At 44.8% G+C, this 143,544-nt stretch overlaps 1 protein-coding gene across 1 annotated transcript; it reads left to right on the top strand.

Annotated features, from left to right (window-relative positions):
- Positions 1-55,877: 55,877 nt before the first annotated feature.
- MAML3 (mastermind like transcriptional coactivator 3) lies at positions 55,878-139,396 on the top strand. The gene is made up of 4 exons (XM_066317965.1): positions 55,878-57,592; positions 133,099-133,341; positions 135,439-135,523; positions 138,185-139,396. The coding sequence occupies exons 1-4, from the start codon at positions 56,309-56,311 to the stop codon at positions 139,174-139,176; spliced, it is 2,604 nt and encodes an 867-aa protein (XP_066174062.1). The 5' UTR covers positions 55,878-56,308; the 3' UTR covers positions 139,177-139,396.
- Positions 139,397-143,544: the final 4,148 nt, after the last annotated feature.

Raw genomic sequence — 143,544 nt, 5'->3', positions numbered from 1 at the left:
ATGCGCAGTCTGGTTACACCCCACATTAACACTCTCCTGTAACCCAGGAGTGTCTAGAATCCCTTTGAACTGTTCCAGGCATCTGTTACAAGTTTTGGCATCTGACTGGCAAGATTTGGATGGATAGATGCCCTGACCTATCTAGTTTAAAGCCCCTTTACCAGTGTGGCAAGTTCCTCAGCCGGGATGGTTTTCTCCTTCTTTGTCAGATGGACCAGTAACATCCCTGATCCAGGCTCCTGGAAGGCAGCACTCTTCTGTTTAGCAGAGCTCGGGCTGACAGACAAGAGCCTCTGGACCTCTTAATCACTCGCTGCTATCACCCACTGCCTTTTCTTGGTTAAACTAGTTGTTAGTTTCTCTATTTGTGAAGCAGGTTGAGCTGTTCTGTTTAGCTCTGGCTGTTCTTCTAGTGTGTGGGTGTTGCCTCATTAGCCTGCAGAGCTATGAAGTTGTACTGAGTGGGCATGTCCAGCTGGGCCAGAATGTCTGGCTGTGAAGGAAGTCCCTTCCTTTTGTTAGTTCCTTTGCTCTTCCTTTTGTTGTTGTAGGCCTTTTATTCCTCACTACTTCCCAAGCTCTGGTGTTAATACCCTCCCTCCCTTCTATGTGTGCCAGGATGTGAATTTTTGGCCTGTCCTCAGCAGGCTGTGGTTCCCCCACCAAAGGGGCTTAGAACCAGCTGTCCAGTTCCTTCTCAGCTTCCACGATATCTCTCAGTCTTTTGACTGTCTCCTGCAGCTTGACACTCTGTTTCTGAAGGTCTTTCACCAGGGCACGCCAGCTACAGTTCAGTGAGCCACCTCTCTTGTATTCCCTGATATTCCTTGGCCTCTCCACTAATTCCTTCAGCTGTGCCACCGGGCTGAGCAGATCTGTCTGTTCACACCTCCAACAGATGTTGTCTCCACTGCCCTCCAGCTTTGGTGACAAGCTCAGACATTCACTGCAGCCAGAGAGTTGATATGTGAGGTGTCTGGGTCATCACATTCCTTCTGATAGGAACTTTTGACCGTATTGAAACCATGGTTAGTCCTCTTCCAGACTGCCAGGGGATGGCTCTCAATTCTGAGCCCTAGCTCTCTGACCTGTCATGCCTCACTCCCTGGAGACACTTTTATCTCCTTTGGATGCTCCTGGTGGTGCCTCCTCACCTGGTTAGCACCCAAGGGCTGCCAGGTCCTGATGGAACTGACTGTGTGTGCCCCTGAGCTCAGGAACCTTCATTTCAGTTAAAAATCAGCTGGCTTTAGTTAATGTAGTTAAATGTTCTGTATTTCCTAAAGATTGGTGGTTTTAACAAAAAAAGGTTAGGGAGCTGGCAAACAAGGGGTAAATTGTGGATGTGATGGTGCCAGGGGAGATGCCAGACAGCTGGTACCTCCCTGAGCCCAGCCATGCTGGGATGCAGTTTTCCAGAACTGAGTGGTGAAGAGTTTCTGTGACACCAGTCTGGAAGCTAAGCATCGTGCTTAAGTCTGCGTCTTTTTATCTGCCTCATGTCCTCACTACTAGCTGTGATTGTGCTATCCAGACTATCTTGTTTTCTCTTGTTAAAAATAAGAACAAAATCCTCCTGCTCTCTGTTGCTGCTGTGTTAAATATCAATGTAAAACCAAGAGAGCTTTTGAGAACAGAAGAAAGTGCCTATTGCAAAGCACTGTCTGATCCTTTTCACCATAAAGACACAAAACAGGCTGGCCACTTGGGATGTCACCTCAGAACAGGGTGGTTAAGCAGATTCAGGTCATGTAAAACATATATGAGTCCCTTATAATCACTTTAGGAATACAGGAGTTTGTTTATTTTTGGAGCAATGCTATTAGCTACAGGTCCCATTGTATCCTAGCAATTTAGCTGTGTCAAAGATGTGATTAAGCCTCAGCTATGGGGCTCAAGTAAAACTGGCAGACCACATTAGTAATATAATTTGTGACTGTTCAGCAGCCATTTCCAGTTTTTTTTTCTATGCAACGCTTTGCTGCAGATTTGGTTTTCATTCCTCACTCCTATTCATTGGAAGGACATGTGGGATTATAAATCAGTAGTAAAAATTCATATTAGTTGGAATTTAGAAATTAAGAAGTTTGACTTCTTAATGAAGAACTTCGACTCTTTACATTAACATTTGAATTATGGTTGATGGCAAAGCTGATGTGGGACCAGATGTGTTCTGATTTCCTGAGAGTCTTGGTTTCTCAGGCCTTTGGCATATATAGAGTTTGCCCTCCATGTAAACCAGCCCCATGCATGAAAAACTGACCTTAAGATTTGGCCTCCACTGAATTTATATGTGATTCAAGGGAAGGTTTTTCAGAATCACATAAGGCAGGAAGGACCTTCTTCCCTCTTTTTTCTTTTCAGTGGAAATGAGGTCCTAACCAGTGTACATTGCCAGATCTCTCAAAAGAATCCTAGTCCTGTCTGGGACCAAAATGTTCTAATGTTTAAATAGCTTTTTAATTTTTACTATTTTTGTTTAAAATATTTCTGTGGATTCTAGCTGGTTTAAATACACCAGTCCTGATCCACTAATCATGGCAAACACCAGGTGCATGCATGAAATCAGTCCATTCAGGTAATTTCTCTAGAACAAGTAATATTTTCTATTTAGCCATGAATATCCCTTTAAGAGTTCTAGTTTGTGCTCGCTGTCTTAGCGAGAAGCTGGGTTTGTGATTTGCATTCTTGATCATGAAGAATTGTGTGATTTTTATTTAGCAGATTGAGAAGTGCCATAAAGAAAAAAAGTGAGCAGGCATTACTTACCCCCATATTTCTTTTCCTTCAGTCCCACAAGTGCTAAATTCTGGTTTTAATTTCATTATTGAAATTACAGGACCGTCTAAAGATCTGGCTGTATCCCAAAACAGCCTGTTGAAAAATGCCTCTAAAGTTGATGCTATGCCAAATAACCTCCTGCAGGCAAAGGTCTTGAGGTATCAGGAATTGCTTGTTTGCAAAGACAGCTTAGTATCTCTCTCTGACAGATCCTTTGGGAAATGCAGACAGGATATGTGTGTCCCCTGCTCTCTCTCTACACTGACTGCAGTGAGGTAGATGAAGCACCCAGTCAGACCTGTGACTTGGGCAGCACTCCAGAGGAACTGAGCCTAGAACTGGCTTGGATCCTGGCTGGTTCCATCTGGAAAATGATACATGCAGATGATGCTTGATGAACTGACAGTTTTGACCACCTGCAAAGGCCCATGAAGCACAGGAATACCCCAGTGTGTGCTGTAGCTGCTGTGGGGCTCCTGAGTCTGGGAGCAGCTATAGACCAGCCTGAGCAAGTCCTTTGTGTTGCAGGAATGCTGGCTTGCTCTAAAACATACTTCCAAAAGCACTCCTGGCAATGCAGGAATAGAAACAGCCTCTCAGTTTCTGGTTTTGATTGCTTTGGTGTTTGTTTGTTGGGAATGAGAGGCTGTGTATTCTGGCTGGGTGACATCATCACTGCAGGTGACATAATGCTCCATTGGAGATGAACCTCAGCAAAGGCTGTAAACTGTAAATGGAGGAAGTTTTCATCTTCAGTTCAGAAGTGCCACCCAGTAATGCCAAAATTACAGGCACACTGCAAGCACCAGCTCACAAGTGTGCACACAAACACTTCTACTGCTTGTACAAGCCTAAGAGCAGGCAATTTGAATAATTTTGCTTAAATTTTTATTTTATTTAATAATTTATTTGCTTAAATTTTTCTTCTTTTTAATAAGAGTTATTTAGGTAGTGTCTTGTAAGAACACACAAAATTAATGTACTGGTGTCAGTCAGTGTGCACACAACAGTGCAGGTTTGATATGAGCATTGTATTTCTCTCTGCTAGAAAGGATACTCTGGATAATTTTCAAGTGCCACAGCCGCTTGATCTTCTCACTCATGAAGACTAAGTGTGGTAGCAAGGCTTAGCCATGCTGCATTGTATGTGTGTGCACGAGCCTACACACAGGGTTTGGTGGCTGGTGAACATTCCAGAGTCAGAGTTTAATGCCAGCATAAACTTCAGTCTCTACAGAAGCCCCAAACCATTAAAAGATTCCAGTTAAATTTTAAATAATTAACTTCTTTTAGTTTGCTTCCTTGATGTTTCAAAAAGTTTCTAGACATGAGTACTGGCAGAATCTGAAAAGGAAAAGCAATCTCGTTTGCAGAAATATTGAAGTCATATCACTGCTACTTTCTAATTTGTTTTTCAAATTAATAATTCCCATGGCGACCAGGAGAAAGAAACAGGCAGGAAGGGATTGTGTGCTGGTGGTGAAGTGGACCTACGCAAAGCTGCTCTGTATCAGCTGTGTTTTCAAAACTATCAATTGTGATTTTCAGATCCCTCAGACCATGTGAGTTATATTTGACAGATTCTGCCAACTGCATCCTGTGATGTCTGGGAGTGAGGGCAGTCTGGCAGTAGCTTTTGGAAAAACATTTATCCTCATCAGTAAGATAAAGCTGTCAGAGGAACCCAGAGACATCCATGGAAACAAGTAATGATTCAATATGCAAAACTAGTTTTCTAGTTGCAGGGAAGGATAAGAGAGGCACGTTTTTGAGGGCTGCGTTTGAGCATCCAGATGACTGAGGGAAGAGAGAATTGCAATGACCAGGTGAACGGAATATTCTGGAGGATTTCAAATGATAGGAATCACTTCTGAAATGTTTGCTCAAAATACCAATTTATCAAAGATAGTATTTGTGGCATATCAGGCCCTGACATATGCATCTCTATCCTCTACACCTAATGCTGTGGAGAAAATGCTGATGTTTCTCATATTGTATATTAGCTGGGTATGTGGAGTAACGAGGAGAATGAGTAGACTGAATCTATTACAGGAAAGGATTCATTTATTGCATTTTTTTCTTTTTGGAGAGGTGAATTGTTTAATGGAATGCAATAGCAGGTTACTAGTAATTGGCTCAAAGGAGCCCTGAGATGGAGCAGGCAGTAAGAACAAGAATCATTTAATGCGTGGCATTAGCAAGTTGCATTAAAGGAGCTGCTTCTCTGGTGTGTTCTCAGAATTTTGTGGCAAACAGCCTCACTGGGAAATCATTCCTCATTGCTTTAATGTCTTCTCACAAGGATAGGATTTGTTTCCCTGATTTTTGCCTTTTAATATACTTTAATTGAGCACAGAGTTGTTGTTTATTTGCTGTTTCAGTTTTTGTTTTCCTTGAATGCGTGTGACAGCATATGTTGGAGTAAGTGCATTCTGTGTTAGTAAAAAGCACCTAACATCCTTCAAGCTGGCAACAAGCTCACGCTTGTTTAGGGAGTGCCTGTAAGCCCTAACCACATATCAGGATCCACTGTAACAACTGGAGCTATCCACACCTGTGCAACCCAGATACAGCAGAAAAAAAAAAAAGATACACTTGTGCCTTCATTATTCACAACTGAAATAATTAATTGAAGTAATGAGAGTGCTTGTTTCTCTGTTCTCACCTTCCAGTACTGTGCTATCCTGCAGTATTCCAGGGCTAAAAAAGCGAGAAGAAATCCCCAGAGCTATGTAGGTTCTTCCCTTAAAACTTGTATTGTGGAGTAAGGATCTGGTAGCTGCAGCTCTTGAAGGTCATCCAGCCCAGGCACTGTTTAAAGCTGTGACAGCTGCTTCAGGTTGTTGGGGGTTGTATTCACTTGGGCTTTGAGTATCCCCAAGGATGGAAACACTCCACATTTTCTCTGGGGAGCCTGCACCAGTATTTGGCTCTGCTCACACTGGAAGCCTTTTTGCTGGTATGTAATTGCAATTTCCTGTGTTGAAATTAATGTCTTGCCCTTCTATCTACCACTGAGTGACTGACACCTTCCCATTCCTTGAGGGCAGCAAGAAAACTTCCCTTTTGCCTGCGATTTCTGAGGCAAGCCCCAGTTTGCTGTCATTATTGTAGGCAGTAGTGGGGAGGGAGGGATGTGACTGTTTGAGTTGTAGGTACCCTGCGCTGAACCTGCTGCTGCACAAGGTCATTTTCTGCAGACCAAGTTTGATTTTCCCCAGCAGCCTGGCTTTATGTCTTGAACTTGTTGGCCTCAGGCAGCACTTACTGGATGGCTGGAACATTTGGAGATAGGAGAAGCTTTTTTCCTTCTGGAAAAAGGATACTCCTTCTGGGGTATCTTGAGCCCTACAACTGACCTTTTAAAACTGGCAGTTGTGAAGGATTCTTGTGCCACTTTCTGCAGGAAGAAGGGAGGGAAAGAAGGGATTAACCGTCATTGCTGGCATACTTTGCTTTTTCAGTAATGAATAATTACTACCTAAGCAGGGCTCTTAGTACAAGCTTCTTTCAAGAGTTTAATGAATCCTCACTGTGCATTGTGGTGAGGATTCTTCTTTTCATTCCATGCACAATGAGCAAATTTTAGCTAAAAATCCCAATACCTCCTGCATTCTGCCTGTTGAATCTTCCCCCTGCTGTTCAAGCAGGTGTGGAATACACTGCCTTATGTCCCAGGCTGCTGCTCACTGAGGAGGTAGCCCCAGAATAGATGAGGAGGAGTCTTGGCACCCGGTTTGCAAAAACAACGTGGTGGTACAGATCTGCACTATATTAATTTGCTGGTTTGTTATTATTATTTAAAAAGTAAGGCATTTTCTGCAGTTAACTTTCTGCATTCAGGGAAAGAGTTGCTAGGGAATACACAGTTACCTGCAGAACTAGCTGCTACAAATTCTCCTCAGGCTGTTCTGTTTGGTCATCTTTTCAAAATTTATTTTTATTACTGTACTTGTAAAGACATTTTTGAGTATGTTCCATCTTGCTAACAGATCCACACGGTCAGTCAGTATTGCTGTGGGACTGTCTGCCCTACAACAGAAGGAAGGCTGCTTCCCGAGGGATGACAGTTTGGTTTCAAATGCCCAGAATTCGGTTCTGAGGGCAAAGGACCATCCAGGACATGAGATCTGGTCTAACTTACTGCTTTTATTGCCAGTTAGGGAACTGATTTCATCTGCCAGAGCAATACTTTTGGTTTAGCCCCTTAAACGGAGGGTATAGTCCCCTAAGATTAAGGGTATAATTTTAGTTATTCCTAACATAGCATTAAATCTCTGTGCAATTCATCCTTTGTCTGTATAGGAATAGGCAACAAATAACCTCTACAGTTGAAGCAGCAGCAGATGGTCTTAGTTATTTAGAAATCAAAATGCAAACCCCAAACCTTCAGCCCTATCCTAATGCTTAAAAGGAGGAGTTGTGGTTTAGGATCCCTGAGACAAATTAATAAATGCTTGCCCCAATTTTACACTCTCTGAAACCTGTGGCAAAATTTTTACTTTTTCTAGCTGTAAAAGCTGGGAAGAGATCAGTATCTTGAGCTGATGATGATGAGGCCGAATCACCTCGGATCATAAGTCACGCCTGGGAAGTAATGTCAGGAGACAGGTGGGCTGTTACACAGGCGCCTGGAAGCAAGCTGTACCGTGGTAATACACTTAGTTTCCTGTGACAGATCATTCTTGAAACAGTGTAGGGCCCCTCCACAATGACTGCTGGCCCTGTGGATGGCCATAGCATTTCCAAGTTGTATTGTTTAATGGGAAAGAACACGCTTACTCCTAAGCAAATATTTATTTTAGCTTTTTAAGCAGGGTGGCAGAGAAGGAACAAGCTGGTTTGCTTGTTGACTTTCAGGATTTTTCTGATACCAGTCTCTTCTCCCCTGTTGTCTGTGGGTAGCCTGTGGTATCAGGGTGGTATCCCTGGAGCTGCTGAGTGCTAAGTGCATTTGATCAGTATCATTAGCAGCCCTAAGTAATTGATTATCATCCATAGCTGAGTGTTCAGAGCAAGCACACAGCCAATGGCAGTCACTTAATCTGTCATGCCTGCATGTTCTTGTCCTCCTGAGATCTATCAGCTGTGTAGCCTCTGACCCCATCAGCAAAATCACTGATGGCTGCCTCGTATTTACTGTGTACCCATTATGTCACCTGTATTAACCAGCTGCACTGGCTGCAGTGAACATGGAAGAAGGATTTACAGCAGCAATGGCAATTTGTAGGTCTTATTTTAGTCTTCCTTGTCATGCATATCTAAGCCTGGATTTTTGTGGGAAGGGGGGTGTCTTTAAATGTACACTGTTAAATTATTTTTCTGGTGTTAGTATTAATTGCAAGACTCAAAATAGGTTGATTAGGATAAGACCTCACAGGGATGTTTATAATTCAGATTTTGGAGATGTGACTAATGAATAACAACCACAGCTAATCAGTTCTCAAAACTGATGGTAATGAGCAGAAAAGGGGGAGGAAGCCAACCTGGATCTCTGCTAATGCACTACAGTGGGAGATGGCAAGGTCTCTTAACATGTGTTTGGTTTGGATGGAATTCTTGCTTTTTCACAGGAAAAGCCATTTTTAAAAGCAGAGTTTGAAGATAAATTTTAAGTAACCAGTAGTCAATTACAGCCTTTAAAGTTAGGGCAGTATTTAATTGTTTGAACTCTTCAGAGACTTGAGGATTCTTGTTACATCTCTGGGCTTTTTATTTATAAGTTGAGTTTTTTCTGCATTCATAACTGCTACAGAAATGACAGCACTGAACACTGGAGTCCTTTATTCACAGAACTGGCATCTCAGGGGCACCGACAGTGTGTTTTTTCTCCGTGTTTCCAAGATTTTTGACCTTGGTCAAGGTCATTTCTTAAAGATGAGGTGATGCAGTAAGTCTCTTGCTATAATCTGGTCAGTCCTCTGCCTCTGTGCATGTGTTTGTTTAACCATGTAGTGAATTTGCTGTCCTGAATAAGAAAGACCTTGAAATGTATCAGAGGCTCCTGAACTGGAACTTCAGTCAGGAATGATCCTGATCCTCTCAGGAATTGGTATAGTGTTAGTCTTGGGAAATGCCTTTTGAACCATAGGCAGACATTTTCATGTCAGGTCTCCCTTAGACTGCTGTGCACCACATCCTTTAAGGAGGGAATTTCCTACCAGCTCTTCAGGTTGTACATTTTAGTTTTGGGATTTTTTGACGCTGAAGGACACATTCGTTGTCGAAGAGCATTCTCTGCAGTTGAACAAATAATTCTGCTTACACCAGTGAGACTGCTTGTGGAAGGAGGGCAAGAGAAGAAACTGTCCTTGGCTGGTGAGGCAGTTTTACACAGTTCGGTGCACTCAGGGAGGTTCTGCAGATGCCCACTGCCTTTAAGAAAAAAACAATGACCAAACACAATTTCAGGAACTCAGTTTTGTCATTTGACCCAGATCTGAGCTGCTGGTTTGTAACATTTATCTTGAAATGATACCATAGAACCCAACTCAGTGTGACCATGATGATGAGGTTCTTCTCTTGGCAATGAGGTTTCTAAATGAATCTAATGGTAGAAATTGGTTGAGTTTAATGCTTCAAGTCCTGGGGCAAAGAGTACGCTAAGGTCAAGGTTATTGCAGTTGCTCGTCCAGCATGAGGCTTTGGGAAAGTGAGACAGGCACTTCTGTGCATCTCCTGTCCTTTGCTTTCTGTTCCTGGTGTTTATCATTCACAAGATCTGACTCAGGAGCAATTCAGATGGAATCTTTCCTCGTTTGGGGGGACAGTGAGTTCAAATCGGGGAGCACTCTGGTGCATTCTGTGGTGCAGCTCCATGAACATTACTGCTGGTACAGGACAAGGAAGTGGAGAGCCAAGAACCTGAGAAACAGGCCTGGTATGTTGATACATGGCTGCATAGGTGTTTATGATTGTCTCAGTTTGAGAGACAGGTGTCTGCCAAGGAAGGCAGGAACCTCGCTTGGAATGGAAAATATAGCCCCTTTCCCTCTGCATTATTATAACTTTGAAACTAAGGGGCTCTCAGGCACAGGTATAGGGATAGGAATGCTCTATTCACTAGTCTGTGTATGAATAACAAGGCAAACAAACGACGACCACGGCAGCAAGAACAAACAAGAAGAGAAAACCCAAGGCCGTCTCTTCCCGCTCTTAAAGCGCTTCCCCTCGCTGCAGTGCCGGGCACAGCCGGCAGGGGGCGCTGTTGGCTCCGGGCGGGGCGGGGGCCATGATTCCTCCGCGCCGCCAGGGGGCGCTGTGGCCGCCGCTCCCTCACGGGGACAATGGCGGGCAGGCGGGATGGCGACAGCGGGCTGCAGCAGGAGCCTCGCAGCAGCGGCTGGAAATGCAGGGCAGGCTCACCTGGAGTAGCAAACACGAGGTAGCCGAAACTCGGCAGCTGTGGCAGGAGCTGCGGTGTGTCCCAGTAGGCAGGGGATGCGGCACTACAGTGTAGCAAACAGCCCGGAGCAGGGGCAGAGAAGCGGTGGGGCTTGGGCGGTGGCAGCCCGGCTCCCAGACACAGCCGGGAGCAGCTCCCTCGGAGGGGCTTGGGGCTCAAGGTCCCGAGGTTTCCCCTGAGGCACCCAAGCGGAGGGGGAGGGTCTTTTGTTTAGTAACGTTGGGTGTTAATAAGGTCCCAATGCAGCGTCTACTCCAACGAGCAGAGCTCCGCTCGCGGCAGAAGACGACAGCAGGACACGGAACCACACAGCGGTGGTGGATTCTCCCCACAGCTACCACAGCCTCGAGAGAGACCGAGAGAGTGCCCAGCCCCTTCTCCTATCCCAAATCTCGAGGTATTTCTGCCCCTCCATGACAAAATCCCCCAGGTAAAGAGAGTAGCCAGTTTCACCCTTCTGAGCCTCGCAGCTTCTTTTGTCCCTCTTAAGTAACCAGGCGTTATTGTTTCTTAGCAACATATGGGAGAAAATTCCTTGAGACAAAAACAAAAAGAAAAGTCCGAAACGTCAACAATGTTCTAGAAAGACAGAAGAGTCAGTTTACAAAATTTTCTATCAGCTATGACATTTTCTGCTTTAGAAGCATTTTAATGAATAATTCTGTTTCCTGCAGAAAGGTGAGCCTTTTGCTGATCAAACAACTCTAAGCAACTTTGTCTCTTAACGGTTTCACGTGCACAAGTATATGTTTATCATCAGTCAATATATAATAGAGATGTAGAATATCTTCAAGTCATGATGGGTTTTCCAAAAGCCCCTAGCTTTTTATGGTTCCCTGAATTCAATAGTTACACTCCTTTGGATGACAGCAGCCACTGCAACATCTCTGGTTTTGCCCAGTGTCGATGACATGATGTGGCCATTGACTCCTGCAGGAGGGTTCACAGCACCTGATCAAAGTTGTACGAGTCTTATAAGACTTCTGGGTAACCTTTTCACAGTTCTGTCGATCTTCTGCATTATTACACTCCACTAGGGTTCAGAGGCCCTAGCATCAACCCGTTGGTTGGCATTGGTGCCAGTTGCAGTGTAACTTGCTTTGGGTGGGACTGCATGTCCCTAACTACCATAGCCTCAGCTTTAGGGTTTGCAGAAGCAGCAGCATGACGTGGAGACAGCTTCAGCACAGCTGGGCTCCTCACTGGCTGAAGTTTTTAATGAGAAAAACACTCATCAGTCACAAGGCTTTTGGGGATATACCTCACTTAAGTCCACATCATTTCCAGGCCCAGTGCTTGCAATGAGGATGTGTGTGTTACAGTCTGGTTTTTTTTTAAGTTGTTAGAAATGCCTATGCCTGAATTAAGGTGCAAACAAGACCATATGCCAAAGTCAATAGTATAGGTTTTATTTAATAGTAAATGTGAGAGACAGCAGAAAGAAGAAAAAAAAATTAAAAAGAGGTGGTGGGACCAAAAGAGAGTGACAGAGGCAGAATAAAGGAAGTATCACCACTCCATGGGTCTCACTGGCATCCCAGTGACTCTCTCCAGCTGGTCTTCATGGTGGTGAGGGTCTCTCTTGAAGCATAGAATGAATTCATATGCACTCAGGCCAGGTGGGAATGCCCAGGTACCTCCCCGGGGAGGGAGAAAGCATTTTAACAGAGTCTCTTGCAGCAGACTCTGGATCTGCTGCATCACTGTGCATTGTGTGCAGTGCTGTGGTGCAAAGCCTCAGGAATGAGTCTGGGGAGCCCTTCGGGGCTCTTTGATGGATTGTAGCATCTCCTCAGCTGCGGCGTGGATGTGGCCTGTGGGGTTTCACAGCTGGGCTGGGTTGTGTAAGGGAGGAGGGGTGTTCACTGCCTCTGACCAGAGCTTCTGCCGCACACCCGGAGCCTCCTCCCCCCACCCTTGGTTGAAGAGGGGTGGATCTGTGTAAACCTGGCCTCTGTGGGCTGTGGTCTCCTCCACCCCAAACCCAGGCATGATTCTCTGCTCTGTTTGGCTCTCTCGTGGATGCATTCCTTTCCCCCAGCCGGGTTTGTTTCTCCCTGCACCTGAGATGACTGAACAATAGTGTTGCCTTTATCCTATCTAGGTGGCTTAACTCGCAGTCCCGAGTTCCAGTCTGGAATCTTCAAGGAGAGGTGGGCTTCTGTGGTTGTAACTTCTTTATACAGTTTTTGCTATAACGGGCAGAACTCCTTTGTAACAATGTTTAAGGCATGAACCATTTCAGTCCCTGACAGTGTATGGTCTTCATTACTGGCGCGTGAAGATCACGTCCTAGGAACTGTAGAGACAGGGATGTTGGGAATATATGGGGGGAAGAAGGAGCAGTCTTTCTTCTTTTGCTTCAGCTGCAGGCTGTAAGGAAGAGAAGCCTTTTCTTCATTCTTTCAACCCCTCCTTTAATTTGTTTGTGACCAGCCCTGGCAGAATAATCCTGCTGAACAGTTAAAAATCATATATTTTATATTGCAGCTGATCTTCACAAGGACAGAAGTGTGAGGGACAGAGCGAACTCATGCAGGAAGGACCTTTATAAAAGCACAGGGTTTTAATTTCTTACAGCGCTTTGAATGTGTGAACATTGCCTAAAAGATCAGTGCAGCCAGCATTACAGTGTATGCAGGAGGGAAGGGGAGGAGGGATGGAGATGCATTAGTCATTTATCTGCTCAGCCAGCTTCTTCCTCTGTCAGGGCAGGCAGCTCGTACTGGCAGGGGTGAACTCCCAGGGCCCTGTCATTCATGGAATCATAGAGTGGTTTGGATTAGCATGGACCTTAAAGACCATCTCTTTCCAATACTCCTGTCACTGGCAGGAGCACTTCCCAATAGACCAGGTTGCTTGAAAGCCCATCTAACCTGGCCTTGAACACTTCCAGGGATGGAGCATCTACAACTTATCTGGGCAAACTCTTCCAGTGCCTCATCACCTTCCTACCTTCTAGGATTTCTTCCTAACTTCTAATCTAAACCCACGCTCTTTCAATTGAAAGTATTTGTGTGAAAATTGCCTTGCAATTTAGGGACTGAGAACATCCAAAAAAATTAAGTCATTAGTGGTTGTAGCCCCATCAGGCTCACTCTCAGCAATGAGTCTGTGATATAAACCAGGAGTCTTCCAGGAACAAGACATCTTAATACAGGCAGAAAAGATATTGATTGACTTTGTCTAAAGCAGTTACACTTAAAACTGTAGGGAATTAAAGGAATGCAGAGTTTTGCACTGAGCATCTTGGCATGTAACTCAAATTAATATAATTAATGAATCTTTGCAGTTACCACCTTCTTTTAAACCAAGAGTCGATGGAACAAGAAAGAGAAGGGCATTTTTAACATGCTTTTCACACGCCTGCAGTTAAGCACAGAAATTTGTGTCTTTGCACCCACATAAGAGGCTGGTTTTTTATACAATACATGTAAATGAGCAATAAATGGTGACATTAAAGACAGTATTGGTCCCTACAAATAACTCTCGGCTCAAGTCTAGTAATAAAAAAGAGATTCTTCTGTCTTGGGCTCATTTAAGGCCAGACTAGTAAAGCCATGTTTGCAACGGTGTTTCACTCTGTAACATTTACTGGGCCTGATAGTATTTAGAGAGGACCTAAATGCTTCTATATTGGCAGTAAAGGGTGCTAATCAATTGAATTAAGGCAGTTCACTGGAGACAGCTTGTTTTCCCTAGTCTGAACAGTCCCAGGAGAGTTTTTCTAAACTTCAGTGTCTGATACCATGCTCTCGAAATGGAGGCAGCACAATCCTGTCCTTTTTTTTCTAATTTCTCCTTTTCCGAGCATGCAGTGAAAGCAGGTTAAATTTGGCCACGCAGGCTGGCCAGGGGAACTGGCTGCAGAGAAAGCCAGAGTGTGGAGTGGCTTCCTGGTGACCAGGCAGCACTGAAGTGGAAGGTGGCAGCAGGGCACCCAGCAGGGACACCGGGAGGGTTGTGTCCGGCCAAAAGGGTGGCCATGGGATGACACAGGCCACATTCCCGCTGGCACATCACCTCAGCCTGGGATGTCACACTCGGCCCTGCTGCTGGAGCCAGAGTATACGTGTAGATGTGCCAGCCAGAGCCCTTTTCCACGGTTTTCAGCTTGGTTTGAGGAAATGCTCCACAAGCTGCACTTTTAAAATAGCCCTTGGCTGCTGCAAGCTCTAGCTCTGCTGGCAGATGCCTTTGTCTGAGTGCACAGATCTGGTTAGAGGGAATCTATTCCGCACTGTATTTAGGCAGTACCTTTGCTGTCTGTGTTTTCTTTTCCTTGCCACTAGCAACAGAGAGACTATGCTTGTTTTGTGTTAAATCCTCTTTATACTCTTTATTTTCTGAAGGAGCTGGATAAAAAAATAATCCTTGGAGGTAGTTAACCACTGGAGCAGAGTTTTATTTTGACTAATTCTGTTTAGGTAGCAAAATAGGTACTTGGATGACAGGAGTAGAGGATCTCTAAATTGAATAGATAGATTTTTATTTTTAAGTGAAAAAAACCTGCATTTCAGGTTCTAAAAGGATGCAGGCCTTTGGAATCTGACTACACCTGGGTTACAGCTGATATTAATGTGCATAACTGGGAGCAGAGGAAAGTCACAGTATCTGAAGCAGTAATTTACTGTGCTTCAGCTCTGAAAGAGTTTTATCTGTCTATAAATAGGAAGGCACAGAAAGCTGAGGAACCTTTCAGAAATATTTTTGTTCTACGGCATGACCAAGAAAGAATTTCAGTCATTAGGACGTATTTTGCTGGAAATGACAAATTCATTTATGTAAATTGTGGGCTCGCCTTTTAAAGTTTCTTGCGAACAGTGTTGTATAGTGATCTGTGTGAATTCCAAATGCACACTGGAGATAGAGAAGTGAGAACACAGCCTCTTGTTTTTCTTTGATAGTGGTTCCCCTTTTAGTTTTTTTTTAAATTTCTAGCAGAAGAGCAGATGGATTCAGGGTGTTCTAAGAAATGTTAGTGGTTTGACTGATACTGTCCCATTATATGCCTTTGGAATAAGCTTGCTCTTCCCAAGTAGGAAACATCAGTAGGTGAAGTACGGCTGAGGTAAAAACTGGGACTTTCATCGGTGTGCAAAAAGGCAATTCAATATGAACACAAACAAAAGCATTTAAATACCTGTTAAATATTCCTGACACTGAGCAGCAAAACTACTATAGAAAATAACTGCAGGAAGATTTATTTGTCAGCCTATTAGAGGGACACCTAACAAGAAATCTACTTATTTCACTTGTCCATCAAAATATGACTTGCCTTGAGTGGATGAGTAGAATTTTGCAGCTCTGCATTAGGACAGGAACAGACTGATGCTGGGGCTGCCTTGGGAATTGCATTACTTTAATGTACCTCATGCTGGGGGAGGTGTCTTGTTTATGCTTTGGTTTATTGCTTTTAGCTGGTGTGAGTAGAAATAGACACCCGCAAGAGGATGATTTACACAGTTCTGCTGATGTTAATCCCATTACTTTGCCAGATATTTTTCATCTCTTCACCTCCCACCCCTCGAACTGAAACTTTCTTTGCCGTGAGTCGGAGCAGAGCCTGCTGTGATGAGCAGGTGTGGCTTACAGTGCAGATGTGCTCCCCAGCTTCCTGCAGGCGCTCAGGATAAATGGGAAGGAGGGAGGGGGATGGCTGTTCTGTGTGTGTAAATGAGAGGGAGGGAGGAAGAGAGAGAAAAAGAGAGGACATGTAATTTTATGGAGTGTAAATCCTGGAGAACAGTGAACAATATGGGCTGCTCTCACTCCCAGCGCAAGGGGAAGAAAAACACAGTGACTGCAGTCAACATAGGACAGAATATTGTCACAGTAGAAGAGTGGCTCTTGTGCTTCTTGCCACCACCTGTGCCCAGAGGAATAGAAGCCTCTGTCCCCACAACACAGTCTTGGGCTTCAAGGAGAATTTAGTATGTGCTGGTTGGCAGCATCACCTCAGGCAACCTGCACAAGTCCTTTCAGACTCCCCTGTGGACTGTGTACATTGCTCCTGCATGCTCCTGAAATGCCCTCAGTGTGCCTGGGGAGGGCTGTGTTCTGGGTAGCATGGGCACTCCTGATGGGGCAAATGTCACACAAAAGGGACAGGAGGTGAGTCTCTCTCCCTTGTAGCATGGGCACTCCTGATGGGGCAAATGTCACACAAAAGGGACAGGAGGTGAGTCTCTCTCCCTTGTAGCATGGGCACTCCTGATGGGGCAAATGTCACACAAAAGGGACAGGAGGTGAGTCTCTCTCCCTTGTAGCATGGGCACTCCTGATGGGGCAAATGTCACACAAAAGGGACAGAAGGTGAGTCTCTCTCCCTTGTAGCATGGGCACTCCTGATGGGGCAAATGTCACACAAAAGGGACAGAAGGTGAGTCTCTCTCCCTTGTAGCATGGGCACTCCTGATGGGGCAAATGTCACACAAAGGGACAGGAGGTGAGTCTCTCTCCCTTGTAGCATGGGCACTCCTGATGGGGCAAATGTCACACAAAGGGACAGGAGGTGAGTCTCTCTCCCTTGTAGCATGGGCACTCCTGATGGGGCAAATGTCACACAAAGGGACAGGAGGTGAGTCTCCCTCCCTTGTACGTGCTCAGCCGCTGCCCCAGGCAGCCCAAGTCTGCTAACCTGCTTTCTGTCCACTGGGAGGGTAAATTGGCTTCTTTCCTCAGAGATTTGAGCTTAGACTTCCACCTTTCTGGAATCCTTTATGAAAGGAAGGGAAGGTTTTGGTTGACTGTAAAACCCGATCTAGAGGGGCAGGCCTGCAAAATGTTCAGCTTGGCAGGAGCAGCCTTGACTGATGGGGAAGGGTCACTGACTGCAGAATGAGAGTCTCGTGCATGTGTTACTGTGGTCAGCTCAGGCCTGAAAGCGCTGAAGTGGAGCTCAGAGGGGACCTGGGCGACTCTGTCAACGAGTAATTGGGCAAAAGAGGGAAAAGATTTGTGCGGGGAAGCCATCAGTAGCATTGAAAGCAAACAAACAAGCAAGTATCAGTGTTTTGAATTTCTTTGTGTTAGGAGAAATTCCCTAGGCCAAGCAGCTCCTTTTATATGTTCTTGTTGTAATTGCACAAACCATGAGACTGGTTTATGCAATTTGAAAAACAAAAACAAAGACAGAAAGCCTTGGGGGAGGTGGGGGATGAGGGGGAGGTACAGAGGGCTGTCCTTTACTTCTCTGGAAAGAGTAGTCAATTCTAAACTTTTGTTCATTTGCAACAATACATTAGGGCAATGACTGCCCGAATGTTAAATTATAGCACTTGTTTTACTCTTTATGTCTGTGTCTTGTATGACGCAGTTTGTACTAGCAACATCTGAATGTTTTGGCGTACTTTGAAAGACTAGGAGAGTTAAGGGTCTTTCATGAAATAAAAGAAAATCCTGAAAATAGCCTTCTGTGATTTCTCAATTGTGTTCTTGGTGCTATTAGCATATAGCTGGAGTTAATTCATTTGCATTAGTGAAAAGTTCAAGTGAGAGCAGAATTAGGCCTTTTTGAAAACCAAGTCAGAGTCATATCTGATGCAACACCATCTTGGCTTTGAATGGGGAGCCTGTCAATATTGCTTGTGAACCTGGAGATGTAGATGTGTCACATTCATCCCAAACAGAAGCTGTGTGACATACCAAGAACAGGGTTGTCCTCAGAATTGGGCAGGAGATTTCCAGTCATTCCAGTAGTGGGCAGAGCCCCGGCACAGGATTTGCTGAGGCGATCTAGCCAACTTTATTCTGCACAGTGGCTTGAGGCAGAGAACTTGTCCCTCCTGTCTTCCATTCACAATCCACAGAGCCTGTGCTGAGCTGGACTGTTCTGCTTTCGGAGCTGTCTGGTTCCCCAAGTTCTATTGCTCCTTGTCTCTGGCCCTATATAGGCAGGGCTTTAGATGTTTGAGGATCTGGGTTTGTGTTCTGGGGGTCATGAGGGGGTGGTCAACAGAACTGTGGGATCTCAGCACATACTTGCCATGGCCTTCAGAAGGAACTGGGTGCTCAGCTTGCATGGGCACTTTGGAAGTCCCAAGAGATGCTGTAGTGAGGCCTTCTGTTGTGGTTTGACACTGGCAAAACACCAGGCACCCACAAAAGCCCTTTGCTCACCCTGTCTTGCTCTCAACCGGGCAGAGAAAAGGGAAAAAAATTGACAAAGGGTTCATGAGTTGACATGAGGGCTGGGAGAAAACACTCTAAGGGCAAAACATGTTAAAATTTAAAGGTACGAAATAAATTTATTATTAACAGAGTCAGAAGATGACAATGAGAAGTAAAACAGGCCTTCAAAATGCTGTTTTCCCCCAGCCCTTCTCTCCTTCCTGCTGACAGCTCAGGGAGACAGGATGTGGAGGTTCTGGTCAGTTCATTGCTCAAAATCTTCTCATGTTCATTCAGGGGAAAGAGTCTTTTCTCTGCACCTTCTCACAGAAGCCACCCCTGTGCTCCCCTACTGCCAAAAACCGGGCTGTGCTAAATCAACACACCTTCAAGGAGGAGTTCTTTCCTCTCCTTCATTATCCCAATTCTCCTGTGGCTGATGCAGAAGGGTAGACAACCCATACAAACTTGTAACAAAATTATAAATCTCCCTAGCTGTAAACATGTAATATTTTTTGAAATCTCTGAGACTGTGTCTCAACACGACATTGGACATTATTTTTAATCGTACTGCACTTTAGATGTATTTTCATTAAATGTCAAGGTCTTCATTTATTTCTGTTTAGGAAAAGAATAAGAAAACGGGAGCTAGACCTTCCCTAAAGCATGTATTATTGGACATAGTTTTTATCATGTCAGTCCTGACCTGAATTCTCTCTAAACTGAATAGCTGGAATCTCTAAAATCCTTCCTCAGATGGAAACTTCTCCATGCCTGTAATAATGTGTATCCTTTTTGAAATGAGGCAGCACGTATTTGAGTGGGGGGTGTTCATGGAAGCTTTACTTACCCCTTTACTTTTTTTTTTTAATTTCCTTGTGTTAACACGTTCTTTCACCCTGTTGTTTTGTTTCTTTGCCGCTTCTTTGTCCTTCTGTGTAGAGCAGGTGTTTTCACTCAGCTGCCTACAGCGATGCTGAAGAATTTTTCGGGGCAGTTGGAGTTAAGATAACATCCATCAGCAGGCATGAGGAAACCACAGCTCTTTATGTTCATTACCTTGCAATTGTCTATACAGAATTTCAGCTGATCAGAGAATATTTCCTCAGCATCTATGGAAATTATATAGTTATTGACTGAGGGGAAGAGAGAGGATAGAAATTAAATGGTCACAACATTTGCTGAATATTTACTAGCAGAGATGGAGGGCTCTCTAGAAATGAGACCAGTTCCTCACCATCTCATTTCTCACTGTTCTCTCTCTCTCTCTCCATATCAAACAACAGGTTTAGGGAAGGTATGCAAGAAATTTCCTTTAGTTGTCTTCATTTTCTGAAGACAGGGCAGTGTGAAGTTGGTGTTGCAGGAGTTGGGTGCGGGGATTGTTTCAGGGCTTCCATTTACTCAGGAGAGGGAAGGTGGATTCCTGGGCCTGGATGGGGTGGGGAGGGTTGGAGGAAGCTGCTGGCAAACACTTATCCCTAAAACTGAGAGCTGTAGGGGCAGAGCTCACAGCAGGCTTTCCAGCATGTAATAAAGGTTGCCCTTCTGTTCCCTATGCTTGTTGGTGGATGCCTCACCAAGACAAGATTTTGGGACAATCTTTTCGTCCTTAAAAGAAAAACAGCTAAAAATAATACACAAGTTCATAGTTCCAGTGCAGAACAAAGTTATTGTTACCTCCTGCAGACTTGTGTTAGGAGGGGCACTGCTCTATCCCCTGAGGTAAAACTGGCTAGTGCTGGGGCACCCATCTGGGGCAAGGACTGTGTTTGCTACCACTGACCATTCTGGACCACATTAAATAAAGACAAAGTCAATTGTAACCCACATTGGGTTCAGCTGCCTGCAGTTGAGAACACACAGTTTGGGAAGTCTTAACCTGATTTTTACAAATAGAAAAGCACTACTCAGAAAGTTAATTCCGTTTTCAGTTGTTCAAGCCAAAATTCTTATCTGTTTTCCATCCCCAGCACCAGGAGCTTCATTGTTGTCACTACTGTTTCTTCCCTATGCCATGGTACATTTATTGTCCAGGAAGCTCTAGGACACATGAAAGTTCATTTTCTAAACAGATTCACACATGGTCTTGTTGAAACTTCATTGATATGGTGGAGTGATGCAAGTACATATGTATTTAGGATATGTGTCTGTAAACTTTCGAGGCAGCCTGTGGCAAATGAAAACAGAATGTTTCAAATGTGTTTTTGTCTTCAAAGATCAAACACACCAGCTGAGCCATCCACAGCTCCTGTTGCCATCCAAGCCCCAAACTCTGCATGCTAAAGCAGCCAGGGTGAACCAGTTTTGAGCACCACCTCTAGCTGAAGATTTGGCACATGAATTGTCATTTCTATGAATGACTTTGAAACAAAAATCTGATCATTCTTTAAAGAAAATTTCTCTTATTTCATGCTGTCTGTTCATGTGTTTGATATGACACCAGAAGGTGATAAAGCACGGTTTTAAGAGCATCTTTCTTGAATGTGAGTTTTTGTTCCTCCTCATGCTTCTCCCCGAGCACCCATCTGCTCTGGGCTTGTAAATGGCACACGTCACTTTGCAGGCAAGTTCAACCATGGAAAAGTGCCCACGACTGCTGCTGAGATCAGGGTCACGTGTGCAGAAAGGAAGGCTGGTCTTGGCCTCTCTCCATGGAAAGGACCATCTTGTCAGAGGCCCATGGATTTCATCTGTGGCCTCAACTCTGACACTGAGCTACCAAGGCTTTGGGGAAAACTAAAACATGGTTAATGTCTTTGTGTTATTTTGCCAGAGCACCTGCTGCTGCATCATTTCACTATGGTGTGTACTGGGCTGAGTGAGTTTTGGAAAGCAGGACAGTGATGAAAATGGTGCAGTGCAATGCTTTCATTACTTACCTGGCCTGCTTTTCCTTTATCCCTACTGATTTAACATTTGTCATAGAATCACTAGGGTTTGAAAAGGTCTGTAAGATCATTGACTCTAACTGTTAACAGAGCACTGCTGTGTTCATTGTTAGACTGTGTCCCCAAGTGCACCTCCCCTCTCTCACAAAGTACTGCTGTGTAGTCTTGTTATGTTTATAAAATGCTCTTTGAGCATATACGTCCTGGGACTTTTTTACATGGCATCAAAGTTGTTCTCTGCTTGTAAAATTACACCTGCCTATGGCCTGTTGAGAATGGGTGTTGAGAACAGAGTGTCTCTTCACCAGGGAAAGATGAAGCATGTTCACTGCAAGATTGCTATTAAAAGAGAAAATCACTCAGGTGTTGTAATTGGAATACCCAAATCGTGGGCTGAGTTTCTCCTCCTGGAGTCCTGTTGCAACTTTGATATATAGACTTTGCTAAAGGTTTTGAAGGCAGAAAGCCTGCCAGGAGGAATAGTAGTAGAAAGCAGGGAAGATCAAGATATCAAAGGGAGTGGGACTGACAGAGGAGAAGTCTGCAGTGATGAGGCTCCTATGGTTCTTTTCCTTTCTCTTCCCAGGTTTCAAGAGCTCTCTCCCCCCAGTAGAAATTTAAATGGGAAGCAGTGGGCATTAATACTTTGCACTCATCAAGAATGGCCCACCAGAGCCTAGGGAAGGAGGGAAGAGAGAGAGAGCTGTAATCTACTTCTTTTCTTGCTGGCTTCAGTGAACTTGGCTCACCATGGGTCCCTCTCTTGCTCTTGTAGAATACATCTGAGTTCAGTGCGGCGTAAATGTGATTAATTTCAGATCTGTGTTGAAGAGCACAGAGTGGTGCTGTCTTGCTCTTGGGCTTGCTCAGATATACACTTCATGTATCACTTACCTACCATGCAGGGTGGTTATGAGGATTAATTAGTTAATGTTTGTACAGCACTTTGAAAATGTAATGCGCTATTAGGCTTTAGTCTCTGCTTGATGCATGAGTAGAACACCCATTAATCTAATAGAAGTTGCATGCATTCCTCAAGCAGGGAATACATAAATGCTGAATAGAATTATAATTATTATTGTATTTTGCAATATTCCTTGATCATGGTTTTGCAATTTAGCTTAACTTTTTTTTAATATGTAGCTTGCAGAAATGCAAAAATATTCTTAATTTTTAATCTTGCTTTCAAGAACTCCTTCAGCCTGAAATAATTAACCATCCTTTGTTCCTCTTGTTTCATTGTTTTCTTCCCCTTTTTCTATCTTGTGCATGGTCTGACCAAAGGTAGGTTTCTGTGTTCTGCAGAGGGATCTTGCTAGCTAAGGAAGCAGACTCATAACACCTCACACAAATAGTATTTGATTACTGCTAATTACAGTGCTGTCACATAGACAGGGGGAAAGAACGTCGGCTGGCTTTGTCAAATAGCAGTGAAATAACCTGCTGTCTGTCTACTGACTTAATGGCTTTAATTGCCAGTGCATAATCAAGATCTGGTGAATTTGTTTGAACATATCAGCAGGCACCAAATATTTCAATTAAGATCAAGTTGTATAACTAGTGTTGCTTTAGCTAGAGCAGGATTCTGGTAGATTCAGGTTTTTGAGGCTCACGAAAGGGTACTTGGTAAGAAGCAGTGAGCGAACAGACAGATGGGTTGTTTCTTCCTTTTGTCAGACTTTGAGTAACCTTCCTCTCTGATGCTACTGGAGCCTTGTAGGTGGTTCCCTTTCAGTCTGTTTTCTTTCTCAGGATGATGTCTCCCAGAAGAGTTCATGCACTATTGGGCTTTCTACTGTGAGTGAGGTCTGGGTTGTGGTGGGCCACTGAGACCACTGCTTGGGCCTGGAGTAGAGTCTGTCCCAAACTCTTGAAGGAGGCTTGCTGCAGCACTGTGAACAGTGGTTTAATAGTCCCTGAAGAAAATCATGGAATTGTACAATATCCTGAATTGGAACAGTGCCACAAGGATCAAGTCTAACTCCATCCTTGGACAGGGCAACCAAAAGAGTCTTGTGCCTGAGAGCATTGTCAAAAAAAAAAAAAAAAAAAAAAAAAAAAAAAGCTGTGGCTTAGCACACCGAAGGTGATTAATTTTGATTAATTTCTTACATGTAAATGTTGATAGAGCTTTTATTCCCTTTTGCCGTTCATCCTCTTGCCATAACAGTTTTTTTCAAGAAATCAAGAAATCAATCCCTTTCCTATGGCCAGTGGATGATACAAGAGTTTTAAATAACTGCTTGAATTATGTTCAGCTTTCAGAGATGGTTTTGTCCCAGACTGTCAGAAGGCACTTCATTTTCGTCAAAGCCTCAATCAAAGATTTTTATTCCATCTTTGAAGGATCCTTCCTTCAGGGATTCACGCCCATTCAGCCAGATCATTAGCAGCTTCTAAAGTACAGAGGAACAGGTCCTTGTGATAAAATCTGCGAGGCAATGAGCTGGACTTGCCTTTGCTCTTTCATTGAAAGGCTGAAACAGGAACCTTGCACTTCTCCGAATCGGCTTCGAGCACTGGATGCTGTAGATTACCCTTACCTGTCCTGTTCATGTTTAATCATGACGTTTGAAAAGACCCACCTGGTCCAAGTTATGCCTGTTTACCTCATCAGTTTTCATTTTGCTACATAGTTGAACTTTCTGGGGGTTTTGTGTGGTTCCTATGGCTTGCTGCCTGGTAGGTATTAGTCTGGATTCATGGGTGGATTTTCTTGACATGGAGAACTGTCACATACATGATCTTCTTTGTTTTGGTGGTTAAAATTGGTGCCTTGACACCAGGAGAAATGACCTTTGCTTGTCTATGTGTTGTTATCTATGATGCTCTTCTACCTTCATCCACATCCCACTCAGTGCAGCTTTGTAGCTGTGACCTGTCTTCTCCCTGCCTTCATAAGCCATGTAATTTTAGGGATCATGCTCAGCAGGCATGCACTCAGCAGCTGGCATGCAGAAAATCACAAGTTCTTTCTGTTTGTTCTGAAGGACCTTTAAAAAGTTGTGCCCACCCCCTGCTTAGTTCTGGCAAAGCTGGAGTCATTATTGTGTGTGTTTAGTTGGAGCTGTCAGTGCTCCACAGTTGTCTAGACCAGACCTGGAGCTTGAGCTCTAAAAACAATCCCAAAATGCAGAGGTATGACAGACAGATTTACCCTTGCAGAAAGGCAGAAAATTAAACTGGAGTTTCCTTACTTTGTTTTTTTTTACATTGAAGAGAAGAAACCTAGACCACTTAATGCTGCTACCAGTTTTGCTTCTTTTGGATATGAGTGTGTTTGTGCTTCAGTAAGTTTACAGTATTGTAATGGGTTCTATAAACGGGTATTTTAAAGGTGATATCGCAGTAATAATGGGGTAGGGCAGAGATGCTGAGCAAGGTCAGTGGGCTTGCACCCTGATGAACTCAAAGAGTAGGAGGAATGAGGAGGGCTTGTGAGAGTACATACTTTGTGCTTGCTATCCCTGAATTTAATTTTAGCTGAATTGGGGAAACTTGAAACACAAAGAAACCTGCATTTAAAAAGAAAATCAGATGATCTTTAAATTTATATTTTTTTGCCTTTTTTTTTTCCCTTTCCCAGATACTCAATTCCATTGTCCAGCTTAAATAACTTAAGTATCAGTTACGCAGTTGCACTGTTCTCAATGATATCACACAGAACTAAATTACATAATGTGACAATGGACTTTCCATCTCTACCAGTGCAGATGCTGGGATAGCAGCTGCCTAAACATTGCACATAAGAGCCACCACTGTGATGGACAAGGAAGAGTCAGTGATCCTTATTTTGGAAGCAGGAAAATAACAAAAGAAAGCAGAGGTTTCGCACTTTGTTCTTTTGCTAGTGTGCTTTCCATTTTCTGTGTTTACTAATAAGGTTCCATATAGGTAGCCCAATAAGAATTTCCGTGTTATGAAGTTCATCTCAATTTTCTGCTAGATAAATATCTACCCTTTGGAGGATGCTGTTTCTGTTGGTTTTCTGTTTCTCTGTTGGTTTTCCATTTCACTGGTTGACTGTAAGCATCAGTGTTCTTAAAAGTGCAGGCCAGGTGCTTGGAAAGAGTAAAGCAGCACAGCAAAGCAGCTGCTTCTGCTTTTTCCACCTGAGACCCCCTTGTTATCTTTTTTTTGTCTACTCTTTATGCATTTTGTAGCTCTGAGCAAACTTTGTTAATATTATTATTGGCAGTTATATCTTCATTAGTTTCTGTCTTGCCTGTAAATGCTATCAACTTTCCTGCCTTGTTTATTTCTGTTCAAGAGCTGTAAGCTTTGGTAATTTTTCAAGTTGTCATCTCACACTTCCAAAATCACCAGATTTCTTTCACTTGTGAAAGTGCAGTCTTTGAAGTGTCTTTTACTTCCTGCAAAGAGGTTACATACTGCTTTTAAAAAACTTAGAAGTCCTGTTTCCTTCTAATTATTCTCCCCAGTAAGAATTAGTCTGCACTGGTGCAAGATGTGTGTCTTTGGGTGCTCTGCTAGGCAGTGATGGAGTTAGAAGCTCTGCTCTCAGTCTGTGTCCTCTTTAATCTTAATGAGGTGTAGGGATTGTGGATAGCAGATGTGTGAAATCCTGAAGGTTTTTACATTGCCTTTTAAATTCAGCCAGAAATAGTACTGCTGAAATGCTCCTACCATGAAGAATTGTTGGGGATGCATGTGCTTGGGTGGTGAGAGAGGTAGCAGAGAGCTTGCAACAAGTGAGGTGGAACAGAGCAGGGATAGGCACTACCAAGGTCAGATTCTTCAGTGTTCACTCCACTCTTTTGATTATTTTTGTAATTCTCATTTTATTTTCGCTGATGAAATTTCTTGTTGGATGCCCTTCCATGGAAAACTTAGTAATTTTCCTACATAGTTAATATTCAGATATAAAAAAAACCTATTACAGTCTAAATGATGAATAGATGCTAATTTATACATATATACATATACTCAGAATGCCTAATTAATGATCTTCTCTGTCAGTCACGGATATGCAAATGATTATATTTTGCGAGTTCTATCATAATTGTGTTGCCCTGCTGGCTTCAGTTTGGGGGAATGTTTTTGCTGCAGTTTAGGAAGGGATGAGAAAGAGACTGAGCAACAAAGCAGTAGAGAGCACAACTGCCATGCTGATCAGTCAAAGCCAGGTAGATCCTGGCTGTTTTCATGGGTGCCAGAGGCATTTCTGCAGCAGGAAATAAGTTAGAGGATCCGAGTGGCTCTCTGGAGAGCTCACCTACCCCTGTCCACTACAAAGTGGGCTATATTCACTATACCTTACTGGACAAAATGCCAGAAGTAGTGTTGGGAGGTCTTCATGACCCCAGCATTTCTCATTTTTCTTTCTCTTTGCCGTTGATGCAGATGTTCGTCAAAGTGGAAGACTCACAGTTTATTTTAGTAGAGTTTGTGAGTATGTTTCGCTACATAAATAATTCTACTCTCCATAATTAGGGAGGACATGAATGAAAATAATTATTTGCTCCTCTGGTGCATATGTGCACAGAAGTTGCTCCAAATCTGCAAGTCCTGGGACTGGGACAAAGGAAAATGGACAATGTTAGTCATTGTTATGTCTGTCTTCTTGATACCTTGGACTGAAAACAGCTGTGAGGGTGGAAAAATCTAATCTTGAAAAAGTCCTTACAATTACTGGCCTTGGAAAACATTTATTTGTAAAAAATGAATGAATTCAAGCTTGTTTGTAACCCTCTAGAACTTGTATCAGGGTGCTGTGTGGGCTGAGTGTGTGCTAGGGGCAGCTGTTTTATCAGGTCCCAGGCACTTTTTAGGGTGAGTCCCTTTGTCCCCTTAATTCCTTGATGGAATTAGTTTGTATTGTGTCGCCTGAAGCTGTATCAGTAAGCAGAAGGTGCTGGTTGTGCCACAGCCCAGAGAAAGATGAGCTGAATGTTACTTTGAGGAGACTCAGATCTTCCCTCCAGTAAGGAGAGTTCATGGCTCTGCTCTCAGGACAGCTCTTAAACCGCTGCTGAGATTTGCAAGGAGTTTGCAGCAGAGTGACTATGAAATCACGGCTCTGAATTGATCCTGTGGGCTGGGATGTCAGACCCTGCCTGGGGAAGCTATGGGTTCTCCACACACAGCCTCAGAGGACGGGCAGGTGGTGTGACCTGTTCTGCTGTGCTCTTTTCTCTCTCATACAGGCTGTGACCCTTGTGACACAGGGATCCAATTCTTCTCCGTGATAGCCGGGTTAGCTTGGTCCTTACTGCTGCAGGATTGCCAAGTTGGAGTCTGTGCCTCCTGGCATTTCTACTTCTGCTTCTCCTCTCTGCCTGCTTGCATTGGCTTTGTGGTCACTTTTAGCCATGTCAGCACATTAAAAATTGCTGACAGTAAACACCAAAGGCATGCATGCATGCTACTGAAAAAAAGAAACAACCACAAGGAAAACAGCCTTGGGTAAACAGTGGATTTGCTCACTGTTAAATGTTCACAGCTTTCACACACAGCCTGGAGCCTCTTACTAAATAGAGGGCTTGGAATTTTGTTTTTAAAGGACATTGATACAGGCTGTGACACTGCTCACTTTGCCATGTGACTTTTGGTATATGCAGTAGGAGAGAGGTTTATCCTGCATAAGCTGTACAGGGCAGCAGAAGTGTTAAGACTTCCAAAACCATCAGCCACAGGCATGTGGGATCTTGGGTTTGGTGTCAGGAAATTTGGCCATCCGTGCACAAGACAGGCTGGGATGTCCCAGGGACACACAAGTCTGGTGCTCTGTGCTGTCACTGTCGTGCCCACCTTCAGGAAGGTGAATGATGCAGTGTGCAGATCAGCATTGAATGCCATGCACTGAATTTTGCACAGATTAAATGCTGGGAAAGGGAGAGCAGAAAAAGGTACATCCTTGGGCTCATCCAGGGCAGCATAGACTGGGGAAACATGCTTCTCTTGTAAGTACCTGAGCACATCCCAATATTTGCTATTATGTCCAGAGTATCTCCGTGTTCCTGCAGTTCTCCTGTAATTCCAGCATGGTTAGCCATCAGGGATAGAGCTGAGGAGCTGGATTCTGCTGCTGCCCAGCTTGCTTAGGTGCTGCTCAGGTCCATGGAATTGGCCACAATGCCCAGAGCCCAGCTTTGAGCTGTGTGCTGCCAGCAGCTGGGCTCAGCTTACAGAGTGCAGGGAGAGGCAGGCTGGACTCAATCAAAAATGGATTTCTGCTGGGAGCACATTGCTGTTTTTGTAGTTTACCCAGCTGCTTTGGAGCCACTGCAGCTGTCCAAAGCAGTTGTAGTGCACAACTTCTTGGAAACATTCATCCTGCCTGGTGTTGTCAAACCTCAGAGCTGTGTCCACCTCCTCAGAGGCTCTCACCAGTAGCTTTACCCACCCACAAGGTGTTCCAGCAACATGGGCACTGCCATGGAGGGTGACCCCAGAGCTTCCTTCCTCCTTCCTTTGCACCAGAAATGGTACAGGATGCAGATGAGAAAAACTGCAAGCTAGACCAGAAACATATAGATAAAACACAGGTTAGAGTCCCATTTTTCTAGAGTTAAAAGACAGTTTCTTTGTGGAAATTATTAATTATTCTGCCATCAGATGATGCAGTTAGGATTTGGAGCTGATCTATATTAATGAAAGGAGTGAGAAAGAGGCATCTTTACAAACAAACTCTGGGCCTGCTGGTAGATAAACCCAGATACTGATAGGTGAAAAAAGCAATAGGAGGAACCATAAATTCCGTAGGAATTCCACTAATTGACACAGACTGTTGCTCACCCAAGGCCGTGCTAAATTCCTGGACTTGGAGAAAAAGAACAGAGACACAAAGAAAAAGAAGGGAAGGAGGAATGCACATTAGAAGGGCATCTGTATTAGGCAATTCAGGAAGTCTGTACCTCTAAAGTACTTCAGCCAGTGGGGAAAGAGAGAGGGAAATGTGGCTGAGAAATTAGGATAAAAAGGAGGCTGCATCCTCTAGCAATTTGAGACACCCCAGGGCGATGCCCCATGGCCTCTTCTTTTATTAGAATAAAGTTACAGGACTCCGCTGTCTCCTTTCTGCACATAAATTTCTGACATCATGGATTAATTTTCCTGACATCAAGAGTACCTAATTAAGAAGACAGTTTCCAAACCCAGTTTACATTTGGTGTGGTCTCATTCATGCCTATCAGCCATGCTGAATTTTAATATGAGCTGGTCTGAGCTGGCTTAAATCTCTGCTTTAGACTGAATTAAAGAAAGGCAATCCAAAGCTGATGGAGTCCTTTACTGCCTTCCCAGCTCAGGGTAAAAAGCCACGAGAAGCAGTTGCTGGAAGCTGGATAAAGAGATCAATATTAGGGGGAGAGTCAAGGGTTTGGGGGATTTGTCTTTGTGTTGTGTGTGTGCTGCCGCCTGCTTGAGCCAAGAGGCCTGGCAGAGGCTGCTCCTCCTGCCTGGGAGTGGGGGATGCCCTGCTCTGAGCACTGTGTAGGCAAGGAGGAAACCAACCAGAGTTACTGACACCAAAGACTACATTAAATCCTTGCTCTAAAGTTCCCTGCACTGGAACCCCAAATACTTCTTCAAGAATTCCTGGGAGGAGGCTGGCATATAGTGGCTAATTTTGTAAATCTTGCATTAGAAAAGGGGTTGTACTTCAGAGAGCTTTCTGCTATATTTAGAATGAGACTCCATGCTCCCGCTGTCAGGATGGGAGCTTAATTACAGTGTGCTGCAAACTTTGCTTTTGTGAAGGATATTTTTCTGCACTGCTTGCTTCAGAAAGCACAGTTTTGCTGCTATTTTTATAATGCTTTTGCAACAGCAGCAGGAGTTTAAATGGGTTAGGTGAAACGAGAAGGAATCTCTGACAAAACCAGCAATAGTATCTGTGTGGTTCCCAGCGTGGAACTTCTCACCAGCTGAAATTAATCAATGTCAGGAGGAAGTTGTCGTCGGTTGCTGTTGCTTTTTTTCCTTCTTTTTTACTTTTTCCCCCCTTCCTGCAACTTGCAATTTGGGTTTTTTTTTTATTACTCTGCATATTCTCTGCTCAGATTTTTTAACATAGATCATCCATATTTGCTGCTTATGAGTGAGTAGCTGCTAGAGGATTGCAATAGAAAAATAGAACTGGTAAGTTTAGCAAGTTTTACATCCAAAAACAATTAAAAAGTGCACATGATTTAGCCTCCTTGCCTTAAGAGGTAGCTGCCATTTGCTTACAGGAATTGCCAAGCTCTGAGTCTTTCATCCTCATGGAAATGGGATGTGTTTCAAAGGCCAGCATGCTTTGCTGCAGGGAGTAGTGGTGTGTGCTGTGGTGGTGATCGAGAGCTTTCGGGGTGAGTGGTGGACATGAACAGCAAAGGATCTTAAGGCTGCAGAGAAAAATGTCTAGAAAAAGAAAACAAGGAAGGTTCAGGGGAAATAGGGACTGAGTGGTCTGTGGTGTTTTTTTCTAAAGGACTCTTTCCCTCATTCAGAGGAGTTGTTATCTGTCTCCTTGAGCTGTGTGTGCATACAGGGTAACTTGTGGAGGGAAAGAGTTTTAGTTTAAGCAGCATCAAAACCTTGACCTCTCCCCAAACAGTGCTGTGTCCAGGCACACATGTTTCTTACTGGGACAGCACAACTTGCATAATCCTGCTGAGAGGGAGGATTACAGCCTAAATTATGTTGGCACCTTTCAGAAAGTTCTCAAATGTGCTGCAGGACTGAGTTCCCATTGGAGTCACTCCACGAAATGTGCCTTGCTGCTGTTACCCTTCTACTGAAGGAGAAAGTTCTGGTGTTTTGCACCAATCAGATGCTGGGGGGAGTAAAGCAGGGCCAAGGTATGCTGACCTCTCTGGTCAAACAAAGGAATTTGAAACTCCGAATTCAGTCTGCACTTAGGAAAAAAAATCCCCAAAGAAACAAATTCAAAGTAGCAGCATCTGCCCACCTTTAAAAAAAATATTTTAACCTTGATTAAAGCTGTCATAAAGTGGAAGAATCCCCATTTTCTAATGGTAGCAGGGAAGTTTTCTAGAAAATATTTAATTTGTCAACATGTTACACTAAAAAGTAAATATGACATAGCCTGCTGGAAAAAACACTATTTTCACTTCCACAAATAGTAATGTAAATGTTAAATTTGCTTTTATTTCCTCTCCTTGGTTTTTAAAAGGAAAATAAAATAATTGGCCAGATGTCTTTGAGATTTGATGATAGATTGCACAGAACAGAAGCTTGACACCTGCTAGAAAGTATTCTTTCTGCAATAGCTTTTATAATGTAACGATATAAATTCATCTATCTACGGTAAACTGTTTTCCATTCCCATGGGACTCTCACATGGTGTAAGGATTCTACGGAGACTTCTCACCCAATGAGCAGAAAATGTATACAGGTGCCATTTGCAAAATCCCAAAAGAGAGAGCCTCTAGTTGGAAATAATAATAATTGAAAACATTTTAGATTTAGCCAGAGCCAAAGACATTGCAGCAACTTACTAGTAAATTACTGCTACAATAATGAACAACCCCAAAGGCTGGGCAAGGGTTAAATAATTCAGGATCAGGAGGTGGTATTTTGCCTGTGTGCTGTATTTCTTGGCCTTAAGGATATCATGGCTGCCCTCCTGTGAGAAGGGTGCTCTTTCCTACAGAAAGGGGGAAAAGCTTCCTCACTTGTTGCAATACTGAAGGTCCCTCAGTTTCTAGAACCTTGCCTGGATAAAGCTGCTATCTGAAAGTTGAACAAATAAACCTCACTTGTCCCTACTTTCCCTATGATTCGGGACTCTTGGCTCAAGCAATACTTGGCACTGTGAAGAAAAGAATTTGTTGAGATGAATTTATTAATTATGGGCCATATTTTGACATTCCAGTTCTTTGCTTATCTATTCTAAGACAATGTAAAAACAAAGCCAAGAACTTTATAATTCTGGTTTTCTTTATTGACAGTGTGCCAGAACAAAGTGGCATCATCTGGGAAAGTAGAATGAATATTTCTTATGATATACTTATGTTTCTTTAAACAAAATCTAAGATGTTAAAATCCTTTCTGTCAGTGAGATCTAGGCATTAGTCTTTACAGAATTCTTGCTACAGTTAGGAATTGCATAACAATCTAATTGTTATGGATAAAAATAATAAACTAGTAAGGATTAACAGAATATTTGTCTAGAAATAAGGAGACTGGTTGTCCTGTTTTTCTGTGGAGTGTGTAGAGCAAAGCTCTTCCACAGAGACCAAAGCTTTTGCAGAAGAAGGGATTGAAGTGGTTGATTTAATGTATCTTCATAGAATAAATGTTTTGACTAATACCTTCTCCAGGTCATTAAGTAAATGATAAAGCAGAGTTTCTTTGCTACAGGCTGTTCTATTTCCATGAAGGCACTTCCTTGAATCTGACTGGTTTTTGCTGAGAAATAACTGACTTGCTGAGGGCTTCATACACAGAACATTTTTAACTCCTGTTGGTCTCTCTCAATCTTCCCTCTTCTCTTTAAAGGTCCTGCAACAACTCTGCATTAGATGTAGTTTTAAGTGAGGACACTGATTTTTTTTATCTTCTTATTCTAGTCAATGTATCAGTCTGCTCCTTTAAGGAGAGCTGTATTAATGCAATTCATTCTCTTTTTAATGTACTGCTACTTCATGGCAAGGCTACTGCTGGCCCCTCAGGGCTTGGTCTAGCTGGAATGGCTAAGAGGAAAATGGACACTTGGAGACTTTGTGTTCTCCAGCCCCCCTGAGAAGTGTAGATGGGGGCAAAGGAGAAGCAGGGAAGCACTGGAGAGAACATTGCTCTGTCTGCCTGCTTCCTCCTAAAAAACTTCAGTCTGGGGTGTAAGTCTTCCCATCTGAGATGAAAATTATGGTGGGCCTGGCTTAAAAGTAGCTTTCTATTGTCTTCTCTCCCCAGACCCTAATGCAGTGACAGCCAGGCTTTGGTTTCACAACACACTCATCATCCACCTCGGGAAGCAGAAAGGCCCAAAGGGTCAAGAGTCACCTGTTACTAAACAAATTTATCAGACCCAAAGTTTGATTGGGTAAATTAGATCAGGCAAATATTTAGCTGTCCAGCTTGTAAACATCATGCAGTGTCTAATATATTATATATATATGTATATATATGGGGTAAGCCACCAATAGTTGGGCTGCAGCTGACACAAGGTACCTGGTTCCTCACGGATCCGAGTTTCCAACACTGTGTGTTACTGGCAAAATCTGCCAGATTGCTGTCCTGAGGTCATTCTGCCCAGCAAGGAGCAGGAAGACAGAAGCTGCTGCAGGTTTTAGCTGCCAGAATCAGGCAGCCCAAAAGGCTGCTCACTTGGCCTACCCATGATGTCTGGTTTTGATTTGTAGCTGTTACTCAGGTAGGGGATTTATGTGAAGTGTGGATCATAATCACAGGACTGTTTAAATTCTGGAAGCTCTGATTTGGAGTGATCACTTGTTCAAATTGTAAGAAAATAGTCCCTCAACTTTTGTTGGAAGAGCTTCCAGGGAAGGCTTTGGACATATTTATTTTGTTTCTTTCAGTCTGTACAATGCTGCTGCTGATAGTTTCTGTGCTTGCTTCTGAAGGAGAAACGAAGGCCAAACAATGCAAATCTTGTCACTTCCATAGGCAGAACTATCAGGCTGGCCACTGATACAGAAGTGCCAAGAGAAACATTATATTTGCCTGGATTTTTTTTTTTTTCTTTTCTTGAAGATTTCTGCAAGATTTCCTTGGGTGAAACAGATGCAAGGCAGAAGTACAGTGGAACAGATGCAAACTGGATAATTAACCGAGAGCTGAAATGTGTAGTGAACTTTCTCACACATCGCCATGCATCCACATCAGCACACATCCCTGTGAGCTCAGAGAGAGGAGGGAAGCTGTTATAGGAAAGGAGGTATGTGATGGTGTTTCCTATGTAAGAACACTCTCACAGCATGTCCAAGGAAGCATAGCTGGAGTTCTGTGGGCCACTGTGGAGCTGGAGTGACCTGGAGGGGATTGGATACCTGTCCCATAGCTGGGTGAGGTTTCCTGTAGGCATCAGTGTTAATTGTTTATAAATAGTGTGGCCTCTGAAAAATTACTTTGAAATCTGAGTTTTATGTTGACATCTAAGTTTTGATACCTAAGTTACCCTTGGCAGTTACTGGAATTGCATTGCTCTGATTTATTGATTTATCGTTGCCACGAATAACCATTCCTCTGATTATCTAAATATGCCATAGAGAAAAGAGAAAATATACACTACTGGATGATCTTAAATCTACATTGTAGGATCTACAAATCTGGTGTCTCAGGCCAAAGAAGGAAGTTGTTCTGTGTAGTTGGTAGAAAAAAGCCTGGTGCCCTGATCAGCTGCAATCCTTTTTGTAAGTGCCAATCCTTTCAATCTGCTGGCAGTGCTCAAGACGCCAGAAGCATACTGAAAATGGTAAATTGGTTTGCCCTGCTGACATGGGCACCAATAAAAACTACCCTGCAGGCCAGATCCAGTCCTTATGGCAAGGGCTGGCCATGCCCAGTTCCTGACATCACTACAAGTGAAACACTTTGGCTCTGTCACAGATTTTATTTGGGGAAGTACCAGAATCCACTTGGGAAATTATTTCAGTGAGGCATTTTAAGGTGAACCTGGCACTGTTTTCAGTTTGTTTTAAATGCTGTACTATTAGTTGCAGGAATCTGAGGAGGTGGTTGAGATACAATACCAAAGGTTCCAGCGTGAAACACAGCTAATGACCAAAAGTGGGGGTATTTGCAGCTGTTTGAAACCAAACCAGCCTCCCTTGTCTGTCAGTAACACAAAGCCCATCAATCCCTAGTGTGCTTTCCAAATCCTGCCCCCTGGGCCGCTCTCAGGGTGTTCTGCAAAGTGCTTTCCAATAGCACCTAATTTGCCTCTATTCTTCAGGCTTCTTAAAGAGCCCAACCAAAATCACATGTACTCAGCAGTTCCTGGTGTAAGTTTATTAATGCTTGGTCATATCATAACATTCTCATTAGGTACCTTCAGTGAAGTACAACTGATGACTTGTCATTTTTGTGCACTGATACGTGGCTGATTTTTGTGTGGTAAATGACAGTGAATGTGGCTGATTTCGAGGCAGTGACCGTTGATGTGAACTGGCAGGAATAAGAAACATTTCCAGAAATGGCTTTCAGTTTTGTGGTACCTGTTCAAAAGTTATGTGCAAAAGTCTCGTGCTCAGAAATCTGATACTTGGCATTTTTCAAAACCTGGCTCCTTTATATGTGTAGCTGAGACACACTTAATATTTAACTGTTCTGGAAATGAAAATCTGGGTGGTTGCTTTGGGTGTTCTGGGGCTTTTTTTCCCCTCTCCTTTCTGTAACTGACAACCTGAAATTCCACTTCCTAGGCCAGTAAGTTCCACTTCTGTAGTGAAGCTACACTGTAGTTACCCTACTCAGGACCTGGAAATCAGGATTGGAGGTGAATCCCCCATTCCTTACTCTTCACACCTCCACTCTCTCTTGCTGCCTTTCCACCCACAGAAGCGGAGTTTGCCCACTCTCGCTGGTAACCCGGCACCTCCCTTGGGACTGCAAATAGCACATTGACTCTACCTGTGCTGGTTTGGGTTTGTGATGATGAAACCTACCTCCGCATTCTCCCTGCAGGAAATGGCATCTTCCCCATTTCTTTTACCTCAGAGTCACCTTGTGCATCTTCTGATGACATACTGTGGTTGAGGAGCATTCAGGGGATTTTTCTTTCCCCTAGGTTTTTCTCCTGACAAGTGTAGTTTCTTGTCAATCTTTCCATTTATTTCCCCTTGAAAGTGTGAATTATAAGAAGGTTCGGTTTTTTATCTGAAGAAGTTACAGACACTGGATGTACAGAAGTTTCTTACACTTCCCTTCCACAATATTCATTAATGGGAAACTATCTCCATTGTATAAACCTAGGTTCTAGGTTCCTGGAAAAAGTTACTTTATTCTAAGGAATGATCAACCTAAACTGTAAATATATAACTATGCTGTCATGGTGCATTTTATTTAAAGGGGTTGGGGAGGAGGAAATTCTTGTTGCTTTAAACTCTATTGTGCTTTTTGTGCATTTCCTTGAGTCATATCTCAAAGAAAGATACCAGTCAGACCCTTCAGAGGTACCATTTCAAATCAAATAGTGAAGTATGTTTTAAATAAGTAACAAGTATGCAATGTTATGCCTTCAAGTAACTGAATCTTTAAGAATTGGTAGTAACTTCATTCTGAAATTAAAATCTCTTTGGGGATTCATCTTCAGTGACCCTGTCTTCACATCTATTTTGTCACTTGTGCTAGTGTGTGTCAGAGAGTGCTGTGTGGTCCAGGGCCAGCTAAGTGCCCAAGGAGGTTCTAAGCTGAAGGGAACAAGCCAAAGCTGGAAGTCACTGAAATGAGACAGGAGCTGGGGAGAGGCAGACCTTGAACAAGCTGAAGGTACCACTGGCTCCCTTCCTTGAGTCCCAGGATATCTCCTTAGTGGTTCACCAGCAGCATATGGGAAGACGGTGGGTGGCAGATGCTCTAGTTGTGGTGCTAGAGTTAGGAGAATGAAAACCTCCAGCACACCTTGTGTTATTAAACAGCCTAGTCTGTCTTTCATAGTACAGCTCCCTGTGCCTCTGAGAGCTGAGGAACTGAAGTTTATCAACTCACCAGCACACTGGGCTGCCAGGAGGCAGGAAAGCTTGTTGAGGAGTTCAAGGACAAGCAGAATGCCAGGGTGCAAAAGGACACAGAACAGAGCTTCATCCCGTGTTGCAGTGGGATGACACACGTGCGTAGGTGACTGTGAGGTTGCAACGCCCTTCTCTGACTGGAACAAATACAGGTATTCCTTGTGGCTTGCTGTGGCTAGACCTTCCTGTAGGACTACATCTGCGACTTCCTCTCACTGCTGAATGTGAGCAACTGGGAAATCTACCTTTCTTGTCAAGCAGAGCTTCCCCAGTAACAGCAGAGGGACAAAGCTGGCAGGATTCTTGGCAGTTTTGCTGCTGCCCATAGGGTACTGATTATCCTTAATGAGTCTTATTGATTTCACGGTGCTGCTTCTTGGGAGCAGCAGAAGCCTGTCTGCAGACTCAGAAACACAAGCACATCAATGGTCATATTTGGGAAGTTATCTGTGCAATCACGTGGGCTGGGGTTTTTGTTCTTCTTGTGTTGTTCTGTTCAAATTAAAGGCTAGGTTCTGCAGCAGTGGATTTTAAGGACCACATCCTTCCCCAGTTTCATCAGGAAATCATTCTACTTACCACTGGTGAGTAGGTGAGTGGGTTTCTCAAGCCCTCACATTAACTGTATTCTCAGCTTCAAGAGAGTAAAGGAGTTATATATAATAACAAGAGCCTCTTGGGGATCTCTGGGTGTGATGCTTTCAAGACAGCCTGGGTTTTGTTTTGGTATTGGTTAGGGTCTGGCTGCTGTGTTGCTCAACCCAGGACAATGGTGCTCTTTGCCCCATCTTCTCAGTAACAATCTTTGTTCTAAGGTGTGGGAATTAAATCTCTGGATTCCAAGCCCTAACTGAAGAGCAGTGTGTGGACAGATTCCCCCTTTACCTAGACATTATGTCTCCAGCTCATCCTCCCCTCTGCCCCAGCTCTGGCAAGGAATACCAGCGAAAACAAATGCTGTTTGTTTGTTTCTGTTTTGCTGTAAAACTGAAAATAAGAAAGTTACTGTGGTTTTTTTTCTCTTTCTCTTTTTTTTTTTCTTCCTCTCTCTCTTTTTTTTTTTTTTTTTTTAAATGAACAAAACAAATGTTTCCCAACACTTTTACCCTCTTGGTTTAAAGCTCCTCATTTCTGTCAAAACACCCATCAGGCAGTCACTCTCTAACTAGCTGTACTCAGGTTGCCTGTGGCATCCTGTTGCTTGCCCTGCGTTTGGAGTCCACAGAGGGTTTGCAGCTCCAAGAGTAATTCTAGAGCAGGAAAGGTGAGATTTTGGGATTAACTCCATCCTCTCCCCACAAGTTGTTTGCTTAAATTGTAAGAAAATAAGTAAAGATGCAATCTCCCCTGCAGATAGCCCTTTTCAAAACTAGGCAGTGCTTCTTCTCCCTGTCCTCCTTGCTGCAGTGTGGAGAATGGCAGTTTCTCCCAGTGGGATGATACTCATCCTTCGGTAATCAGCTAATTGGCACAACCCTCTACCTCTCAGCCTGCACTTAGCATCACACGGGATTTCTGACCTGTGAGAACTTTGCTTTGAAGGGACAGCTTGATCCTTAAGCCCATTAGCCAGATGCCAGCTCTGGCTGGGGCGGTCAGTGGTCAGGAACTCTGGGCATGGGCTGGTGCCAGTTCTGCTCTGCTGGCTGTGCCCTTCTACAGGGCAAACTTGGCCCACAGTATTGGGGACTCAGCTGTGAGGAGGACAGGTTCACCCTCAAAGATTTTTCTCCTGATTCCCAGCTGTACACACAATCCCTTCCCTGCAGCATGGAAGGGAGAGGAAAGTTTTAGTCCCCCCACAGCTTCGGAGCTGTGGAACACAGCTAGGGGCAGGATGCCAAGCTTGCTGGCTGGCTGGCCTCATCTGGTGTGGCAAATCCCCTTTTCCTAGGTTCCCGAGGGTAGCTGTGGCCACAAAAAGTGCTTGGAAAACTTTCCATATCATTTGGAAAGCCGCTCTCAGAGTGAGGCTATCTTACAGAGTCTGTTTAAAATTAAAGAAAAAAAATATAAAGTATAAAATGAAAACATTCCCTTGCTACGTCGTCTCCTTATCTTTCACTTAAAAGTAAAGGAAGTAGAACACTTTAAAGCAGCTTTGTTTCTGTGGATTAAATGAGCTGAAATGCATCTTCTTTCTCCCTCGACTTTCTGCCCTCAGCCAGGTAAAGAGCAGGTCCATTGAAATATTGACTATCATTAGGTGGAGATTTGGGGTTTTTTCATCTCTCAATGAAGCACAGATCATTTTTGGTTACCATCAGCCCTCTATCATAGCTGCTCCTGTGTAACACTTCCCCTTTGATATGACAATGACTTTGTACAGAGGGAAGGACCTTTACCAGGGGAAGAATTGTTTCAAGAATCGACGAAGGATGAAATAAAATTGGCAGCATATTATTTAAAATCACAAAAAAAAAAAAAAAAAAAGGAAATGGCGGGGAGGAAAGAAAGCACAACTTGGCATGTGGATGAAGAGGGAAGGAGCTCTGTGGAGACAGGAGAGCATTGCTACCAGGCCAGCCTGAAAACCCTCTAACGATGTGCAGTTGCTCTCCCCAGCTCACCCATTGACTTCCTCCTGCCCTCCACAGGCCTGGCTGCACTGAAACTTCCTGTCTTCCTAGTGATGCCGAACCGAAATCAGATTTTGCTTTTAGTTGTTCAATCAAATTTTCCTTCCTTGAGCTTCGAAGGCACACTTGGGACTTTATAGTAATTGCCTCCCCACGCTGAACTGCTGATACCTTTATTGGATTGGCATAGGGTTTCAGAGGACTGTGTTTAACATGCAGTGAGCCGCAGCAATGCAAACAGCTCCAGTGTTTAAACAAGCATCCATTAGTCCAGGAAACAAGACAGTGCCAGCCCATTTGGTGCTCTTTAGAGCTGGCAGCTTAAGGGGAAGGATGCAGCAGGGTTTGCCGGGAGGGGGGGCAGGATGGGGAGTCACAACTGCAGTGTCAGGAAAACAAGGAAAACATCTCTGTAGGTTTGTGAGAGATGAGCTGCGGAGAGGGGGGAACACTTGCGACTGGGGACATGTGCAAAGCTCATTAATATCTCATTATGTTCGAATTGCAGTCTCCCAGAAGATTGGCATTAATGTGTGATGTGCTGGATAGGAAGGGGTTGCAGGAGAGCAGCAGGGATATTTTAGGCAAGCTTTTTTTTTTTTTTTTTTTCCTTTTCTTCTCCTTTTCACTGAAAAAGCAGAAAAAAATAGTGTGTGCCAGCAAACCATGATGTTTTGTGCATCAGCCTAGTATGCAGTGCACTTCATCAAACAAGAACAGTGCTCAGTTAGGTTTACAGTTAGGTTTATCATAGTATCCACTAGCATCTTCCAATATTTTCAATAAACCTCCTTTATCTTCAGCACTGCTTAAGTCAATTGTGAAGTTTGGCTCAGTGTGAAACTTCCAACACATCCTGTCTCAGCCCACCATCCTCCCCAGCTGGAAGGACTGGGGAGTCCAGAGGGTACTTAGACTTTTTTTTTTCCCTCCTACAAGTTTGTAGGTAGAATGATGTCCAAAATACTTTTTCTCATGCTCCTGTATTGAAATAGCTTTTGTTTTATCCTTAACTGGAGCACTGCAGTCATTAGCTTATCAGCTGATAAGCTGCAGTCATTAGCTTATCAACTGACATCAGTGCCTGTACTTGCTTCTGCAGGGCCACATAACATTTTTCTGATAAGGTCTTCACTGCCCTGTTGCTAGGAAAAGACCCAGTCGTTTTAGAGCCAGTTATTCCTTGACTTTCTGTACCTGAACATATAAATCCTCTTTAAAAATAAAAGGCAGCTCCCAGCAATGGCTTATCTAAAGAACAGTCAAGGACTTTATGTAGTGGGAGCACCCGGCTGTGCTCCCAGTTGCTGAGTTGCTAAACTTTTATTGGGAGGACTGGAGTCATGAGAGGGACAAAGAACGTGCTTCTTTTGTCCTCTGCAGCACTGGCCTTCCATAAACAAGTGTTGTACTAGCCTGTCCCAAGAAAACATCTGGGTTTTGCTTTCCTGTAGACATCTACTCCTTCTGCAATTGCATACAAACCCCATTTGAGTAGGTGGTGTATTGGAGGAGATGTTTATAGCCAAACTGTAGGAAAATCCTTCTTCTTCAAACCCTTTTATGCTACAAGAGCAAAACTCTTTTATGCTAAAAGAGTTAAATTACTCCTGAATCTTATGAAATGCTTGCAAGCCCATAGATCTTAGCTCAGACTGCTTATTATGGTTGAACTTTATTGCCCAGGCTATTTGTTATGTGTTTATTCTTCCTAGTAAACTTTCTTTTGCTTTTATGAAACAATATTGGAGCCCTCCAGTGGCCAAACTAATCATTCTGAGGAATGGAGTTCAAGTTCTGCCAACGAGGTTGATTTTTTTTCTCCTTCCCTATTAAAAAATTAATTTGGTGATCTTTTTATACTCAGAATTTATGTGGAGTTAATTTGAGTCACAGTATCATGTGTGAAAAGTAAGAAAAGCTAGAAAAAAGAAAAAATAGTCTCTTTATCTTTCTAGGATCTCCATATATTTATTCTTCTATATTTTAAAAAATTTAATGAGTTTATTGTTTAATTAAATTCTGTTAGATTTCTTTTGCAGAGAGGATCCCATTACACATACAAGGCAGAGAAAATGCACTTTGAATACCATGACAATTCACATTTTCTGAAGTGACTTTTAATCTATGATGTCACTGGTCTGTTCTCCAGCAAAACCTAATTTTTCGACAGGACATCATCATTTGTATCAGGGGCCTCAGCACACTGAAGGTTTTGGCCTCAAGGCTCTGTTATCTGTGACTCCTAATGGTGTCTTTCACTTTCCATGTGAAACACAAACTCATTATGTATTTTTTTAAATGGCTTTTAATTACATTTTATGCAGTGGATATTAGTAAGAGGAGTTCTCTTTACAAAGGATGTTGAGATCCTAACAGCTAAAATTGCTTATTTGTGCCTCCTCGTGTTTGGTGTCGTAGTTATCACAATTCTTCCTTCTTCCAAATTGTAATAACAGTCTTTCAAAATTCAAAATCAGATAGGTAGGTTTTGATTGTGTTGGAACTGCGTGTTTTGGGTGGAGGGGAGATGAACAGGGGAAGAGGAGAAAGTATGGTCAATTGGTTGTCTTCTGATCAGGTGACCACAAGCTGGCATTCAGTCCATGCTCAGAAAGTAGTAAAGCAAGGGATTGCTTTCAGGTTGTTGTTTTGCACCAACTTATCTTTATTTAGGGGCTACTGCAAATGAGTTTCTACCACATTGGATTGTACAGCTTTGTAAAATCGTCTATTATCATCAAAATGCTTCATAACAAGAACTTTGAATATCTGGTAGAGGATGTGTTCTGGTTGTTTTAGTTCAGTAAAGATGTTCTAGGTAGCATTTCTTCTGCAAATACTGTGGGTATAGGAACAGTTGTCCTGGGTCATCTCAAAGGGGCATTTAGCCCAGTGTTCCCTCAGTGAGCAAGCAGAGTGTGAGAAACAGAGCAGGCACACAGTCAGCCTTCCCTGGAGCATCTTCCTGAGCCCATCTGTACACAGTTTGCTTTTGCAGCCCCCTGCATATGTGAAGAGGGTTTCTTCTTGTTCCTGAAAAGCGGAGTGAAGTGAGGAGAGCCAAGAAAAGAGCTGTAGCAGAAGCTTCTTGTATGCACTGCATATAGGGGGCATGTTATGCACATTCCTCTCATCGGTGGTAGAGGGAATTCCTGCAGCAACCCTAGGCTTTGTCTCCTTTCACGTTTTTCGTGAGAGTTTGAAAATTGCTGGAGGAGACGAATGCCTTGCTCCAATTCACCTTTTGAGAAAGCTGCAAATGAGGTCAGTTTTTCTCATGGCTTTATTCAAGAGCATAAAGATCAGCAGGGCTGGGAAGAAAGCAGTCAGAAAGGTGAGGAGAGGCTGTTTGCAGAATGAGCATGCAGCAGGCAGGCAGAGGCCCCTAGCTGTCACAGGGAAGGCTCATGTTCTAAGGATACCTTGCCTTCTGCAGCCTCGTTTTGTGGCTGCAGAAGGCTCACGCTATGAGGCTGTGATATGTGAATTGAGAAAGGAAAGGGAAAAAGATGAGACTGTGCAAGGGAGGAGCAAAAGTTTCCCACCTGCCTGATGCACATTTCACACCCAGCTCCCTGCAGCCTCCCATCACTGCACATTTCTGCAATGGCACCTTGCCACTCGATTGTCACAGCCTCCTCCGATCACTGCTGCCACCCTGGTGAGAGCTCCATGGCTCCAGCAGAGCACTGGGAAAGCAGAGGGGGCAGGGACCAGCTGGAGCTCTTGGGCAGCACCACAAGAGCAGTTTCATCCCCAGAGAGGACTCCTGCATGTGTGCCTCTACCAGGAGAGGGTGGAGCCAGGACTGCCAGAGCACACAGGCTGTCTGCAGCCCTGCTGTGCTGGGACCAGGAGGAGAATCTCTGCAGTTCTGTGGTTTAGTCTGAATCCTTGTGGTTTGAACCTCTGCTCCTGGTGAGGTGGCACTCCCGAGGAGGCTGCTGTGCCCTGTTGTGTTCCCCTGCAGCTCCTTAGGGAGCCTTTTACCCGGAGCCCACTTAATAGTTCTCTGTTGGGTAACATTTCCATGCCCTGTGCAGAGAAAACTTCATTGGGTGGCTTGTGCTGCTGTAGAGAGACATTGGGAACACAAAGTGGGAAAAAAAAACCTGCTTTAGTTCCTGGTGTTGCAGTCCTTTCTCATTAGCAGGGAGAGGAGAAGGCTGTCACTACTTTGCTGATGAGTCAGGAAAACCCTCTGTGTTCGCAGTGTTGAATGTCTCTAATATGATTATTGCAGGTCTCAATTTGGAGTTTGGCAATATCAGAAAGCTTTTGGAAAAAGAAAGAAACAAAGAAACAGTAATGACTTATGTCCCCAGATACAATGAAATCATGGTCTCCTGCAAATCCTACAGCCATCAGGACCCACACTATTCGAGGTTGTTCTTGGCCTCATGTCATCCACCTGGCGTTGAAAAAAAATGTCTCAGGCAGCTGTGCATTTTAAAGCTGGAGCCTCACTGTTAATTCTCAAATATGCTAATTGCCAGGCTTTTATTTTCATTTGACCGTTTTGAAAAGCTTAGAAGAAAGGAGGAAAAATAAAGGAGTTTTGTAAATAGCCCTAGGAAAAACCTCAACCTGTTGCCCGTGTAATTTCCTTTAAAAACAAATTTTGTACTATGGGAAACTGTATCACACAGCAGATTTGCACGCAATCCCAGATGCCCCATATCTACGTGATTTTAAATAATTTCTTTAGCATGTTTGCTCATTGTTACAGCTGTTACTAAGGTTACTATAACTGTCATTACAGAAGGAGGAAGTGCTTGCTTACCCCAAAGCTTGTCGATGGTTCCCTGTGTCTAATTAAAAATTGTTTTTTATTTTTTTCCCTCTCTATAGACTTTGATTAGACCATCCTGGTTGTAACACTACTTACTGTTTATCTGGGATTTAAACTGAATCTCCTCCTGCTAGCTCTCCCCTTCTCCTTGCCTCTCTTAAATAACCCAGAAGTGATTTAGCACAGAAGTCAGTTACTAAGCAAGCACTTGGAGCTGCACAACCTTCTTTCCTTTGGCAGGGCAAGAAAGTAACACTTTTTCCAAGAGTAAGTGTAGTAGCATTATTTTAGGCCAAAGTATGAAGATTTCAAGCTTATTTTCTTAGAGTTTAGTGGAACAAAACTGAAGCCTCTGGAAATGAAACTGGGGGACAGACTCAATCCGTGCAGACAGAAATCTTTATTAAACACAGATGTCAACAGCAGTAGCATGTAATTAGTGCCCTAATTGTTGACTGGGCAAATAACGGTGGCTTGGGGAGGGTCCAGGTGGAGGCATCTGACTGTGGATGTGTCTTTTTCCTCTAGTTACCAAAGCTCCCTTTAAGGTCAATCCAAAGAAAAAAAGGCATGGAGCATGATTTATCTCATTCCCATCTCTGCCTGGTATAGGGGGTATGAATTGCATTCTTAAGACTGGAATGACTTGACCTGTTTTTGCCTGCACCTTTCTTATGGTGCCTTCAGGAGTTTCCAGACTCCATGTCCTGTCCAGAGCTCCCTGTACACAGTCCTTCTTTTTCTGGAATAAGAAAAAAAGGAGACATAAAAGCCCATTGATCTGACAAGATATGAGATATTCTGTATTCCCGTTGGCTGGGGACGGGATTTGGGAGATTTGAGTGCAATTCTGATCCTGCCACTGACTTAATATACAGCTTTAGGCAGCTCCCTGCTCTGTTTTCTGAACTGAAATTTAGAGGTTTAATGTATGTTTGCATCTGAATGACAACATTTAAGTGATAAGTGGTTGGGGCTGGGGGGTGAGTTGACACTCAGGTTTGTTTTTCTTTTGAGATTCATCTCACCTGTGTTTTCCTCTGAGACCAAAATCCACATAATTCTGGTAGTAGACAGGAGAGTACTATGTCTTCAGACTAACAAATTAAAAGCACTTAGTACTGGGTGGCTTATCATTCCTGCAACAGGAGAAAAAGGAGGGAAGGAGAAGTCCTTTAAAAAGAAAAATAAGGTTAGTGGAAGTCCATTGTATGAATTCACACTGGTTTATAATGCATTTCTGTGGCATATCTAACAGCAAACTGTGATGTCTAGTGCTTTAAGGGGTTTAGGAACGAACTCTTGTGTTCTCTTTGTCTTGGTCTTTACCTACAACAAGTGCTTTATTGTCTTGCACTTATTTAGCACTATTAAGGGCACAAACTTTCAGTGGTGAATGGGACTTGAAGTCTAAATTTAATTTTAATTAGCTGCTAATATATGCTTAGCATGCATAGATTGCTGAGATTAAAACCCATGTGAGTATCATGGGCAGTGACTACATGTGCATGTGTGCACTTGTGTGGAAAAACCAGGGAATTTTTTTGACAGCAAAAGGAAAAAAAGTAAAACCCTGTGTTGTGTACACTGGGATTGTACAGAGCTCTATAGCATTGTGTGTTGCAATTCCTTCCCTTGGAGGGCTGTTTCCAAAATACACGAATAGATAGAAAGTGCCTGGTTGTAATGCGGTGCATGGCCACACCTAACTGGGAATGTGACCTGTGTGGCAGAACACTGCCCACCTTTCTCCTGGTCTGTTTTTGGGTTGTGTGGAGAGATCTCAAAGCCTTACACCCCTCTGGGATTTGGCAGTCTTCCTGCCATTGCTGCCATGTGTTCAACACTTTGTATGTATATTCAGAGTAGGGTGGGAGAGAGGAAGATGTTTACCCTGGGATGGAGACAGCTGCTGTGGATGGAGTAAAGAAGGTAAGACCTGGGCAAAGGTCTTGGTCTGATGCTATCATTCATTGCATAAACCATTCTTTGTATTTTCAGTTGCTTAATGTACTCAAGGTGAACCATGTGCTAAATATTGTGCTGAATCAGGGCCTTCATTTGCTTAAAATCTTTTTCTTTACACTTCATCAGTAGACCTAAATAGTACATTTGCAGTTCACACCACACAGCAGGTCCAGCCTGGGGGTCTGTGACTGTGGTAATTGCTGGGAGTCTGGAGACCAGACATGCTTTTCCATTAGTGTGCTGTGTGTCTTTGTGGGACCTGAGGTCAGCTTGAGGTGAAGGTACTGAGGCCACAAAGAGCTAAAGTTTGTATGGTTTATTTGGCCATATTTAGGGCAAACCTGCTGTCCAGTGCTGTCTGGCCTTTAGCCCATGGCAAATGGCTCCCAAACTGTGCTCAGAATAATTCAGAATATGTCTGGGGCATCCTATACAGTCCCTTGATTCCTTGAGTCTTCACAGATCTTCAGTGATCCTGCTTTTTTTTTTTTTTTTTCCCTCCTAGTACTGGCTATAACTTGTATTTAAGCCAAAAAATGAATGCAAAGAGGAGTGGTTCCAACAGACACAGTGTCTATCTCTGAGGATGCAGAAGAAATGACCTTATCAGTGCATCCCTAATTCCTAGTGAACTTAATGGGATTCACTCTGGGTGTGTTCAAGGCCAGGTTGGATGGGGCCCTAAACAACCTGGTCTGAGGTGTTATCCCTGCCCATGGCAGGGATGTTAGAACAGGATGCTCTTTAAGGTCCCTTACAACCCAGACCTTTCCGTGGTTCTGTCACCCTCCAGCACCTCTCAGGATTGAGCCACGGGTTTTGTCCAGGAGTCTTTCAAAGCTGCTGCTGCCTGTATTCTTTTAAAGACATATGCAAAGTCAAGACAAACAACCACTTCCTACGTTGCTCTTCTTTCCTAGAGATGGATCAAGCTGATTGTGCTGATCAGGGAATTGTTTGACTGAAGGAAAAAGCTGTCTCTGACATCTTTTCTATTTTGGGATTTTCAGTTATTTGATTTTATTATTTATTTTTACATGGTCAATAGCTTAGCACAAACTTATTTCCAGACTCATCTGTCTCATGTTGGATTTTTTTCCTTTCCCCAAAAGACATGTCTCATTACTATGCAAACAATTAAAATGTAGAAAAAATATGAGAATTAATTACCATGCAAAACATTCATTTTTCTCTCCTTCCCCCATGCTTGGGTCTCCTTTGCAGTGCTTACTGTGTCATTAATTGTTCAATCTGCACTTAAATAACCTGCACTCCTTTAAAGGTGTTTGTCATTGCAAGAAATCTTCAGTTGACCTGTGTCCTCGGCCAAGCTGCCCATTCAGGCCCAGGGAACAGATGGGAGAAGAGGGGGCTAAATTCACCATTTTGTTTGCAGCAGTATCACTGTTTCACAAAATTTTTCTTTTAATGTGTTAGTTGTCGAAATCTGTTCATTTGATATTTAAATTATTTTCAAGTGGAAGTTTCATTTATGATGTTACCCCAAGAGGGTGACTAAAATGTGTGGGCTTGAACAGGTACAGTGTGTAGACCATGTGGCTCTCATTTCCTTCTTTTTCCAATTGTATGAAACACTTTGCTTCAAAAAGTGTGAACTTGAGCTTATTCATGTGGAGGAATCACTGCAATTACTTAGTCCACACTGATTTAAGGACCTGGAAGGTGCTGCTCATGCACCTATGGAATAAGCAGCTGTGTTGCCATGAGGTGGTGTGTGTTGGGAGTTAACACCAGTGGTATGAATGGAAGACAACTGTGCTGTTTCTGAGTTCTGCCTCCTGTATCTGTCTTCTAGAGATCATGCACTAGACAGGCTTTGGTAGTAAAAGAGATCCAGTAGGAACTCATAGTCCATGGAAATCTGTGGTGTCATCAGGGGACTACTGTCATGCCTTTACCATCTCTTCTGGCTCTTTCTTTGGAGTTTCTCTGAGAATATTCTGGAGTAATGCATTATGTATATAGATTGTGCCATGGCAGTGGTTTGCTTGCAGCTGGAAGGTAATTTGCTTGCCCTAAGCACAGGAAGGGCTTTTCCCTTACGTCAGTTAGACAGGGTTTTAGTCTGTCAGTTCTGAAGTCAGGAACAGAGCTCACATCTACTGGGTGCCTTAATGACAAGGAAAGGAGAGGCTGTGTCATAGAGCTGCTCCTCCTTTGCTGAGGACAGGAATGCTTTCATGTCTCACATACCCCTTTGCTAGGCAGGCAGGATGCCATCAGCATACTTCACTAACCTGCTACAACTTGTGCTCATCCAAGGATGAACTGGGACAAGATTTTCCCCAGGAAACCATTCCTAGCGTCACATACACAGTTTAAAGAGCTACTGAGGAGCTATGGTGCATGTGCAACAACTCTGTGTGTCTTGTTTTGCTGCTTCTTAGTTTAAAACACAAGAGGTTCCTGCATTTCTTTTCTACCCTAATTTGTAGTTCTTTGGGAGGCACAGCTTTAATAATCCCCAGTGTCTGCTTTTTATCATTACCCTTTTTTCTAGATCCAGATACAAAGCAGATTGGAAAGGGTGAAGACATATTATCAGAACACTCCCAGACAAGTCAGTTGGAGGCTGCCTAAGTCCTCATAATGCACCTTGAAAATGCAGCTCTTGCCATCTGCAAGGACAGCTTCAGAGAGAGCAGAGCTTGGCTGCTGGGTGTGAGAGGCAGGAGCAGGCACTGCCAGCTCAGTAGCTCAGCTTACAGGCTCTTAGCACCTTCCTAAGACTTTTGCACAGATGGAGCAGTGCTGGCACTCCCAAAGCAATGAGGTTACTGCTTTGCCAGTGTTTACCCCATTGGGCCAAAGCGGGGCTAAACTAGATCTGAAGAGGAGTAAACCATGTAGATCATAGGCTGGGGCAGGAAGGCTCTTTGGCAGTGATAACAGCATTCCACTCATGAAGTAATTTGTGCTCTAAAGTTCAGTTAAACTTGCTGTGAACTGTCTTTGCACTCAGCTTTTCTCAGGCTGCTTTAGCACACACCAGCATCCTTACCTGGCTGACTGAGAGCAGGTGGAGTCACAGAATTTATCTGGCTTGACTTCCTCAGTGCTGTTGCTATTTTGCTCTGTGCAGTGCCTTTTTTTGTTACCCTTCTTCCCTGTTCTCTGCTTGATCTCCCAGTGTGATCCGGTTCCTGCTGGTGGCTGGGAGCCTGACAGGTGGCAGGCAGCTCTAGCAAGGGGGCTGTGCTGCCAGCTTTGCATCCAGGCACCCTGACTCTTTACCCTCACTCTTCAGAGAGCAACCCTTCCCCTCTGACAAGCTAAAATGTGAGGAAGTGGATTGTTTTCCTCTCTGCTAACTCTTGCAGGTTTACCTAGTGCCTTGATCATGTTGCTGTTACTGGGAGGGATTTTGTTCTTCTGGTGACTGACAACAAAAAGCAAGGGTGATGACAAGAGACCCCACAACCCTTTGCAGGGTAAGGGGCAGAAGGCTGACCTCTTTCCTGAGGCAGAGGTTACTCTGTGAGCCTGCAAGGTTGAACAGGTTACTGGCTAGGTTGGTAGGATGAGATTTTACCCACTTCAGACAGATTTCACAACATGAATTTCCTGTATATTTGAAACATTGCCCTGGCCAACAAGAGCTGGGCAGCCAGGCCTAGCGTGGAGAAACACAGCATGTGCTTTAAATGAGCAATTGTGCTCCAAAATCAATTTGCTACATCAGGCTTCATCCAGCGAGTTAGCAGGCATCAGTGCTGTGCTTCCAGCAGCATGAAGGAATTAAGATGGTAGGGGAGTGGTTGGATGTGTGAAATACTTTTAATTTGTGAGGAGTGGTGATCTGTAACTCACCTTCATGTTGCTTGTCTGAGTTCAGCTCCAACAGGGGTTTTTGAAAGGCTGTCCTCTGCTCCTCACCACCTCTCCAGGACACTGCAGCAAGTGTCATTGGGAGGCCACTATGGACCTGGGGGACTTAACAAGATACGGCTGAACCTCAGGCAGTGGCGCTCTGGCAACACTGACTTTTGAATGGCAGCGTCAGAGGTGGTACAGCAAGGAGCTGTGTGCAAAAATTCCTTTTAAACGTTGAAGCTGAATTTCTGGCATGCAAATGGCCATGCTGATTATTCCTTACTGATCTTAGATGCTGTCGTGTCAAATCCACTTGCTTAGTGTCACTTTATAGCCACCCCTGGGACACTTCCTAAATTGTTGACAGGATTTGAGTGCAGCACAAGAAGTTAGGCAGCAAACTTGACTCAGTCTTTAGGGTGCAGGCTGGAGACTGCTGAATTGGGATGGTGTTTAGCAGAGTACATGTTACCCTCTTGGAGATAAGAAGTATCAAGATCTTTCTGGAGAAGCTCTAGGGGAAGAAGAGAGAACAAAGTGGGAGCAGACTCAGGAAGTGACACACTGGTGGAAGGGAGAGTAGAAACCATAGAGAAAGGCCCGAGACTAAAATTGGTTTCATGGAAAGGAACTGAAGGTCATGATGGCTGGTGGGCCAGACATACTCAACGTGAAGAACTGAAAAGATCAATTTTTAACAGAAAGAGTGACAGAAGAGCATGTGGAGAAGATAATAGCCCTTGTTTTCTGTAAATGTGCATATCCTTTGATGAAGATGGACTTTGGGCTTTGGCTAGTTTCTCTGCTTTCCCACAGGGAGCAAAGGTAGCTCCAGAGCAGGGCACATTGCAGCAGAGCTGGGGAGCCAAGTGGACCAGACCTCTCAGAATTGTTGCCCTTGTCTTGTATTGCAGTGACTGGAGCTGCTCTAGGGAGAGTAATGTTAGTGGCTACATGTAGCTGGTACACAAAAACATCTGTAAAAGTGACATCAGCCTCCTGTGACATAAAAACATCTGTAAAAGTGACATCTCCTCTGTGGGGGCTCACAGAGGAGAAGTGGACCTGTGTTACCCTGTGAATCAAGGCCAGCTTCTACTGGCATAGAGAGAATTTAGCCTCTTGGCTTCCCCACCTCTCTCTGGGTTTTGTGTTGTTTTTTTCAAGGAGCAATGAAGGGATGTTTCAGCTGCCACAGCCCCAGTCACTCCCCATGTAGGACTGGAACACCAAAGGCAGCTCCACGGTGGAGGATGGGCTGCCAGTGGCTCCTCGGCTGTTGCTATAACAACAGTACCTCTGTCTCATTTCTTTTGAAAAATGAATTGCTGCTGGTGAGATGAAGCGGAGCAGCTTCTCCTCACAGATGAAAGCCCTGCTGACAGCCTCCACACACTCCTGTTTATCTGTTGGGTCTGTCACGGCATGTCTGAGGGCTCTGGCCAGGATTTCGGGATGGGCTGGATCAGACCGTTTGGGTTGCTGTGTGTTTGCGTGCACAGCCTCTGTCCCCCTGCCTCTCCTCCAACTGAAAGTCATTTAAAAAGTCAACCTGCCAAAATTTGACCTTTTCTCACTCTGCAGCTGGAGTTTTTTCCACAGGCATATAAAGAATCAAGAGTCTTCACCCTCTTGTGCTTTGGGGTAAAAAACTGCAGTGAAATGGAGAGTCATCAGCCAAATATTTTGTGTGAATAAAGCTAAAGGCTTATGAAGCTGGAAGGAGGTCATTTTATTTCAATATTTTCCTTTGATTTTGATATTTTCCTTTTATTTTTAGTGTCAACCATCTTCTGCTCCTAGACATAAATCTCTCAGCTCCTGCTAATATCTTTGCAACACTTGCTGTAAAACATGCACAAACTTTGTTCTTGTACTAAGAAGGAGAGGGAGGGTACTTTAAAAGATACTATTTTGCTTCAGGGATTGTGTTTATAGAGGGAAGAGGGAAGTGCTGGGGTTTTAGTCTAAGGCACTGTGGAATCCTGGTGGTGGTAAACTCTTTGCCAGTATGTACTCAGTGTAGAATATACAAATCATTCAAGAGTTAATATGGTGACTGGGAATGAAATCAAGATATTTAGCAAAGTTTTCATTGAAATTATTTGATAAGAATATTTCTGTGTTGTACCTCAAAAAAAAAGGAGATGCATCTATTGTTATGGCTCCCAACTCCCCCAAAATGCTGGAGTCAAGGGGCTTCCCCACCTGCAAGGCTGTACCCAGCAAGCTGCCTTCAAACAAACCTTTCATGTTCAGTTTCTGTCTACCTACAGTTTTTCAATGAGCAAACAAAGAAAATAAAAATATTAGTTCCTGTTAACCCCCCAAATCCTAAAGTCTCTGAAGGAGAACCATGTTAGAAAACTTACAATAGGTTTAATTTCATTTCTTTTTGCAGCAAGGCACGACTTCTGTATGTTTCATATTTGATAGAAAATAGTTTCCATGTCAAGATGCTTTTTCTTGTAATGCATCGTAAACATGATTATGTATATTTAAATAATGGGCCTACTTCTACTTTCACTAAATTCACTGAATATTTGTACAAGTGGACATCCAAGTTCCAGCACATGATGAAAATTTAGGAACTGATATTTTTAGGGCTGATTATTTGCCACTAGATAGTTTTGATTCTTTTGGTAAACATTAAAATAAGATGATAGATTCAGGGTAAAATAGTAAATGTTTTAAAACCTCAAAGTGTGAAACCATGTAAAAGCGTATCAGTCTTACAAATATTTTTTGTAAAGTATTCATTCAAACTTGCAAAACGTGGAGTGAGTTGACTTGTATTCCTTAGGAGATAATCACTCTCACTACTCCTTCCCTTGTCATTAAGACAAACTTTTTCCCCATCTTTTCCTTATAGGAACTTTACTTCATGATGAGAAGCCTGCCACCAGGTCCTGTTCTTACTTTAGCCCAGCATTTGGTCAATATGGACTTGGGGTAAAGGCCACGGCACATTTTGGACATTTTGTCAAGTCCTGGGTTTGCCTGTGCATGCCCATTGAGCTTGGTCTTGAGTCACTTGCTGTTTGGGGAATGTTTTTCCCATGAGGCAGGAGTGACTTTGTGGTGAAATGGCTTAGGGGCTCAAATGGGTGATTTCAGCTGGAAATTGTGGGAGTGGCCCATTAGGGACAATATTTAAATATGCTATTTTAACCCATTATATCAACTGACCACTTGCATTTGAGGCCAACTCATGCTCTTTCTTTTCTTGCCCTGGAACTGTGCTGTTGTCCTTGTGAAGCAGTGCCATTACCACATCTGTAGCATCCTTTCCTATCTCCAGGGTCTGATCCAGGGTTGTATAAAGACGAGTGGAACCAACTCAGCTGTAGGATTCTGCAGCACGGCAGACACACGGCTCAAAAAGCAGCAGGGAGGTGTAATGCCACACATGGTGTTCAGCTTAACACGGGTTTTTAGGGGGAGGGGGGGCAGCAGAGGTGAGAGCTATACCCTAAGTTCCCTCGTGAGATTTGATTTTGATCCTTCACACTAGTCCTGGATTTCCTTTCCACATGGCCACTTACTGGCACAGATTGAGGCAATTTCCACCTCTGGGCAAGCACCTCTTGCCAGCAGAGCTCTGCTGCCGTGGCACAGAGAGATGAGAAGGTGAAGCTCTCCTGCAGGGCTCCCTGCTCTGCAGCCTGGTGGGTTCCTGCACACTGTGGTTGCCAAACCTGGCTATACCAGGCCTTAATCTAGAGAGAGTGGCACAGTGGGCTTGTCCACCTGCATCTGTGAAGCTCGTGGGGACAAGAGCTGCTGCATTTGGAAGAGGAGTGGGAATGCAGTGACAGGGACATGATAGGGAGGCCCAAAACATGCTCACAGCCTTCTGGACCCCCACATTGCTGCAGGCTAGTTCCCCATCACAGCCTTCAACACAGGGAGAGGAACTTCTGGGTGCAGACCACTGACTATGTTGTTCCCTCATCTCCAGAAACTGGGGAGGGGAGAGACTCAGTGTATGGACAGCTGTTTCAGAGCTGCATAGGCATAAGTTCACAGAATGCTCCAGGTTGGACGGAGCCCTAAAAATCATCTAATTCCACCCCCCTTGCCATGGGCAGGAACACCTTCCACTAGACCAGGTTGCTCAGGGCCTCATCCAACCTGGCCTTGAACACTTCCAGGGATGGGGCGTCCACAGCTTGTCTGGGCAACCTCTTCCAGTGCCTCACCACCCTCACAGGGAAGAATTTCTTCCTAATATCATCTTAACCCACCCTCTGCCAGTTTGAAGCCATTCCCCCTTGTCCTATCACTTGTAGAAAGTCCTTCTCCATTTCTCTCATAGGCCCTTTGGGTACTGGAAGGGCTGCTCAGAACTTTCTCATGTCCAGGATGAGCATCCACAACTCTCTAAATTCAGGGTTTTAAGACCAGGCACCAAAGGAAGAGAGCAGCCATGTGGCAGAGGCTGTGGTTACAGGGCAGCTGGTCTATGTGGCACCACAGAAGCCATGAGGGTGGAGGAATTTCTGCCTGTGGGAGGCTTGGCACACACTGGCTTTGTGCAAAGTGAAACAGGCAGCAAAGTCTCGGTCACTTATGCCAACAGTGACCCACTGGGGACTCTTATTCACATGTTAATTCTTTTCCCACATTGCTCCAGCGCAAATCAAGGAATTGATGGTCTCCTTAGGCTCATAGCCTTGCCTTTCTGCTTGGTCCTCAGCCAGAGAGCAGTCTCACCAGTACCTTGGTGTCCAGTGCATGCTCAGCTGTGGCTGCAGCAATGCCTATGCTGGCCACATCCCACTGCATTGTGTGCTGAAAGAGGCCAGGCTGGCCTGAGGGGCAGGAGAAGGGCACAGCCTTCCCAGAACCACTCCCTCCCAAACCTGGGGAAGATAGGCAAGCAAATCCCTTACACATTCGATGAAAGGGGAACCAGCCCTGTGGGATGGGAGAAATAAATGGGATCTGGATTGTGAGAAGAAAGAAGGTTGAGGACCTCTAGGTTAGGGAAGGGGTGGGAGCTGCATATCTGGGACTTTCCTACCAGTAAGAATACTTTAAAAACCGATAAAATCTTTCAGTATTTTGTCTTCTATTGTTCTAGTATCAAGGATGCAAGTGTGTCCTGAAGGCGTTTGCTAGAGCTGTGACCTCTTTGCTTCCTCCCCTCCCCACTATTGTTTTTTGCCTTAGCTGAAGAGAGATGCTTTTTTTAGCCTTGTACATAAGTAAAGGACAGCTTGGGTGTGAGTGGGGAGGACTGTTGCTTGCTACAGTTCCTTGCTATGCGTCTATAACCTGACTTAAAGCTGATGTTAGTGCACTATTTTTTATAAAATTCTTATATTCCAATTTATTTGCTTTTCTGTAGACTTGTCTTGCTATTATTTCTGTTAGCTATTTATGTTTTATGTTAGCTCCTAGCACATGGCTGATTTCCTCTTTTTCATTATTTGATTGAGTTAACGTTATGCAGAGTGCTTTCTATTTTCCAGGGTGCATATATATTTTTTTCTCCCTTAAAAGGTATTCTCAATATGCTAGCCAAGAACACAGGGCTAATCAAATGAAACTATGTTAAAATATTTTTTTCACACATTTCAATATAAGTAGTCAATCAAATATATTGCAGTTATTTTTTAAGAAGCTTCTAGAAACTTCCAACAAAAAAAAAATCAGAGTGAGTAGTAAATGTTAGTGATTCCTTTTTCTCTTTTTTTTTTTTTTTTTTTGTTCCAGTTTAAGTTCCTCACTGTGTTAGGCACACTGTTTAAATCTCATCTCTGTATTAGGCACTAAATGTTGAATTAGTCAACTTGCTCCCTAAATTTCTTGGAAGTTAGGTGCAAACTCAGCTTGGAAAGCACAGTTCTGCTTTCCTGGTCAAGGGAAGGTTTGGGACAGGGGAGGTGTTTGGTTGTTTGAGGTTTTATAGACTGTGTTTTCAAATTGATCAAGGCATAAGAACGAAATCAGAGAAACTTCCTAATTAGTTTTAAAACTCATTGTCACTGGCTTGATGAGGAGTATCTTGTCACAGTGCTCATGAGTACTTCTTTTGCGTCTGCAAATGGTTAATATTTTTCTTTCCTCTTGCTTTCTTTAAGCTTCAAGAGACAGTCAAAAGGAAGTTGGAAGGCGCACGTTCACCTCTCAATGGAGAGCAGCAGAACGGAGTCTGCGATGGGAACTTTTCTCCAACCAGCAAGCGCACACGAAAGGATGTGCCAGGCATTGAGGCAATCAACAGCTTGCCCATTAATTTGCCTTTGCCTGCTGTTTCTCCTCTTCACCAGCTTGACATGAAAGCTCCCCTGCCCCTGCAGAACAGTGGAACTCACAGGAGCGGTCTAGAAGATTTGGGTGAAAATGGTGGGCTTTCTGAGATAAAGCTCCCTGTTAATGGCTGCAACGAGCTGGATGATAGTTTTAACATCCTGCAGAACAAGGAACTAAAGCAAGAGCCTTTGGATGACTCCAACTGCATAGATACTTCCGAAACATCGCTTTCGAATCAGAACAAGCTCTTCTCAGACATTAATCTAAATGATCAGGAGTGGCAGGAGCTCATAGATGAGCTGGCAAACACCGTCCCAGAAGATGATATACAGGATTTGTTCAACGAAGACTTTGAAGAGAAGAAGGAGCCCGAATTTCCCAGGCCTGCCACAGAGACTCAGGAGAGCGCGAGTGTGAAAAGCGATCCATCCCATTCTCCGTTTGCTCACGTCCCGTTAGGGTCTCCCCAGGTCAGACCATCTTCTTCCGGTCCTCCGTTCTCCAACACCTCCACCGGCTCCAGCATCGCTTCTGCGTCCAGCGCCCCGCCGGCCCCGGTCCCTGCTGGCTCACCAGCAAACTGCGTTGTGCAGTCCCCTCAGACTCCCAGCCAGGCCCACACCCCCGGGCAGACGCAGGCGCGCTCTGGAAATGGCTTCCTGATGAACGCGGCGCCGGCCGTGGCGGGGTCGGGCCCGGTGAGCCTGCCGAGCGCCGACCTGTCCCCAGCTGAGCAGCTCAAGCAGATGGCAGCCCAGCAGCAGCAAAGAGCCAAGCTCATGCAGCAGAAGCAGCAGCAGCATCCAAATCAGCCCTCAAGCTGGTCGCCGGTGGGGCCTCCATCCAGTCCCTACGGAGGAGCCTTCGGTGCAGACAAACCAAATAGTCCGATGATGTATTCTCAAGCCTTTAACAACCAAAACCCAATAGTGCCTCCTATGGCAAGCAACCCCCAGAAGAACACAGTTAATAACTACCTCCCTCAAAATCACATGAACATGATCGGTCAGCAGCCAAATAATTTGGTCGCAAACTCCTTGAGCAAACAGCCCAATATGCTTTCTTATGGCAACACCAAACCTCTGACCCATTTCAATACTGAGCTGAGCCAGAGGATGACGCCACCCATGGTGAATCCCGGGAAGAACCCCATGATGCCGTACATCCAGCAGCAGCAGTCCCAGCAGACGCAGATGCCGGCTCAGATGACACACCTGAGCGAGGAACAGAAACGTATGCTCATCATGAAGCAGAAAGGAATGATAAACCAGCCCTTGGCATATGCAACGCTCCCTGCCCTTGGTCAGGTAAGTGTGAGTGCACAAACTGTGGGCAACAAGAGACCAATACAAAGGCTTAGTACCTCTTTGTCCAGTCTCCTCCACTTGCCTCCTCTTTCTCCTGGAAAGTATGGAATGTCATTGCAGATACTTCTTGGATTTTTCACATGGTATTGGAGCCTGATTATTTTAAGAAACAACAGAAATTATGTTGCATTGTACTTTAGACCTGTTGCAAATTCACTGCTCTTTACCTGTGCCTCTTCTGAGGAGTGCTTAGGGCCGCTCTGGGAAATTTTGGGTCAGAAGTCACTCTTCCTTGGAGGGTTTGTTTCCTTTTTTTCATAATGCAGGACTTGGTGGTTGTGGATCCCAAACCACTGCATGGCTTAGTTTTCCCACAGTGTAGTTAGCATTGTAACAGAAAGGAGGTGGAGAAGTTGGTCCCTTCCTAGGGTAGATCTCAAGCCAGCTCTAAACAGCATTTTTGGCATTTTGGCTCTGGGAGCAGAGGAGGAACATTTTGGGTGCCAAGTGCGTTTGGTTTTGACTGGAAAAAGTAAGAACAACGGAATGCTTTTAGTGGTGTTTGGACCATGATAATGAGATGGTTTATTCCGGGACTTTCAAGCGGTCTTTAGCAAGCCCAAGTATTTTGTCTTCCAGCAAGAGGCTAAAGCCGTGTTGGCTCCAGAGCTTTGGCATCACTGTCTCATGTGTACTCTGTGCTAAGCTCTGGGGCAGCAGTTGCCAGGCTTGGGGAATACTTTGTAATGAGTTAATAGCCAGTTTGATCAGTGGCTACATCAATGCCCTGTCACCTCCTGGGTTAGCTGGATATTCTTAGTTGTACAGCCCCTGTGGTGTCGTGGAAAGGTTCAAGAAGAAATTTTCAAAATGTTGTTTTGAGAGTTTAAAAATGGATTAAAGTTAATAATCAATTCCCAAAGTAGGTGGTGCCTTCACAGAAGTTATGTGCCAGCAAAACATGTCAAGAAGTCTGATATACACTGATAGTGTATAATACACTGATAGAATTGTTGGTTGATCATTTTAGCATAACAGCTTTTCACCAAATTAGCTGTTTCCACACCACCTACAAGGAATACTTCATTCTTAGTATGGTTTAACTGTGACTCACACTGTAATGCATGTAGAAATACAGCAAATTTTGTCATTCCTTAAGCTTATAGAGTTTGGGGAACCAATAAGAAGAAGTAGGAGCTTTACCAGGTCAGAGCACATCACATATTATTTAAAATTCATTGCAAAACAAAAAGAAATGTTCATCTGCCTCTTGCTTTTGGTTCAGGATGTATGGTGACAGCTCAAAGGTTCGTATTTTTATATTCATTCTGCTTGCCTATTTTATTAGACATAGGTGATCTAAAGCTCTTCTTTTTGGGAAGGCTTATCTAGAGGAATACTGCAATAATGATATGGAACTCAGACTGTAATTGTAGCTACAGATTTGTCAGTTTGTAACTGAGAGGCAGAGGATGCTTGGTCATGCTGCCTGATGTTTTCTTGTTTCTTTCCTTTGCTTTTGTTAAATCTGTTGAACTCAAAGACCCATCAAACATCTGAGAGGATTAATTGCCTGTGTGAAAGAGTTAATGCCATCTCCTCCATATTTCATAAATTGAGAAATTAGTGTTAATATCTCTCTACAATTCCACAATTTGAATGGCTAGCCAAGGTTTCATATATCTAATCTCGCTCCGTTTCTCTCTCTCTCTTTTTTTTTTTTTTTTTTAATGTAGGAAAAACTAGATATTTGGATAGAACTAGACCTTCTTCCATAAACAAGTCCAGATATTAAGTAATTTCTGTGACATACAAAGAAGAAACTTAAGGCAGAGCTGTACTTTGTTATATATTATGTGCAATTCACTTTTATTGATCCATTCAGGAAGAGGGACTTCTTGCTTTTGTGTAGACATCAAAAGGTCTTAACTACTTGTGAAACTCACTTGCCTACACTGAAGGGATTTATTTTGGTGAGAAAGGTTGAAATAATAAGTTTCTAACTGTAATGTATTCTTTCTTCCTCTGCTGATTCCCTGAAAAGCATTTTCCTGTGCAAAATTAGAAAGCTTATTATTGTGAGATGTGCGTGATGGAACTTACTGTTTTTGCAAAAGTGGTAAAAATGTTTGTATTCTTAAGTTAAACACAGACTGATGCAGATTATCTGATTGTACAACTTACTACATGCTGATAGTCACAGATGAAAAATAAGAATATTGCACTCTTCAGTTTGAAATACAATTCGGAATGTGAAGTGAATGTATCCTTCTGTCAGTTTAAGGATTTATTCTGTTTCTGCTTTCATTGTAGTTTTGGGGTTTGACAGAGATTTCTGAAAAGTGTATGTTTCTGTTAAATAATCTCAATGATTTAACAAATTTCATTTAAGGAGAAAAGGAATCTACCTATTGCATCTAGTTAGCAGTGACCATATACTTCTGTCAAGTTGCTCTTACAAGGGTATATTTGAGAACCAAAAGCTGATTTGGAGATCATCTGGCACATACTTGAGTGCCTTGTCTTATTTTCTGTGTACTGCTGTAAAATGTAGGTATGGCTTAGTTCTGTGCATGTGTACGGGCGTTAATTAAAACCCATTTGTGCCCGAGGTACTTCTGTTGTAATTAGTAGCATTCTTATAGGAACTCACTGCTTCAGTTGTTGCGTGTGTTTTAAGCAAGACAAATACTTATTTTTTTTTAGTCCAGCTGAGGCCTTGCAAATGATCTGGGGCAGTCAGCTGCCCATGACTGTCCTATTAATGTGTCAGTGCTCTGGGCTAGTTTCCTGGGCGTGCTGAGCATCACTGCCCACTCTGGTGAAGAGAGGAAGCCTTTCTGCTCAGTGTGTGTGTGAGCAGTTGGACAGGCAGAGTGCTAAATTAGCAGCCTGGCTAGCAGAACTAGCATCCAACAGAAGGAGGATTCTCTACAGGAGCTCTGCACTGTGGGTACTGACACTCTTCCTGTCACAAGTGTTAGTCCTTTGCGTTTCAGTGGAGATTCAGGACTGGTACTGCAGTTGTAGCTCTCAACACACTGCTGCTGAACAACCCGTGTGCTCTGAACCACTGAATCCTATATCTTATTTTATACCCTGTTTCTTTTCACAGGGGCACTAGTTGGGGTGTTTTTACACAAAGCAGATAGTGGTTTGGATTTTTGAGTCAGGGATTTTTCCAGAGGTGGCCTGAAGGTAATTTTGATGGTTTGTTTTGTTTTTTTTTTTTTTTCTGGAACAGTGTTAAAACCATAGGCAAATCCTGACCCATCCATATCCAGCAAAACTCATGGTGGATCCTGACTCCCCTGCCTTATCAAGACTCCGTCCTAGTAGTGTTACCTCATGTCTGACTGTTCTCCACTTGGTCAGACTTGTACTTAGATTTCCCTGCTCTCTGCCCTGTACCCTCATCTGCCCTAAACCCAGTCGCTAGTTTGTGACTCTGTGGCAGGTGTTGCCCTTTTTTGCTCTTGCTTTGCTTGAGTGGTTCTTCCATTCTTGCTTAGCTGGGGCTCATAGGTTAACCCAGCAAGTAGATTTTTATAGAGCTGGAAATTTGTTTGGTATTTGAGGAGTAGAGATCCTCTTCTCTTCTGGTTCTCATGTCATAGTAAAAGAAATCAGTTCCGCACCAAGATGCAACAGTGGCTTTGTTTAGACTTCTGATACAATTTTAGAAATAAAAGGAAGAAAGCCTGAACCCACCTCCTTCTCAAGAATTACACTGCTTTTTAAGCTAAAATGTTCCATTAAGTTTTTGAGATGTATGCAAGGTTTTATGGGAGGTACTTTTTTCTCTTTTTCTTCAAACCAAAAAGTAATTTCAAACTGAGGAAAAGTACAAACGTTTTCATTGGGAAATTTAGGAACAATTAATTGTGCTTTTTCTTGGTTCCAGCTGTTCAATACGAATGCATAATGGTAGGAGAAAAAAGCACCCCAAAGGAATAAAAGTTGAATGGCTAAGGCAAAATTTGATGTTTGGAGCCAAGTGTGTGAGGGAAAGTAATGAGAGGTCAAAACAAAACAGAATTCTCTGTGGGTGTAAGAAAAGTAGAGAAAAGAAAATAAACCCCGAAAACTAGACTGCAGCTATTTGCCTGCATGGGACTGTGAGAATGCTGCAATTATTTCCTAATGAAACCACTAGTTACATTGTTTAAAATTGTAGGGATGTGAATGAAGGAGAGAAATGACACCATTCTGCGAGCATATCTTCATATTTAATTATCTGTCCTTTGTTTTAATCTTATAAATTCAAGATGCATCATCTACTCAGTCTGGTTTTGCATGGCAACAATAATGGGAGACCTGTGTCCTGAGAGCATTTCCAAAACATCATCATCATTGTCCTTTAGAAGTGAAAGGGTGTGTTTCTGTCTGAAATTATAAGAGAGATTTTACACTTTTTTGAAGTTTATCTTTGAAATAGTGAGAAAAAGTGATTGTTGATCTTCTGGAATTTGGCCTTTTTAAAAAGCCTGCCTGGAAGGAAAGAAGAAAGATTTGTATTCACTGCATGGAAGTGTGACAGAGAAACAACTGTCTTACCATCTTTTATGGGAGACAGGCTGGAATGGAAATAATGAAGGAGACAGTGAGGATCACTTGCTGAGCAGCCTATAGAGCTGTAGTGAAGGCTTGTCTATGCTATGTTTGGCCTGTAGACACTGCTTTCCACAAAAGCTTTGACTTGGAGTTTAGATGCTGTGCCTGTCTTTTACAAGAGCCCAAATGTGCTCCCTGGAACTCAGTCTCTGGTAGACTTTCAAGGGCAGGGGTGTTAACAAAATGTCCTTGGATGGATTCTGACCATCTTACCAGGCAGTTTGTGAACACAGCTGAGCCTTCTTACCATGCCTGCTGTCACCTGCCCATTGTGTTGTAAAAGAGGCCATGGTAGCATAAATCTCTAGAAACAAACATTGGACAGCATTTGGCTAAGACCTCCATGGCATTATCATAAAAAACAATTTTGTTGATGTTTCCCATGCGTGTGTACTAATTAATGTAATGCAAACTTCATTAATTTCCTTTGCCAATGTTTTTTCTTCAATCTCAAGTTTTTTCCCCAGCCTAAACCTTGCAAAATCGAAGTATAAGAGCATTGCTCCCATGCCCAAATTAAACCACTCATCCTATTGCAAGGAATTGGGAATAGACTGCCCAGGCAAGTGGTTAATTCACCATCCCTGCAGATATTTAAAAGACACACACATGTGACCGTGGTTTAATGGTGGACTTGGCATGTTGGGTTAAAGGCTGAACTCAGTGATCTTAGAGGTCTTTTCCAGCCTAAATAACCCTGTGATTGTATGAAATTCTTTGGTGACACCTACTCTTCTGAAACCATGCTGACCAGTTTTTGCTGTTAAATCTTCCATGTCATTGCTGGTAGAGTGCTGAAACCAGTTGTTCCATTGTTTTGCTAGAGAGTATGTCAGAATAACTGGTCTTTTCCACTTTGAAAAATGCAGTTGTAGTGGTAACTCTTTGATTCATAGAAACTTCTCCATTTGTTTAAGATTTATAAAAATGTATTCTTATGTGGTTTTCTTCTTGTCAAGTTTCTTGAAGACTTATAGTGTGTATTATTCACATCTGCAAAGAAAATGTCCTATGTTCTTTTTAGAAGCAGATAATTTGTATTACTGACTGCACAAAATGTATATTAAATGTCCCCTATTTTACTTCTTTTTTTACATACTTTTCCTTCCTACATGATCTAGATTGCTACATAAAGAGCAGTTTGTCCTGTTATTTAGCAAGGTCCAATAGTTTAATGATTCAGTGTGTGCCAATCAACTCTCTTCCAGTTTTATTAATTACAACTGCAGTTGTGAAGCACTGTGGTTTTGAAATGTCTATAGCCAGTAGCAGCATAATTTTACAGAGTGCTACCCTTTCCTGGTGGGTTTTTTGTGCCATTTTCTCCAGAAAGTGCAAGTTAGCATCATCAGTTTTTGCTTTCCAGTCTCATGACCTGTTCCACCTGCTTCCAGAAATACCAGCCATAACCAACTTCTTACTGTCCCCAGGCCTTTGTAACTCTGTGTTTATTGCAAACCAATAAAATGTCCAGTTTTCATGTAGACGCTGACTTCAGGTCACAAGTTAGATTTTGTTAGTTTCCATTTGTATTTGAGAGAAGACTCATTCCAAAGACAAAGAGTAAGGGCCCTATCCTTGAGAGCACTTTGTCTCTTTAGCCTTTAGTATCTCACTGCTGGTTGCCAGAACTCGTGGAGCACTTGTCTGAGCATTTTGGTTTGACTTGCTGTGATTCCTTTTTCTCCAGTCTGGGGTCTTGCATTACCCAGCCATGATGCAGATTGAATCATAGCTTGCACTTAGATAATGTTTGAGTTTTAGATTTGTCATTGTGTAAATTTTGTAAGTCCGTATGTTTCCTTAGCTTTACCTTTTCCTGCATTGTAGACGTTTAGAATTCTTCTTGCTCTTGTATTTATTCGTTTCCCTTCTGCAATTCCTAAGTTTGCCAATTTGCTTCTCAACATCTCAAAAACATCAATCAGACCTAAATTTTACAGGAATGTATATTCCTGTGTTTAAATTCATAAATATTGCATGTCTAAAACAAAAGCCAACTCATGCCTCCCAACACTGCTGGTTGAAAATATTCAAGAATTCTAAAACTGCTTTAAAATCATGAGCTCATAAAATTAACACTTATTTGGGATAAGATAGCAGTTATCTTCCTGTTTTCTGAACTCCTAGGATTCTTGACTTCCAGCTGTTCTGTGTCCCTGTGGGACAAGAGTTTGCTTTTTAGAGTAAAGCTTTGATTCTTCCTTCCCCTTTTGGCTTCAGAATATTAAAGTCAAGGGAAAACGTGTGAAAATATGAATCTTATAATGATAAGAGAATGTAATACTGGGGATTTTCCTTAGCCCCATTCTAATCCAACCTGTTCTTTTACCCAGCAACTCCAGACCTCTTTCTTGGGAGCTCCCCTTTGGTGGTGCTTGTATTTCTAAGGTGTCTCATAGTCCTTTTAGAAAATACACATCACAAAACGAAATGGCATTGTTTCCAGGTTACAGTCCATACTGAGTACACAGGTGAAGTAATTGTTCAACCAAAATTCCTTCATCTGCCACCAACAAGAAGGCTGTGAGTGCAATGGATTTATTTGGCCTTGCAGTTTGCAGCAGTGATAAAATCAGCAGCAAGTCCTGGTCAGATTTAACACTACAGATCCAGGGCCAGGAAGATCTCTCCATGTCTTTTTCAGAGGGACAGGGAAGATCTCTTCTTCCTTCTCTGCCCAATCTTCCAGGTCTGGTGCTAACCAGTGAGATTGGTGGTCAGCTTTCCCTTGCTTGTAGTGGGAGTCAAGCAAGTCTTGCAACTCATTCTGGAAGAGAAAAGCCTTTGCTGGGAAAGCTTTGCAGATGTCCACCCATTTTCTCTGGCACTGTTTTGGATCTGAACACACTCAGACCTATGTCATTTTCACAGAATAACCATTTAAAGGGAGGTTGGTGGGGGTGTCCTTAGAATTTCTAAAGATCTGAATATAAATGCATAAATCACTGAATGATTTGCCTTCATCAGGCACATAACAATGAAGTATAGATTATTGAGATCTGGGGCCCATACTGCTCTCTGTACTGATTATAAGAGATGAAACAAACTGTCTCTTTTCAGGCTGCATTTCCACCCTCAGGAGCATTTCTAAGCCTCAGTGTCATCTCATGTATCTCTGCTGACATTAGATTTAAAATTGGCTTTTGACTATTCTGTTCTTCAGGAAACAAACTGTTAGCAAATCCCTTTGCTAGGAAAGCCTTTTCTGGACAGTCTGGGAATTTATTTTTCAATTTAAGCATAGTGTCATTGTCTTTCCCACCCTTCGTAAAGAGAACAAGAGACTAGATTAAAAATTAACTCTTTCCATCTCTTTTCCCATCTCCCTCCAAAGTAGGGGCATGTACAAGCTGAGATTTAATTCCAAGCTAACTTGAAATTTAGTTTTTTTCAGTAGTATTTAGATAAGAGTTTAATTGTACATGTAGAAATGTTCTTGCAACAGGAGTTATTCTTGCAGAAGCAGTATCCTCCCCTGTGCTCTCTTTTCTTTGTGAAGGATAGAATGCCTTTGCTGCTTAACTCAGTTAAGTAGGTTTCATGCAGTTTCTGTTCCACAGTGATCACCCAGTGATCACTGCTCTGCCAGGGACCTCCTTTTCTTTTCCTGCGTTCTCCCTCTGCTCTGATTTCTCTCTGTTAAGGAGTTTGCAGTGAAGAAAATGTATAAGGATAAAGGTTATAGGGTATCCTCTAATTAAAAGTACTACTTTGAACTAGATTGTCATTATCTTAAAAGCAGCCTCCATCTTGTTCTTCTCTTTATTTTTCCTCAATCTTTTTTGTTGGTGGTGGTGGTGGTGGTGACTCCTTCCCTGCTCTGTACCCAGGTAAACAGATATCATCAGGGGAGGAAAATTTTGAAAAGGCAACATGGGCTCCTCCTCCCCTCATAGGACTGTTTGCTGACTCCCCATGCTGTACACATCCTCCTTTGCTGTCTTCTGCATCTCCTCCTTTTTCCTGTTTGCTGGCCTTTGTGGCAGGCAGGCCAGAAGGGCTGCAGCACATAAAGAGCCAGCCTAGGGAACAGGGTAAACTGCAGGGTTCCTCTCCCCATATACCCATCCCCAGTTACTTGTGCAATGGGGGAATTCATGGCAATCATTTCCCAGCTGCTCCTTCAGGCAGTCCTGTGCACCTGATCAAGCTGTTAAAAAAACCCCAACCTCGTGAGGGAGAAAATCTAGATATTTCTGCTGTGATGGGGCTTTGTGGAGGGTGTCAGAGCCACACGTCAGAAGAGGCAGTGCCCACCTCAGAGGTGTTGCAGCCAATTAGAGATTACACACAGTGACAGCTTCATTTTGGGTAGCACTGTGAAGAGGTCTGAAAATCAGAAATGTCACCGTCAGAGTGTCCTCAGTTATCTGTGCTGCTCCCTAAGGTGCAAGAAATGGCAGAAGAGGAAGAAAGACACAGGGAGAAGTGTGGGAGGCTAAGCACTGCCAGAAAGGGAAAATCCCCTGTTCTGTTGTAATCCCTATGTTCCTTAAACGTCCTCCCTCCACACCCCTCCCAAAAAATATTTTGATGGCACTGGAAGAGGCTGTTTGTTTGTCCCAGGAGTATGAATACATCCCAGCTCTTTTGCTTGAGGAGAACATCATTAAGTCATGACTGATGTTCTAGCTAGGAACTTAGGACCAAGTAAGGCTCATATTTTCAAAGGAAAAGTAACAGTCCCATCTTTAGGGGCTCATTTTTGCTCACCTTTCTTTACTGCAATTCATGGCTATAGCTCAGGAGTGTTCTGAACATCACTGTGTTTTGTGGAGTTACATGTGGAACCCAACAGCCCTTTTAAAATTTGTGTTTACATACTCCTTTGTGGCTAGTATAGCTTTTTGGCTTTCTGGACACATATTACCAGGGTTTTTTCTGTCTCTTCTCTAAAGCAATGTGACTTACAGCCTGGTTGTGCCTCAGCAGAGGGCTTGACCACCTGATCCCAGAGCAGTGATACCAGGACCAGTGTCAGCATCCATTCAAAGCTCTGAGCTCAACACCTGCCTAACCTGTGTCTGTGTGAAGGAGTGCTCTCTGATCAGTCTGTGCTCCCTGGATGGCTGAGATGTTCCAGCTCAGCAGCAAGGTGTACCTCTCACTTCTGACTTCCTATTTTGTCTTTCATTTTATCTGTGTGGATCCTATTTCTGGTGCTTTTCAAAGCATTTCTACATATTCAAGCCTAATGTTACCTAGAAGCATTATGTTATCAGTGTGTGTGTTCCCTCCAGAAAGATTTCCTAATGTTGCAACATGTCTGTGTCCATAGTAGGAGCACCTAATACCTCTTGAAAGACTGTCCCAGTAAGTGGTTAAGTGCAGATTTGGAGTCCTGTGCTCAAGAGGTTCTGCCAAATCCCAGCTGATGCATCTAATTTGCTAAAGAATGTGGCTTCTGCTCTCTCAGCAAAGATTTCATTCCTCATGGGCAATGGGAAGCTTGCCCTCTTTATGTTCGTGTTCACCAGCTTAGTGTTGTCTGAGACAGCCAAATTTGTTAATAAGGAGAGGAACCGATCTGTTCTTTGTTCTCTTGTTGCATTCTGGAGCCCTCCCACCTCGTACTCAGGCCTTTTTTCCTGTGTGAGAGGAACGTTTTGTATGCATTAGCCTGCAAACATGTCTTACACATCGGGACAAAACCAGCCATTCTGTGGCAGCACATCTTCCAAACAGGGGCTTCCTCATTTACACCCGCAGGGAGCTGGTTAGCAGCCCTTCCTCTACACTAGGAGAGGATCAAGTATCTCGTAAGAAGGCAAGCCCAAGTTTAGCCTTACTGTCACAAAATCATGTTTCCTGTCTCCTTTTCCCTTCTGTTTCACACGTGGGCACTATTAAAGCTGTTTACTCCCTCCAGAAGTTTTGTCTTTGGCTGCTCATGCTAGCTACCTTCTGTAGAATCTGTTCTGTCAGGTCTCTCACTTCTGGTTAAAATCGTCTGGTTTGGAAAACAGGTACGCCTATAAGATGCCTTTTGTTTGCTTATGCTGTTTGGAGGAACTGGAGAAAAGTCAATGTCTTTTAAAAACAGAAAGAAAAATAATTTGAAAGTGTCTACCTAGAGAGAGTATAAGGTCTGTCCTGAGATGACTCCTCCCTTTGTGATATGACATTCCTTGAAGGGTAAACATCCTCAAAAGAATCTGAATTTTAAATTCATTTTTGTACATGGTATCGCCTAGAGAAAGCAAAATTCCTGAGACTGCCCAACATGCACTTTCCAGGGAATTATTTTTCCAGTGTGCATTTCTTTCACTCTGAATCCAGCAGGTTGGGGAGGATTTTTTTGATTTTTGTTTGATTGTTTTAATCGCTCCTGTATTATTTGTCTGCTTCTTTTCTCTCTCCCACTACTCCATGAGCCATTTTTCTTCTTCTCTGTGTAAGTTCCCTGCTCAAGTTTACCTCCTCTTTCCTCTCATCCATCTTTTATCTCTCTGTTTCCTCTCCTTACCCATTTAATAGCACAGGACATTTTTTTCGTATTGTCACAGTTCGCAGGAATTTACTGCAGACACCATGGCTTTCTGTGGTCTGTGACATGAAATATTTGTTGTCACATTAAATGGTTTTTTAACCAGTCATGGGACAGGTGAAGAACTGGGGAATCTTAGCTATAATCTCACTAATGTAGTAGCACCATCCATGAGATAAATTTGGCTTCCCTACCTGCAGTCTGACCACTAATCCATCTCAACAAGAATTTCAGGGTTCCAAACTATAAAACCACTTCACTGGATCAAGATTATTTGTAGTGTGCCCTTATCACATATGGCTAAAACAAAACCAAATATGTAGGAATTTTCTATTTTTAAGTGACCAGGGACATGCACACCTATAGAATTTGTCTATGGCAGGAGAATGCAGTAAATTAGGGTTACAAATCCTTGCAGTCTTACAGATGGAAAAGCAGTTTTAGGTGATTTTTTGGGGAGAGTAAACCCTTCATATCATGTGAAACTAGTCCCATCACTTGAAGACAGCTTCACTGTTCCCACAGACATGTGCATAGAACAGAAATATTTAGAGCCTTTTAAGACATTTCTGGAGTAGTTACTATGTGCACCACAAACTACACAATGCACATGGTTGTATAGTAAAATTTAATGGCTGTGGTCACTCTGAAGATATATTCATCTTATTCGTCTGACTGCGTGGGGGTTGCTAGTCCAAGAACGAGGGGAATCATTTCCGTGTTTCCCCAAGTGCCTGCTCACATCCCCCAGGTAAAAGAAAACACAATGGGGTCTGTACCAAAAAGCTTGTGTGTCTGAAGCAGGTGAAGCTCTGGGTGTCAGTCGGAGATGTTAGAGATTTCTCACCGTGACACGAGAGAAGTCACCAGCTCTGCTGCTCTCTAGAAATTTCCCTTTACACTTACTCATTCCTGCACCTGGTTTGCAAACAGCACGGGGATTACATCCCCAGTCCTTCCCAAGCTGCAAATAGGAGAGAAAACTGCTACCAAAAAAGTAATCCTTGACTCAGGTTATCTAAGGGGTGGGCTGTTTTCCAAGTGCCCTGCAGAAAGGGGCACGGATGTCACCTGCAGGCACACTTGCACAGAGCCTGCTTTGGCTAGGGCTGGACAGTGTGTCACATGCACTCAAAGCCTGGGATTTTTGTGCTAATGGAGCAGTGGAAAAGGCCCCAGCTTGGCAATGACTGGGGGTCGGGGGGGGGAAAACCACAGGTAGCAGTGCAGCCCTTCAAGAGAAAGCAGTCTGAGGAAAGAGCAGGGCCCCTAAGCCCCCCTCTGCTTTTCAGTAAAAGCTGCAGTGCTTACACCATGCACATCAATCCTGCAGTGTTGTCAGCAAGATGTTTCCCACTGCAGCTGGCCAGGGAAAGCTGAATAAAGACCAACAGAACTCCTATGCTTTATTACCCACTCACCTGTCTGGAGCATCCTGCTTGCCTGCTCTGCTTCCCAGATACTTGGCAAGCATTGTGCTGGAGAGGGCTCTGGCCTCTGGGCAGCACGGATCAGAGTAGAGTGGAAATGTCGTGGCTGGAAGTTCAGCAGAGCTCCCAGCTTTGTGCTTCCTATAGCAGACAGCAGCTGTGGAATGGCCAGCACAGGCTGGGAGCTCTTTGACCAAAGGCAGCTCATGTGTCTGCTTCTGCCCAGGCTCTCTGCTTTAAGTACAGTGTTCTGGGTCAAAAAACCTCAAAACGTTAATGTCGGTAAATAGGCTCGTTTATTCATGCTGAGCAGCACATTCTTCTGTAAAAAGGATGGACTTTTGGAAAATCCCCAGGGTAAGTCCGAAATGCAAGTACTGGAGAGGACACTGAATGGCAGGACGTTGGAGATTTTTTAAGGTGGGTTATTGTGATTGATTTTTAGTTAGCTGAGAATAAGTGGTCTCTCTTTCTCTCTCCTCCATTTTTCTTATCTATTTCGCTACTTCTAATTTCCTATTAATAGACTGTGCTTTTCTTTTTCAAGATAGTGAGAGATTTCACACCTACACAACCTTAGGCAATGGGAGCACTTACATAAGGACTGCACAGTCTGCCCCTGTGCATCTTAATGAAATTGGAGAAATGGTGGGGATTTTTTTCCCCTTGTTCTTTGGGATTGCATTCTTCTTTCTCAAATACTTTGTTTGGCCTCACAAAATTAGATCACCACTATGCAAAAAACAACCCACTGTGATCACAGCTTCATTGCACAATGCCTGTGCTTTCTTGAATGTTGTTCTCGTCTCTTCAAGATTAAGTAAGATCCAGTGGGTTGGACCTTTGATCTGCATAATGAAACGCAAGGAGGTAGTTCGTAAAATCCTTCCTTTCCATCTTTATTCTTTGCAGTTTGGGACCTGAAGGCCTGAAATAATTTTTTCCTCCTAAGAGGAAACTTTATGTCATATATGTGGAGATGCTATTATGATAATTAGTATTGTTAGGAAAAATCAATGTGTGTAAGTCATCCACCAGCAAGCAGTGATCTTACAATCAGCAACTTATCATGCATTGCCAATGCAGGAGGGCTAGGACTATTTTATTCAGATAAATTTCTCATTCATTTAGTCAGTAAATCATGGTGCACTTCATGATAGTTCTAGTTTTAAAGTGACTGCATTTTGTTAAGTTTTAATCACACATAATGGATTTATCTGACAATGGGGTCTCTTCCTCATTTGTATCTTGCCATCCCATCATGGGGAAGGTCACAGTAATACCTGGATGCCCCAGACTACAAGGAGATAGGGAAATGCAAGAGACGCAGGAAGATGAACTGTTAAGACTAATTTTTAAATATTGAGGCTTAGGTGAGGGTTCACTCTTCGGTGGAACAACAACAGATTATACTTGATGTATCTTTGCGTCCGAGTGTTGCTGAATTTGAAAACTCTTTGCATGAGCTCTCCAAGGACACTTTTGAGCCCAGTGACAGTTTGAGTCAGGGCTGCAGGGGCACCTTTAATGTGCTGGATACCCAGGGAAGCATGTAGTTAATGCTGCTCTTCTGTCTACATTCCATGAATGAATGGCGAACTTTTTCATTGGAAAAACAGTGGAAGATGAGGCACAGAAGTGAGGCAGGGAACCTTTGTGATTTTCAGTGAGAGACAGGCTCTTTTCTTCAGCGTCTTCATCTTGAGTCTGAGCTCTGATGTCACTTGCTCATTCTTAAGCTGGTAGGAAAGACCCTGTTGTCTTCCTCTACAACAGGAATGTGCCCTGGATCTCTCTTGCAGCTTCGATACAATTCTCCAGGTCTTGCTTTTGTTTCTGAGTGCCTGTGGAGTGTTTCCATTTGCTTCTTATGTATGTGGTTAGACTTGATGTCTCTCCCCTTTGAAGCAAGCTATGGCTGTCTTTTCTCTTTCCTGCTGATTTCCCTGTGTTTTGGTCATCTTCTTTTCCCCTACATGCCTTTGCATTGTGTCCGTGTTACACAGTGGGATCCAGGCTTATTAAACCTCTGAGGCAGGGACCTACATTTCCGGTAGGTGTTCCTGTGCTCCTTCTAGCACTGGAGCTGTCATATGACCACCTGCCACATGGTTTTCTCTGCCCCCTTTCACTGGATGCAGCCTTTGTGTGAGATCAGTGTATGATTTAGGGAGGTGTTAGAGTTCCTTCGGGATGAAAGGTACTGTAGAAGTAGAAAATCCTCATAAGGCCCCCAGAAGGTTGGCCAGCGATCTTGGAAGACACATTTTATTTCTTCCTCCAGATCCTGTGATTTCTTTCTTTTGTTGTTCCTCTGAGGGAGTGACAATCTGGAGACCGATGACCCTTTCTCTTACTACAGTACTTGAGAGGGGAGAGGGAGAATTAATTGTCCATTACTTTTGCAGGAGTTTTTTCAACCTGTATCAAAATATTGTCATACCTTGTGTGTACTGAGGCTGTGATTTGCCACCCTGTTATGGTTTCCATGTGGAGCCTGACCTGCTCTTTCTAGGTCAGACTCTCTCTTGTTACACTTCTGCAAGTCAGGAATATTCCTTGGATAATGAACTTAAGCAGAAGCATTTTAGAAAAAAGAAAGAAAAGAGGTCATTAGTTTGGTATATGGAAATTGATTAAACCTTCTCTGATGTTTTGTTTGAGCGGTTGGGGGCGTTTGTTAGTATTGAAGAGAAGAGCAACCTGAAAACATTTTGTCTTAGCAGGTTTTTAGTATCTCTCTCTGTGTCTTTCTCTGTCTCACTAATGCAACTTTGCCTACAGCCTCATGCATTAGCAATGCAAAGCAGATTTTGAAAGCCAAGGGAATGCAGGCTCTTCCAGATGAACACTGATTTTAAAAAAAGACAAAAATCTAGAAAAAATAAAGGTTGTTCAAGTGACATATGGTGTGACAGTGACCCTACTGTAAGGACAGATGTACAAAGCTAATGGTAATCCTACACCAGAGCCAGATAACATTCTGAGGTTAGGAAATCAAAGCCCCATGCTTTGGCTTAGCAGAGAATTAGCATGTGGAGCCTGCCTTAGCTCTGGAAAGAGGGCAATTCAGTTCTTAGGCATGTTGTATTTGGAGCTTTCAGCTTTGGTAGCAGCAAGATCCTACCTCATCCTGTGCAGGAAAATCAGACCCGTGTAGTTTGACCAGGGAACATATTGCATTTAGTAAAGCTTCAGTGTTTAGATGGATTTGTGGAGAAGGTGTATACTCCATCTGATAATTAGTTCTGAGAAGTTCGTGTCTATTGTTGCAGAAACAGGTCACACACTGCTTCAAAGCTGTGGGGCTTTTAAACTGGGGAATAAGTGCTGATATTCAGAGCAGAGTACTGGAGCAGAGGCAGCAGCAGTTGGTACCCAAGGCATGTTTTGGATTCTTTTTCACATGGGGACTCTAGGAAGTAACCTACAGCAAACTAAAGCTCAGATTTCTACAAGAGCCACTTCTGGACATGGGAGTTTGATATCCATTATGACAGGAGCGAATCCCAAGGCTTGGAGTGCAGCCATGGTTCCCTTGAGTCCCAGCAGAGTTTGGGGGCAGCTTCAGGTGGCCAAGCACTGTGCAAAGGCATATTCCTCTTCCAGAGAAGAGAGAGGAGTACCCATGATGCAGTTATTTTATTTGCCAGTGGATTGGCATTTACATAAATTCTATGCCCTTGTTAAAAAACCGGTCATGATCAGTAGTGAAAACCAGGAATCTTTTGTGTTCTCTGGCAAACTACCTCTACCTCACTCAAGCCCACCTCTCTGCCCTACTGCTTGTGACTACCCTCTCTTTTTCTGGTTTTTACATATATTTAGCAATGAGGTTTTCCTTATTTGTATTTTCTGAAAATACAGGAAGTAGGTCCTGTTTTCCAATACATGATATCAGCAAACCTTGGAAAACAGAAATTAAGAGGGTAGGACCATAATTTTTGGTGCAGTTTTGGATGGCTTAGCAGCATTCAGTTAGGCTTGATTTTAAAAATGGCAAAATGATCCAAGTATCAACAAAAAAGATGATGATCACTGAACTTTTGACCATACTAATTCCATTTCTTTTTTATGTTTACTTTTGCTTTCCCACAAAGGAAGTATTTGGGTTCAGGAGAAAAATCTAAAATGTCTAAAGGCAACATTTGAAAGGCAACAATTAAAAAGAGAACTGTTTTCAGGCTTATTTTGGAAGGAAATGTCATGGCTCAGTTGCAGAAGGTAGACAAGGATTTAAAGAATTTGTTGATGTTCTTCAAATCCCATGCACATGTTTTGTGTCATTATTGGTTAGGAATGGAGACCTGTTGTATTTTTTTTTCTATTTACTACCAAATGTTTTCTGTCATAGTATCTAGATCCAGGTACAAAATTAAGGTTACGACTAAGTTTTATTTCAGTCACTCCAAAGTTGAGCTGCTTTATCTATTTAAAAGGCACGTGTCAGATTTTTTTAATTCAATCTTTTTGAAGGATTTTTGGGTTTATTCATTGCTTTAGAAGCAAGCTTCGGTGTTTCTTGTCATTTCTCTTTGTATTTTGCATTCAAATGGTGGTGTAATTATTTTTTTTTAATTGGCCTCTGTGCGTCTCTGTCTCTGCTTTTCTGTCACATCATTTGCTTCGTTTCCCGCCTGCACGCAGAGTTACATCCTCTTGCTTAGAATAATGCGTGATGGGGGAAAAGAGGAAACTAATTTAAATACTTAAACCAGGAAATAGTCCACTTACAAAATCCCTTCTTGTTTTTGATGGTGTCCCTGGAAGCCAGAGCACAGTTAGTCATTCCTGCACGCACAGGCAAACAGCCACCTCAAACAGTGAATATTTAAAATCCAGGCTGTTAACAGAGTATCTGTATTGGGTTTTGTTGCAAGTGATGGATCACTAATAGTTTAAAACTCAGAGACTGGGAACTTCTTTTGTAAATTGAAGGGGATTATTTCATGCTGTTGAGCATCCCTGTCAGAATAGAAAAGTCTATTAGGAGAGGTGGGGTTTTGCATCCAGGGGTTGCTTGCAATATACAATTTCAGTAAAAACTGCAAACATACACACATAGCAAAAATCAAACCAGGCAGGCAAAATTTCACCTCTCTGCTGCTAGTCTCAGATCAAGCACCTGAAAAGGAAACACTACATAACACTCACCTGGCAATTGTGGCCTGATTGCGTTTTTGACTTGTGAAATATGGTTTGGCTCAGCAACTAATAATGTTGCTTGGAATACAGAGGGCTTGCTCAGTAATGGTGTTGTGAACATTCTTTTAATTATTACACATAGTAGTTAAACTCCTAAACGTCATGGCAATTCTGTTTTGGAGTACTAAAAATTAAGTTAGTAGAACCATAAGAACTGAGCCAGTCTACCTGTTCTTGTTCCATACTCTTGACAGCAGGTGCAGTATTTTGGTTCACACAATTGTGTTCTTCACATGCAAAGGGAAGTTTTCAAAAAGGCAGTGATGCTCCTGAATCCCACAGAAACTGAGTGCAGTTAGGTCCTTAAGTCTCTAATTTTTATTTCTTCTTTTAGTAATTTCTCTCTGTATCATTATTATTTTGATTTGACTAGATAAGAGTGCCCAAACATCCTCCACAGTTGGTAAATTTGATTAGAAACACTGACAAATAAATATAATCTCTGCTACCCTTCCCATATTCCTTGTTTCACAGGCATTGGCTGTTAGCCCTTAAGAAGTGGGAAATGAAATGTAATAAATCTTTTATTTCCCCTCTTTTTCACCCTGTTCCTGTCAGAGTTGTCCTAATGGGGCTTTTGGTCCCCGTGACACCTGTCCATAGCCTGTGTCAGGGATGATATAGCACTGGCATATTGGGAAATCCCTGTAGTTCTGGGGACTTAGACATTTGCCTTAGGAATCATGGCCTCTTTACTTGAGTCAGTGATCTTAGGAGAGAAACCTCCTAGAAACAAGGTTGTCATTTTTTGGAGAAAGACAGCCAGCTGCAGGACAGGGTTTTTTCCCTAGAACCAGTGAGCGCCTCTTTGTCATCAGAGTAGAGCACAAGACTCCAGAGTGGCAATGCTGTCTTGCCAAATGCTTTTTCCATCACAGAGCTGAACTGCTCAGGATCCCTCCAAAATAGTGCTTGTCAGCAACTCAGTCTTTGACGTACTCAAATCTTATCCTACTTCTGTGCGTCTGCACTCCTCTTCTGTTCCTTTGAAGCCTTGAAAGGGAGAAAGAATGTATTAATAATTCTTAATTTCTGTTGAATAGTGCCTTTGAGTGGCCTCTGAGAGAGGTAAAGCTTCTCAGGCTTATTGCCTTTTTGGTATGGAAACCCCATTTTTTTCCCCTTCCAGGGAGATATGAGTGTCCTTAGGTCTCTTGCCTCGAAGTTCAGGATAAGCCTTTACTCTCTTTCTCTGGCAAAAGCACAGTGAGTGGAAGGAGAGACCAGGATGTTCACAACTGGCATAGAAACCTTGTGAAATACAGAAGCTTCCTTGACTAAGGAGTACCTGGGATGTCCAGAGCTCATCCATGGATGTAGAGAGGAGGACAGGCCCCTGCTGCTGAGCAGAGAGGCATTCACTGAGAAGTGCCTTGCTGCAGTTCTCCTTGGCTTCCTCAGCCTTCACTCCCAACACAGCTGCTAAGGACTATTCTTAAACCAGAGAGAGATTTCTTCCCTTCTGCACACTGAGGTCACTTTGCCAAAGAATTAAACAAAGGTGAGATAGAGAGAGGGGCTGAGACATCATCTTGTGAGACAGCCAATGCTGCAGTACTCACCAAACCCCAGCAGAGAAAGAAGGTGCCTTTTTCTGCCTCATCTATGGATGTGCAAGGCCCAATTCGTACAGTCTCCTTGACCTTTTGTATGATTAATGCACATCTCTGTAATTTCCAGAACTGTCTCACTTTAGATTTGATCCTGACTGGCTTGGGAGTCTGGCAAATAGCAGAGAGTATATAATATAATATAATATAAGAGCTGCAGACACAGAAGTACTTCTAGGCTTTCTGATTTGTGAGCTGGGAATAATGTGTAGCAATAGTTACAACTTCATATCAAAATGTACTCAAATACAGAGCTTCCTATTTAGCTTGATTTGAGCCACACCTCCCCAAAATCCAGCCACCCACAAATGAAGCACCAGCAGCTTGAGCTTGACACTTTTAAATATAGTAAAAAAGCTCTTGAGAAGACTCCCAGGACAGCATACATTTTTTGGGACGTGTAGATCCATTTTTCTCTGTAAGAAGGAGAGGCTGCTCTGAGTGCAGCATGAACAGGAGTGTGAAGCAGCAATGGGAATCAGAGGGAATTTTTCTCCATCACTCCAGAGAGTGATCACTCTAGAGTTCCACCTTGTTAAATGGCTGGCTGAAATCGTGCATGATTAATGGACAAAATGAAAATTAGATTATGTGTCTTCACTCTTCCTGTGACCTCTACTTTCTCTTGTATCAACTGAAAGCAGCTGGGGGTTGGGGGGAAGTGAAGGAAAAGAATTAAAGTCCTGTACAAAAATCCACAAGAGAGAGGGAAGAGGAAAGGAGAGGTGCAGAGCCCATCTGTAAATTGTATGCTGTGCCCAAGAATCATGGCTTCTGGGGTATGAATCCTACAGTACTAAAGCTTAAGGAATTAAAATGTGGAACAAATGCCAAACTTTCAGGCTGTCCATCCGTAGGCACTACATGTGCCCATCACCCTGCATCCTCTGGAGGATTTGGTTTCCTTTTGCAGCTGCACTCAGGAGGTGACCTGTGGTTTATACACAGTCAAGCTATTGGAACAGATGCTTTCTTCTTTCTGGAAGAAAGTTTTAGTGTGTTGGCCATTTTTGGACTTCTGTTTGGGCTATAAATTTGAAGATATGAGTCTTAAAGGCAGAGGGAAATCACTGCTTGCCTGCAGGCATGGGGCTCTTTGGCAGTTCTGACATCCTTCAATGCTGTCTTGTGATCAGAGCATGGAACTCTGCACTCACTCAGGGGCACCTGCATGTGTGGAGGCACCAGGAGCCTGTTCTCTTTTCATGCCTCTGTCTGTAATATCAGAAAGCAAAGGTTTTCCGTTCCACTTACAGACTGCTTTGACAGAACAAAATGTGTCTTGCTGTGCCCTCTACAACTTCATTCTTTGAAGAAAAAAATGCACATATGAATCCTATATTCACTTAAAATAGCTAAAAATCAATGTGCTACATGATTTGCTACCCCAATAACCTCAAACAGGTAGGTTAACACAGGGTGAGTAGAGCAGGAGCATAGTATCAGACTGTGTGAAATTCTTTATTCCCCCCTTTTTTCCATGTGCAGCCATTGGCCTTGGGGACTCGGGCAATGGGATTTCATTTGAAGAGACCAAAACTCCCATGTGACTCTTGCCTATTCCTGTGTCTCAGAAGGGTTGATGAGTGAGAACCATGCATCCAGCAGACAATCAATGTTCTCCAGATTACATTTTAACATGGAGTTTTTATTTCGTGTCTTCTTTGGAAGGTCTCAGATCCTGCAACAGTCTTCATTTTTCTGTTTTAGAAAAGGCATCGTCTAGGAAAGGAAAGCTTGAACCTAGCACCTGCAAAAATGGACAAAGGAGAAAAAGACAAAACATGATACTAAGAAGAAATAGTGAGGTCTGGTCTCTTCTCTCTGGTGACCAGTGACAGGACCTGAGGGAATGGCCTGAAGCTGAGTCAGGGAGGTTTGGTATCAGAAGAAAGTTTTTTACCCCAAGGGTGGTTGAGCCTGGAACAGACTCCCCAAGGGCAGTGGTCACAGCACCCAGCCTGACAGAGTTCAAGGAGTGTTTGGACAGTGCCCTCAGGCACTGGGTGTGTGTCCCAGGATGTCCTGGTCAGGGCCAGGAGCTGGACTCTATGGTCCTTGTGGGTTCCTTCCAACTCAGGATATTCCATGATTTTAGGGATTTGCTTCCTGATTTTTAAAAGTTCAGGGTTGGCTCCTCTGTGATGGTCTTAATCTCCTTTGCATAAGAGTAACAAAAATACTGTAAGAAACTTCACTGTTTCCTTTGGGAGACACTAACTAGGTCATGGGTACTGCTGCTGCGGAGGTACGTAAAGTTTCCTTTAAATTGTTCTGAAAATCAGGAGCTTAAAGGAAGAGAAGATGGTTCTGAGCAGAAGTTTCAGGATTGGCATGTTTTCCCATCTTTAATCAACTTGTCCAGATTCCATTTTTGTCCTGTTGTCACTTGGGTTATCAGAGTTGGGCAGTACAAAATGGAGGTGGGCAACAATAAGTGTAATGAGGACCTCACATGACCTCTTGTGCCTAACATTGCATGGTCCTCAACAGGTTGGTTTGGCCACTTTCTACCCAAAGTCTTCTGCTGTTCCACTGGCCTACAGCAGGAGATCCCATCTCCCTGGCACTGTGCTGCAGGGGCATGCTGTGGAACCCAGGACACAGTGCTCCCTTGTTCTTTGTCTCATTCATGCCTTTTATTTTTTCTGACTTCATGTCAGAATTCTCTGTGCCTGTCTTGTCATCTTCTAATGGTTTCTTTTGTAAAGGAGAGCCCTCTGAGAGTGTGTCATCTCTGCTAGGGCTGTTACTACAGGGACAGACATAACTGAACTGACCCACCTCTGAAAATCAGAGCAGGAGACCAAGCACTGTAGCTTTTATCTGGAGTTGCTCATCAGGGTCAGTCTGGTCCCTGAGAAATCTCTCTGTCTCCTGTTTCTGCTACAGCTCTACCGTGAGCTTCCTTGATCAGTTTGCTCCTTGTAAAAATCGTCCTCTTGTGTGAAGGGAATGGAAGAGCCTTAGAGAATTGCAGAAAACATCTTCTAGGAGATTTTTGAAGCCCTTTTGTAAAGGCTGTAATTTTCTTATGAAGCCCAGTGGCACAAATGCCTCAAACAGCAAGTTAAGGACCATGTTCTTTGTAGAGGTGTAGGTGGTCATGATACATGTCCAAGAGTTGAATACCTGTAATAATTGAACATATATTTCTCCTCAGGTATTTTGACCAGTCAGCTAATAGCTGTGAATAAGATGTTCTGCCCTCTTCTATCAGTTCATCTGCCACTCTTACTTGCTTAATAAGATATATGCTGCTTTTTATGCATATAACTCTTATTAATGCTAAGGATCGTTAGGAGTATGGTTTGAGAGGTGTCCTTGCTTCATCCTTTCAGGATATTGTCCCTGAGGAGAAGGAGTTACTGTTTTGTAGGACATGGCTGCCCAGAAATGCTTGCAAATCAAATGCTTTCATTTGCTGTTTATGCAGGGAGTGGGAAGGAGGGGGGCTGCACACCTTAAAAAATCCTCTCACCCAGTATCTTACTTTAAAGAACGGTCTTTTTAGGTTTGCAGGAACACAAAAAGGCACCTAGTCACATCCACTTTGAATAATTTGCTATGAACCTGTATTGTTAGTTAGCTATCTGTCTGCAAAGTCTATTTTTAAAAGAATTGTTTTGGTTTGGTGCTATCCCTGTCTGAGCAGGGAGTGGGTGTCAGGAAACCCTCAGTTTGTTGCCAGCCTCTGACACAGCTGTCCACATAACATACAGTGAGTCACTTAACTTCTTTTTTTCTTCTTCTCTTACTGGTAGAACAGTTTCCCAATGTATCTTTTCTTTCAAGTTGTCCATCTGTTCAGTTCTGTGCTTTTTCTGCCTTTTTTTTTTTTTTTTTTTTTTTGGCCCAGGCTTTCCATTATTCCTCCCCCAAGGCGTGTAGTCAGGGCATAAGGCAGAGCAAGTGGTGATTGTCTGTTCAACATATAGCAAACGTGAGTGAAGAAAAGCAGAGCTTTATTTACACAACAGTCCCAGTCTGTGCCATGGCACCACACTCAGCACGCAGGAGGCTTGCAGCCATGCAGCTACACATGTTCTGGAATATGGGTACTCCATGTGGTGTTTTTCAGCCTCCTGGGAGAGCTTGCCTGCTAAAGTTGTGCAGTCTGGGTCTGCTGTGTGTTCAGTGTCATTTTTGTACCAGCTGATAGCATAAAGGGTGAATAAATTTGCTTCATGTTAGACATGGCCCTCTGCAAAGAAACGTACATGTTAAGAAAACCCCCCATGATGTAATTAGTTGTCTGTAAGCCACAGTATCATTGTGCAGGGTAATTAGTTGTGTTTATTTAAAGGAGTCCCAGAAAGCTATTAGCAGGTCTGTGTCCAGTGGACCAAAAGAGGAAAAAAAAAGATAAAACCCCATGTGTGGTGGTTGTTAGTCCTTTCATCATACTAAGGGACAGCTTGTAAGAAATGGGACTTGCAATCCATGGCCCCAAGTACCAGCAATCATTGCAGGGGCATGGTTTCTCCTTGCTGTGATAAGGGCAACTTGTGGTGCCTTGGATAGGATGCTGATTTTTATCTGCTAAGTGCCTGATGCTTGTAAAAACACAAGTGGCCTTGTTACCACTTGACATGACACCAGTTGTGGCTGTTTATGCTGACACACCACTGCAGTCTTTTAAAGCTCCAGCCTGGGCTCAGATTCGCTAGAGAGCTTCTGAAATGATAGTGATACAGCATCTGGGCTGATTTCTTTATGCTCCCTGCTCCAGGCAAGAGAGAGAGAGACAGTGTAGCCCAGTGGATGATCTTCACTTGCTTGCCAGATTTGCCTTCTGTGGTGAAACAGTGGCTTTTGGAAAAGCAAACGAGGTAGTTCATTTATCTGTAGGTTGATTTACACAAGGGATAGGGAAGGGAACTCTGCAGCTCTTAAGAGATGAAAAGGAAGCAGGCTCCAGCACAGGTTGTGTGCAGCTGGCTGGTGGCCCCAGCTCCCAGCAGTGATGTTTCTGATGGAAGAGCTGTGGCAGTGGCTAGGCTCAAACATAGATCTAGGCCTTCTGATCTCAAAAGTCTTGAAAAGAGTGTAACCTACAGCATTTGCTTCTGAAACCTGTGGCATTTAATATATTGCAGTTTTTTCCTACAAGATTTCTAAATCATCTTATATAGGCTATTAGTGAATTATTTCCCTGTTCTGTAATTGGCTTATAAATTTTACATAGGGGTTATTAGCTATAAAAGGTTGTGACAAATGACCTGTGTGAAGGAGGAAAACTTAGTTAAACTTTTCTTCCCTGCCTCCACCCCTAGATTTAGCAGTGTGCTAAGTCTGTGCAGGCTTTCTGTCTTTGTAAAGATGGGTACCAGTGAGGACATCAGTGAGTGATGCTAAGCTCCAAGGAAAGGGCATCTCCCGAGAAGGGGAGAAAACCTTCTGGAGTTCCCCACTGAGACTGCAGTGAGTATTAGTGATGAGCTGCCTGAGCCAGCTGAAATAGAGACTGTAGGTAGTTGTAGGGGCCCTGATCTGAGCTTCGCCACTGAGAAAGTTCCCATTTACTATCCTAAGTCCACACACAAGTTGGAACTGTTTTGGTGAAAGCAAAGCTGCATCTCCCAAATTCTGTCAGGTCAGGCAAGAGGATGTTGCTGCCTGCAAAAAAGGGACAGTCTTCACGAAGTGCTAGGGAACCTCTGGCAGTAGCATGTGACTAGAATCCATTTAATATCTGTCAAGGCTCCTTTGTCTGAGCTTCTGCAGAAACTCATTTTCAGGTCTCTGCTCTCCAAGGTGTCCTGACTAATTTCTGTATATAAACCAAGCCATTAAATAAATAAGTAAACCCCATCTTCTCAGTACCCTCAAGTCACATTTTGTGTCGGGGCTGTTCCTTAGATATCTTTCACTTCTAAGTACTCTCACTTCTACATACCATGTGATATAAATAATACTGCTAGGCATCGGAAAGCTGCAGCTTTTTATAGCCAGACTGTGATATTATTCTCTGAATTCACATTACTAGTTTTCCAGCTTGTGGCTGGCATCTGGCCCTCCTTTACATGCAGCCGTCCTGCTCTGTTCCACCATCAGCTGCCCTGGGATTGCTGCATGTGTAACGCACCTGTAATCATTCAGCCTGAAAGCGTGGGGGAAGGTAGCCAACCAAACATATGAGTAAGATTTTTGCAAGCATATTTGAGTCATTTGTCAGGAGTTTCTTGTTTCCATGGGGATTAGTGAGTGAGAGAAGACATAAGTGAATCTTATTCCTTGCTTCAGCCTCAAGTCTGGCTGCATCAGCCTGCAGGCCCCATCATTTAGACCCGTGGGGGACTGGGAAAGCTCATTTTCCTTTTTAATTATTATTGCAGTGAGTAGATGGTGACCTGTCATGGGAGGTGAGGAATTGTGTGTCTACTTGTTAGAATAGCCCAGCACTGCAGTCCAAACTTCCTTGTGCGGCTGTAAATATGCCAGACCTGCCTTTGTGGTGAACTACAAATGCTCTCAGACTTTTGAGAAGCCCAGGGAGTCAATTCCACACCCTGAGGAAGAACAATTCATCTCTTTTCCCATCCCCCTGTACACACATACACCGTCCCCTTGTCTCTTTTTAGGTCATTTATAATCAGCAGTCATGGAGCACTGGCCTCATTAGTGATATAGCCATTCCTTCAGCGCTTCAGAAATAATCATTTAGAAAAAATGCATGGTTTTCTTCCCTTGAGAGCCCGTGAGTGATGAATTTATTTCAATCTGGCTGTCTAGCTCAGACTTATCTCCATATTTATTTCAACAAATTATGTACTATGGGAACGACAAAACAGAGACAGACAGGACAGTCTGGGCAGGGAAGGGTTAAGCAGCGAGATGGCACTGGAAAGCTGGGGCTCAGGGGTGAGGCATTTTTATTCAGGATCATTTTTTAATGTATATACTTTCTGAGTGTTTGTGTAGAGGTTCAGAAGCTCTGGGATTTGGATATTGATTTATTCATAGGACACCATTTAGAGAACAGGCATTGTCCCCTGAGTGGTCCCAGCCACCAACCTTTCTCCTGTGGGGACCATCCCTTTTGTAATAGTGGGCAGGTGATTAACTTTCCCTGCCAGCTAATGACTTGGGTCTCTCGCTAGCCAGCACCGTGTATTGTGACTGGCCAGGAGCTGTCCTGGGATCCATGTCCTCAGCAGTCCTCTGCACTCGAGATCCAGCTGCAGATTCCTCCAGCTCTGGCAATCTGACCTCTCAGCTGCTGTAAACCAGACTCACAGAGGGACCTACACTTGTGATTTTTAATATGCCAGTGGCCATTCCTGTAACTGAGTGTGACACTCCTGAAGCTGAAGCTCCAACTCAGTGGTCAAGGGCTGGGAGGCAGAGCTCTTCTGCAAACATCCCGGGCAGCCCAGCTGTGATCACTTCCCAGTATGCACATCAGAACTAAACACAGCCTTTTCCTCCAAGCTATCACAGTCACAGTAGGTTTATTTGAATAACATTAAACGCTCTGTATTCTTTGAAATTATGCTTTCTAAGGATTGGCTTTCCAAATGGCTGAGCTCTTCCTGTTAGGCCACTTGGCACCCTTGCTGCTGGGCAAATAAATCTGAGTATGTGGCATCACTTCATGTTGTGTGGTTGTAAGCACAAGTCAGCTCTGCGTGACAGGTGTTTTATTTGAAGTTTGGGTTTGTATATACTTAGGAAAGGGAAAGCTGAGCCTGTCCTCTGCCAAAATATAGCCCCTCTCCTTCCCTTTTCCCCTCTCACGCAAGCTCCCTTGTGAAGTGGCTTTTCCACTAGGCCTTGTGCCTGCGTTTCATCTGTTCCCTGGGATGGCTTTTCTGAAGCATCTGGAACTTGTGATTTCTGTGTGCAGCTGTAAGGTACGTGTAATTTGCCTTGCTCTACGTTTTCAAAAGCAGTTTGTATCCAGATTTACTTACAGGCAGCATTTGTGAACAGAACACCCAGCATTTGACTGCAGGCTTCCAAACAGCGATGCACAGAGCAGCCCAGTTGAATATTTTGTGTATGTGCACAAATATTCTTAATGCCTCTTCCAGGTTTTGTTTTCCTTAGTGAGCATGGCATGCATTTACCAAAACCCCTCCCCCTGCTCACTTGTTAATTAATACATATTACCAAAGTTTTCTTTTGTTCTCTACCTCTTTTATACTGAATTTCCAAAGGCTCCAGCTAACCAGCATAAGGAGAAGAGGTTAGCAACTAATATTTTAAAGCCAGTTCAAATGTTGCTTGTGTCAGCCTTCAAATTTAGAGACAAATATCCCCCTCCAGTCTTTTCTATTAAGGCAAAACGATTGTTTAGTTACTTTCAGGTGGTTTCTTTATGCATTGCTTTCTAATCACCTTGGTAGCAGGACTGTAACCAGGTAATGGGGGAATAACTAGCAGCTGGCTTGCTGTCTTCTTCCATAAGAAAAAAATCAGTGCATGCATCTTCTCTGCCTTAGAGATAAGCGCCAGCAGCTCAGAAGTGGGGGTAGGGGGGTGTTTATAACCAGGAAGGCTCAGAAAGGTGGCATCTCTCTGTGAACAGGCAGAGTTCTCAGGGGAGGAATTTAGCACTTTGTTCTTTCCAGCTGCTGGTTGGGAATGCTTTCAGCTTTTGCAAAGTCATACCTCCCTTGCCTTAAAAGAATTTACCCTTAGGAGGGTAAAGGGAAGCATAGATCCATATCTTTGAAACACTGCAGCTGGTCACCTTTGTTTTACAGGTGGAGAAAATGACTTGAAAAGAATTTCACAACAGGCAACAGTTGGGGGAGAAGGGATGGATTCTGAAAGAGAGCAGGTTGCTTTCACTTTGCTGTATAGGCCTCAAGGATATCTCTGCTTTCTGACAGAGAAACTCCTGAAAGTCTCAAAGACATTTTTTTTCATCTTTATTGAAAAGCTGGAAGTTTTGCATTTACAGAACAGATGTCCTTTGTTACAAATTTTTCGTTCCTTATTGAAATAGATATGAGGAAGGATTCATACCACACAAACTCAGGAGGAAGCAGCGTTTTAAATGGAATGATTAAAAACCTTGCCTTCTGCCATTGCTTCATGTTTGACTTGTGACTCCTGTGATGTCACCCGTTTTCTCTTCTCCAGCTGTCATAGCTTTTGCTGGAGAAGAGAGGAGGAACTCACCTTGGGTGTCCATAATCAATGTGAAAAGTAAGGGAAAAAGGAAATAGAGGAGAGGGGATATCTCTTTTAATCTTTCCAGATCAGAATGAACTCAGGATCAATCCTGGGCCCACACCTGATATGCTTTCTTGATGCTCATTAAGTTGAGCTTGTGGTAACCTACTGTAAAACATTAAGGCTTCAGACCCAAGAGCAGGCTAAGATGCTGTGCTGGCCATCACCCGCAGATGGATGATCAGAAGTGACAGGTCAATACACCAAACAAAACCGTGGCTGAGACCGAGTTCATCGTTAAGGCGGTGTGGAAGGAGGTCCCTCTGTGCCACTGAGGTTGCTGGATCTTACACCTAATGTGTGAGCCAACTAAATCACAGTTTACACCAAAAGCTTGGGAGCTTCTGGAACTGTATGGTTGCTAGTGATATTAATTTACTACAAATCCTTCCTGTAAGCTCTTTGTAGAGTTTCACATTGTGAGCTGCTTTTTCTGTTAATCTTTTCTTTTGTAAGGCTGAGTTTAGTGCTGGTGAGGAAAGGCAGCCTGATGTCCATGGAAAATTAAATCCTTTATTTATCCATAGACTGAGCACCAGCTGTTCCAGCAGTAGAACCCACTGCAAGATTGAATTCAGCTCAGTCAGCCCTCTTCTTCCCCTTGGTTTGCCTTCTCCGATTGCCTGTTGTGTAGTGAAATTGGTAAAATGGATGTATCGTCCATTCTAAATCAGACTGACGCCACTCAGTTGCCTTTCAATATCTTTGCGGGTTTTGTCAAGTACTGGGCCACTTGCTTCAAACCTGTCAGTCAAAGCAGGTGCTTCGGAAGGGCTGTGCTTTATCTTTGAGATTCACAAGCTGTAGTATGTGCTAACCACTAGCAGAGCTCAAGGCTGTAGGGGTTTCTGCATCTATCTGTGGAGAAACCCTGCACAAGCCTGACCACCACCCTGCCCATTACAAAAACACTACACAGAGCTCAGGTGCTGCTGCTGCTTTCACACAGAGCAGGTAGCTTGTCCTAGAGACCCTGCTCTTCCAGCATCCTCATGTCCCAGCAGAAGGCCCCCAGCTGGGCCACAGGGCTCCCTAAAAGTCTGAGTTGTAGATCCCTGCTGGACCACAACAAGCTTCTTCACTGCCTGTGTCTGTGACCTGTGTGTCATAAGTGAGGTGACTTGCAGTGTGCATTCTGGTCTTAAGAAGTGTTTAGTCTAGTCTTAAGTGCCTTCATCAGAGAAGAATGATTAAAGGAGAATCAACAGAATGCAGACCAAAAGTTGGAGGAAGTGGTGAACGTTTTAATGAAAAAAAAAATTTAATTTTCCAGTTGCTTTTGCTCCCAACACTAGGTCCTGATCCATTTTCATCCCTATTATATTGGTTTGTAAACAGGTACTGAGGCCAGTTTTAAAGCTGGAGCAAAACCACCAAGCTCTCACTGTTTATCCTGATGTTTCAGCCTTAGGTGGATTTGCTTTAGGCTGTGAGCACAAGCCAGCCTCCTACAGTGCTTCCCTTTTTTCATCTGTTTGTGTATCATGTAAGTGAACCTAGATTAATTGTATTTTTCTTCCCCTCTAGACCTGACTATCTTGAATAGCTGTAACACCTGCAGGATATGGTTCAGTCAGGGATTCAGATGGATTAATATCTTCCTCTAGCCCATGGCCAAATGCAAGAAATCCCATCCCAAAGCATCCTAGCTTTCTTTAGTTTGGCTTTTGCAATACTGGTTTTAGATTCGATCAGATTTCCTCAGCTTTTGCTTGCAGATGATATGAGCAATCCTTCTTTGCTGATATTTTGGGAGTGAACAGTTCATCACATTGAATAAGTTCTGCCCAAATCCACACGGAGTGATTGCATTAGTGGGAAAGTGATGCTTTTACACCAGAAATCCTGGAACAAAAGCAGTGCCCTCAGTTACTAAGCTAGCACTGAGCAACCCTGCTCTGTGTCTGGTCTGTGCCCCACTCTTGACCCCACAGCCATTTTTTAATTGCCTCATAACAGTTTGGCTTCTTCCACCACCCCAGAGCCACCAAAAAAGGGAATTTTGCAGTAGTGTGTGCAGCAGGATTGAGGCTGGATGTGGGCTCAGAAGTCACCAATTGTTGATAGCTGCTGGTGAAGCTGCTGCTGTAAGAGGTCCATCAAGCCAAGCCACCATTCCCCTAACAAAACTTGCAGCCTTCGGCTGATGTTTGACACAACTTTACTGAAAAGTTTGCAGGTGTCCTGACAGACTTACCAGGATCAGGATTTAACCCTTCTTAGCTGGTATGGTGCTGAATGCCATACTTTGGTTTAGCTACTCTAGGCATGGAAATGAGATGTGCCTTGTCTTATGTAACTTGGGGGCTTGCAGTCATGCCTGAATGCAAGTTTCTTTTTGTTACATGTAGAAAAGTTGAAGTGAAAATTATTTTCTTGTAGTTTCTTTCATTTTTCTAAAAATGTGTTGGAGGTGGCAGGATAAGTCCTTGGTTTTAATTCCTCTGATCCTAAACTTAGATTTATGTTTAAGAGAATAGCCTCTAACAAAGCTGTGTGACCAGCAGGGAGAGATGATACAAGCATCAGTGGCAGAAACACTGTAGATATCCTCATGTAAAGCACAGGGATGCATGCTGGAGTAATTGCTGCTGGCACATCTCACTGCCCTACATGTGCAAGAATGGCCAGCGAGGAGTTTTGGGTTAGAGCAAGTTTTGCAGCCCCGCATCAAAATGGCAGTGCTTTGTTAGGGCCTTTCTTCCGGAGTTCCTTCTTTGCTGGGTGACCCCAGATGGGAATGAGAAATCCGATGTTTTCTTGGTGCTTTGCCTTGGTGCCATTCTCCCCTCTCCATCCTCCCCCCTCCCCTACTCCCCTGCACTGCTCTTACTCCCCACTGCCCACATTGAACATGTACAGATTTTATGGTTCACTGGAGAATAAGTGGCTGTCATTTCACAGATGGGCCAGGATGTAATTAGCCACAATGCATCGAAGTAATGGAACAGATGTCTCTTTGTAAACTGAGTTTGCTGTTGCACACTCTGTGTGTGTGACCTGCCGACTGCTGCAGGCAATTCCTCCCGGCCCACTCACCCCCTCCCCTCGCTGTGGTGCCGAGCCAAGGGCTCACTCACATCAAGGGTTTGTGTGTTTGCAGGTTTGTTTGTCTCCCTTTCTCATGCGGGCTCTCCCGTTGTAAGGCCGCTGATTATGTGATGGATTGTTAGCAAGCACAACCTGCATTTACCGATGGAGTCATTCAAAATAGAAAAGGTGATACCCCTCTTATGAGATAATTGGCAGTTTCAAGTTGCTCTTATTACCCGATGATAATACACCAGTAAAATCATAAATTACTGTTATGATGCCCAGCCTCCTCCTTTCTTTTTTCTTCTTTCTTTAACTGAAACTAAAATAGCTGTTCTCCCTGAGCCCTCAAATTAGTATTTATATTTTACGTAAGAGATAGCCTGTTGGATTGGTTACAGTGTGATAATACACACAAGCTGACAACAAACACAGCCACTCTCAGAAAGGTGCCCATCTGACTCAGATAGGAACTGCAACCCAGCCACCAGTACCAACTCATGAGGGGCAAAACCAGAACTCGCTCATTTTGTAGAACATGATTGTCACTATCAAGTACAGAAAATGGATAAATTTAATTTAATCTAGTGCAAAGTGTTCCTGTACATGGAAGGTTGGCACGAGATGATATTTAAGGTCTCTTCCAACCCCAAACCATTCTATTATTCTACAATTCAAAGAATTTTCTCCCTAATATTATTGATACATACATTCAGGCTATATCTAGGCAGCTTTTCCATTCCTGTAGCTACTGAACCCTGTGCGTCTTCATGCTGGCAGCGCTCCAGCTGTGCTGCTTTAGCTGCTGCTGCTGAGGGTTTCTTGCCAGTGCTCCACACCAGGGCAGGGGGCAAAGAGACCCCCAGGGCCAGGCTAGCTCTTGGCCTCCAGCGCTGAATTTGGCTCCACTTCCAGCTCAGCCAGGCCGTGCAGGAGCTAAACACCGTGACCTGGCACCAGTTACTGTTGCCAGAAACCCAGCGGTGACACAAAGAGGAAGGAGATTTAGAGAAAACACGTGATTGTGTTCTTGATGCTTCTGGGTATTGCCATTGTTTGTGTGTCAGAACGCTCATAGGCAAATCGTGTAGGCAGTCCTTCTGTCTGTGTGTGTGTGCTTGCATGCAGTTATGGTTTGTTTTCACACAAATTTCCTGAAGAGACACATTGTTTCCCCAGGGCAGTTTTGATGAGAAGTTTCCCATTAGTTCCCCTGGCTTTCACCCAGCAAGCTTAACTTCAGCTTGCTCATCTTCTGAGTGTTAATAGCAGTGAGATATATTCAATGATGATGGCAAAATGCAGGTGTAAGTAGGACTAAGTTTTTACCTCGAGCTGAAATGATAAAGAGGCGAAGTAACACGGTGATGTGTGTAAATACACTGGATGTGTGCAAGCTAGAGAACAGTGTCAGAACCCAAAATAATCCTCTGCTGTTTTGTGGATAAGGCATTGGCCTGCTGCCATCTTCAACCCGTGAAGTAAGTGGTTGATTAAAGATTTTAAGGGACACAAAAATTGGGGATTGGGCTGCCGCTTCATGGGTATATCTCAGATTAGCCATAGTAAAACACAAGAGAGAAATAATAACCCAGTTGATGCCTGCCCTTGAAAGCAAAACGTTATGCAGTGGGTTTCTCTACCCTACCTCAAAGCTCTTTTCACTTGTGTGGACACATGCACTGAGCAATCCCCATGCTGGCCTGAAAGTTAGGAAACACAGAACTTACCAGCCCTGCAAGTACCCATTGTGGAGGGTATCAGAGCTGTTCTGGTAGTCTTTCAGGTCATCTGGGTATGTGCACAGGATTGACAGTGCTAGAGAAGTCTTCTGAGTCTTGTCAGACCAGTTGCAAATTTTACAAACAATGTAGTGCAGATTCCTTTGAGTACAAGACCATGAGACATGAGAAGTTGCCTGTAGTGCAAGAGTGTGCATTTCCACAGGAAAAAAAAAATAAAGCAAATTATGCTATGGAGTTGAGAGTGTAGCTTTTAGTTCCCTCTGACAGTTTAAGCAGTAGGTATTTTTATGAGACAAGAAATACAGAGTTTGGACACAGTTTTGTTGTGCTGCTATTCCTGGCCAGGGCTTGTTCCTGCCTAGCAATTAGTGAAGAGAGAAAGACACAAGGGTGTAGCCCAGGCCCATGATCTCACTGAACCCACTGACCCAGAGATCTGCCAGTGGGGCTGAGCCTGCAGGTGTCTCTCTCTGGCAGAGCCATTCACATCAGCAGTAACACTTCCGTGGAGTTCTGTTGGTGCTGGTTCTCTGCAAACCTCATGTCCCCCAAGGAGGACTTCCCTGAGCTCTCTGCTTCCAGCTACTTCCTTTGTGTTTGGTTTTTTTTTTAATTTTTTATTTTGACACTCATCTCACCTGCAGTGATGGAAAGTACTTTTAACTCACATTAATGGGAGAGGAAAAAAAAAGGTCACTGGTTGTGATTTTTCAAACTTGTTTAATAAAAAAGGTCCTGTGGGTTCCATGGATTTCAGTCACCATTGGTGACTGTGCTTGGTCTGTGATGAAGTTGATACTTGCATGGTATTTGTGGCTAGTTTCATCTGGTCCCTGCCTTCAAGAGGCAGAAGTTGAGGTTTGTTATGTCTTTGCAATACAGTAAAATTGCTAAGCAGGTACACTGGATTACCCTTTGCCTTGTCTCAGAAGAGCCAAGCCTATTGCTGCAAATGCAGGATGGTCTCATGTTAGGGACAAAGAGGGAGTTTCTGTTTGGGTCTAAACATGGGCAGTTTCTGGCAGCTTAAAGTGCTTTGTCAGTCCCTCATCAGTGACAATTGCACAACACTTGGGAAGAGACTGTACAGCAGCAAGTGCTTATAACAATGAACTATCCCTACTGAACTCTTTTAAAAATAGTATACAGTTTATTTGACAAGAGTGACTTTTTTTTTACTGTGTAAACAATAGCTTTCATGCTCCCAAAGCCCTTTCTCACGAAGAGCTTCCCCTGATCCAGCAGAAGGAAGACTGAGTTGAAACCCTGACAACAGCTATCCCAAAATCACAGAATGGCTTGCATTGGGAGGAACCTTAAAGATTGTCTCACTCCAATACTCCTGCCATGGGCAGGGATATCTTCCATTACACCAGGGTGCTCAGAGCCCCATCCAACCTGGCCTTGAACACTCCCAGGGATGAGGCATGCACAGCTTGTCTGGGTAACCTGTGCCAGTGCCTCACTGCCCTCATAGAAAAGGGTTTGTCCTAATATCCAATCTAAAAGGTTTGTCCTAATATCCAATCTAAACCCACCCTCTGTCAGTGTGAAGCCATTCCCCCTTGTCCTGTCACTACAGGCCCTCGTAAAATGTCCCTCTCCAGCACTCCTGTAGGCTCTCCTGTAGGTGCTGTAAGGTACTGGAAGGCTGCATATAGGATTTAAGTGCATGTTGGTTTAAAAAAACCAGCAGCTGATCACCAAATGCACATATGTCTTTGCAGTTACCTATGACAGTTCACACACTATCAGAAGATGGTAGATTTTCTGTATACTCTGATGATGTACCATTTATGGATGGGGTAAAGTGAGGCAGGGAGCAATTAAGCACCCAATTCTGTCCCCAGCACATAGCAGTGAGGGTCATAAAATGAGATTCTGTGTTTCTGAATGGTGGGGCATGCATTAAATATGGAGAATCATGACTTGTCACTGATGTTTAACATTGGGGTTGTGTTGGTGGAAAGAGCTTGTCTGCAAATCCCTCTGCTTCCAGTGTGTGTGTTACTGGACCCCTCTAGGAGGGACTCTCTAGTTTGTTAGTGGTGGGTCCCTGGCCACTGTGGTTTTGGGGATTGCTGCTGCAAACCAGCACAGGTACTGAGAGCAAAATCACGTATCCTGCACAAGAGCAGTGCAGCCTTACTGTGGTGTGAGGGTGACCCTGCAGGGAACACAATCAAGTGCTCTTACGTTCATGCTCAAGTGCTGCTGGAGTCTGGCACCACTTTGGTTCCTGTGTAGATCTGACATGTTTCAAAGCATGTCCCTAGGTCCAAGGGCAACTTTATGTCCCTTTGAAAAATATGGCCTGACCCTTTAGGGCAGTGTAGTGGCCTGATTGAGGTGGGGTTAATGTGAATCTGAACTCCAGAGGCTTTATGGCAAAGCAAAGGTTCTGCTTGCTGTACTGTGCTGCAGAGAAAGACTCTGGGTGCCAGGAGGAGGCAGCCCAGGAGACAGCCAGGTGTCCAGCAGGATGTGGAAAAAACCTGTGTCACAGGGTGGGCAGGAGCTGGGCCCAGGATAATGGTCCATCAGGACAATCATTCGAGAACATGTATTCCTTTCTCTCTCTCTTTTTACCTCTGACTGGTTATCTATTGCTCCTCTTTACTGCAGTCTGCTTGTAGGGCTTCATAGCTTTTGAAGGTATAAGAATAAGGCTGCTCTTTTTTTTTTTAATTTCTCTTGCCTTGAAGTAATCAACTATATTTAGGTCAGTGACATGATGAAAGATGTTTATGTGTTTTTATCTAGAGCTGGAAATTGCCTTTCCGGCTATCACTGAATGGAAAAAAGCTAATGGAGCCTTGTCGTGCTTTCACTGTTTCTGCAGTGGTCTCCTTGTTTCAGTGCTAAGGCGTGTGCAGCATCCCTTCCCCACCACACGGCCCTCAGCTCTCAGCTCTCTCTGCATCCTCTGCTGGCTCCCCTGTGCAGAGGACTCAGAGAAGGGCAAGGGGAAGGTCACACCAAGTTGTTTCCTCTCCAGCTACCTGGAGCAGGCATTGCCAGCTCTGGCCTATTAAGTAGAAAATGTGGCACTGATAAATCCTGTCCGCCAAGGAACTGAGCCTTTTTAATATGCAAGTGCTCAGTCAAAGAAAGTAAACAGACATCTCCTTCTGCTGGGAATTACTAGACAAATGTCTCCCTCCCCTTACCCTCCTTCCTTCCTCCTCCCTTCCATTTAAGTGTAGGAAATTCTGCTTGCTTTATTTGATAAAGAGGAGGAGGGGAAGGGACATGTACTGAATCATGGTTAAGCTGCTGTCTTCTACCTCAAGACCTTTCAGTGTAGATGTGCTTTATTAGTTTGATAAGCAGACACCAAAAAGGGGGAGGGGTGTGGGGTTTGCATGAGGGGATCTGCCTAGGGGCTGCCCGGAGGTTTAAGAAGAAGAGCTGCTAATGATGTTGAAGCTGTACCTTTTTGGGACCTTGGCTCCTGGAGGAAAAATGGGCCCTTTTCACTAATTATGTTGTGCTCAGTAGTGTGATGGAAAGGATCTCACAGGGGAACGAAACAGAATGAATATCAGCTGAGCTCTTCCCCTGAGCAGTCCCCTCTCCACTCCTCCCCCATGCAACCCTCCTTCCTTCAGCAGGGTGTCTGGCATGAAGTAATCCTAAATACTGGGAGATAGCATTAAGAAAAGAGACGATTTGGTCGTTTATTTGGACAGCCTGGTGCAAGCCTTGTGAACTGAACAGAGGTTTTTTACAAAAAAACCAGCAAGACTGTGAACCTTGGATCTGGCCCCGCCTGTGTGCAAACACAGGATCTGAGAACTTTCAAATGTTGCTCTCTCTAATCCTGTGCCAGCCCCTTTCCTCTCTGACAGATCCATGTCTCAGGAGCAGATAACTGTATTTCCCCTGTGCAGTGGGGTGTGCAGGTTTTCACCTCAGGTGCTATTGAGTGTTTCCAGGTGTACTTATTTTCCTTGCAGCAACTGGATGCCACCCCAGTTGGGAAGGTAAAGAGAAACTCTCAGGTGCACTTACAGAGCACCTGAGCTCAGCAAGGCATTTCCTTTCTCCTGCATCGATGTTAGCCCTGCTCAGCAGACTCAGGTGTTACACTGTTCTCTGTGAGTTTTGGTCCTGGGAGGGCCTGGGAATGGAGTGACAGGCTGTGCTAGGCTGTGCCAGGGAGCCTGTTTCCAGACTCCTGCCGAGTGCCACCCCAGTGAACCCCACGGTAACTGGGCTCCTCCTCCCCTGGACAAAGGAGGCAGGGGCTTTTTCTTTCTGAAATACCGGCAGGCACAGCCAGTCCAAACCATGCAGACTGATGGGCCTCTAGGTTCAAAAGGGACTTTTTTAACCTAGGCATAGCATCGTCTTAAAATTGTATATCCCTGCCACAGTCAGGGGCTGGCTAGTCAGTGACAAACAGGTGGGAATCACTAGAAAAGCTGTTCAGTAAGGGAGACATGGGTGGAACTTCAGGAGGGAGCTGGGTACCCAGGGAACTTCCCCAAATGTGAGATTTCCCCCCTGTCAAGGAAAAAGAGCATGATGATATAGTATCTCTGCAGCATCTCAGCAGCACAGGAGTGGGTAGTGGGTTTAAAGCAGAAGAATGTTTTGTGTTTGTTTTGTTTGTTTCTCTGCACAACATCAGCTTAATATGCAGAATTCCCTGCTGCACGCTGCTGCAGAGATTGTATGTAAAAGGAATTGTTTAAATGCACCGAGGAGAGCTTTGCAGCTAAGAACAAGGGTGTTGTATCTGTACAGTCACCAGCACAGGATGCTCTTAATCCTGATTGCTGGACGCTGGGAGGGATCCCAGGGGCCAGCTCACTGTGCATCCATCCTTGTTCCTTTTATGCTTTTCCTAAGAATTTGTGGATGGCTGCTGTCAGAGATGGGACGCTGGGCTAACAAAACCTCTAAGTGTAAGAACATTACGTTGTACTGACAGGACAAGAATGGAATGAATGCCTGAATTGGGACATGGTGGGATAACCCAGGCAGTCCAGGCTGCAGAGCAGAGCTTTATGGCACTGCTGCTGGTCATAAGTGGTTCCATCCATGACTTCCTCAGCATTCTTTTGATGGGGTTGGTAAAAGGAGGAGTGCTGGCAGATGGTGCAATAAATGCTGATGTTATATGTGTTGTAAACCACTTCACAGGAAGAGGTGAACATTTCCCAGGGATTGGTGTGGCAAGGCCGAGAGACAGGCTGTTTGAAGTTATGACCAGCTGCATCTCTTCCTTTCTTTTCAGAGGTGACTTTACATAGTAGATGACACAGACAACCCTAACCAAAGCTTATTTGAGAGTTTTTGCCTGCCTTCCACCCCACTGCCTCCTGCCTCAGCCCCGTGCCTGTCTCTGACACTCAGGGAGGGACTGACAGGCAGTTTGGTGACTGCTCCCACCCAGCCTCCCATTCTGTAGTGCTACTGGTCCTCTGTCTCATAAGCAGAGGTGGTATGTGGAGGAAGTTGGATCACCCCCACCCATGGGGGGGTGCAAGGCAGTCTATTCTGTAGAGAAAATGTACATCACATGGGGTGATGGAGAAGGGACTGTGCCTTGGTCCCTGTAATTACACCCATCTGTTACTTCCCTGTCTCTGCCGCGGCCGCTGAAACACACAAAGAATCACAAGCGTGATTTAAGCCCCTGGAGGAGACAATGGCTGCATTTGAACAAGCCAAGTTGGCCTCCAGAGCCCCACTTTTACTGCCCAGTGCTGCATGCTGGGCTGCGGAGGGCTGCTCTGGTCCAAGCCCCCAGTTCTCCTGCCTGGTCATTGTTAACTCACCGCCTTTTTGTGGCTTCTGCTGCTGTTGTCAGACTGGTGCAGGAAGGACAATGTAAGAGCACTTCCTCCTTTCCCTGTCACAGTGACTGGTTTGGGAGTTCAGTGCTTTCCACATTAGTGGGACTGATAAACTGATTTGCACTGCAGTTGCTCTTGTTTTCTGTGCCCTCTTGTCATTGCTGTTGACTCATCAGGCTGAAGTGTCTGAGCTTAATTGAAGCAGTAACAATGCAATCAACATTTCTCTCTATTTTTATCTGCATCTCCCCCTCCCCTCTGGTTTTTCTGCTGCTTGACATGCTATTTCTGGGGCTGAGAGCTTGGCAGTCTTGCCAAGGGTTGCACTGGAAGAGAATGGAGCCACAAAGAGAGTAAACCCACCAAAAGTAACAGAGTTTTTTTCTTTTTCTGAGTGCTGCTGGACTCCTTGCATTGCATTCATCCTTACTGTGCCTTGTCAGCTCCCCCTGTCATCCTTTCTGCAGCTAAAGAAGGCCTGGGCAGAGGGAAGTAATTCTATAGCAGGGCTGCATTGATACACCTAATTAGCATAAAATTAGCATAACCCTCTTTGTTTAACAGAGTATACTCAGCTCTCCTCCTTTATTCAAGTGATGTGACCAGAGGCAGGGAGAAGTGACTGGTCTTGGTGCAATCTTTCTAAGAGATTGGGGGTGAAGATGCTGCCCGCTTGGTCTTTGAACACCAAAGCGTTCTGCCCTGCCTTGAGGAGGAGAGCAGAGTGTTCTGCCTCCTTTTCCTGGAGTATGGGAGCTGGAAGTTCTCAAGCCTCTGTGAACATGCCCACTTAGAGGAAAAGTAGTGATGGGAGGCCGGAGTAAGAAAATGTGGCCATTTTGTAATAAATGAATTCGCATCTTTTGAATGCAGTTTCTGTGGACAGAGAAGCAAAAAACAAATGTAGCTTAAAGCTTTTCACTTAAAGGATGGCACCTGGCTTTAAAATGTTTCTTCTGGAATCAGTTAGGGTCACTATTGATGTAACCCTAGGTAAAACCTAAAGTGCCAAGAGGAAAAAGTATGAGGCAAACCAGTGTTTTTATCTTTTCCCCTACCAAATGTTTTGGTGCACTGAGCAGCACACGTGTGTCATTGGTGTCTGAGCTTTTTCCATCCCCCCAAATACGTATTTAGCTCTTCTGCAAAGTGATCGCAGGCAGGGAATCATCTGAAAGTAAGAAAACATCAACAAAAAAAAAAATCAGAAGTGAGAGCAGACATCTGGGTAGGTAAATTTATTGAAAATACTGTAGCTTATTTATATCTGTGAAATGCCTGGATTTCAGGTTGACAGAGTCCTTTGCCATGAGACATGCTCCTCCTTTGTGTGAACCATACCACCCTGCATCCTCTTTCTGCACCTCTTAGCATTGTTATTGGACTGCTCATCTCTATTTTGTAATCCTAGTCACTTCTTTTAATACAGAATTACCACACTCTTCTCCTCCTCCATACCACCCTGCAGTACAGACAAAGACTGCTGCTTTGTATCAAACCCAGACAATTGTTTCTAAGGCAATAAATATATATCTAGACCTCTCACCATTGATGCTGTAATCTCTGCTGGCATCCTCAATAATTTTATGTCCTTGTGTTAGACTCTGCCTTCCAAATACATATACAAAGCCCAAATTGTGTTATCTAGAGAACAAATGCTTTCAAATGTGTTCAAAGGGGAACCAGCCACTAAAGCAAAGGAAGGCAAGAGGCAGCTGACTTGGTTAAATACTTGTTAATACCTCTTGCTGTTGGCAGCGCCCGAAGTTGTAATCAGCTCTGTCTGTGTGTCTCTCTATGCCTTCTGCCTATGCATGTGCCTTTCCGGGCACATTTTTGGATGGTTAGTGTGTAGCTGCATGCGTGCTGGCACGTCTCCCACATGTGCTCCGGCGGGTGCTGTGTGCCTGCCCGCTCCGCACAGGCTGTGCTCCGGTGTGTCCCAGCGTGTGTGCCGGCACGGGCTCTCTAACCTGTCTGCCCCCGTGCTCCTGGGGGCGGTACGTGCGTGTCCCTGGCTGCCTGTGCGCCTCTCCCCAACACACCTCGGCGGGTTTGTATGGCTGGACGCGGGATGCTGTGTGTGTGGCAGCGCTGGCGGTATTTTAAGATGACTGTGCTCGTGTTGAGATGAAGACTTCCATCGTTTCCCTCTGTCAGCCTAACCTGCTCTTGTAACCGGGGAGGAAAAGCTGTTGCCTTCGTGGCTTCAGTGAAGTGAAATAAAATGCGGCTTCAAGTCGGCGGGAGTGGGGATCACTTTGCAGATGTCAGCTCCTTAAAAATGGCCTCACTTAAAATATATATGGAGTGAAGTAAATGGATTTTTCTCTTGAAGGAGGGGCTTGTACCTTTGCGTGGTGTTGGATTTCCTCCCCCCGCCAAAATCCAGGCAGAATGCTGTGCTCTGAAGGGAAGGTCTTTAAAAACAAAACAAAAGGCAGCTGTCAATTTAATCCAAGCTCCCTGATAAAATTCCAGCAGAGTTCCTTTTCTCAGAGATGAAATAAGAACCCTGGCAGGCCCTCTTGACTGGCCACATAAATCATTTGTGGTAATTGCTCTGAGAAAGACGAGTGCCTCTTAGGTGCGGGGAGGGGGGACGGCACCCACAGCCACTGCACAGCACCCCAGGGACCCAGCTTGTGGGGCGCCCTGCCCCGGGAGTGGGGGCAGCTACCTGCAGCAGGGGTGGGTGCTGCAAACCCGAGGGGACAATGTGCTGCAGGGGATGAATAATAGGGTTTCCTGTTGCCTTCCCTTTGTTGTTGGTCCTGCTTTTAATTGCCCTAGAGGGATTAGAAGTCAGACGGTGGGGGAGGATTTGGGGAAGGAGGGGCTGAGAAGGAGAGGGGGAGGGAAGGATGAAGGCTCAGGGAAGGTGGAGAGAATGAGATGGAGGTGAGAGGGAGAAGGAAGAGATTGATTTAAGGGACTAGCATTTAGAGCAGTGGGGCACAATTTCAATTAGCTAATATCTCCTTGGGTTGGTGCATGACTCTGCATGCTCCTTGTTGCTCCAATTAGGAGTAGAACGGCAATAAAAAGCAGAGTGCCAGGCTCTGGTGTCAGCTTTTTTTGGCTGCAGCAGTGCAGAGGGACAGCTGCTCCAGGAAGCCGCAAAGCTGCGATTGCACTTTCCCTGGGAACTCGTAAAGATGGGGATAATAAAATACCAGGGATCTGAAGCAGCGCTACAGGAGTGGCCACCAGGCACAAACGCCACGGAGAGGGCATTGCTCAGTTCAAGCCTTCTCTTTCAGGGTAGAAGCTGGCAGGGTGTAATTGTTATCGTATTTAGTGTAAATCTGCAACTGCTGCTTCAAAATGAGCTTTTCTTAAGCATTTGGCAAACCCCGGTGGCCTGAGTAGTTTTTGGCGGCATTGCTGCGACTAGGAATAAAAATGTAAATTATGTATAAAATAGAGTCAGTGCATATGAACAAGGGAGCTAAAGGTGATGGGCATGAGGACCAGAATGGGAACCTGGAGGTCTGGTTTGTATTCCTGTTCTGCCACTGGGCCAGGCTGGACCAGACTCCTCTCCCCTGAGCCCACCGCCCCTTGGAACCTACCTGGAGCAGCCCCTGGGTTATGGAAGGGATACGTGAGCTGGGCAGCAGAGTTGCATGGTGGCACAAGAGCCACTGCTGCAGGAGCAGCAACATGCTGGCTCTCAGCATCTCCTAAGCATGCCAATAGTTCTCTGTGTGAGCCCTGCCTGCTGCCTTGCAGGTGGATATTGCTGTTCAGCAATTTAGCTTTGAAATGCAACCTGCACCAATCAGTCCTGTGGCACCCACTTATTTTGCTGATCTCCACAGGGGATGCCCACTGCCATTCCTAGTGCAGCACCAGAGCTGACATGGCCTCTTTTCCTTGCTGCAAACAAGCTGCTCTGCCAGTGTGTCAGACATCTCATTCCCTTCCTTTTTTGTGGGCATGGAGCCCAGCTGCTGAGCACATGCTGCAGTCTCCCTCTGAGCAGGGCCCTAAGAGAAAGACTGAGGAACAAAGGAGTGCAGCCAGCATGGCTGACTGGCAGCTGGAGTCAGTCTCCCAGACAAGTTGCTTGTGCTGTTTCCAGCACAGTCTCTGGGCTGAGAAGAGGGGACAAATGTGTGCTCACTGTGCACTCTCCTGCTGCTCGCTCCCAGGTTCTACAAGTGCTGAGCTCTGGGCATGGCCCTCAGACCCAGTAGCATCCTCCCCTTTTTGGGTTGCCACTTCTATGCTCTTCAGGCACGCCTCTCTCTCTTAAAAACACACACAGGCACTTGCAACAGAGAGAAAAAAATTATGAGCTTGTCTGTGGGTGGGAATGAGTTAAGGTGTGTGGGAGAACACCTGCAAATGGATGGCACATGGCCTTACACATGAGTGTGCCACACACATGTACATACCTGACACGGTCTGTCTTAAACCAGGCTATGGTGAGTCCCTCAGTCACCCTCCCTTCTTCTGAGGGCCCTGGCCTGGAAACATGTGTGAGTGCAGCCGTGAAAGAAGTTGCTGTGCCTGGATGTCATCCATCCCTTATCCCAAAGTAGCTGCCCTTGGAGCAAGAGCCACTTAATCATTTTTGAAACAGCTCCTGAACAGCCATAGCTCACAGCCCAGCACATTAACGTGAACTGGCACAGACTGCAGTTTGCCTTAATGGACTGCAGCCGTGCAGGAGAGGCTTTTCCAGCAGTGAAGCTCTCCCTACCACACAGGTAGCCCACTGTGAAAGTGCAGTGGGATGGACTCAGCCCCAGCCCCATCTGTCAGTGCTGGAGAGCTGACTGACAGATGGAAGGTGAGTGAGCTTGCATGCTGCAGGAGAGTGCAGGGATTTTAACCTGCTTCCCACACAGGCTGGGCCAGCTCAGGGAGCCCTCCTAGCCCCGTCCCCCTCTGTCATCACAGTAGATGTGCCAACAGCACCAGTTAGTAATGGGGTTATCCTCCCAATTATCAGAAAGGAAGCAGCTGATTTCCCGTTTAGGAAAACTGGGACACAAGAGGTAAAGAGCCAAGAGTGAAGTAGTTTGGGGTAAAGACCTCTGGGTCAGCAGTGGCATCCTACTATTTCCCTAGTCCACACTTCTTGCTTTCTTAAATCATCTGGTTCATTCTAATCAGTTCTGCATGAAAAGTATGTACTGTCTTGCAGGTACAACGTTCAGTTTCCTGTTCCATTTATTCTCCCAATTGCTTACATTTTTCCTTTTCTGTTCCTAGCACTTTTGTAAAACTTATTCAAGTACATTTCCTGCTGTTTAAAAATGAACCAGAATTAAAAAGCACCTCGCCTTTAAGGTGAAGCTGGTAGAAATCATAAAACGGGGTTAAAATATCTGCATCCACATTCTATTTCATGGTGAGTTGCAGTTCTAAGGAAGCTGCTGACTGGGTGGAAAAACTGGCATGTGGTGTGATAGGGAAGGACTGATTTCCTGCACTGGAGCCCTTATGACAGAGGTGACAAAGCCCCTTGTGTCACTTGGTGAGGGCTGTCACCTGGAGAGCCACCATCTCAGCCGTGCAGATGGGCTCACTGGTCCTGTGGGCTGCCATGGGAGAGGCAGGTGAGCTGTCCCTGCTGCAGCCTCTGGATGGCCTCACTGAGAGCCACGTTTAGTCACTGGCATCTCTCACCAGCTGTGACTGATGCTGAGGGAGTGGTTCCAGTTTCACTGGGGGAGAGACAGAGGATGAGGGACTGTGGGAGTTCCAGTCAGAGGGAAAGGGAGGATGGCCTGGAGAGAGGGCCTGTCTCTCTCTCCTAGCAGTTCCATAAAGCTACCCCAGCTGCCAGGTGTTTCATTTGTTACACTGAATGCAGAGATGCTGCTTCATAGGATGGCTGTCCAGAAAATTGGGCCAGATTTACCCCTGAGACCCAGGCTGCTGAAGCTGGTGTGTTCCAGGTACCTCCCAGAGAGCTAAACAAGTATTCCTTTGTGAATAAAGCTCTGGGACACCTTCACTGAAAAGTATGGAAGAGCCTGCATTTCTTTTACAGTTGAATGCGTGGTCATTCGTGGTAACTGATAGACTGTGACCCCTTGAAGTGCTTCTGTGTCATGGTAAAGTTGTTTCATTACTTGCTGAGTTTTAAAATCTTCGTATCTTCCTGTAGAGTTTACTAGGGGTCTAGTTTGCACATGGTCCTGCTGGAGCTGGCTTGAGGAATACATTTCTACTTAGCCAGCTAAAATGTCTACCTCACTGCCCTCTTGTCAGGTGGAGCATTCAGAGATGCTCTCTGAACCTGAGCCCTACAGGCTCGTGAGGGCTGGTAGGATCCCAGGGGTACTTGGACTCCTTGTGGTGTTGATATTAAAAGCAGCTGTCAAGGTGCAAGTGAGTGTAGTGATATAGAGGTAAGCAAGTGTATGCTCACAGGCCAAAGCTGGGAGCTTCCCACAGAGAATAGGATAGGACTTTTTACAGTTAAAGCTGTCTCCTTTTGGATCTACAAGCTGTGCAAGTGAGTCCCTGTTGCAGTGGGAGTTCTCCCTTATTCTTCCTGGACAGCACAGAGGGTGGAACTGAGGGAAAACATTACTACAGGCAATCTCACATGTGCTTGGGGTCAGAGATAAACCTTGTAATGGCATTAACACAAACCTCAGTTCTGTTTTTAACCTCGACTGTGTGAAATGCATAATCCAGGGTTATCTTTTACTTAAGTGTAAGCAATCACTGAGCTAAGTTTCCAGCTGTGAATACAGCTTACCCTGTGACTGCAGCACTTGGATGCTGACAGATGTGTTAGCAGCTGACACTTGGAAAGCCAGATTGATTTGCTCAAATAGAAATTCAGGGATTTATTTGAGGGTGGTATAGGATCTTCAGAGCATCTCCTCCATTCAGGCTGTCAGTTCTGCCTTATAAGCATGTCTGAAAGGTGGCTGTACAAGTTCTGCTTAGATGCAACATGGCAGAATTACAGTTTGTTCTAATTTTTTTACAGACATAGTAAAATTAAGTCTAAGGTTTATTTCAGTTCATTGCATAAGGTTATCTGTAAGCTACAGATCTAGAAACTGCTTGGTTAGTTCAGGGTAATAAGCTGGCATATCTAGTCCCTCTTCTGAGGCTGTGCAAGGTATTAAAGCAGAGAGCCTCAGAATCTAAATGGTATTTTAGCATGATATATTCCATTCTGTTTTCACTGTAATGTCTTTTTAATGGTAGTACAGAAATCTCTGCAAGGTGTACATTCCACCTGTATCTCCATACTCAGGTCTCATACATTTGTACTCAGGAGGTACATCCACTTTGTTCTTCCTAACTTGGATCAAGCAGATTTTATTTGAGCACATCTCTGGCTGTGTTATGCCTCATACCTGAATAATCATGAATTGAATTCCCAATTAGCTTGCCTTTTGCAACTAAAATCCTGTTGATTTCAACAGTATAGTCTTGTTTGAAATACACAGTGAAACTGCTCTCCCAGTGCATCCCAGGGGAACCTTGTAATCTTATTAGATGCACCTGCTACCATTTCATTTTAACCTCTAAGTTTTTCCCTGAAGCATAATGAATTCAGTATTCCTCTGCCACAGAAACCCTTCCCAAATGTGCTTTGCCTTCACTTTGAGGAGGAGCATACCTGCCTCTGAGGAGCTGCCAGCAGCACCTCCATCCTCCACTGCCCCGCCTGGAGCAGCTGGGAATCACCTCCACCTTCTGCAGGTGCCAGTAGACCCCCCCAGGTCCCATGGGTGCTCTCACGACCATTCCTGGTGCGTGCCCCAGCCCCAGAGAGGCGCTGCAGGTGCTTATGGGGAGCTGCGTGGTCCTCTCAGTCTGCAGAAACTTGACTCTAAATCTTTTCATGTGGCTGTTAAATCAGTAATAAAGCAGGATATGAAGTGTTTCTGAAGCTTCTGGGACATCAGGCCTCTTCACTGCTGGCTTCCCAGCTGTTACTTCTAATCAGCTGGGCAGACACCATAGAAACGTCAATTTCAATAAACACTTTCACTTCAAGTTGGGTTTAGGTTTTACTGCTGGAGAGGAGGGACCGCTGGCCTTGCTATCTCCCATGTCAGAGCTGCTCACAGAACACGTGTTGCTTCCTCCTTTGCTGCCCTCCCGTGTCCTGAAAATAGACAGGGGATGGGGGAAACATTAAGCACCTGCCTGTGACCAGGTTGAGCCCATGGACCTGGCATTCCAACCTGGCATCCCATCCTGGACAGTGGGTGGAAGCCAGTGCCTCGGGGAGAATGTGAGGGCATGAGAGGGCTGTGGAGCTTTCCCCAAGAGACTCTCTGAGCTTTCAGTGATCTTCATCTCAGGGACTTTAAGAACCACCCACCCTGTCTCTGTGTTTAATTAGAGGTGTATAATTAGCAGTGGCTCCGTTTGGATCTCACGCTGCTCTGAGCCCAGACTGTGCCAAACTTGGTAAGTACTGTAGAGCAGCCACTTAAAGATCTGGGAATAAATAAATGGCAGAGTCAGTATCTTGGCTTGAATCCCTGCTGGGAGCCTGACATGGTGGGCTGAGTTCAGGGCTCAGGTTCCTCTTTGCACCTCTCAATCTGTGCCAGGCCATGAGCTCTCAAGGAAAAGGACCTGCCCTTGGTACCACTCTCTTGGCATGAGGCTTTGACTGCCTGCCTCCCTTCCCTTATCCCTTCTCCCTGCCATCATTGGCAGTGATGTCACTCACCCTCACCATCTCTAGACAAGCCTTGTCCATCCTGTCCCCTCCCCTCTGTAGGCCAAAAACACCTGGGCATCCTGTAACATTTTTATTGCTCTTTGTTTATTTGTTTATTGCTCTTTGGGCTTGCTATGTCTAGAAAAACTACCAGGTGTTATCCAAGGTTTGGGGAGAGTAGCTTCTTGCAGGTGCCATTTTCTATCAAAGCTATGTGGGTTAAGGGAAGAAAAAGAAGAGGTAGAATACTGATTTGTACATTTTTCAGTCACTGCTGTGGAATTACAGGCCTGGGAATGAATCCGTTCCCAGGAAGCCACCGGCAGAATTTGTTAAAGGGTACGAGATGAAGTATTCTCAGCAAGTGGAAGTAAATCACGCTGGGAAAGAGACAGAGAGAGGGGGAAGGCCCCCATGAGCCCCATTGCAGATGCTGCCTTCTCAGCCCAGCAGCATTCCAGGGCAGATACTGATGTGGTTTGGCTCACAGGACTGCCACCACCACTTTCAGACCCAGGAAAAGCATTTCCCTCTCACAGTGCTGTCAGGAGCTGTTGCACAAGAGGCTCTGCATGTCCATGTTCCGCTTGTGCATGTGCACCTCAGCACAGGGGGAAAGCAGGCAGGGTTTCATGCTGATCCTGGGGAATTTGGCTTCCTTTAAATTCAGGATCTCTGCTCAAACTCATTTTTTCTCCCAGCACTCCCTCTTTGTCAGGACCACAGTATTTTCTGGAAACATGTAATATGTCTGGCCATTCCTGTCTGTTGAGGAGAATCAACGTGTGGGTTGTAATATGTATTAATTCCCTGGAGGAACATTGAACTGTTTCCTCTGCCCAGGTGGAAAAGGATAAACACAGCCACTGACATGCTGTTTAGTCTGAAAATAGCCCACTGAATGCATAATGAAGAGCCTCCTGAGGTGTTACTCTGCATGTTAAAATGGTGTTCAGCAGCCTGTGCTGTCACACAACATAATTAGACAATAAATGTGCATCTAATCAGCCTCCCAATAGCTGACTGTCACCGTCTGGCCGTCAGTATTACCTGTCTGTTCCTTGGTAGCTGCATCTTCGGGAAACAAGAACTTTGTCGGTCCCAAAATATGTCTTATATGTGAGCGAGACAAATGAGGAACTCTGTGTCTTGGCTTTGTGCTCAGTGCGCATTTCATGCTGAACAGCCCCTTGGGTTTAGCTGGTGAGGACAAAGGAAAACGAACATTTTTCTTTACATGGGAGGATTTCTGAATGATCAGGGGAAAGAGCACCCCATGTCCTTTGTAAGCCTAATGAAGGCAGAGCAGCTGAGGGTCCTTCAGTGAATGATGCTGCATGTTCTTGTGCGCGCAGTCCCTGCCTGCACTGAAATAAAAATCGTCAACCTTGATCCTTTAAAAGGCAAGCCAGGGTTTGAGCAAAATGGCTCAGGTTGGAGTCAATTGACAAGTGGCTTCTGCTGTTTAATTCACACCCTGGTAACAACACTTGCATGAATGATATATAGACAACCACTTTTGTCTCTGAACGTTTGACAGCAATTAGGGCTTCACTCCAGGGCAGAACATCATACTAACGCTGGAGTGCTGGAGGAGGAGGTTAGGGTAAAGAAATTAGCCATCTGTCTGGTGGAGACTGTATCCTCCAGGAGGCAGTTGGATGTCAAGAACAGGAAAAATGTTTCCATTCTCATTGTCCCTCACTTCAGTTGTACACAAAGGCATGAAAGGCACATAGAGGCCCCATTCACTCCCAGTTATGCAGAGGTCTGCCACCAGCCACCCCAACAAACACTCCCTGGCACTTGCAGCGAGTGGCAGCTGAGAGCTGCTCCCCTCTGTGCTGTTTGCAGAGCAACCGATCCGTTTTGGCTGTCCCATGATGGAGAGCTGGGAGGCAGGGACGTAGGTGTTCAGCAGGGGAAAGCAAAGCCTGACTGCAAATGAGGAGGCAAAGTGGTTCTCTTCGAGCCCTTCACTCCCGGCAGGAGGATGGATCCAGTGCAGGCTTGGGCTGCGCAGCACATTTCTGTGCCGTGAGCCCTGGATGCAGCACTGCGGCTGTGCAGGAGAGGAGCAGGCAGATCTCATCACCCTGGGTGGCTGTTTATCAGCTCACCCAGCGTGGCCATGCTCCACATCCCTTGGAGCAGCGCATCCATCACACTGATGCTTGGATCCTTGATTTAAGGAACTCCTCATTGCCGAGGACAGTCCCTGCTAGATTAGGCTGGTGGAGGGTTTAGGGAGCATGTGTTGACATTTGGTCATGTTAGTCACACTGAGCTACACAGCCAGAGAAAACTGCCAGGTCTCTTGCTGCCTGCTCTGAAGGACTGCCTCTATAATTTCTGCTGCACAGGCATGTTACTTTTTGTTTGTTTGTTTTCTTTTCTTTTTTTACAGAAGCCAATCAGCTACAGCATTTTCCGGTCAGGAATCTAGTTCCGGTAAACACAATGTCCTTGCACAAGTTCCCTAGTTTGATGATTATAAAATTCTAATATAAGACAATTTTTCTTGCTTAATTTTTAAATGTGTCTGTGTGTCTATAGAGAAAAGCACTTGTGAGAGAGCAAGGGACAGCAGAACATGTATTTTCATTGTCTGTATTTGTCAGCTTCGAAGAGTAACTTGATTCCTAACTACTGTCAGGGTATAAAAAAATACAAAAAATACAGCTGCTCTATCAGTCTTCCTAATTGTACCTAACTGAAAACAATCCAGTGGGAGACTCCAAGTCAGAACTACAATTTAATAGGAAAATGAAAATAAATGCAAAAATCCCCACTGGCTTAACCTGGTAGTCACCTGACACGCTGTTGGTCAGGGTGGTGGTAGCAGTCTGATTAAATGGTGGCTGCAGTAGAAGCACCTGGTCTTCCTCTGAAGGTCCTGTGGTTCTGTACTTGTCCTCTGAGAATTCAGTGGATAAGGCTTCTTGTGGTGTTCCAAACCTCAGATTATATCCAGGTAGGAACACTTGGTTCCTCCCCCTGGGTGGAGGTGTAATGGGATGGTGTAATTTTAAGTCATGCAGTCAGACTGTGATGGCCCATTAGCTGAAGATATCACCTGGAGTTATCAGGGATGAGTCATGGAAGAGATGAAGCACACAGCTCTACCTGGTTTTAACAGCTTACGGAAATGGTGGTAGAATACTTTGTTTGTTACATCTTACATTGTAACCTAAGACATTAATGTGCAAAGAAAACCACACACAATGGCTAAGGTAGGGCTCTGGCCCCCTGCTGTGCCCCAGATGACTGTCTCCCTTTCCTCTAGCCTTCACACTAATTCTGTGCATTTATTAAGTGGAAGACTGTAATGAGAGTTAACTCTCCGACACTTCCAAATCTCAAGCGAGACTTGCAACAATGATAGAACAGAGGAACTCCTCTGTTTCCTTCCTGGACACTCTCAAGTCTGCTTTCCAAGGCTTGGGCATCAAGCTGGTACTTTTCCCCCGTCTCGTCTGACAACTTCCTGCTGCTATGTTGGGCTGTAGGCTGTAAGTACTAACTTGTGGTCAGCTGGGCTGAGTCTGGACAAACCTGTTTGGCTTCCTCATAGGAGCACATGGCCAGTGGCAAACCAAGTTTTCTTTATTAACAGTAGGGACAGTCCCTGTGATGAATTATATTTTGAATCAGTGGTGCCCATGCACACCTGCCTGCCCAGCAGATGATACCTCCAGTAGATTTTTCAGGACGTCCCAGCAGATGTCCCTCTTAGTTGTCCTTCCTCAGCAAATGCTTCTCCTTTTTTGTAGAGTCCCTCTCTGAACTCCCTCAGTTTTTGTCCTTTTCCCCCGATTTGTGTGGAGACGTTCCCAAACCATTAGTTACTTGGGTAGAGGCAGGTGGTCAGACCTGCTAATAGGGCACATTTTGTCTCTCAGCAGACCATGATCCCCCATGGATGGCTTGTCAGGACTACTTGTTTCATTTGTGGTAGCCTTTTATGAAATGAAATCATTGCATTTACATAGTAAACATTACACTAACCAGGGTCAACTTATAGAACTCATAAATTGTTACTGTGGCTGTTTTAGGGAGCAAAGATCCAGAAACGAGCCTGGCACAGAGATCCCACAGGACACTTCCTGCACCGTGTATGAAAGTTATGAAAGTCATAGATTTAGTATTTCACAGATTTAGTATTTAGTATTTCAGAGCAAAGTTTAGTAGGGACACCTTCTTACCCAATTGTTAAGATTTAATTACATATTCCAGGGGCAGTCAGTACCTAAAATAAGTGGAGGACTGACGTGAAATCCTCTGACCTCTTACAGTCCTTCACACCTCTCAGTAGAAAGGAGGAGGGAAAGCAAAAGATTAAGTGAACAGTAAGGACAGTAGAACCCTTGGGGAAAAAATAGGAAAAGAAAGTAAAGGAAAAGGAGAGAAACTTTATTACTTGTTTCCTTTTGTAGCATGGATTTGGTTTGGATGTTTCAGCTGCTCTTGCTGCTGCTGCCACCAGTATTTGTTATTTATTATTTTAGCAGAGTTAAGGAAAAATAGTTGAAATAAACTCAAGAGTATGACACTGGGTAACAAATGATTTTGAATTCTGTCCCCCAGCATAAAGTTTCAGATTCGTATTTCAAAGGCTATATAGATGGAAGATCCCACTGTGGATGAAAATAAAATCCAATTGGTGGGTATGTGGATCTGTAAATAGATGCTGGTGGGTTTGTTTTCCTTACCAGTTTGGCTGCTGAAACTTTCAGTAGCCTGGACCTGACCACAAGCGCAGTGCTGTCTTCTGTCACGGGAACTTATTAGAGGCTTAACACTTTACCCAGTGATTAAGGATCTTTATAAACATGAGTTATGAGTGACATCATTACTTCAGATGAGTCCAGTACTGCAACAGGGCTTTGAGCTGTCCTGCCTCCCCTGGCACCCCAAATTCTGAAATGGCCTCGTCTGGGAATCCCCATTTTCTACAGAAAAAGGAGTTAGGTGTTGGTATAGAAGATGTGAAAATGCGAAGCATCAGAAACCTACTTAAGCACTTTACAGAGTGTTGAAATGATGTGGGTAGAGGTTCTCTGAGAGGCATCTTTGGTGAAAGCCAAGACTTTCTGGTGACAGCAGTAGTTGGGTGTTACTGGCTCATTTACCACCTTCACTCTGGTTTCAATCTCTGCGACTGTGTTAGTTTGGTACAGCCTGGTTTAGGTAGCAGGGGAGGTGGGGGGCACAGGGGTGGCTTCTGTGAGAAGGTGCCAGAAGCCTCCCTCGTGGCTGACAGAGCCAGTCTCTGATGGCCCTGAAGATGGACTTGCTGCTGGCCCAGGCAGAGAGGTGGGTGACACCTCTGCCGTGACACATTTCAGAAGAAAACCAGAACAGTGCCAGCACAGGCTCTCCCAGGGCAGGCCGGTGCCCCCACCGGGGCCATCCTACTCTGTGCCCGGGGCTGTCCCCACGCTGTACCTGGGGCAGAGGCGCCGGGGTGGGGGCGGCAGCTCCTTCGCTGTGCCCCGCACAGCGCCCGGCCCGCAGCGGGGACACAGCCAGGGACACCCCAACGGGACAGGGGAGAGCCACCTCCCGGGGCTCGGGGAGCCTGTGGGGAGCCTGAGCTGCTCCATGGCCGTGGAACCTGGTACCGAGGGCAGCCGTTCTTCTTCTGGTCACAGAGGAGGAGGGGAGAGGGAAAACAAGACGGCGGCACCAGGGTCCGTGGAATGAAAGGAGAGAGAGGAGGTGCTCCAAGTGTGGGAGCCGAGATCGCTCTGCAGGCCCTGGTGAGGACTGTGCTGGAACAAACTGGCCCCCTCTAAGGCATCAGGTCCTTGGGGATGCGCAGATCCACTCACAGCCCATGGGAAAATGCCCACAGCGGAGCGGGTGGATGCCAGGGAAAGCTGTGACCCAGTGGGAGACTCGAACTGAGACAGAGGGCCCTGCTCCCAGAGATGGAGAGAGGGCCCTTGTTTTCATACTAGAGCAGCCTGTCCTTGGAGGACTGTACCCCGTGGATGAGTGACCCATGCCACAACGTGAGTTTTGGGAAGACCCATGTTTTGGGAAGACTGTTTGCCTGTGATAGGGACCTCACAGCATAGCAGAAAAAAGACTCCTCTCCCTGAGCAAACAGAAAAAGAACTTGAATGACTAACTGACCAAAACCCCTTACACCTCTGTCAGTGGGAAGGAGAGAGGGGCTGGGGGAAAAAAAGCTGTTTTAAGAACTTATTTTCTCATATTCTACTCACTCTATTAATAATAAATTTACTTTATGCCTTAAGATTTAAATCTATTTTGCTCTTAGAGTGTTTTTCTCCCAATCCTTATCTCAACTCATGAACTCTTCATTAATTCCTTTTTTCCCCTCCTCTTTTCTGCCCAACTGTAGCCAAAGAGGGTAAACAAACAACTCTTGTGAGTGCCTAGCATTGCCAAACCACAACATCAATCTAAAATTGTTGACTTTTTTTGGGACTAGTTTGTGCAATACAAGTTTCATTTGGGTCAGTAGAAAAGATGCTGTTGTGAAGGAGAGGGCCGTGTGTGTGCATGCATGTAAAGTCCCTGAAAACAGATGTTTCTGTTGAATAACAGAATATGTTGAGGCTGAGGATCCTGGGGCACTTTACGTGCTGCTGCAGTCTAATATGGAAAAGTAGAAAAGAGCAAGGATGGGCCATGCACTGAAACAGGGAGTTGTTGAATGGATGGAGAATGGATGGAGAGCATTAAGATGCATCATGTAGAAGATTTGAACAGAGGCTACTATGGCTTTATCCAAAAGGTAAAAATTTGTTCTTTCCCCTTCCCTCAGCCAGCTGTCCCTTCTCTTTCTTTGCATCAAAAGTGGACACAGCAGTAAAACTCCTCACAAGTGTTATTTCCTCATGAAGGGTTACTGCTTCCTGCCACATCTCCTATGATGTGAAGTTTGGGGTATGCTTCATGAAGTCAGGTAATCATGTGAACCTCACAAGCAGAGCTGTATGTGGGCAGCAATTTAAGCTAAAGCTATGCAATGTGTACCATGGCCTGGAGGAGAGGCAGATCATTTAACAATGAGAAAAATAAGAAAAAAAAAATAAATGCTTCCCTTCCAGACCTTGGCACAGTCCATCCCTGCTTTCCTAAATGAATCCTCTTAAGTTTCCACAGAGCATGTGTGTGGTTGAGGCAAACACTCGTAATTTGTTGTTTTGCAGAAGGGTGTTTCCCTGTGCCTTTGCTGAAAACCAAACAACAACAAAAACTTTCCCTCCAGGAAACCAAAACCTGGTGTTTGAAATTGTACAAGCACATCCATTGTTTTTGGCACGGTCTCTCTGCAAGCGTCCAAGAACAAATTTTGCTCGGAAAGCAATGAGACACGTGTGGAAGAAACAGTAACACTCTGCACATGTGTCACAACACACTGAAAATATTATCCCCACTGTATAATATGTTCAGGATCTCATAGTGGATTCTGGGCCAGCGAAGGGCTGCTGCATCTTGTATTTCTTTGCTTGCAGTGCTCCAGATAACCACTTAAACTTTGGGGGGAAAAGTCTTAAGAAATGGATATTAAGAAAGAAGCAAACCCTATTTTCCAATTCTAAACATAACTAAATCCCATCATAACATTTTGTTACACTGGCAACTCTAGAAATAAGTTTAATCAATTTCTACTTGATTTTGCCTTAAGTTTCTGCCTTCTCAGATTTCTTCAGGGAAAACAATGTCTCTTCTGTTTATCCTTTTTTGAATCTGGCCATGTATAAGCAAAGTGGTAATGTTGTTACACTGTGGGATTTTATCTACTGATTTTTGTCCCAAGACTTGGATTCCTGGGGTCAGATGATTGAACCTGTCACTACAGCTCTTACATTTTTTAAGCAAGTTTCTGTACTCCATGGATGTAAAGTTTTACATCTGGAGCAGAACCAGCTGCAGGTGTACTTTCCCTCCTTAACTGTCTGGTGGAGAAAGGCAATACAAGCTCCTGATTTGAAATATGAGAGAGCTGCAGCACTGAGATTTGCAGCACTCCGGAAACCAGGAGCATCCTGTCATTCTGTAAGTTTCTTCCAGAAGCAGTGATTGCCAGGTAGCATCTTCCAGTGGTATTTACAGCTTGATGTTGATTGTGTGGCACAAGTCATTAGAAGCCTGACCACTTTCTTATCCCCTTCAGTACTGTGAGTAGGGCATTTCACTCCCATGCTGTGGAAGCTTGCAGATCACTTTCTTACCCATCTCTCACCTTCCCATTGGGATGTTTGCCAAGCCTCAGCAGCACTTTGGAGCTGAGTGAAACTCAGAGGCATCTGATGTCTGAGTAGGCACCTCTGGTTAAAGTTGAGCTCACAGATCTCCTCTCTCAGTGCCAAGTGGCAGCTTCAGGGAGTGCATCCAGAGAGGATGGTCATGTGGCACCTTGCTGCACGTGCAGGGATGTGGTTTCACTGCCAGTGCAGCCTGTACCCACTGGCATGTCACCCCTCCTGGGCCGGGACCCAGCAGGCTTTTGGCATGTTGGTGGCTCTGACAGAAACTAGCTTGGAAAGCTTCTGATGGAGCTCATCATGAGGAAGCTTGGAGGGAAGACAACATTCCCCTTTTGTGAAATGGCAAGGCGGTTTTACTCCAGAGAGCCTCTGAGGCTCCTCTCCCAGCAGCCATGCGAATGAAAGACCACTGGTAAAGGTAAAAAACACCCACCACATTTTTGCTTTGTACCCACTTTGACTTTCTTCTTTGAGATGTGAAGGCAAGCTGGCAGAGGATGCCTTCCTGCAAATGAGATTTCAATACCCACAGAAGTTGAGTGTCCCTCTCTGTTTTATACTCTGACACAGTGGAAGGCTTCAGCTTAACCCTGGTCGTTATGCCATAATTGTCTGAACTGAGCCAGGGGGAAGCTGTGGAAAAGTGACACATGTATCCCTCTTTTTTTGTTTTTAAATGTCACTCATCCAATTGGCTTTTAACAAGAGCACTCTCCGGGCTGTCTCTAGAAGGACCTGTCTGCTAATGGGCATGTATCACAAACTTCTTGATCACCTCCTCTTCCCAGGCTTTTTATTGTTTGTTAAGGAGCATTGATGTGCTGCAGGATTCTCTCGTTACAGTCATTCCAGTTGGACTAAAAAGTCCTCATGGGAGCTGAGAGATGGGCTAGCTGATCTTCTCCATCACTGCCTTCTGTGATTCTATCATTTGTATGTGACACTTCCCTAAACAGTGCCCTTAGAGAGCACTGCTGGCAATACAGGTCTAAAATGCTGGGAATTATCCAAGGAGAGCCTTTCTAGCTCAAAGCAAATCACATAATAGAAAATGTAGACAGGTGTAGACAGCTTAACCAAAGCAGTGGTTTTGCAGTCAAAGCATCTGGTGCGTACTCCAGGGACTGTGGCTTCACTCCCATTGTCTGCCACTCAGGCCGTGACTTGGCATGGCAACTTTTTGGGAGCATGATGCATTGCTCTGCAGAGCTGTCCCCGTGCTGAAGAGCCACCCTGGGAGAGCAGGCTGCTGAGCAGCCTCGTACCCTGCCACATGCTCTGGCAGCTGGACCAGGGCCTTGGTGCAGAAGGGCTCCACACCTTCCTCAGTTCTTCCACTCATGGGAAATCTCTGGGGTTGCCCCCTGCTTGGAGGGGTCTCCTGTTCACTAAACTGTGCTTCCAGCAATGAGTGGTGTAGCACAGCCCAAGAGACACCACCACAGCCATCAGCGCTGCCAAAAGCAGCCCAGAGCAGCAGCCATGGCCAGCCTCGGCCCTCATCTCCACATCCTCCCTTGAATCTTCTGGCAGTGACAGCCTTGCTCTGGCGTGGCAGAGGTGCCCCTAAGGAGGGGCCGGGTGTGTGCAGCACTCAAGTGACACCTGGCAAAGGGGAAGCAGTTTGCTGAAGGGAGAACACACAGCTGTCAGCTCCCTACAACCCTGATGGATTCACAGGACTCTGCTGCTCCATCTCACTGCGGCAGAAATAAGGAGATGCTTGTCTCTGCATCCACAGAAACTGGCACTGCCTGGGCCACAGCAAATCCCTCAGTTTTAGCCAAGAATCCTGCTGTCCTTCGTCTGCCTGATTCTTAACCTATGTTTTTAGTGACGTTGCTCTAGGAAGTGGGAATCACATAGGATAGAGGAATTTATTTTCTTTCTTCAGTCTTCAGGAAGGCTTTTTGTCAGCTGATTTGTTTAGGTGCATGCAGATAAGAAATACAATTCTGGGCTTTAATTTGGAGAAAATGTTTTGTCTGAGAATGTAACTAAAGCATGCTGGCAGTGTAGCTCCTGTTGGATCCTGTTGCCTTGCTGGGGTTGGGGCAGTTTTTTGGAATCAGAGGAACTGTTGCTGTTCTGTAGGGGTGGAGATGCTAAGGCATCAGGCACTGTAGTGATCTGTACAAAATCTGCATTGTCAATGTATCAGGCTGCCGAACACCAATCTTTCAACATCTTCTTCTGTGTAGGGTTAACAGAAACATATCCTGCTTCCTTCTTAAAGCTGCATACACCTACCTGCCTCCTTTCCACCAGTTAATGACCTGTCTGGAAACAAATAATATTATCTATTTTTGGAAGACCAGTCAGCTGTAGGCAAGGTGGCACCCCAGCCTTTTTGCGTGAAAGAAAACAGGTTGACTAAATAAGATTCTGAAGTAAGTTCCTTTTTTTTTCCTGTATCAACAGCATGCGGGACCCTAAGGCCACAGTGCTTCCTTACATTGCTATTGACAGAATGCTCTGGACCCCAAGGAGCTCTTCAGCGAGGGACAACTTGTTTACATTTACTCCTTTTTGATCTTGCTTCATAAACACACTGAGCTCTCCTGTCACTGAGCAAAGAGAGGCGTGCTCTGGCTCACTGGAATTACTTGGACGGTACAGAGCATTCTCAAAGATAAGATGAAATGCAAACAGTCAGCTGGCCATCACTTGAGGAAAAAATTATAAGGTAGAGTAAGAAAGCACTTATTAACAGAAAACAGGAGCTGGTTTTGCATCCTGCCTTTTCATTATCTCAGTAGAGAAAGGTTCTGTGTTGTATTCATGCCTTAACTGTAGTGAAATGAAGGGGCCTGATCCTTCTCCAAGACTGAGGCAGGAGGTGAGGCTGTGGCCTGTAGGAGAAGGAAATGCAGGTGACCTCGTCTCTGCTAAGTGACAGCTGTGCTAATTACCCACTGCAGCCTCACCCCGATGGGTCACAGCTGGATCCAATAAACACAAGTGGGATAAAAGGGAGTGGGGGAGTGGGGAGAGGGAATAATGAATGGGAGAGGATGAAGAAGGATCCTGAGGGGAGAGAATCCCTGCTGTGAGGTCAGTGTGGGTGTGCAGTCAGAGCCTGCAGTTGGAACCTGCAGTCACAGTCCAGCTGGGTAAAAGCTGCATTCAGAGCCTGCACACTGATCCCTGCAGTCAGAGTTCAGCAGGAAATAACCAGCAGTCAGAGGCTGCAAGGGAAACCTGCAGCAGGAGCTTGCTGCAGCCAGAGTCAGTGAATGGTTGGAGTCAGGGTGGCTGAGCTGGGAAGGGGAATAAACCAGGACCCTTTTTGTGATAAACAAGGTGATTATGTCTCAGCTCATTTCTACCCTCTAAGGGGGCTGCTGCAACACTGGCCGAGGTGCCCTCTGCTTGCCCAGTGCTGGAGAGGTGGCTCAGAAGCCATGAGAGCATTGGGTTAAGTGCCATTTAAAAAACATCAGGGACAAGAATTTGACAGGATTCTCTGTTTGCTTGCCCTGGAATTGGTACCACAACCCATGTGTAGAAAATCTTTATGAAAAGGAAAGCCTATGTTAGATGTGTGTTCTCTTTTATGATTTCTCTCTCTTGAAATGGATCTGATAACTCTTAAAATTTCTGAAAGCTTCAGAGAAGGAGGAGATCTTTGTGTGCTTATTCAGCACTAGTCCCCAGTTCTCTCTCCTCAGACTTCTTCCCCTCCCAGCCACTCCTGAGCATGGGATTGGGAACAAGATGTATCAATTCAGCCTTATCCCAGCAAGAGAAGAGCCTGCTCTGTTGCTATTTAGGGTTCCATGGGTGCACCCTGCCTGCCGTGAACCCAGCACAGTGAAGTGTTTTATTCAGCCTCCTCGCTCATTTGAAAGGAGGCTGTTGAGCACTCTGACCACCACTGAAGCCCCACTTTTACAGCTGGCTGTGAATTTCTGAGTGTGCAGTGATATCTTTAGCTCTGACTCCAGAGATTTCCTGTGGAACTGCGAGATGCAATCCTGCAAGTGCACTGGAGCTAAATATACTTTCCTGGGCTGACATGCAGCCAGACAAACAGGGGCAGTGTCAACACCAGCCTTTTCCAGTGCTGAACAGGTCGAGTCATCCTGGAGGAGGTGAAGCCTAGTTCAATCAATTAGGCAATTAATTTTGTTTTGGTATTTAACTAATTTTGGGACCTCTCTGTGCTAATCTGGTTTGTACACCCCTAGAAAATGCCACATGACCATGGCAGAGGAAGGTTTTCACCTTCCAGGCAGACTTAGGCTGCAGAAAAATGTTGTGGGTTTTCATTTGTACAAGGCTACAGCCTTTAAGAATGATGGGAAAGTAAGTTTTGAAGCAGTCCAAGTTTAATGAGGTATAATAACAGTAAAAACCCAGAAATGAGACACACAACATTGGCTTGTTTCACATACGCTCACCAAAATTGCCAAACAATTTAGATCATAAGGAAATATTTTGAAGGAATGAAAGAAAGCTAGTTAGTCCTTTATTTTGTGCACCTCGATTTTGCCATTATAAATCTTCAGTCATTTTCTCCTGCAAACAGCTGTGTCCATGCCCAGCACCTGCTGAAGATGCAGCAGCTTTACTCCTCTGCATTGCATTTGGCTTTTGATCTGTGTGAACGTGGAGCTGTTTGGTTTTCCAAAGGAAGGGTGCTTCCAGGTGACAGTTATGGCTGTCACTGCACTTCCAGTCACCATGGGGAGCTACGGGACAGAGGTTCACAGTCTGCTGTGAGGAGGAACAGCAGGGAGACAGGGCCACTCCACCAGCTTCCTGTACCACCTCCCCCAGCAGCTTTTGAAGACTTGTGTCTCTGCCTTGACTTGCATTTTTTGCTGATTTTAGTGGCTAGCCAAAGAAGCTGGAGTTTGCTGCAGGATTGTCTCTGAAATGTCAAGGAGAGGAAGAATGATGCTTGTTTATGCTTTGGTTTTTTCCTGAGCATTGTCACTATGCCTTTTTCAGGCAATGGTGTGTTTATATCTCTTATGAGAAGAATGTATCATTGTAAGTGGTGAAAACATACACTACTACCTCAGTTTAGAGTAACAGATTAATTTGGAAGGAAGACAGCAAAGAAAACATGCCACTTACAGTTAAATAAAAATAATACTTCTGGTTGATGAGTATAGGGCAACAATGCACATTGCTAATATGTTGTGCTTGTTAAGGAGCTGATGTTTTTGCAGTGACAAACTGAACATTGAAGTCGGAAGACTCTGTTACCATTTGGAGAAATGTAACAAGGTTAGACACCTGTCACCATGTTAAGAATCCAAATCCATTTCACACGGCTGAACTGCCTTACTGCAGTGCACATGTGTTCTGGCTGCAGGACAAGGAAGGGTGAGCACTGTGCTTGAGTTGGCAGAGATGTCCGTGATGTGTAAAAGCAGCACAGCACTGGAGAGCCCCAACACTTCTGCCAGTGGTGTGGCCTTCCTGCCTGATTACTGGGTTTTCACAGAGGAAATGCCCCAGATCACACCCTGAGCATTGGCCGTCTCTGGCAGTCCCTAGGATGTCTTGGAGAAGAGGCCTGGCAACTCTGGCAAGACCTGGAGTGAGCCCACGGAGTCAGCAGAGTAACTCAGTTGATATGAACTTGGCATTTTTCCAAAAGCAAAGCTCCCACTGCATTTCATTCACAGCCAAATGGGTAAAGACTTTCTGTCTTTGTGCCTATCTGTGGTAGCAGATCCTTAGCAGCATCTTCAGCTGCTTGTTTCCCAGAACTTGTTGGTAGCTTTTGGTGCAGCCCAGAAAGATGCTAGCACTGGGATGGGTGGTGATTCTGATGGATACCACAGCTGCTAATCTCTGTGCCAGAGACAGTCTTATATGTGTATTTTCATACATAATATCTAGAAAATCAAGTGTGGGGTAATTAGGTTTAAATCCATGTAAATTCAACAAAATATTTGTACATAAAGAATACACCTCAGCATTTTCAGGAGCTACCATGGAGATGCCTGAGTGCTTTGATTTTTGGACACTAAGAAGAAGATTAGAATCTTCAGAGACTCACAAAAACTGTGACACTCCTAGTCGTGATGACTGGATCTTTTATTTGAAACATTATGAACTCAGCTTACCTGCTAGAATATGGCACAGGAATCTCACCTCACATGGTGTTAGGGAGAATATTTGGTGACCAAGTTTGCTAATGAAGCAACAGTGCGGCTTAAAAGTGACCCAGACCTGTTAAACCTGTCCAAAATAAGCATTGTGATTCATTTAGGTGTTTCCCACTAGGTACCCAGTCTATTGCAGTGTTGTAGGTAGTTTTGGAGAGAAAAAAAAATTCATATGTTCATGACAGAGTTACAGCTACAACCTAAGGGGAGGCGGAGTTAAACAAAAGAAGGATTCATTAGTGAACAAAAGAAACACTGGAGACTTTGAACCTAGGAATCTCCCACACATCAACTGGGTGTACCGCCAATATGCTACAGATGTGTGTTACATGAACACATAAGGTAATTATATGTCTACAAAGGGCTGAATGCAACTGTTTGGTATTTTGTAGTGAATTATATTTAAGCAGGTGGGAAGCTGCAACCTCCCCAGTCCCTCCACATATCAGAAATAAGGTATTAAGAGGTCCAAAGCTATCTTCTGCAGTTTTTATAGACTCAAAGCTGACAGCCACACCAGCGTTGGTAAATTGGAGCCCTGCTCTGTCATTGGTAAGTACAGCCCATGGTTTTACAGAGCCACTGTTGGCTTTGCTTTGCGAAGGGTTTGAGGTATCAGCTCTCTGGGCAAAGTCTTTTGAGTACAGACAAAGGATCAAGTAGCTGGAAGGAAGGAGGCAACCCGTATCACTGGGGATTTTAGAGCCTCCCTTTTTCCATGGCTCACCAGGTGAGTACTGGTGGGATGCTCAGAGAGCACCCGTGTTTGGGACAGGGCACACACAGAGCTCCCAACCAGCCCCTGTTTCCTCAAATGGCAACTGATTCAGCCTGGGGAGCAGGGAGTGTGCATAGCACTGATTACCAAGAAGACTGTGCAGTCAAACTCAAAATAATTTGGCCTCCAAATCAGGATTTAGTCACAGGGAAGTGACTGCTGTGCCAGTAACCCAGGGTGAAGCAGAAGGAAGCCCAAGCAGAGGTACTTACACCAAAAAGTTGTACTGCAGGAGTTTGGCCAACAACCTGCTTTGTGCTTCACTGCAGAAAATAAAGCAACATCCGTGTCCAGGACAGACCTCTCGTGATCAGGATTGGGAGTTCCTTACTTAACTGTAGCTTTTCTTATTCCTTCTGAGGAGAGCACAGCTGGGAGATGTGGATAAGATGTGGCTTTTGCTAGTGACTTCTGCAACAGTCAGGCTGGACCCTTAGGATGTGGCCAAGGAGATCTCAAGGGGAGCAAAAAAGGGGATGGGATTCTTGCAACTGCAGAAAGATCAGGGGCAGAATGTAAGTGCATTACAGACACCTTTTCATCCGTAGAGATGCAACAAAAATACACCATCAGCACCAAGTTCTTTAGAATTAGATTTATTTAGCTCTAGGTGTATCTTTATAGTTTTTCTTGTGCTGTTATATTTTTTGCTATTGCACATTGGTTTCTCATTGAGCATTTGAATAGAAAAGGTATCAAAGCTGCTTTGGAAGATTTTTAATTGTAGGTTGTTCCCTTTTTCACTCTACATTATGAAAAAATTGTAGTAAGGAAATGTGAATGCTCAGCTAGAGGAGTCACCAACAATCTATGCACCTGCCAATGTCATTAGCTCCTTTGGATTTTACACTGTAGGGGCCTAAAGGAAATGTTCCCTAAAAATAGCCATCTAGCTTATGAAAATGAGTCAGCCAAACCTTCCTTCAGCTGAGCCGCAGCTGCCTGAGCATTCTGAGCAGTGGTAATAGAAAGCTGCATTATGGATGCTTTTTCCTTTTCTCAGGAGACTCAACTTTACAAAGGATAAAGAATGATGGATGGGAGATCTGCCCTGTTTTCAGTTAAATAACTTCTAATATCACCTGAGAGGGAGCAGAGAGATTGTGTCATTCCATCAGCATTTGAGATTTTTGCAGAGCACGGCCTTGGTTTGGTGACTGGGATTTGAGTCACCAGTGCTCTGCCACTTGCTGGGTTTTTTTTTTTTCAGATATGCACACAGCTTTGCATTGGGACCCTGAGACATGGCCAAATTCACAGTGATGGCAGGATATATTAATGAAGGGCATCATTCTTTGCAAACAGTGGTGTTTTTAATTAATAACTCCAGCAGGACTTTTCTGAGATTTGCATTTTTCTATTCTGTGTCCTTTTTAAGTTACTGAGATAATGAAATTACAAGGATGAAAGTGGGGGCAGGGGGAATGTAACTCAAAGTCTGGAAAATAATTGCTGCATTTTTTTCTAAAGAAAGACTGTAGTCTTCATTCCCGTTAGTGATAGCTCAAACAAGGCACCAGAGTTGAGTGGCAACTGCACCAATTAGCAATGCTGCTGTTGGTTTGTGAATTGCATGTGAAATGTAGAATTTGTCCAGGAGTGCTAATGCAAATTGCTCAACAAAAATGTGCCTTCTGTGTCAAGTCTTTTCACTTGTTCTGACACACTGATGTCTCCCCAGATTTCTCTGATCGGCAGATCCCTCTCTCAGTTGACAGCTACCAGAGCTCATAAAGTAATGAAAATATTTCTTATTGCCATTAGCTGTGTCTCTTCAAGGAGGACTCCCAGCCAGCACCAGCTACTTGCTATACAGTTCAATTCTGACTTTTATTTATAGGCTATTGGACTTCACATTTCCAGACTTAAATGCTAAAAGCCCAGTAAATGCCTAAGATTTTACCTGCCCAGAGGTTCAAAGACCTGGTTATCTGCCATGACAGTAATTTGGTCACTTTGCATGTGTTCAGCATCCCCTGTCATTGTACATGGTGATAACCTTTGTACTGCACTGGAGGGGGCTGAGTTACAATTGCCATGGGAACTGTAACTTTACATTTCCTGGCTTTTTCAGCACATGATAGCTCATCCTTATATTATGTACTTTAAGAGAAGAAGTAGTGAAGGAAGGGCACAGTGAAATAATGGTGTTTTCACACCTATGGAATGTAAAATGGTGTATTTAGCTGTATGCAGATTGAAGTTGGATTTGTTACACTATTTATTGCACCTCTGAGCCAGTTTAGGAGTCTCATTGTTCTGGGTTTTCTGCAGATGCAGGATGTAAATATGTTTCCTTCCCCACAAATGCTTCTAACCTAAGAGTAAGATAAGAGATAATGCAGGGAGACAAACACACCAGTACAAGGAAACAGAAGACTTCTGGACATCATGGAGACATAAACTTCTACAAATGTGACTGTACTGAGGGCACAGTTCAGGGTCAGATTTGTGTGACTTGGAGGCTCTCCTCCCAGGAATGAGATCCAGCAGGGAGGAAAGCGTGAAGGCACTTCTAGCTAAAATGTAACATGTGGAAAAGAGTGGGTTGTGATGGGGTGACAGAAAGTCTCAGCAGTGAAAGAGAGATGATGTGTGAGGTGGCATATGCTGCAGCTGAATTTGAGAGCAAGGGAGGGTGTGGAAATCCAGAGTAAAGGGAATCCAAGAGAGAGCAGGAAGGAGAGATGGCACAGGCAGGGTGACAGGCAAAAAAGAATGAGCAGGACAGCAGAACCTGGGTAATCTGCAAGCAGGGTAAGATTGCAAGTGTCAGGGTGTGAGGCAATGGGAGCCTGGCTGGGGGAGTGCACAGAGTGTGGGGGCACAGAAAACAACCAGGCCGTGGACTGAGTGACAGCCAGGCCATGGTGTTGCCCACAGGGGCTGAAGGAACAGGAAGGAGAGCAGGCCTAGGGAGTAAGATGAGAGCCTACTTGGAGTCTGAGCTGACAGATATCAACAGGATAATCCCAGAGGCAGGGCATGAATTTAGTTGGAACAGACGGGAAGTGGCCAGGGACAGAGAGGCAGCTCGGTGAGTCACTGGTGCAGAGAAGGTTCCTGAGTGAGTACAGAGGGAGAACTCACTCTGAGACATGAGGGAGAAGGAAAGGAGACAAGGGAGGAGGACACAGAGACACAAAACAGCAGCAGGTGGGAGGGTGAGCAGTGACAAACCAGTCTGAGTAACCCTGAGCAAGCAAAGGAAGGTGTTGGAGTCAGGTAGGAGCACTGGGAAAGGAGGACCAGATTTCCAGAAGGAGCTGAGAGGCTATGACAGAGAGCCTGGTGTAGTGCAGAGCTGCAGCCAGACAAAGAAAATTAGAAACTCTGTGATTCTGGTTCTGTGACAGGAGAGATGTGAAAGCCTGTTTGAACAAGAATCTCTTGTAGATGGAGCCTAAATTCAGTCTAAATCATATAAATCATCATCAGCAGACTCAATAATCTTAGAGCTGACAGTGAGAAGAGATAGCGAGTGAGAGCTGGAGAGTCACTAGGAGTCAAGGATTGTTTGGATTTTTTTTTTTAAGGCATTAAGATAGAGCATGCTTGTGCTGCAGTGGGAAGGAGCAAGAGGGGAGTGAGATATAAAAAAGGAGAAGGCAGATGAGGGCAAGAGAGATGAGAAGAGAGGACTCAGTGGGGTTGCCAGGACAAGAATAAGGGCTGGGGACCACTGATGAGGCCACGTCCTCTGTGGCCAGGAGCAGAAAGCTGGGCAGGATAAGTGGGAGTAGAGGGAGATCATGATTTGCTTTAAGTCTCTCATGGGAGAGATCAACACAATCCTGTGCAAAGACCTGTCCCCATTGAAGGCAGGGCTTCAGAAATGAGTCCAAGGCTGCAAAAAGGCAGCTGGGGTTGTGCTGGGAGGACTAGTTAAGCTGGCCAAGATAAGTAGGCATTAGGAAGATGGCAGCATAGGAGATGAAAAAAGCATTCATGTTGTGGAGGGAGGGGGGAAAAAAGAGGAAATTTAAAGCTTAAGAGATATCAAGGCCATCTAGAAAGCCTCAGAGAGCATTAATAATGGCTTGATCAGCAAAGCAGGCTGTGCCTTTGAGACCTGGAAGTCTAGGGATAAAGTCAGTTCTTCTAAAACTGAGTTGAGTTAGGCCTTGCAAAAGAAATTAATTCCATTGTGAGGTTTTCCTTAATTGTATAGAGTCATACAGTGTTGGATATGTCAAGGTTAAAGACCTCAAAGACAAGCTAGGCACAGCCCAAATCAGAATGCCTTATCTCAGTTTTCAGTAGGACTAAGATGCCTGTGTCAAAGTAAAGGCCAGGTGGCTAATGGAAACACAAAGATTATATCTAAGAGGGAAGAACAATCAAAAGAGCTTTAAGTGCTGGAACTAGGTGGTCTGGGTTGCTTGGATTCAAGGATGTTAAAAGAGCTGGCTAATGAAACCCTACACCGGGTTGTGCCATCCCAACCAGCTCTGTTTATCAGCAGTTAGTTATGTGAAACCACAGCAAAGATCCTGATGCTTTTCCAGGCAGCTGGACCATTTCCCTTGGGCCTGCTGGCTACCTTGTGGAAATCCTTGGCTCTTGATTTGAGATGGAAGTCCCACCTCCAGTGGGGCTGCACAGACAGGCACATGCAAAGCAAGGCAAGGCGATTCCAGCTCTTTCAGGTCACTGTCAGGAAGAGGAAGATCATGGAATTTATGCATGAATAGGTACAGATGAACATTCTTTGTGAGCACCAATGCTTTTGTCAGTCCCACTGATAACGTGCTGAAACCCAGCAGGGATCTGAGTTACTGTGTATCCAAGGTACACTCTCCCTCTGTGTCCTGTAAGGGCACAGAGCAGAAGGAAGTCCTCACTTCACCTGATCCTGCTGGTGTGTGATCTCCCTCTCCTGAGGGCACGGTGTGAATGAGAGAGAAGAGAGCAGTGTGAAAGGAGCAGCTGGGAGCTGCAGAGCGCTCCCAAGCTGTGCCAGCAAATACCAGGAAGGCAGTGCAGCTTTACTGTGAGCACCAGGGACCTGGGGGACACATTCCCTGAGCCCTCCCCACATTCCTGCCAGGCCAGAGAGCAGTCACAGGGTCAGGGACAGTGCAGGAGAGGTCCCTGCAGCCATGCAGGAACGGGGCTACTTTGCCATACATTTTTCTGTGGGTATCTTTTTTGCCTTGGCAGAAGCCACACCATGGGGGTGATTGCAGCTTCTTCCCAATTTCTGAGGTAAGGTGCCTTCTGCACAAGGGAAGGAGAGCATATGGCCCACTGTGTTTATTTCTCAGCCAGGATTCTTTCAGGCTTGGCAAATTACACACTGCTTGCTGAGGAGCAACACAAGTGCCAAGTAGGAATTTCTAAAAATGAAAGATTTAATTTATCACAGCACAGAGAAAGGGATCTGAAAAACACCTTTAAGTGTGAAAAAATACCTTTTGTTTATGCTCAAACAAAACAAGCAAAAGGAAGTTTAACAAAATTCCAGCTAGAGTTAAAAAAAAAAATTTCTGCAGTCATCCACAGGAGACTTCAGGCAGCTTCTGCTAGGCGTGAGCTAGAGCCAGGCTCTTCAAAATACCTCAACAACCAGTGAGCTCCATGGGGTCCAAGGTGATAATGTGGCACAGGCTCAGGCCATTAGAAGGAAAGGGGCTGCCTGATAATGGGGAGTGTTAAGTTCTAGAGAGCTCCATTAGAGCATCTTTTTCTTACACTTTTGCTTTTTCCAAGCCTCATATTTTTCCCTGTGTGTGCTTAGAAGCTTTTCTTTCTCTTACAGCATTTATTTTTATTGTGTCATTTTCCCTCTGTTCCCTCTTTTCATTGGCCCTGTGTGAGTGTTTGCTTAAACCATTTGCCTGCTTTCATCTCCCATTTTTCTTCTCTCCCTCTTTCCAGGGGCTCTCTAGCTGTGATTATCCTTACGCTTCACATTAACTTTCCTCCCTCCTGCTCCAGGATGGGCTTGAAGGGGGCATTGATTAAAGCTAAAACCTGCAGCAGGAGAGTTTCTATCAGGCACCACCTTCAGGGTCCAGTGGCTTCCATGAGCTCAGCTCTCATTTTGTTTTTCTCCAGGACCAGTTTCCAAAGTCCCAGGAAATCTACCAAGACAGAGCTGAGCTGGCGCTGAAATGGCAAGTCACAGCTCCTCTTGAGGGGCTGATTTGTCTCCTTGGAAGCCCTCAGTTGTGGGAGAAGGCAGAGGGATGTGGCATGGAAAAGTTTTGGCGTGGGCCAGGTTTTCAAATCCCTTCTCCTGCCTTTTGCCCCCTGAAGGTTCCCTCTTGCTTTCTGAGTGGTAGGGCACACTGTGGAATGCCATGATGGCACAGCTTCACGCAGCAGTCTTTGAGGGGAGTAATTACAGCCTTCACAATATGCCTAAAATATAAGGTTGAGCACTTCAGTCTTTCTTCAAATCCTTGTTCTCCCTGCCATCAGCTTTGCCTGGGAGCCAGTGCTTGCTTGTTGGGTTTTTTTTTTTGGGTTTTTGTTTGTTTGTTTGTTTGTTTGTTTTTTGTTTTTTGGGGGTTTTTTTTTGTTTTTTTTTTTTTAAGATATGGATGTAAAGAGAGAGTTTTGCTTTGAATTTGGGCTGATCCACTTTTTTTTTTTTTTTCCTCCTAAAAATAATAAGACCAATTAAAATTGCAATTACAAGGAAAATAGCTATTTGAGATAAGTGAATACTTCTCAGTGCATAAACCTGACCATTACATCCTTAGACTCCATACCATGGTCTTATGGTATGCTGGTGAAACTGGGGATAAACAAAACCGAAAGCAGGAGTGATTCCCCCTGCAAAGGCTTCTTTCTTGAGGGAAGGGAGAAATCATCAGAGCTATTACTTGTAAAAGAGGAAATGAGCCTGGTTTTATTAGGCTGGTTGAACTTCAGTAGCATTCTGTTGAAATGCTGCATTCCTGAATTCCATCTTGGTTGTTCTCAGGGTTTGTGGAGTTAAACTTCTGGGCTGGAGCAGAAGTGGGTGTGTGGGGAGGTGCCAGCAAAGCCCCTTCTCCTCACAGGCTTTGAGAAGAGCTTCTGCTGGGCTTTAGCTCTTAAACAGTATTAGAGAAACAGTTGCCCCTTTTAGAGCCCTTTGTTACCTACTTCATCACCAGAAATGAAGACATTGGGAAATTCCTAGCAGAAAACAAAAATACACCAAAGTCTGTCAGATCCCGTTTGTTCTGTGGGCAGAATAAACTGTATGGAAAACACAGGGAGGAGAGATGCAGGCGAGGAAAGGTGAAAGGAAAACAAATTGGCTGCATGCAGAGGTCTGGTGTCAAACATCAGAGGGATCTTGTTTGCTCAGATACTGTATGAAAGACCATGGCAACCGGGGGCCTGGGGGGAGAGGAGAGGTTTGCAGCCCCTCCCTGAGGCTGGATGACAGAGGAAATAGGTGAAGCAATCTGCTCTGCTTGAGCCTGCTGCTGGAGCTGGAGTTGTGAACCAGCGTATTCCAGCCCTTCGTCCTATACACTGGTTTTTTTCTGAGGCAAAAAACATCCCCAGTCATCTGAAATGAATGGATTAGTAATTCCCTTACTCTGTCAGATGGTACCATTCTGAGAAAGGTGGCTTTGCTGTGGGCAGTCTGATGTAGAGAGAGGATTAAGATCCCTGCGAGACACAATAAGTCACAACATTACAAGGAATTCAATAGAAATATTTCCGAGGGAGTATTTAGGAATGTGCTTTCAGGCTGCTCTGAAAACACTGGGTAGAGATGATGTTTTACTGTAACCTAGTGTATGGAAATGGAGTAAAATTTTTGATCCCAGTAACAGGTTGAAGATCCCCCTTCTTAACACACAGAAATGCAGGCAGTGCCTGTGTCCCCAGCAGCAGCTCAGGGCTGTGCACAGGTGAGGGCAGACAGTGCTGTTCTACCTTGTACATCACACCCATTCCATTGCACAAGTGTTGTGCTTGTCCAGAAAGGCATTCATCCTTGACAACAGCAAATTGTGGAGATCTGACATTTCTGATGGGTAGTGGAATCAGAGGGTGAAAATGTGATTCTTCTTTCTGATTTGAATCTGTCTTCAGCTTCCACTCCTTGTATCTGGTTTTGCCTTCTTCACTGGATAAAAGAGCCCTTTATGGAATTTCTTCCCTCATTAAGGTATTTTTATCCACGATGGTCAAAGCATCTCTCCGTGCTTTTTGTGGTAAGCTAAATGGATTGAGCTCTTTAAGTCACTCGCTGGCAGGCATTTTCTGCCACAAATCATTTTTGTCTACTTTTTCTGCTCTTGACTCTAAAATGTGGATGTCTGATTGTATACGTTTTTTCTAGTGTCATTCTTCTGATGCAGTGTGCGGGATAAGCTACCTCCTGGCTTCTATTTACTTTTTATATTCAATATCCATTCATTCACATGACACAGAACAGCACAGGAAATTATGTCTGTTTGTCCATTTTACACATTCACACCCTGCTTCCCAGTCTGTGTGTCTCTCAGCTTTTTGTTCCCAGATGTGGAATACCCATCCCCTGTTGATTTCTGCCAGTAGTTGCCTGGAACAGGTCCCTTTTCCCTGAGGTGCCACTTTGGCCCCCTGGCCTTCAGCAGGAGCAGAGCTGGCTCCTCCACAAAAATCAGGCTGTGCACAGAGGGATAATGGGCAGGTTTGGGTGTCCCCAAAATCAGGGCTTCAGCTGGTGCTCGTTCTGCTTGTTCTGAAAGGAAATTGTGTGATTGCTTTTAGCTGCAGTTGGGGGATTGAATGACATGCAGAAGGAATAAATTACTGCATGATAAGGAAGAGGCACGTAAGATTTGAGACAAAGAGGAAAATCTCCTTTCCACTCCCCTTTGTTATCCTTTAACTGTACATATCACATGTTACTCTGAGCTCCTGCAGAGTATTCCATCACTCCAGTAGAGCCCTGGAAATACCCTGGGAGGACACAGGATTTATCTTCCTGTTGCTTAACTAAGGATTGGATTATCCCACAGGGCACAACTCCCGTGGAGGCATTAGGTAAGCAGTCAGATCCCTGCACAAGTTCATCTTACCCGGTGCCCTGCAGCTCTACAAACCTGTCCAGGTGTGTTATGCTGACCATTTGGAAGCAGTGGCTGCTTTTTGGCTCTGTGAACAAGCAGCTCTGTGGCTCCTTCAGTACCTGCTTTTGCTCCCAGGGGCCAAGCTCTTAATTCTGTCCCGGGCTGCCTTAAAAGTGGACAGCTGAGGCTGCAGGGGCAGGAGGGCTGCTGGGAGGCTGAGGCAGGACCAGCCTGTGTTTGAACTCTCTCTGTGTCACAGCTGAGAGGTCTTGGCACCATCCTCCCTTTATGTAACCAGCTCTTGGCTTCACCTTTCCCTTGGTGAGGACCCTGCAGCAGAGCTGCAGCACCACTGTTCCCAACTGGAACAGTGACACTGTGACTGTGCTCGAGCCACTGGTAGCAGGAGAGAGCTGTTTGCAGCCTGAGAGCAGCACACAGTGGCTTTGGGTGGTGTTAAAAAGAGCCAGAGTGAAAAATGAGAAATCACATTGTACCATTTTCCCAGATACCACAACCTGAGGATACAATCTGTGTTTCCCCTTCCAGGGCATCTTGTCACTCTCTTCAGGGACTACCTGCCCACAGGGCACCCCCATATAGAAGTGCCCACATGAGCACAGGGCCCTGGGGGAAAGGGCTGGGCAGTCCCCTTGCTGCTGCACATCCCTGGGAGTTACAGGGTGAGCCAAGCTGGGAGCATGGGCCACTGGGGAGACCAGCATGGGTGATATGCAGCCACAGGCTGGGTGCTGATGGGGGTGTCTGGACAGTGAAGCAAGAGACAGCAGTGCCTGTTAGTGGAGAAAGGAAAATGCAGAGGCTGGGTAGAGGGTGTAGGAAGGAGAAAGGGGATAGCAGGGAATGAGGAGGAGGAGGAGAAGGAGCAGGAAGTCTAGGGGCAGGAAGGCTCAGGGTGCAGTAGGAGGATGAGAGAGCAGGAGCAAAGAGAGTTGTCAGCGAAGCTTGGATTAGTTTGGTTTTTAAACTCTGCAGGTGTGGCAGTGCTGCACATAACCTGAGTTGCTTGACTTGGTGTTCTGCTCCTGGGGTGAGACAGCATCTGGGTCTGGAGCTGCCATGGCTTGTAAGAGGCAGCCCTGTAGAGTCCAATGATGCTTCCTCCATCCCTGCCACATGGCCTATTGCCAGGTGTCATCTCCACACACTCCTCTTGGAGGATAACAGCAGCAGTGCCAGGCTGCAGAGCTAAAGCTCTGGGGAAAGAGCTCTGCTCCCAGGTGCTAGGGGACATTTTCCTGCCTGCAGAGACCTTTTGCCTGGGCTGTGCTCTTATTTTCAGGACACACAACTCAGGGCTGCTCCCAGTGACCTCAGAAGGGCCTTTCATCAGCAGCTGGGAAGAGCTTTTGCCGAGAAAAAAAGGAAAGGAAAAGAAACGTTCTGGGCAGAAGGGTGGTCTAAATGAAGAAGGCTTGGCTTTAAGACAAACAGGAAATTTTCATGATGCACCTTAAAATGACTAAACACACAACACTGGAAGTGACACCTGTGTGCTAATCTTCCCATTTCCTTCAGCTGCTGTACGGTGCACCAGGCTCACATAAGCTGGTGAGGTTCCTTTTAAAACTTTCTTCCTTCTAAACACTAGAATTAATTTATAACATAATCCATCAGAGAATGGAGTGCTTTCTGCTTGGGATGAGCGTGTCCCTCAGCTCTACCTGTGCGTGCATTAAGAGCCGGGACAGGAATTCTGTAGGAAGATTTTTTTGTTGTTGTTTAAAGCAGTTGAATGAGGGCTTGGGCTGCAGCCCCAAAGGCAGCTGTTTACTGAAGCTTACAGAGGAAGCTCCACGGGATGTTACTTCTCGGCATGCCCTTTGGCTCCTGGGGTTTTCCCCTCCTTTTTCTTTGCCTTGTAGTGGCTGCAGCAGAGGCTCCATTATTTGGCAGCGTGGCCCTGCTTTTGTCTATAAATGGAAGCAGTTGGCCCATATCCCAGTATAACACAGGATAGTCCTGTGCATCAGTTATGCAATTGGTAGCTTGATGACTTCATCAGAAGCTGGGGGAGGGCCAGGGGGTGGTAGGAGAAAGCTTTTGCCATCAGCTCTGCTGGGGACAGGCAGTAAATGTGTGTGTCCCCCCAAAGCAAAGAAAGCAGCAGAGCACAGCAACAGGGGTGGGTGAAGGGTTCGGTGCAAGAGCAGCTGAGGGATCCGTAGCGATTCCCTGACCCCAGCTTGGGGGAGACCCAGCTCAGGATGCTGCAGGGACTGTGCTTCACCAGGTTGCAAAGTGCAATGGGTAATGGGAGAAGTGGAAAGAGGAACAAGGGGAGAACTTTCAAACCAAGACAGATGTTAAAAGGGGAAAGAACCGAAATATTGGAGAGCTGCCTTTCAGCAGATAACCCTTCAGGGACTATCTGTGCGAAGCAGAGATGTGGACAAATTGTATTTTGTTATTTCCTCAGGACGGTCCTTGAAAGCCTGACCTTCATGCGGAAAGGCTGATCCTCATCCCCCAAAGTACACTCCAGCATTGCAGTTAACCCCTTCTCTGCCTGGGTTGGGGTGGGTGCTGGAAGATCACCTTTCTGTACACCCGGATCCCACAGCGGCTGACATAACTCAAACGCTCGGTGAGGCGGGTGAATCTGAACCTCACCCCGCCAGGTTTTGCACGAAGGATGCTAAAGCGATACAGGTCCTTTCCATCGAGTCGGTGGTTTTGAATAAGTACCTGTCGTCTGTATTCCTCAGTTAAAGAGGTTCCACAGGCTCCTAACACCGGAGATCGGGACCGGGCACGCTCCCGGGAATTGGCCGGCGCCGCTCGGGCAGGGCCGCGGGGCAGCAGCGCCACCTGCCGGCAGCGGCCTCGCCGAGCCCGACCCGCATCCCGCCTCTCCGCCCGCCGGGACGCGCGCTGGGATTTCCCTCCCGACCTTTCCTCGGTGCTTTACCCAGCACTAAAAGGCAGCAAATTGGATTTAGAACATGAAGAGAGAGTGCAGTGTGTGGAGCGAAGGCGCTTGCCCTGATTCTTTCCAGCCACACACACTGGTCCAGTGCTACAGGATATAAACCTTGTATAGACACGTAATGGAGTTCAATCCTGAGTTTCTGGAGAAGAATTAGTGCTGCCAGCTCCCACTATTCGTTGTGTGCACCTAACACCTTGGCTCCTCAATCCAGGGGGCTATGTTATATTGCTGTTATGACGAGAGGGAAATGGAAAGGAAGAGAAAATATACTTGTCTCCTTGAGAAGAGAGAAAAATTTGGGAAAACGTGACTCTGAAGCATGAAAAAAACTTAGTTCACCGCTTCATTATTTCACTGTTAATTAATTATAAAGTGTTTGTGCTTTACCTGAGGGGCTTTGAATTCCAGGAGAAGAGAGTTCTATCTATTCCCTGTGGGGAGCAGTCCATGGCTCACTCACAAGCCATGAGCATCTTTCCAAGGACTCACATTCTCCAAGCTCCAGGCCTTACCCGACTCTGTGCCTCCTCAGCTGTGTGAGCTGTGATCTCCCTCCCGTGTGGAGCACCCAGTAACTAGGCGTTCCCTGTCTCTTTGCACAGGAGCACCAGGTGGGACTGTCGCGGCCCACGGGGCCCATGCAGCCGTCTGTCCCGGCAGGCTCCGGCGGCATGGTCACAGGCGCCAGCTCCGGGGGGCCCTTCCTCGGGAGCCAGCCCCAGGCAGCCATCATGAAGCAGATGCTGATCGAGCAGAGAGCGCAGCTCCATGTGATGGAGCAGCAGAAACAGCAGTTTCTCCGAGAGCAGAGGCAGCAGCAGCAGCAGCAGATCTTGGCGGAGCAGGTACAGTATCCGTCTGTCTCCAGCGCATGCTGGGATGAGCGTGAGTGCTACAGACTGTGCAGCACCAGCCCTTGCTTCTAGATTCGGGAATTCTCTCTCTCTGGGTCCTGTCAGGGTATTTCAGCAATGGTTGTGGAAGAAGAGGCAACAGTATCAATCCTACCCCATTAGCTTGGCAAATATTACCCATGTTTCCAATGCTAGGTTTGATTGTCACATTGGATTTTAGGCACTGGAAAAGTTAGCTCTTAACCTGACATCTAATGGTGCCTTTACTCCTGCAGAAGCAGACTCAGCTGCAGTTACAGTCACAGGTACTCTCCCCTAGCTCTGATTGTGGTCTGGCCTTGTACTGGCAAAATCTGTGCACGGCTGTACAGGGATCTGGGACAAGGAATGGACATGGGTTAAAAGAAGACTTAGCAAAGAAAAATGTTACTGTTTACCCAGACCAATTCCTGAATCTGGGTTATTGAGTTCCAGTAGGAGCAATTAGGTCATACACGGGAAAGACAGCAGCAAAGGGAGAACCAGAGACTGAAGTGGGAGAGCAGTGAAACCACCTCTGGTGGTGGCAGTGTGGAAGAGCTGCATTGGAGCTATCACCAGGCTTCCTGAGCTCCTGGGCTTTGCGATGTGGATGTTAAACTATGCAGTGGTGTGTGCTTAATTCAGCTGTAGTTCAGCAGCCCAAGAGAAAGCCAGTGGAAAGCCACATTGTTGAGTTCCTTCAAGATCATACCCAAGTTTAAAGTTGCAGCCCCCTAATGTTACTTCAATAATGATCTGGTAGATCAGAAGCTGCTTTAAGCTTTGCTTCTCCTCTCTTGCTAAGGAAAAACAGCTTAAAAATGTGCTTAAATTTGTGTTAGAACACATGCATGCCATGTAACCACAGAAATACAGATTGTCTCCCTGCCTTTTTCTTGTTGCTCCTGAGAAACAGTAATATTTACTCTCAGTGAACAGGAAGGATGCTCCTAGAAATATTTAGGATAAAGATGCCTGAACTGATTCAAGTATGAACGAGTGCCTGAGAGTGAGGATGCAGTAATGCATCCCATGGATTGGGCCAATTCACATTGGAGCCAGTCAGTGACTTGGATGCTGAAGGCAAGCCTGAAAGTGTTAAAAAAGCCACCAAGCTGAGGCTGTCAAGTGTGCTGACACACTTTTCAGAGATGAAAAGTGGTAAAGTCACAGTCCTCAGGCTCCTAGCTTTGGGGCAGTTTGTGCCTAACAAGAGTCCCTCTTTATTTTTGATAAATACCTGCAGGGTGAATGCAGGGACTAGTGCTTCCTTCTTTCCTATCTCTGCCATTCTTGTACCTTCGTTACATGTCGTTGGTTTTGAACACAGTATTTGTACAGCTGTAGGTGATGCTCCAAGACATGGCCTTTCAGTAAGTGCTTAGTTGAATACACCTTAGCATCTGAAAGCTCTGTTTTTATAATCAGCCCTTGATTCTGTTTTAAAATATTCACAAGTATTCATAGACAACAACCACAGAGGAGCAATGTGGTCTGCATCAAGGGAGCATTTTGCAGTCACCACTCCCCAAATATCATTCCCTGAAGCACAAAGGGAAATGTACCTTAGTAGTCCATTTCTGTTTTGGCTCAGGAACATTCCAAGGCTGCGGTGCTTGGTTCAGGATTCAGTAATCCTTGCAGCTGAGCGTTACAAGTGCAGACATGGAGCAAAGTCTTGCACCAGGAACACAAACCTCTGGACCTCGGCAGGAGTGAGGGAAGGCAAGTGTGTGTGTGGCTACAGTTGCCCTTAGAGCTAGGTGAGCACAGTTAGCTCACATACCTCCCTCTCCTGTCTGCCTGAAGACAGTTAATCTCATGGTGTAGAGGTTGGGATGTAAGTAAGGAGCCACGATGCTGGCCTCAGTGCACGTTCCCTTCTGAGCCAAAAGGAGTCCAAGTGCTGAGTGCTCTGAGGAGGACCCTCCAAATGACTCTGCCTGTCTCTCCAGAGCACCTCACCAGAGAAGAACCACTGCAAGTTCAGCAGTTTTGCCACCAGCCCATTAATTAATTAATCATCTCTTTCTCTTCTGCTTTCTTTCCGTCCTTCATTTTCAGCAGATGCAGCAGCAGTCACATTTGCCTCGGCAGCATCTGCATCAACAGCGAAGCCCATATCCAGTGCAACAGGTCAATCAATTCCAAGGTAAAAGTCAAATTGTTTTTCCTGTTTTGGAGTCAGTGCCCTTAAGGTAGCAAATGTGTGAAAGCTTGTGCAGTTTGTGACTCCTGGAGTTTAAGCAGTGTGCCAGAAGAGGAATACAGGCACACACCACGTATTTTACCAATGGGGAATACCAAAGTTAAAATATTCAGTTAAGTTTATATTTTCCTTTCTGTTCCCTTCAGTGAAAACTGTTTGATTTTTCTTTATTTCCCCCCCCCCCCTTTTTTTTTGACATTTGTTTTTCCTCTTTGAACATCCAGATGTCATGGATTCATTAATGGATTTATCTTGTTTGTCTCTACTCTTATGAGGTGTTTTTCCTGGCAGTATTTCTGACTGTATCTTGGTTTTTTTCCTTCCTTCATTGCCTACTTTATCTAATTTGATGAGCAGAGAATTTCAGAGAGGTCCTGCTTATCTGGAGAAGGGACTGATAAATGCCAGGTGTGGGAAGCACAGTGAAATGCCTGAGATGTAAATAGAGCTTTTTTTAATAATCTCAAAAAAAGCACAAGTATTATTTTTATGTGCTCCCAGGTAACTGAAGAATGTAAGTACTCTTATTTTGGCTCAGGAAAAGAAGTTAATTCTGAGCTTTTTAGGTGCAAAGCATCAGCTGGATGTCTTCACTAACCATGATTTCTATATAGACATGAAATGAACACACACTTGTGCTCTATATTCATGATAATATCAGGTAAATGTAACAGAAGACAAGGGAGACAATTCTGGATGTTTCACATTGCCATTCTGGTTCCCAGGACATGAACAGGCAGCCACATCTCCTACTGGCATGTATCAGGGTGGCTTCTCATCACCTCCTCATTTTTATCTTTGGCACCATAAGTTCTGTATGAAATTGCTTTTTTCCCCAATAATGTATTTCCAAAATCAAGAAGTGTGTGCACAACCATCCACTGAGATGCACACATACAATCTCTCTGCGTTCATGCTTCTTTGAAACACTGCCTTTGTATTTATTATTTAAAAGAAACAGGAAAGAGAGTTTAGGCTAATCTGACAGAGCAAGGAATTCATTTTGATAAATGAACTAATTTAAATAATTCACCATTTTTTCCTTTTTAGTTACATAAATGTAATCCAGTGCAGTAGGTTATGTGTAAATAAGACCAGAAGGTGGCCTAAAACCTTGAAATCTGTTGCATCTTTTCTTTTTACTGCTCCTTGTCTGATCTCCTGTCACTTAGGCCAAGTACAGTAGTTAACCAAAGTAGTATGTGAACCACTTGCTGTTAGTGACTGCTTTGGAGCTTTTCACCTGCCATTTTCAATTAAAAAATAGCTAAGGATGCATTAAGATTTTAACATTATCTGTATCTTAAGCACTTGCTGGAGTAAAAAGACTGTTTCTAATCATGGAAGGAGCTGATCTAAGTTAAGAAAAATCAAGGGAAGCCCAGTGCCAATCATTAAGAAAGCAGTTTGATAGCACGAATAAAGTAAAAGCTGCCACTACATGTGGCCTCTTCCAGTGAGACCCACTTCCGCTATCTCACTTCACCCTACAAAATATTTCATTTAGCTGTGTGCTGGAGCTAAAAGCACCCACCAGAAGCTTGTGGTGCTGCAGAAAATGGAGTTGTAGGCAAGCTCTGCATTATGTAATAGAATGCCACGTATAGAAATGTCGCTTCCTTTATCCAGAGCCGTTTCTCATGGAAAGCATCAATAGCGGGAACCAGAGTTTTCCACTCCCACGGATGTTCAGGGATGTTGTCTGCCACTGAGGGACAACAAATAGGGGCTGATGTAAGAACATTCAGATTCTGTTGTACAGCTCTGAACTCTTAAGCAGTGATTTTATATTTACACCTGGCATTTAATAACATTTGAGCCTGGAGTAGTTGTGTGCCTCATACACTCCGAGTTTCACCTGTCGAGCGTTGTATTTAGTCAGTGACTCAAATCTGAAGAATTTGACTATTTAGTTAGTGACTCAAGTCTGACTGTTGTATTTGGTAGTGACTCAAATCCACGATAACTCCATGGCATAATCTGAGCTCCAGGTAATTGTCTTTATTTAAAGATAGTATGTATAGAAGCCTATTGGCTTCCCAGAAATCAATAGCTTCCCCCTAGTCCTGAAAGTAAGACACAAGCATGGTCAAGTTATCTGTCACAGTGTGGAATTTAACAAGGCTAGGATTTTCTGGTTTCCCATCACTGGCCTAAGGTGAAGTAAAATGTGCTTATGGTATTGATTCACTAATACACTCTCCCTGCTTTAATTGTCCACAAACCCCCGATTTTTCTTCTTTCCATAGAATTAATCAGTAGCAATGCTATAGAAAATCCATTCATTTATGCCTCCCGAGCTATTAAAAAAATTGATTTGCCTTCTGAGACTGACATTTCCATTTTCAAGGCTTACTTTTGAAAGACAATGGAGGTATTTAAAAGAGAGCTTCAAATGGTAAACTGAAGTTCAGCTGCTTTGCTGCTCATGAAGAAGACCGGTGGAAGTTTTCCCATTTGCTTGCTAGAAGCTGAATTAGGTGTAGCTGAAGAAGATCAGTGCTGTTGAGGATGCTACTACAGATTCTCTCTTATGCAAAAGTGTGTTAATTAAGATTTACTGGCTTGTGGGCTTTTTCTTACCTTCCTCCCTCTTTGGTGCAGGTTCACCCCAGGATATAGTGGCTGTGAGAAACCAAGTAGCGCTGCAGAGCATGAGAACATCCCGAATGATGGCCCAGAACGCGAGCATGATGGCCATGGCTCCCTCCCAGACCCCGAGCACACTGCCCACCACTGCGGGCCAGTCGGATATGGGCATGACTCCTTACAGCAATGCCTCCTCCAGCCAGCCAGGAATGTACAGCATGAGCACAGGGATGAGCCAAATGTTGCAGCACCCAAACCAAAGCGGCATGAACATGGCACACAGCGCAGGCCAGGGAACAAGGCAGCCTGCCTCTGGACAAGCGGTGGGAATGGTTGGCGGTTTTGCTCAGAACATGCTGGTAAACTCTGCTCTTCCCCAGCATCAGCAGCAGATGAAAGGACCCGTGGGCCAGGTCTTGCCAAGGCCACAAGCACCACGGCTTCAAAACCTGATGGGGACTGTCCCTCAGGGAACACAGAACTGGCAGCAGCGAGGCTTGCAAGGCATACCCGGAAGGACTAGTGGTGAAATGGGGCCCTTCAACAACGTCACCACGTACGCCATGCCGTCCGGGCAGCCGCGGCTCTCCAAGCAGCACTTCCCACAGGGCCTCAATCAGACAGTCGTGGACACAAGTGGGACAGTGAGAGCCCTGAACCCAGCGCTGGGGAGACAGTTACTGCAACCACTACCTGGGCAACAGGCAGCCGGCCAGGCCAGGCCGATGGTGATGCCAGCAATAAGCCAAGGGGTCCCTGCCATGTCAGGCTTCAGTCAGCCCCCAGCACAGCAAATGCCAGGTGGCACCTTTGCTCAGAGCGGCCAGGGTCAGGCCTATGAGAGGAATCCCACTCAGGACATATCTTACAACTACAGTAATGGAGGAGCAGGAGGGTCATTCTCCAGTTTAGCAGAGGGCACAGACCTTGTAGACTCCATTATTAAGAGCGGACCGGGGGATGAGTGGATTCAAGAACTTGATGAGTTGTTTGGAAACCCCCAGTGAATGGGATTGTATAGTCTGGAGCTTTGGTTACGTTTTGTTATGTTTGAACAAGCAAAGAGGGAGTCAGATGTTCTCCCCATCCCCGGATTGTTGGGTTTTGTTTGTCTTGGTTTGGTTTGGGTTTATTTTGTTTTCTTTTGTTTTTAATTGTGCGAACCGAGCTGATCTGTAGCCAACTTTGGAAGATTCAGGGGATGATGAGAACATCAGCATCCCTCAACTGTCACCAAGCAATCTTCATTGCGTGGCAGTGCCCACTCTGTGTATGTGTGAGGCAGAATGGGGGAAACTGGAAAAGCCAGCTGATGTGTCTGGCTGGGAAACTCCATTCTCTCCCCACTGAAAACAAGGCTTCATTGCACAGTGGCTTGGGGTGGTCCCGATACCTCCCAGCTTATATGAGTGTGCACATTGCAGCTTCTAGGGAAGCAGATGGAAGAGCTGGGAGCAAAGCCTACAGATATCCAGGGGCGATTGCACAGGCCCTGGTCAGAAAGGGACTGAACCCCGGGGGAAGCAGATCTGGGAGAGCCATGGCCAGGCTGATGGGGCTGGCTGTGGGCTATCCTAAGGGAATGCAGAACACTCACCTGACAAACCTAAACCATCACAGGGAGGTCACAGGTTTCACTGCAGAGTGATAAACTCCACTACAAGTGTAGAAGAACATAAATTGGGCAGTGTTGTGGGGGCAGATTGATTACGTGACTGCTGCTGGAGACAGCCTAGTGGTGGGTTAACTTAAAGAATTGCTTAGTCCCCTTGGGACTTGAAACAGTGCTTCCCAAGTCAGAGCACTTGGCATGGCCCAGCTGCCTGGGTGTTGAAGGGCTGAGAGGTACTAAGAGACATTAGCAGAGCTCCTCAGATGGTCCCTACCTCCCCTCCATCCCCAGGATGTTCTCAGTTCACTGCCTTCCCCTCCTGTTCCTTCAGTGTAAAGCAAGCTAAACTGGCTGCGCTTTTTTTTCAAGCAAGCCACAAAAGGCCAAGCAGGGGAGGAGAAAATATACAATGAGGGTTTGGCACACAGAAGACTTTCTCCTCCTCTCGTGAAAAGTGCAGGTTTGGCAGCTACTATTACCCCAGGGTGTCTGGGCTCTCGATGTGATATGTTCAGTTTTAAACAGATGTTTGGTCTAATCTCTCTGGTTTGCCGGAAGAAAATTCACTGCAGTATTTGAAGAACAGGAGTCAGTGAAAGAACTACTGTAAAGAACATTAATGAGTGGGTAAAATAATTGATATTACAAACATGGGATCTGCCCAAATAAGGTTTTAGGTAATAGGGTTGTATCACTATCTCCAATGTTTGGACCAGTGCTGAGCAGCCCTGTGATGAAGTTGTCGTAGATCTCACACAACACTGAAGTCACCAGCCATCGAAGTGTGTACAGCAGGGTTCCCAAACTGCAGTTGGAGGCTGTTTTCTGGAACCTATTACCTCTTTAGTGTTTTCAGCTGAGAGCTGCTTATCAGGTTATATAGTTGTGCATATAAAAAATGTTAACATTACCCACAGTCCAGAGCTTTAGCACCCTCTGGCCTAGTGCTGGCCTCTGTGAGCCATGAGTCATGCTCTGCAGCAGTGTACTAGTGCCAGTCCCAATCCCCCAGCTCCTGATCACCTCTGTTTGTGCTGCTCTCCCTGGGCCCAGCGATGCCAAGTGCTGAGCCCCTGAATTCCATGGAGGCTCAGGGCCTTGGCACTTGGCAGTTTCACATCCTGCCTTTCCCCGTGGAGTGCAGACATGTGTCACATTAAAGAGGGAGAGCAAATGAGTCTGGAACCATCTCAGTGCCCCGCTAAGGCTCCCTTTTGAGCAATTTCCCTTGCTGAGCTTGCCTAGTGGGGCGAATTACCTGTTCTAAATGCTGCAATGCAGCAGGACAAGCTGCATTTTTAATGTGCTCAAGGTGAGCCATCAATCCAGCCTGCCCTGACTGCTACATTTTTAAACTGGCTTTAATCGCGTCTCTTTTAGCTGACCCCTTTTTGAAATACAGCACAAGGGCCAATTCCAGCTCCTGCTGAGGATGATGAGCACGGTTAGCATGCCTGTTGCCTCAGCAGGAGCCAGGTTGGGCCCTAATTCAGTGGAAGGGAGCACCAGCCCAAGTTTTTGGTTCATCCTGTGGGTCACCATCTCTTGGTCAGGATGGAAGGGATCAGCAAACATTGGGAGAAGCAGCACCCTGAAGGGACCCGGGTGCTGTGGCTCTGTGTGTGTCACCATGAGCACAGACCTGCGTGACAGAGCTGTGACAGGGTGAGGAGCAGCCACCCTGCTGTGCAGGGGACAGCACAGCGCCTGTGCCTTGGTGAGGGCGGTCAGGGCTCACCTCTCAACACAGAGGTGGGAAAAGGGGAACTGAGAAACACACATCGACCACACAGCAGCCAATGCTAACTGGTGTGCTTCAGGGAGATACAGGCCTTGATGACAAATGGTGGTGAAGACGAGTCTCTGTTGTCTTTGTAAAGCTTCCTCCAAATACTCCATACTGGGATCAAGTACTAGAGAATAGATTTTATTAGATTTGGGTTGATTGGGTTTTTTTTTCCTTTCTTACTATGGTGCTGATGTATATGTAATGTTAAAAAAAAGTCATTTGTAAATATGTTTTTACAATTCTACAGATATCACTGGGTCTACTATCTGTAAAATATATACATATAAATATATATATATAAATATATATATATACTGTTTGTTTAAAATAGAGTATTTTTATTTCATTCCTTGACTCATCCTTACTGCAGTGGTATTGCACTTCAGATGACATCTAATTACTAATTTGTACTGTATCCCTGACAGCAACTTGCTCCATTTTATTCAGATTTTTCTAGTTTTCTGGTTTTACTTTGTACATTAAGCATTGCTTATTTCCTTTTAAGACCTGTACAGAGTCTGAAAACGTAGAAAAATACCTGATGTTAACACACTGCTTTTAAAGAAAAAGAAACAAAACAAGAACAAACAAACAAACAAACAAAAGAAACCCAAATAAAAGATGGTTATATGAGTCATATACTTGGTGTATATGGATCATGTGTTGCCCCACTCTTGCGCCTCAATGAGCAATCTTCCCTGGAGGGGAGGGGAGCTGCGTGCAGGCAGGTCTGAATCAGCCCTGCATTTTCTGTATGGCTGCATCACAGCACCTGGTGGAGTTACAGGTGTTCGATGGCAGCAGTAACAGGCTGGGTGTGGCCTGTCCCAGGAGGCCCCTCTTGCTCCAGCAGCCAGTGAATCCCTGCATCCCAGGCAGCCCCAGCTGTCTGTGCAGCAGAGCCCAGACTGCTGTGATGAACTGCTGCATGGGATGTGCTTCACCACCTTCTGCCATGGTGCCCCTTTCTCCAGCAAGGTAGGCTACCAAAGCTTCCTGTGCTCAGGCAGGTGCTGCAGGGAAGCTGGTCCTTACCTGGGTCTGTTAGAGGTGGCCAACTTTTTGTGTTTATTCTGTGCTGGGAGCGAAAATAGGGGGTGGGGAGGTGCTTTCAGGGGAGGAGGCACAGTGGAGATGAGGTAGGGAGGAAGAAGGGAAATGTGTAGCTGGATGTGGAAGCCAGAAAAAATGGGAAAACTGGAGAAGGATAAAGACATGCTTAGGTCCCATATTACCTACTGCTACAACAGGGCAAGAATTGTGTTGTTATAAGCCTTTAAGAATGTGCACATAGATCTGTTGGACATGTATGGCCTGTCCATTCATGGGGAAGGGAGGGACGAGACAAAGAGGAAAGAAGAAAAGAAGGGGAGACAAGAAGAAGAAGAGAAGAGGAGAGAAGAAGGGAAGAGAGCAAAGCATTACAACAGGTGAGCTTGGAATCATTTCAGAGGTAAATAAAGACCTATTTGAATTAGTAGGTGACCTTTGGACCTCCTCTAGTCTGTATTTCAAGTGTGTTACACAGTTTGGAGCTTTGTCTTGGTTTTGGTTCTGGCAGCAGTGTTTTCTGTGTCTAGGTTTGAAAGACAGTTGTCAGCCAAGGAAGGCAGGAACCTCCCTTGGAATGGAAAATATGACCCCTTCCCTCCAAATTATTGTCACTGTGCAATTGCAGGGCTTTCAGGCAGAGCTGTGACAGAAGGCCTGGCAGCTCCTCACCGGAACAGATCCCTGTGTAACAAACAGCAGCAGGTTCCCAGGTGCCGCCTTCTCTCGCCGCCAGCCCCTTTCCCCTCGCTGCAGTGCCGGCCACAGCCGGCAGGGGGCGCTGTTGGCTCCGGGCGGGGCGGGGGCCATGAGTCCTCCGCGCCGCCAGGGGGCGCTGTGGCCGAGCGCCGCCCCTCCCCACACGGTCATGGCGGCTGAGCCGCGGGACGGGGACGGGAGAGAAAGGGCTTTCCTTTGGGAGCC

This window comes from Sylvia atricapilla, chromosome 4 (genome assembly GCF_009819655.1).
Source record: "Sylvia atricapilla isolate bSylAtr1 chromosome 4, bSylAtr1.pri, whole genome shotgun sequence".
Lineage (NCBI taxonomy): Eukaryota > Metazoa > Chordata > Aves > Passeriformes > Sylviidae > Sylvia > Sylvia atricapilla.
This window is presented reverse-complemented; position numbering and strand designations above follow the sequence as displayed.

Excerpts from the sequence above, each read along its gene's own strand:
- MAML3 (XM_066317965.1), top strand. The coding sequence starts at position 56,309 with ATGAAAGCTCCCCTGCCCCTGCAGAACAGTGGAACTCACAGGAGCGGT. Across the intron at positions 57,593-133,098 it reads CGCTCCCTGCCCTTGGTCAG|GAGCACCAGGTGGGACTGTC; the intron begins GTAAGTGTGAGT and ends CTCTTTGCACAG. Across the intron at positions 133,342-135,438 it reads AGCAGATCTTGGCGGAGCAG|ATGCAGCAGCAGTCACATTT; the intron begins GTACAGTATCCG and ends CATTTTCAGCAG.